This window comes from Cylas formicarius, unplaced genomic scaffold (assembly GCF_029955315.1).
Source record: "Cylas formicarius isolate icCylForm1 unplaced genomic scaffold, icCylForm1.1 PGA_scaffold_8__14_contigs__length_24414737, whole genome shotgun sequence".
NCBI lineage: Eukaryota > Metazoa > Arthropoda > Insecta > Coleoptera > Brentidae > Cylas > Cylas formicarius.
Window position 1 is genome coordinate 4,766,968 of NW_026844361.1, and position 142,614 is coordinate 4,909,581.

General features: G+C 35.8%; 15 protein-coding genes across 22 annotated transcripts in view; 9 read left to right on the forward strand and 6 right to left on the reverse strand.

The window, feature by feature from the left end:
* Window positions 1-28,764: 28,764 nt before the first annotated feature.
* Window positions 28,765-30,394, reverse strand: LOC132706300 (S-adenosylmethionine sensor upstream of mTORC1). Its single transcript, XM_060677562.1, has one exon. The coding sequence runs from the start codon at window positions 30,226-30,228 to the stop codon at window positions 29,275-29,277; it is 954 nt and encodes a 317-aa protein (XP_060533545.1). The 5' UTR covers window positions 30,229-30,394; the 3' UTR covers window positions 28,765-29,274.
* A 319-nt stretch (window positions 30,395-30,713) lies between these two features.
* On the forward strand, window positions 30,714-31,679 carry LOC132706552 (vacuolar protein sorting-associated protein 37B). The gene is made up of 3 exons (XM_060677934.1): window positions 30,714-30,917; window positions 30,969-31,146; window positions 31,201-31,679. Exons 1-3 carry the CDS (start codon window positions 30,786-30,788, stop codon window positions 31,584-31,586), a joined length of 696 nt encoding a protein of 231 aa, XP_060533917.1. The 5' UTR covers window positions 30,714-30,785; the 3' UTR covers window positions 31,587-31,679.
* Window positions 31,680-31,820: 141 nt separating this feature from the next.
* Window positions 31,821-32,871, reverse strand: LOC132706553 (dnaJ homolog subfamily C member 30, mitochondrial-like). The gene has a single exon (XM_060677935.1). It carries the CDS (start codon window positions 32,728-32,730, stop codon window positions 32,092-32,094), a length of 639 nt encoding a protein of 212 aa, XP_060533918.1. The 5' UTR covers window positions 32,731-32,871; the 3' UTR covers window positions 31,821-32,091.
* A 135-nt stretch (window positions 32,872-33,006) lies between these two features.
* Window positions 33,007-34,502, forward strand: LOC132706551 (serine/threonine-protein phosphatase Pgam5, mitochondrial-like). Of its 2 annotated transcripts, none has more exons than XM_060677932.1 (6): window positions 33,007-33,316; window positions 33,367-33,545; window positions 33,597-33,724; window positions 33,774-33,860; window positions 33,918-34,051; window positions 34,111-34,502. In XM_060677932.1, exons 1-6 carry the CDS (start codon window positions 33,153-33,155, stop codon window positions 34,259-34,261), a joined length of 843 nt encoding a protein of 280 aa, XP_060533915.1. In that variant the 5' UTR covers window positions 33,007-33,152; the 3' UTR covers window positions 34,262-34,502. The 2 variants fall into 2 exon arrangements, with proteins under 2 accessions (XP_060533915.1, XP_060533916.1); XM_060677933.1 differs by having other exon boundaries at window positions 33,921-34,051.
* A 519-nt stretch (window positions 34,503-35,021) lies between these two features.
* On the forward strand, window positions 35,022-37,204 carry LOC132706360 (dolichyl pyrophosphate Man9GlcNAc2 alpha-1,3-glucosyltransferase). Its single transcript, XM_060677644.1, has one exon. The coding sequence runs from the start codon at window positions 35,339-35,341 to the stop codon at window positions 37,019-37,021; it is 1,683 nt and encodes a 560-aa protein (XP_060533627.1). The 5' UTR covers window positions 35,022-35,338; the 3' UTR covers window positions 37,022-37,204.
* A 195-nt stretch (window positions 37,205-37,399) lies between these two features.
* On the forward strand, window positions 37,400-41,271 carry LOC132706362 (uncharacterized). Its single transcript, XM_060677645.1, has 6 exons — window positions 37,400-37,547; window positions 38,658-38,848; window positions 38,912-39,203; window positions 39,254-39,442; window positions 40,527-40,862; window positions 40,958-41,271. Exons 1-6 carry the CDS (start codon window positions 37,526-37,528, stop codon window positions 41,167-41,169), a joined length of 1,242 nt encoding a protein of 413 aa, XP_060533628.1. The 5' UTR covers window positions 37,400-37,525; the 3' UTR covers window positions 41,170-41,271.
* Window positions 41,272-41,457: 186 nt separating this feature from the next.
* LOC132706827 (DEAD-box helicase Dbp80) lies at window positions 41,458-43,303 on the forward strand. Its single transcript, XM_060678400.1, has 3 exons — window positions 41,458-42,429; window positions 42,618-42,812; window positions 42,864-43,303. Exons 1-3 carry the CDS (start codon window positions 41,531-41,533, stop codon window positions 43,168-43,170), a joined length of 1,401 nt encoding a protein of 466 aa, XP_060534383.1. The 5' UTR covers window positions 41,458-41,530; the 3' UTR covers window positions 43,171-43,303.
* A 209-nt stretch (window positions 43,304-43,512) lies between these two features.
* LOC132706826 (centromere protein J) lies at window positions 43,513-71,335 on the reverse strand. Of its 2 annotated transcripts, XM_060678398.1 has the most exons (9): window positions 70,857-71,335; window positions 57,918-58,293; window positions 52,804-53,388; window positions 51,457-51,651; window positions 50,275-50,496; window positions 50,032-50,203; window positions 46,049-46,404; window positions 44,523-44,718; window positions 43,513-44,463 (listed from the first exon to the last, which is right to left on the reverse strand). In XM_060678398.1, the coding sequence occupies exons 1-9, from the start codon at window positions 71,218-71,220 to the stop codon at window positions 44,323-44,325; spliced, it is 2,607 nt and encodes an 868-aa protein (XP_060534381.1). In that variant the 5' UTR covers window positions 71,221-71,335; the 3' UTR covers window positions 43,513-44,322. The 2 variants fall into 2 exon arrangements, with proteins under 2 accessions (XP_060534381.1, XP_060534382.1); XM_060678399.1 differs by lacking the exon at window positions 43,513-44,463 and having other exon boundaries at window positions 44,651-44,783.
* LOC132706828 (aspartate aminotransferase, mitochondrial-like) lies at window positions 58,822-70,848 on the forward strand. Of its 2 annotated transcripts, none has more exons than XM_060678402.1 (3): window positions 58,822-59,098; window positions 59,156-59,683; window positions 61,180-64,699. In XM_060678402.1, exons 1-3 carry the CDS (start codon window positions 58,915-58,917, stop codon window positions 61,728-61,730), a joined length of 1,263 nt encoding a protein of 420 aa, XP_060534385.1. In that variant the 5' UTR covers window positions 58,822-58,914; the 3' UTR covers window positions 61,731-64,699. The 2 variants fall into 2 exon arrangements, with proteins under 2 accessions (XP_060534385.1, XP_060534384.1); XM_060678401.1 differs by lacking the exons at window positions 58,822-59,098; window positions 59,156-59,683 and adding exons at window positions 64,967-65,494; window positions 70,291-70,848 and having other exon boundaries at window positions 61,745-64,912.
* A 768-nt stretch (window positions 71,336-72,103) lies between the features above and the next one.
* On the reverse strand, window positions 72,104-74,588 carry LOC132706426 (alpha-ketoglutarate-dependent dioxygenase alkB homolog 7, mitochondrial). The gene is made up of 4 exons (XM_060677769.1): window positions 74,361-74,588; window positions 74,118-74,308; window positions 73,889-74,062; window positions 72,104-72,367 (listed from the first exon to the last, which is right to left on the reverse strand). The coding sequence occupies exons 1-4, from the start codon at window positions 74,446-74,448 to the stop codon at window positions 72,104-72,106; spliced, it is 717 nt and encodes a 238-aa protein (XP_060533752.1). The 5' UTR covers window positions 74,449-74,588.
* Window positions 72,418-73,870, forward strand: LOC132706424 (ribosome biogenesis protein NOP53). Its single transcript, XM_060677767.1, has one exon. The coding sequence runs from the start codon at window positions 72,500-72,502 to the stop codon at window positions 73,841-73,843; it is 1,344 nt and encodes a 447-aa protein (XP_060533750.1). The 5' UTR covers window positions 72,418-72,499; the 3' UTR covers window positions 73,844-73,870.
* Window positions 74,589-74,625: 37 nt separating the features above from the next.
* Window positions 74,626-75,547, forward strand: LOC132706428 (ATP synthase subunit C lysine N-methyltransferase). Of its 2 annotated transcripts, none has more exons than XM_060677770.1 (4): window positions 74,626-74,867; window positions 74,915-75,094; window positions 75,151-75,329; window positions 75,383-75,547. In XM_060677770.1, exons 1-4 carry the CDS (start codon window positions 74,777-74,779, stop codon window positions 75,530-75,532), a joined length of 600 nt encoding a protein of 199 aa, XP_060533753.1. In that variant the 5' UTR covers window positions 74,626-74,776; the 3' UTR covers window positions 75,533-75,547. The 2 variants fall into 2 exon arrangements, with proteins under 2 accessions (XP_060533753.1, XP_060533754.1); XM_060677771.1 differs by having other exon boundaries at window positions 74,927-75,094; window positions 75,383-75,546.
* Window positions 75,548-75,837: 290 nt separating this feature from the next.
* On the reverse strand, window positions 75,838-77,687 carry LOC132706425 (zinc finger matrin-type protein 3-like). The gene is made up of 7 exons (XM_060677768.1): window positions 77,553-77,687; window positions 77,182-77,478; window positions 76,885-77,120; window positions 76,731-76,834; window positions 76,600-76,671; window positions 76,297-76,541; window positions 75,838-76,043 (listed from the first exon to the last, which is right to left on the reverse strand). Exons 1-7 carry the CDS (start codon window positions 77,584-77,586, stop codon window positions 75,838-75,840), a joined length of 1,194 nt encoding a protein of 397 aa, XP_060533751.1. The 5' UTR covers window positions 77,587-77,687.
* A 208-nt stretch (window positions 77,688-77,895) lies between these two features.
* On the reverse strand, window positions 77,896-78,960 carry LOC132706430 (tetratricopeptide repeat protein 12-like). Its single transcript, XM_060677774.1, has 4 exons — window positions 78,705-78,960; window positions 78,502-78,650; window positions 78,053-78,299; window positions 77,896-77,998 (listed from the first exon to the last, which is right to left on the reverse strand). The coding sequence occupies exons 1-4, from the start codon at window positions 78,958-78,960 to the stop codon at window positions 77,973-77,975; spliced, it is 678 nt and encodes a 225-aa protein (XP_060533757.1). The 3' UTR covers window positions 77,896-77,972.
* A 38,422-nt stretch (window positions 78,961-117,382) lies between these two features.
* LOC132706044 (uncharacterized) overlaps window positions 117,383-142,614 on the forward strand; it is a 118,085-nt gene continuing 92,853 nt past the window's right edge. For 3 of the 4 annotated variants that reach the window (XM_060677110.1, XM_060677111.1, XM_060677114.1), the window contains exons 1-3: window positions 117,383-117,536; window positions 123,059-123,473; window positions 125,797-125,814. In XM_060677110.1, the coding sequence (XP_060533093.1) occupies window positions 123,127-123,473; window positions 125,797-125,814 (365 nt within the window). In that variant the 5' untranslated portion in view covers window positions 117,383-117,536; window positions 123,059-123,126. The remainder of the gene's footprint in view (window positions 117,537-123,058; window positions 123,474-125,796; window positions 125,815-142,614) is intronic. The other variant, XM_060677113.1, reaches the window with a different exon arrangement.

Below are 142,614 nucleotides of genomic sequence, written 5' to 3' on the forward strand. Positions count from 1 at the left end.
GTGATTTTTTATTTATCTCCTCGATTGTTCCAACAGGAAAAAGTCGCAGGGGACCATATCCCGTGAATATGGTGACTGAGGCATAATTGTGGTTTTGTTTTTGACGAAAAGGCCATTTGATGGAACTTGGCGTGCTTTTTTCGGTCTTGGCGAATCTGGATTCTTCCATTGGGACAACTGGACTTTGGTTTCGACGTCATAATCATATACCCATGATTCGCCACCAGTTATGACCTTTTTGTACATATCAGAATACCAGGATCAGCATGCCACGAGGCAATAGGGATGCCGACATCTTCAGTCACTGCTTTAATAGTAATTCGACGATTTTTCAACACCATTTGTTTCAGTTCTTCAACGCTTTCATCAGTTATTGACGTGTTGGGGCGTCCAGGACCATTTTGGAACAGCTTATACGAACTATAAACATTTTTTTGCTTAAAGTAAAATAACCATATACTGTTGACAATATTTCAAATGTTTTATTTGTTACCAGGGTTATCAACTTGTTGCATGTATGCCATAGATCAACATTTGTCTATTTCTATAAAGGTATTTCGTTTATTTTAAATAAAGCAGTAAAATTAGAGCCTGGCCAGTCGCTCGACTTTTGTAGATATTCTTTTATGTCTACTAGACGGCGCCTTTTGTGCCTACATTTTTTGGAATTCTCAATTAATTCGTCTCATCTAGCTGCACTTATCTTTTCAAGATATTTATATGAAATATCAAATTTAAAAATTCATGTTTTCCGACAAATCGCATATCCGAGGCGTGTTCAAAAAGTAAGGTGACTTGTTACCAAAAACAATTTATTTATTTGTCAAAATTAATGTTGTGGTTTATGAAAAAATATTGGAAATGGTCGTCCAAGAGAAACTGCTTGCATTCTGCGATAACAATAATATTTTAGTATCCAATCAGTCTGGTTTCCGTCATTAACATTCCTGTGAGTCTGTGATAGTTAATACAATTTCCTCAAAGCTATTGATAGTAATAATTTTAATTTGGCTGTGCCCTTGGATTTTAAGAGAGCTTTCGAAGCTATTGATAGGTTTACATTGTTACGAAAAATGGAAAAGCTAGGCATAAGAGGTTCAGTTTTAAGTTGGTTCAGATCTTATTTGTATAATAGAACCCAAAAAGTTAGATTTAAAAATAGTATGTCTGATACTGTCGATACAATGTATGGAATGCCGCAATGAACTGTACTGGGGCCTCTATTATTCATATTGTATGTTAATAACATACTTAAGGTAATCAACGATAGCAAAATCGAATTATTCGCAGATGATACAATGTTATATATAGTTGGTAGTGACATAGATCAGACGAAACGTAGTATTAACAGTGAATTGAACAAACTTAATTTTAACACGTCAAAGTCTAAATTTTGTATTTTTGGGAAAAAAACAAAAATTAAATACTGTTAATACAGAAAACATAAAAATTGAAATAAATAATGACGTGCTAGTACACGAAAATAAAATTAAGTATCTTAGAGTCATATTAGACTCAGAACTAATGCTACGACCACATGCTTATTACGTCATGAGAAATTTTTCACAAAAAGTAGGATTTATACAAATACCTTTTGCTCCAAACTCTTGTATAACTTACCGAGCTATAAGATGAATTTCAAGTAATTCAAAATATTAATAAAGATCGATCTTAAAGTGTAACAGATACACTCCTGTAAACCTAATGTCAAATGTTGTTAACGACATGACGGTTGAACAAGGAATTATTTATGATGCAAATATTTTTATGTATAAGTTAAGAAATAAACTAAAACCTGATTACATCTGTGATAAGGTAAAATATTTATAGTTACTTTACGAGAAAACGCAATGATTTTATTTTAGTAGATTTTTAGTAGATAACAAATTCTATTCTGTATAAGGGTCAATAACTTTAAAACTATGTTGAGGGAATATGTGAGGTCTAGATTTTGAGTATAAATCGCTGTTTCTCTTAATTTTGCCTATATGCTGATTTCTGGTTATAATTATGTTGTTTCTTTGTAAACTTTGTAATCAATTGTGTTTGTATGTAGCAACCCAGGCGAATAAAGAAATATTATTCTTATTGTCCCCTTCAGAATACACTTGTGCCAATGTTTTTTCCAATCCTCCACTTCTGGTAAGCCCTTTCTGGAATAACCGTGAGTTCTTCCAGTGATTTTTTATTTATCTCCTCAATCGGTCCAAACCTCTTTCATTTCATGGGTTTCTTGAGTTTCCGGAACAGGAAAAAGTCGCAGGTGACCATATCCCGTGAATATGGTGACTGAGGCGTAATTGTGTATCTACGATTTTGGTATATGCAGAACCTTTTATGAAGAATAAGTTTTTTTCCTAAAATTAATAATAAACAAATTTTCCCTATGGTTAGTTTCACTCGATGATCCGGTGATGAACCCGGGGTTCAAGCACGGACCACAAAAAAATGCCGATTGTGTTCGGCCGCGGTTGCCGTCCTGACGAGGGACCGCGAGCGAGAGATAAACAAAAGGAAGTCCTCCAGGTCCTCGGGCGAGGTCTTCCGAACGCCGGTCTCTCCTCTCTCGTAGTAATAATTACGAAGTGGGCGTGCAAAAACACGAAGCAATTACGGGGCCCCGACTAAGGTTGTCATTATGCGGTGGCAGGGCTGCGAGCGCTTTCGCAGTGAATGCCGCTCGGTCCTGCTACCGTTGGTACGGCACGTCGAAGATTAGATTTCCACGAGGAGTCGTCCCACGGACATCAAAAAATATAATACGCGAAAACGGTTCATTTGCCAAAGGCATCGACTCAAAGATGGTTAAAGAAAGTCAATTCGAAGGGTATGGTAATTTTGAGGATCTAGAATATCACCTGCTACTGTTCTTAAATGAGTGACCTGGAGGACAACGAAAATAAAGAAGCAGGAAGAGGAGGGTACAGATTAGGACTCACTTATTGTTGGAGTCACCGTCGATGAGGAACATCCAAAGACGGTGATAAGGATCGAACATGGTATGAGGGGTACAAATAAACCTAATTTTTACTAACCTAGTTAAATTTGAACTACACGTTAAGTTCTTAAGGTTAAATACTAATCAAAAATGGTATGGTCTGTTCATAGATATAAGAAAGTGACCAATTGCTTTTGAATGGGATTATCCAAGGGTGGTCATTATTAACATACAATGCAACAAGATTATCACTTAAAGTTTCGGAATTTAAATTCAGGTAAAATTGTGTTCCGTAATAGAAAATAATTTTGCAATTTGAATTAGGCAAAATATATGCGAATCTAGCGTATCTCAGGAGACGCTCCCGCCCAAATGTAGAAAACACTATTCTATTGAGACTAAGGAAGTTATAAACAATGTTTATTTGACTCTCATTGAACGTAGTGCCAGCAAGCAAGCATCTTTTGAAGAAACGGCCACATTGACGAAAATTCCAACGTCAACTGTATGGGAAATTGTGAATAATCCCATTTCAGCGAGGAAAAAAAGAAGCGGCGCTGACATTTTCTCGAGTGTAGATGAAAGTGATAAAGATATCATACACCGTAAAATTTACCAGTTATACGAGGAACAAAGCGTGCCTACCCTATCTTAATTAGGAGTCTTCAAAAAGAGGAAACCGGTGTTAAATATGGCAGAACTACCTTATGGAAATGTATTCAACACATGGGTTTTAAATTTAAAAAATTGACAAAAGCAAGTTTTAATGGAATCATTTAGAATTCGGAAATGGCGACTGGAATGTTTAGAAAAAAATATAATTTGCAGAGAACAACAAAGGTTCGACACTTATAATATCCTGGAAAAGGGTTGGGTTGACTCAACTGATAAGTGTAAAACAAACTATTTTGCATGCTAGCTCTAAAGAGGGTTGGATTCCAAATGGACTTTCTCTGTCAGCGAAAAATATTAAAGATTCTTCTCTGGATTACCATCAAGACACCACCTCTGATTTATTTGAAAGTCGGTTTAAGAACAAACTAGTTCCAAACATTCCTCCTAATAACGTCATTGTAATGGACAATGCAAGTTATCACAGTAAAGAGTTGACTAAAACCGCTTCCTCATGTGACACAAAAGCAACAATCCAAAACTACATGTATAATAACGACATTTATTTTCACCAAGATTATACCAAAAAGCAATTAATTGAGGTTCTGCAAAGCATGAACCTACAAAAGAAATACGTCTGTGATAATTATGCAAAATATCTAGGGTATACAGTTTTAAGGCTTCCACCTTACCACTGAAATCTGCCATTCGTCGTAACAATGTTTTTCCCCGTGTTAACTCCAATATCCTCAAACTTATAGAAACCGAAGTTTTTAACATCCCTCCACAAAGTTGGGCAAATTCTGTTAAACATATAGAAAAAGCAGAACAAACGTATATCCATATTGCAAATAATACAGAACAAATAATAATTAGAACAGGCGATGATAGCGATATTGATACTGATATATTATGTGAATAATTTTAAGTAATTTAAGTAGGTAATAAAAATAATTTGTAATTTTATTTTAGATTTAAACATAAATAAATAAATATTATTTAGTATATTTCCTAATACAACTCCAAATAATTAAATTCTAAGCAAAGTACGGACCTGTTCGGCCATATTTCATTCTTACAGCTTGCCCGGGTCTTTCCTTAATTCGTATCAGTTAGTCACTTTCTTATATCTCTGAACAGACTTTACAAGTTTTTATCTCTAACCTTACCTCAGTTCTTAACTAGCTGAAGAAAGTTTTTTGAATTCAACCAAATACTCCTCTTCTCACTACATCTGGTACTTCAGCTAATGGTCAAACGTCGATATAGCAAATATTTGCACAATAAAAACTTAGGGACAATGGATGAAAATTAACAAATCTGTATCAGAGTGTTTTGCAATCATCGGGATGCACTGAGAAACCACATTCTAGCTTTCGGCATGGTTTAATTATGTACACCTTATTATTTACCTGGATTCCAACCGCTATAGTTTACCGAACTACTCGGACTAAAATTTACAAATGGAGTTGTATTGTAGAGAGTAGATAGATATTTTCCGTCTCTATGCATAGTTTCATTAATTTTGATTGTTGTAAGTAAAATTATATTTGAGATTAAAATTGAGTACTTCCTCTTCTTCTGAAATTGGCATTAAACTTATTTGATGGTGTGTCTTGATTGTAAATGGTCTTACTTAACCGTTCGTATGTAGTCACTCCTAGTTTAAAACTATACACTCTATATAGGACAACAAAGGTTTCAAAGTGAAATACAAATATTGAACTGGAAACATTTAGTCGTCTGTAGTGGCACTTGATTTCTTTCATCGTCCAAATGGTTTTAGCACGTTCGATGGCTGTTCTCAATAAACCTAAAAAACAAATACATAAAGTTGTTTGTAAATTTACATTTTGATGACCCTCTCACATTGAGAAACAGACCAAAGGTACATTAACAATGCAAATATATATAGTTACGTGTTTTCTAAAATGCACGGACAAACTTATGAATGTAAGACTCCCGACAGTTCCAAAACCAATAAAGGTGTTGGAGTCAGCGTCTATGAGGACCATCCCGTATATTCCAAGCCGAAGTGGACGCCATCGAATTCTTACTTAGGGTAAGCGGGTCGAACAAATTGTTGCAATAGAAGAAAAAATGTAATTAGAAAATACTGTAGAGCCCCTTATTATTTCTCTGGACTCCAACCACTATAGTTCATCTGACTACTAGGAACATAATCACTAAAATTTACAAATGAATTTACATTGTTGTAGTAAGTAGATATTCTCAGTCTCTATGGCTTAAGTTTCATTAATTTTGGTAAGATTGTTGTAAAATCAAATTATATGTGAGATTTAAACTGAGTAATTCCTCTTGTTTTGAAATTGGCGTCAAAATTATTTGATGGTGCGTCTTGTAATGACTCCTGGTCTAAAACTATAAGCTCTACAAAAGATAACAAAGATGTCAATGTCAAATATAAATATTTTAACAAGGAACTGAAAACATTTAGTCGTCTGTAATGGCACTTGATTTCTTCCATCATCCAAATAATTTTAGCAAGTTCGAGAGCTGTTCTCCATGAAGTTTTTTGAAATATGCATGTCAAATTGACGAATTTCGGAGTTTGATGCAGTTTGATGTTTGATACGTATTTGATCCAATCAACAGTCCACCGCGTTTTCTTACGCACTGATCTTTTTACTGGAAGTGAGGGTTATTGCAGAAGGTCCATTATGGCTTTTTTGGATGAAGACATCCTTTCTTCCAACTTAATTTTTGAAATATCAAGAACTTAAATTACTGGTACATCCGTATATAAGGTTTCCGCATCAAAGCTCACAAACTGGTCATGAGATTATTTGAGATAATGCAGAAAACCAGGCCAAGTCGTGGACGACGGGAACTTGCTATGGGTCTAGCGGCATACTTTATGGACTTTTGGTACTCCAAAGATAGTATACAGCATGTCCAAGATAAGGAGGTCTATCATCGAGATATAAGAAATGCGATGATAAATTAGAAAAAAGTTGCAAAAGTTAAACCTACTAACCTGCTATTGAAAATTTTTTTAAAAAATCCATCACATCCGGAGATACGCCAAAATAAACGAAATTTGTCTATTTCGTTTTCATTTTTTTCTAGTGTTATTTAATAAAATATAAAAAAAAAACAAGTCAATTTCTCGTTGAAACTTTTTGAGCTCTACTAGATAGCTTTAAGAAATTTTAAGTACGACGTTTCGTTTCGGCGAATTCATCATAAAATTTGCCTTTTTTATCACGAATACAACATATGTAGGGCACAATATGATTCTGCATTGTTCACAATCACAAAAAAGGATTTGTATTAAATTTTCAATGTTTTGATACAGTCACACGTTAATTCATTAAACAAATTACTTAAAAATAACTTATTACAAAAAAAATCAATTTATATAGAATGATCAACCGAATTATTATAAAAATTATTTTTCAAACACAGATAACAAAATTTTTTTACCATATCAGTTGTAATGTTTCGAAAGGCTTAAAACTTGTCTTCTCAGTTGACCCCCACTCTCAAAAAAGTTTTGCGAAAATTTCTTCTCAAAAATGTTTACACGAACGTGAAAATTGGAGACTTTATCAGAATAAGTAAGTACCGAGGTATTTTTGATAAAGGCTATACCCAGACTGGTCGAATGAAATTTTTACTATCACAAAAGTCAAGTTTACAAATCCAACAACATATTTATTACATGATGACAAAGGTCAAGATATTTCAGGTGGTTTTTACATACAGAAAGTAAAACCTCCTAGGGTATATTTAGTTACAACGGTCTTGAGAAAAAAAGGTAACAAACTTTACGTTAAGTTGTTATGTTTCAGTTATGCTTACAACAGTTGGATAGATAAGCTACATGTGATAAGTATATGAGCATGGAATTATTTAGTGTAGTTGTGTTGTGTAGATTTGCAAGGTTATAATATCCCAGAGTTTATTGTCAAAGAATTAACAATAGTGCATGGTGATGGAAAAATTGAACAAGAAGATTGTCCAGCATAGACTACAGAACTGATTGCCCTAGAATTCTATATATTTTAAACAACGTAGGAGAAGTTGAGCGTTCCTCAAAAAGTCTTTTTGTTGTGTGGAATTTCGAAAGGAAGTTTTTCTCGTTTTTTTAAACACTCGCTCCGCTCTTGTCAAGTAAACTCATGAGTCAAATGCCGTTTACGGAACGTGTTGCATCTTGAACGGAATCTCTGCTGCTACCTCTATTTTTAATGGTTAATAAAAGTTTATCAGAAAAGCACATCCCGACTAGTTGGCAATGTGCCAAAGTAGTATCTGTTCATAAGAGTTGCAGTAAGATTGATATCATAAACTACCGAACCATATCAATTCTTTCTAATCCAAGCAAAAAGTTTGAGAGAAGTTATTCTTTAAACTTAGGTACGTTCTTAGTGAAACGCAACATGGTTTTTGTAGAAATAGGTCCGTCGTCACAAATCTCTCACTGTATTTTCAGAATGTGTCCGAGGCGTTGGATAATAGAATGCAAATGGATGCTGTGTACACCGATTTCTCGAAGGCGTTCGTTAAAGTACATTATTCTACAACTTAAAAACTTCGGTGTGCACGGTTCTCTTTAAAATACTCTTCAATCAAACATGAGTTCTAGGACTCAGTTTGTTGAGTTTAATGGAACCAAATCTAAATCTATTGATATCGCGTCTGGCATACCTCAGGGATCGCAGTTGGGATCTATGCCATTTGCTTTGTTCATAGCGGATGCGAGTAAATGATTTCGTTTTGCAAAATTTATTTCGTCTACTGATGACCGAAAGGTGTATGCGATTATCAGGAGCGTCGGTGACTGTCGCAAAGTTCAGAAGGACCTTTTTATGACTACTGCTTAGGAAATCGACTGTTTTTAAATATTGACAAATGTTAGTAACTTAAATTCAGTAAATCAAAAAATGATATAATTTCTGATTATAAATTCAATGGAGTAAGTATTAAAGAAGTAAAACATATCAGGAATCTAGGAGTAACCATAGACACAGAACTGAGTCTTGAAATTCATATTGAAAAAATAGTGAAAAAGGCATACAGAAATTTGGGATTTATTGCGGTCCCATCTTGAATTTGCCAGTGCGATATGGAGTTTCCAATATCACAAGCATATAAACAGAATTGAAAGCATTCAAAAAAGTTTTTTTTCATATAACCACAATTTAATAGGTGTATCGTATGAAGCGAGCCTTGACTTCTGTCATACGTTGAAATTATCTGTTAAGCGAATAATATGCAGCGGCATTTTTTTGCACAATTTTCATAATAACAGAGTAGACTGTCAAAAACTGTTGGAAAAATTATCCTTTAATGCTATACTGGTAATGACTAGAACGCCTGCTTTATTCTATGCGCTTAAATATAGTACAAATTTAGGAAGCAACTAACAAATATCTCTTTTGCAAAGAAATTATAACAGTTACATTTTGCACATAGATATTGTTGCTTTGTCACTCAATTCATTTAAGGATCAAGCAATAAATTAAATTTATTTCTGCATTCTTTATTGTTTTTCTTTTTTTTGGGTTTACAAATAGTTCTGTTTTCTCTTTTGAATTAAGATAAATGTACTTATTTTTAGTGTACCGTTGTAAATTGTGACGTTAGTTCGTCATGTTAGGATACCTTTTTATACTAAAAAAATACAGAAACTATGCGAATCGCGGCCAAAAGAAAAGGCGCAGCAAAAGCACATAGGATTCGCCCTAGCCCAGACCCATCTGTAGCTATGCGTTTCATAACTGAACGTTTCATCCCTATTCGAGTCCCTGGGGACCGATCGAGAACAAGTCCGGGCGCAGCGATCCACACACAACACTATCGCTCAATGTCGGCGAGCGAAGTCGAACATTCGGTCAACTATGCCTCTGGGACCGCGGCGGAACATACCCGATGATGTACAAGCGCAGAATAAACACCACACACTGGCGACGTACATTTTCAACCATTGTGTTGTGTCAGTTTAAAGGTGCAAATCCACGATGAAAGTTTTTCATGAAATTTTTGTGTCATGAGTCAAAACTTTCATGTTTCACAGTAGAGTTGAGTGAAATATTGTAAAAAAGTTCATGACACAATATTTCACGAGACCTTTGTTCATGGGGAAGTTTCAACGTGTATACACAATATAAGTATTGTTTCATGTGAGTTTTGGTCAGTTTTGGTTTGTGAAACAAAATCGTCAAAATGTCATATATATATATATATATATATATATATATATATATATATATATATATATATATATATATATATATATATATATATATATATATATATCCTCACGTATTGATCCACGGATGGAAAAATGTGATAATACTATATTCCGGGATATTTTAGATATGAATGACAAGTATGAGTCCAGACTGACACAGAATGGTCAGTATTAACACTCTCAATCGCAAATGTCCGTTAATAAAAATTCAAATAACTAGCGTGATAATAAGCCTTTGAAGTCACAGCTGTCTACTAATTCAACAAAGCTTCGAACTAGTTGCGAAAATGGTCCTCCATTGCCAGCATTATTGACACGATCACCGGTAAATGACATCATAATCGAAGACATCACTGGCGATAGTGAGAATGACGACCAGGGTACTACAAAGTATTACTACTTCAATAAATCTATGATTTAAATAACTTACGTGTGAATATTATAAATTGCACAGCACACTTCTGGTATTATTCTCGAAATAGTACATACCGGTATTCGAAACAAATACATAAGCGAGTGGTAGCTGTCTCCTACAAAAAAATTTAAAAAAATAAAATGGAGTCAAGTCCTCAATATTTAGAACTATTTGGCTGTTACAAAATCGAAGAGTTAGTGTTAGTCGCTCAGCTGCTGGAATTAAATTCCGCATGAGTGTATTCTGTTTTTCTATTGTAGCCTTTACCCAAATTTTGTGAGATCTCTTTTTTTGTGAAGTTACTAAGTAACAACGAGCTTTTCTTCTATCTTTTTTGTAGCCATCACAATGCACAAATAACTAGTCACCAGTGAATACAGCAGAATACTGTATTCCGCGTTTCATAAATCAAAAACTGCAAAACAATCGCGAGTGAAGAAATTTTTATCTCCTTGTGAACACGCACCACATTGCTTCATGAAACAAAATTTTCATGACATTTTCATTTCATTGTGGACACCTACCTTAAAGGTCGCTTTATTTATTTTATAACTTTGTTGGACAAAAAATATTACAAATCCACAAAAGTATAAAATCCACCTCCGTTCTGATAACATCATAACGGAAACACTACAACCGACTGCGCACGAAATTAGTAAACCAACGTCTTACTTAATAAACAAAATTTTTTAAACAGGAAACTGTCCTGAAGAATTTAAAATCTCTATTGTAAAACCACCGTTTAAAAAAAGGCATCAAAAACCTCCCACAAAAGGACAAAATGACTGTTTGCTAATTTGTTTATTTTTGGTGGGCCCCTTTTTCCAAAAATGCCATATTTTTGCTCTATCACGTTATTTTTTTATAGCGCTCTATATCTTAAAAATGTTATTTTATGAATGTTAGACATGATTTTTGAATGAATTGATTTTTATGAAATTGAATGTGATTTTGAAAATTGGTTAATATTATATTTCTCGGCAAAGCAACAGAGTTGGCGCAGAAGCGTCAATACAGCGTTGTAACCTGCTTATGCGCAATTTGGTTTTATTGGTCGTCCTGCTACTGTGCGCGCGGCTGTTGTCTTCATTGTTGCGTATTTCTGGTATTCTAGAACGTGTAAATATGGAAACAAGACAGTATGTGAACAATCCAAATAACTTGTGTTATATCTGTGATAATTATGTCGTAGTGAAGAAAAGGCAAACTATAACTTATTTATATCTAAGCTTTGGTGTTCCTATGGTATGGCGAGAGCCTAGAAATCACAGTGACAATTGTTATTTTTGCTCGTGTAATGTTCAAGAATTCCACAGAAAAACAAGAAACAAATTGTGTACCCCAATATTGACCCGGCTATTCGACCAGTTCCTTATGGACCAGATCAGAGGAATCGAATTCCGACCCAGACGCCTCAGGTTTCACACCAGAGCACCAACTGTATAACTGTATAACCCCTTCCAAAGGATGCATCCGAATTGTTAGCGTCCAAACTTCGTGACAAACATTTACTGGCATCTGACGTCACATCAAGCGAAAAAGAGTCATATCAATATTTTACTCATGAAGGACCGCTAGTGTATTGCAACAATATTGTTGACTTAGTTTCAAAATTAGTTGGCATGATGAAGCAGTTTGTTAAAGCCCTAGACAAAAATGGACAGTGTTTCAAATATCTGTTCGAGAACTTTCCAGCCATATTTGATGCCAAGATAAAAGAAGGTATTTTTGTTGGACCCCAGATAAGAACATTATGCCAAGACAAGGATTTTCAAACACAATGACCAGTGTCGAGAAAAACGCCTGGGTTTGTATTGTTCAAAATATGTTACATTTTCATCGTATTTTCCTCATTCCTCATTTCCTGCTTTCACAGTCGAACTATTTTCCTGAGAATCTTGGAGCGATTGGCTAAAAACAGGGAGAGAGTTCACCAGGACATTAAGGAAATGGAATAGCGATACCGACTACTGCTAGATGTTAAAACTTCAATATATTAATTAATATTGTATACTACCTTTAAGTTGCTTGTAACGTACTCTCTAAATTTTAGCCCAGAATGTAAAGTAACTCCTAAACTTTTGCAACTGCAACAAATAGTCAAAACAGTCATTTATAGAGAATTTTACGTTATTAGGGCATATTAGGTACGAGCATACGTTAGCCAGAATTGTAAAATCTATTCAAATCAGAATTAATACTGTTCCTTGCTTCGTTAGAGCATTTCTCTGAGAAGTTAAGGTACAGTTGAATGTCATCGCAATAAAGATGATAATTATAAAACTGTAATGATGTTATAAAACTGGATATTAAGATCGCGACCAGAAGTATATTTAAAATTTCTGCCCTCCGTTATTCTCGTATTAACAACCTAAGACCTAGAGGTGGATTCGTTACGTATTGCTTTTTGTCTTCTGCCATTTAAAAAGGATGGTACGAACTTTCAAGACACTTCACTGAATCCTATGTGATGAAGTATTGAGGATTTCATAATTTATCATGTGAATGATTTTGCTAAACCAAGAGAGCAATTTCGTGATCAACATAAACCTTCTAAATATCATCTGTTATATCTGCATGAGCAGATTCACATCTATAACCAGATCTAAAACCAGATTACTTGAGGCTCAATTCTGCAAATATTAAGAAATGGCCAGTCTATTATTTTCTTCAGACTTTTTGAGAGTACTAATACAATTTTAATAGGACACAGTTACACCAGCCCAGCGAGATTCAACAAGATTCTATGTTCAAAGTACGAATACGTAGCAGGATCGTTGAACTAAACAAGAACTTTCTTTAAATTTTTTTCTTTCTTTTTCTTTATTAAAATGATCTTAATTCCACCGAGTACTTCATCTAATGCCTCACCAAACCTCCAAATATTGGTTAAAAAGCAGTGGAGATAACACACAACCTTGTCGCACTCCTTTTTTGATCAATATATCTTCTGGTGTTGTTTGTTTTATAATGATGACTGCTGTTTGACGCCAGTGATGAGCAAATTTTTCTCTTAAATTATTTATTATCTTTTGAGTGATCATCAACATAATATAATTCTTTCTTGTAATCTATATAACAAAGAACATATGAGCATGATACTGGCGTCGGCTGGAACAGTGACATCAACAAGGGAAGTACTCGTATGTTTCTCATTTTGACCATCTTGATTGGGCATTCTTCTCTCTATCTTCGTATGGGATAGTCGAACATAATCGTAACTTTTCTTTCATCATGATGCTCATGGTACTATCATCTTCAGTTCACAATAACCATGTTTGCATAGCTCACAGTGTACTAAAGAGGATACTTTGTTATGCCTATCCACATATTTTTCTAAACTGAGTATTCTGCAGGCGGCCATAATGTGGACTAGAGTTTCACCCTTTTCTTTGCAGACTCTGCACTTGTCATCCCCTCTGGTTTTTATTATTCTCTGCTCAACAAATCTTGTCCTTAGGGCTTGCTTTTGAAGGTTAGTAGTGCTTCTGAGTCAGTTTTCATAGTACCTACACTTGCCAAGAATTAGATATGATTATTATTATCAAAAGTAGGAGATATTATTATTATTGTTGTTGTTGTCTATTTTTGAAAGTTGAAAATTTGAAATGAGTATAAGAACAGTAAATAGGAATAACTAAATTAGGTTTTTATCGCTTATTTAATTTTTTTAATGATTTATAATTTTATATTTATCCCGTTTTGTCCGTAAGTCTGTTTGTGGTCTTTTTTATTTGGGGAAGGAAACGGAAAAGGAAAGTATGGAAGAGGTGAGAACGGAGCTTGTTATTATTGTTTAATATATTTATTATTTATTTTTACTCTTTTTTTTATAATTTAATTGTGATTTAATTCAATGATTTAAATCATTTATATTTTTATTATTAATTAAATACTAACTTAAGTCTATCAGTCCAGCATTCTAAAAGGGTAGATAATTAAAGTTACATTTGTTCGTATTGCACCTTAGGTCATCACGGTTACTGAATGAATTGCTGCAAATGTTGAATTCCCTACCGAACTTCTTTTAATTAATTAATGGAGCTTAAGGATATAGTTTCCTCCCTCAGAGGATTCCAGTTTTCAGCCAGTCTCTACGAAGACAGTTTCTTATTAATAGAAAGCTTTTTGTTATGGCCCCCAAGGCAAATATTCGGAAAACTGATGTATTTGAAGATCGCATTTGAAATAGCCACTACCGATTTTAAGAGCCTCAGGGATTCGTAGAACCAGTCCCTCAAAGGTGATTGTAGTTTGGAGACTCTTCTTTACACACATATTATGAACTCCATATACTCCGGGCATACTCCACCTTACAATAGATATAGGTTTTTTTCGGGGTTATTTCCTTCTAGATGAAGGATAATGCATTTGACATTATTGAGAGGCATTCTTATGGTATCAATATGATACTGGACGTCTTTAAAATGACGTTGTGGGAACTGGATTCCAAGCTTTCCCGCTAGTTCCTAATTTGAAAATAGGACTATTGTTGCTTTTTGTGATTCCAGTACAATATGTCTGAGTCTAAGATTTGTGGTTGTGTGTGTTATAGTAGCAATCTGAGCGACAGAGGTAAATTTACCAGATAATGAAGAGGAGTTGATCAAGTACTGATCCCTGAGACATCCCACTAGCATTTTACAGTTTCGACTTTGAAGATCGTATATACAAAACGGGACTGACAAATTAACGAAAAACCAAACGTCATTCCTGAAAATAATCGAAGGGATTAAAATCGACTTTCAGTAAGATCAAAGTCCACCCTTTGCGCCCTACGCGACGCCAGGCGGCTTACACATGTGTGCCCTTTTGCATGGCGGACGCGTGGCCCGTCCCGGACAGATACGTCGCGACGTCAGCAACACGACGCTCACGCGTCACGGCGTCGACGCCGCCGCCATGTGTGAATCACCGCCAGAAGCCGGATCGAATTTGCGACGCGAAAAGGAAAGGACATTTTTTAAATAACCGCAACCGTTGGAAAGAGAAACAACATAACCTCAAAAAAGTTTAATAATTAAGTCTTTAGTGGCAACCCTGTTTAACTTACGCTCATTGTTACAGGCTATATTTACGACGAATCGGAAATCGCTTTTAATTAAATACCTAAATTTAATCCACAATATTAATTAACATAATTTTCACAGGTAGTAAGTAGTAGGATAATAATTAGTTTCAGCTCCTCTTTATTCCAGCTCTCTCGTTCTTACCTCAGATTTAGGAATATCTATCGATTACTAAACTATTTTGCAATTTCACTCTCAACATCGAGTTTTCCAATCCAAATTGCTAAAATATAAAAATAAAAACATTAATTGCGCTTGTCCCGGAATCACTAGTCGTACTTTGAAAATAGAGTAACGATCGCAATCCCAATTTAATTCTAACTAACAACAAACATAATTAGGATTAGAATTTTCAAAATGCAAAGCACTCTCGAGTAAAGTAAAGTAAAGCAACTATGTTGTCATGCTGAGTTGAATTGATCCACTTGCCACAACATTTTGCCCCAATAAAATTCATCTTTCATACACGAAAAATCAAATAAACTCGTGAGTCAAAAAGTTTACCGAACGTATTGCATACTATACTTTTTCTACGACTGTTAGTTTTTGGGTACATTTTCGCAAAACAACACACAACTGTCAGAATTGACAAACGTCAAAATTCAAAGAGTGGGAAATATCTCCGAAAACATCCGATTGCTTCCAAACTCGTGCGGTAAAATCTCGGAAATGTCCGAAGTGACTCGGCTTCATGGGAAACGAAACTGACGTGGAAAAGTGACGCTTCCCGCACGCTAGATCGGTGGGTAGTTAGGTATTTTACAGACGGGAGTAGAAAATAGTATATTATGCAACTAGTGCGGTAAACGGTATTTGACTCACGAGTTTTTAATAAACGAGTGAGTTAAAAAGTTTACCGAACGTGTTGCATATTATACTTTTTCTACGACTGTTAGTTTTTGGATACATTTTCGCAAAACACGAATACATTCACTGACATGACAGATCGGTGGGTAATTAGGTATTTTACAGACCCGAGTAGAAAAATATTTTGATCGATAGCAAGTCAAATGTCATTCAATAACGTTCAATTCGTCCGGAACTGAAAACAGTCAAAATCGTCTGCCAACGCCAGGGAATATCAAATCGGTTAGATGCTTTTCCTCGACTAAAGAAATCTTCTTGTGTTTTTTTCATATTTTCAAAATCAAAAGAACAAGCGCGATATATCCCATCCGAGTTTCACACATATTTTAATGTTGATTCAGTGATTTAAATATATTTGGTAAAGCGAATTTAAACAACAAGCGAGCCACTAATCTGATAAGCTTGTTTTACCAATTATTACCTTCATTTTTTTGTTCACTATCACGTGACCTGTTCTGGCCCGGTATGATGTAATAGGGTACTTAGGGTGGTTCTGCTTCCTTTTAGGCGTTTTATTTCCGCGCATCATATATGGCCCTATCAAATTACCAAGCACTACTCTATTCGGACAAGCAGCGATACGCATTTTCTTTTGTCAATACTTCCAAGCAGGTCGTCCAAGGTGAAAAGTGACGAGCGTCAACGACCCTCGAAACTCAGGACCGTCCATTCTAGAACATTCTAGACGGTCATGATGATTAACATCCACCAGAGAAACACGGAGCAATAGCACTAAAATTTGCTATTTGTGAGTAATTTATAGTTTTCTGAAGCTGATTGTTTTGATTTTGGGCTTTTGTGTATTACATGCCTGTTATGTGGCCGGCTTATGTAAGAATTCAGTGCTCCAGACCGTATAGCTGAAAGGATTACAACATCAAACTCGTACGTTTGGTTTTTCCCTTTTTTTTTGGGATTTTTTTTTAATAACTATAGACCCGTGCTGTTAACTTCAGGCCTAGGCTTTTTCTTGCAACTAATACTCCTCCTCTCCCGTTTTGTAATAATCAGTTTTTCACTATTCGGGGAGCTACGTCCGGTGAAAAACGGGTGATGCCAAAATCCCTATAACCGTGCTAATTACGCTAATTAACGCTTCAGTAAGAGTCCACTTCCTCGTTATCATTTAGCTCTTTTTTAAATTTGTTTTTATTAGCCCATTCAAGTACTAACATCATACTCCTTACTCTTCACTCATAGTCTGCTTTTGTTATTCGTTTTGCACGCTACTTCTGTTGTTTTATCAAATTTGTTTCTTTTCTATCTACTATTATAGGTATTTTCGGTGCAGCACGTTGATGAAATTTAATTTGCCTTTGGCCACTGTTGTGCGAATTTGATTTGAACTGCAGTTGATGTTATTGCCATTAGATATAGATCAATGCTTATCCAAATGTGTCGTTGAAGTTAGATATTTATTTACTGATTTATGACGTCACGCATGGAGGCAAATGACCAAAATTTTTGGCGTACTTTAAGGGGACAGTAATCGTACTTTAATGTCTGAAAACTATTTAGGCCACCCAATAGCTTTAATGCTACTTTTACTTCTCTTGGAGCTATTAACCCTGGGTTGGTGTCTGCAAATTATATTCATGAGACATTTGGTCCCAATTCATTCCGTTTTGCTAAAGTCTTCCGGGAAAAAACTATAAAAGGTCAGGGCTCAGACGATAATGATATCAAATTGGTTCTTTTGATTACTCCATATTTACTTGTTGACATGTGCCTTATATCTGGGGTTCTTCCTGAGTCTTGGAACCAAGCTGAAATTATACCCGTTCCAAAGAAAAATTTCCATTTGCCATTAATGATTTTCTTCAAAATCTCTGAGAGTGCTAGTACAATACAAATAATACACGATTAGTCAATCTCTGTAGTTTTTTTTTATTTTAGTCAGTTATATAGTTAAGTGTGCACGATCGCCAAGTGTCCTATACAGACCAGCGGACTCAACCAGATTCTAGGTTCGAAATAGGAAGGGTCGTTGAACTAAAAAAGAACTTTCCTTAAGGTATGAGCAGTTCGTTTGCTTGAAGGGGGTAGACACTGATTCAGTAGAAATACTAAAAGGATGTTGCCAAATTGTTGGTATATCCACGCTTGGATTGCTGAAGATGTTTTCATTGTTTCTAATTGAAAGAAGCAGTTTTGCTGAACAACACGCGCTCTGGACCATTGGATGTTGTGTTGTTTGGTCCACACATGTTCTGCGATACCTGGATTTTTGCGTTTCACCCTTCATTGTACGTTTCTTATATTCTTCATTAGAAACAATGAAAACATCTTCCGCAATCCAAGCGTGGATATACCAACAATTTGGCAACCTCTAATAAGGCGCACCAATGCTGGCGTTCTAGTTGAACAACTTCATGCTTGACTACACTCGACTCCGTCATGGATGAGCGCCGTCGCCTAGTATATGAACCTTGTAGCCTATAATTAAGTTTAGTTTTCACTTGATAACGTGTAGTGATACAACTGTCCGAAACGTATTGGTATTGGTATTGGTATTAAAGGGGGGCGCCCTCGCGGGCGTCCAAGCACTTAGGCCACCAGATGGGCCCGTTGTGCCCCCAGGCCGCTCTAGAGGGCGTCCAGAATGCCGCCCCTCCTGGAGAAGGTCAGCAACTCCTTTAGCCCAATACCGTGCACTGAGTCCGGATCGATCAGGGCCGTTCCGAAGACTCCCAATCTTGCCCATGTCAAGGCAGGGCACTCGGTGAGCAGATGATACGGGGTCTCCTCCCCTTCCATGCACCACCTACACTCCGGGTCGTCTCCAATGCCTAGCAAGCAAAGATGCCTCCTAAGCCTGCAATGTCCTGTGTAGGCCCCTGTTAGTGCTCTACACTCCCTTCTGGTCAGTCTAAGCAGCTCCCTGGTCCAAGGAAGGGCGGGCCCATCCATCATAAGCCTCCCCTGCCTCATTCCCGGAGCAACTCTCCAGCCCCCCGCGGCCCGGTCTCTCGCCCAGGCTTCGAGAGCTCCCCGCCTCACACACGGGGCGATCCCCAAGCGGGGCTCTGGCCCTATATGCCTATGCGAGGAGCCCTCCCTGGCTAAGGCGTCCGCTGCCTCATTGCCCCGGACATCGGTGTGACCCGGGACCCAGACCAACGTGACCTTTCTCTCCTCAGTACCCCTTTGCACTCCTTTATCAACAAGGAGCGCGTACGCACTGACTTCAGCGCCATGAGTGCAGCCCTACTATCCGAGCAGAAGACGACTCTCCTGCTTCCGTAGTTGAGCCGAAGCACCTCTCTGGCCGCCATCAATAAAGCGAAAATTTCCGCCTGAAACACAGTGCAGTACTGACCCAGAGGGACCGACAAGCTTGATTCCGTTGTCTCGCAGTACGCTCCAGCTCCGGCCAGATCTCCCATTCTGGACCCGTCCGTGTACCAGACAAGTCCATCCCAGGAGCCGACTCTGCCCTCTCTCCAATCTTCCCTTGATGGGAAGAGAAAGGTCAATTTATCAAAGAAGGTCATCTCGGGGATCATGACGTCACTCGGCATGCCCATGACCCCACGATCCCCGCGACAGCCCTCTAAAATGTCGTACGGACTCCGATTGAAGGTGCCCTCCCTCCAGAGCCCGCAGCTCGCCAGCCTCACAGCTGTCCTGGCCGCCTCCATCTGAACCCGATCCGCCAGAGAGGGCAGCCCCACCAGAGCCTCCAGGGCCCTCGTGGGCGCCGTTCTCATGGCGCCCGTTATGCAGAGGCAAGCCAATCTCTGCAGTCTGTCAAGAACTAGCCTTGCTCCCGCTCTTCTGGTCCCCGGCCACCATGCCACTGCCCCATGCGTGAGCATAGGCACCACCATGGTACCGTAGATCCACTGCATGATCTTCGGCCCCAGGCCCCAAGTGCCCCCTACCGCTCTCCGGCACGCCCACAGAGCTCCAAAGGCTGACCTGGTCCTTGATCTTATATGTTCCTGGAAGGTCAACTTAGAGTCCAACCATACACCCAAGTACTTGACACTTCCGCTTGCAGAAAGAGGCACCCCATCCATCGAAATGTTGAGGTTGCACTCCATCTTCCTTTTCCTAGTGAAGATGACCATCTCCACCTTGCCAGGATTGACAGCCAACTTGCTGTCCAGGCACCATTGTGAGAATCTTGCCAATGCCCCGCTCAGGAGCCCCTGCATCCTCCTCACGTCCGTCCTCTGCGTCATTATCACAAGGTCGTCTGCATATGCCTGAGCATAGACCCCGTGTTCTTCCCTCAGAATATGCAATATCTCGTTTACCACTAGGCAGCACAGGAACGGGGACAAGACCCCGCCCTGTGGACAACCCCGTGATAAACCGATGGAGACCTGCTCCCCACCCAGTCTTGCCTCGACCCTCCTGTCGGTTAGCATGGAGCGGATCCACCTTACAATGGCCGTCCCCACTCCAGTACTCTCCACCGCCCTGCAGATCGAGTACAGGGCGGTGTTATTGAAAGCCCCTTCGATGTCAGCGAGCACGCACACCGACAGCCGTCCCGAGCCCATACCCTCCTCCAACCTGGAAGTCAGATGGTGAAGAGCTGAGCCCACAGACCCGCCACTTCGGTACGCATGCTGAGCTGGCTCTAAAGGGGCCTCCAGCTCCACCCAGTCCCTCAGATACCGGTCCACCAGTCTCTCCAGAGTCTTCATAATGAAGCTGGTGAGGCAAACAGGCCGGTACGACTTCGGGTCGGTGTAGTCACTCTTCCCTACCTTGGGAATGAACACTACCCTGCTGTGTCTCCACAGCTCGGGCACGTACCCCCTCGCAATGGAGGCCCTGAACAGGTCCATCAGCGGGCTGGTCAGCAGACCTCCGTCCCTTTGCAGCAGAGCCGGAAATATTCCATCCCCGCCCGCCGACTTGAAGGGGCCAAAGCTGTCAATAGCCCACCTCAGCCTACTATGGGTAACCACCCTCCTTGCCGTGGCGTAGTCGCCTCCAAGACGACCCCCGGCTTCAATATTCCCCCCTGTGTCCGGATCAGCGGACCCTGGGAAGTGCGTGTTCAGCAACTGTTGTAGTGTGTCCGCTGGTCCCGCTGTGTAGCCACCGCCGGTCCTGCGGACCACCCCCACTCTTCCCACAGGGTCACTTCTGAGTACCCTAAGGAGCCTAGCCGCGTCCGGGGTATTCATTAGTCCGTCGCAGTAGCCCCTCCAGGCTCTCCTCTGTGATGCCCGTAGTTCTTTTTTGTACTGTCTGCGGACCTCCCTATAGAGATCCCAGTCCGCACCTTGGCTGCTGCTCCTCGCTGTATTGAACAGCCTCCGCACTTTCCTCCTGAGACGCTCCAGGGAAGAGCTCCACCAAGGAGTCCTTCCCGCCCTATGCTCCTCTGTCTCAGGGCAACTATTCTCGAACGCCCGCACCATAGCGGAGCTGACTCGGTCGGCGGCCTCGTCAATCTCCTCCATTGTGCGGTGTTTCCTTTGGTAAGCCCCCTAGGCGCCAAGCGAGTTCCTCTCTATAGAGTTCCCAGTTTGTTGCCCGGGGGTTCCTAAATCTAACGGGTTCCCGAACACCCATCTCCAACCCAAAGGTGATGTATCTATGGTCCGACATAGAGTCTTCCCCACAGACACACCACCCAGTTATTTCCGGGAGCAGAGCCCTGGTACAAAGTGTCAAATCTATGACCGAGCTCCGACCCGTCGTGAAAAATGTGGGTTCTACCCCTCTGTTGGCCACCTGCAGCCCTGCAGAGGCCATGAACTCCACGAGGTCTCCCCCCCTTCTATTCGTTGCCGCGCTGCCCCACAAAACGTGGTGAGCATTGCTGTCACAGCCAATCAAAAGAGGAAGATTCGCCTCCTCGCAGTAGGAGACCAAGTCACTGATCTCCTGCGGAGGACAGCTGCGGTCGCCCGGAAAGGTCCGAAACGTTGTGTAAGTTAAAAATAAAGACAATGGAAGTTCGACATCCTTTTAGTATTTCTGTATGAGCAGTTCCTCACAGGCATATTTTCTGTATTTCAAATTCTAAATTTTCACAGGACAGTTTGTCCAGGTTTTTAGATCATTTCTTGGAGACTAAGTCTATACAGTGACTTCACATCCTCTGGGTTTCAATGGCGAGCGATCTATATTTCAACTTCTCAGTTTCTTTCTTCTTCTATTCAAGCCCTCTCCTCAGGAAGGTTGGCGGTCCAATTGGCAATTGGCTATAAAACTGTAACAAGAGGGATTTCTCCACAAAATTTCTTTTTTTGAGTCGCACAAACCATTGACCATTCGACCAACCTTAGTTGCCCATCATCATAAAAGTGAAGAAGTTCTTCTTCTTCGTGGTAAAAATTTGAGATTTATTAGGCTTGACGGCCACTACTGCCGGTTTTCTAAGCGCCTTGGATCGGTTTTGCAAAAATCACTCTATTCTTTTCAGTAAAGAGGTCGAACTTAAATAATATAAATTAAATAAATATATTTTTTAAAGACATGTAGTCTATATTATTAATTTTAAGTTTTTAAATTATGAATGTAAAACAATTTATGTATTATTGGAAAATAACTGTCAATTAAGCCAAAACGATAAGTCAGAGACCCGTGCTATATTATACCGTTGAAATTGCTATTAAAGTGGCTATTCGAAAATCGATTAATATACAGGGAATCACGTTTAATAAAATCGAGAAAAGTATTATTTTGAGAAATGTGGCAACACCGCGTATGTTAAGAAAATATTTTCAATTTGATCATTGTCTAAAGAAAAGCATTATTTTCGTAAAAATTATGGATGGAAAAAAGTTTAAAAAGTTAATAAGCAACCCAACAATGATGGTATAAACATTACCCGAGTTCTGAAGATGATCGCTAATAAATTCGAAACGGTGGATCATATATATCGTTGAATTTGTCTTTGAAAGGACTATCCAAAAATGCAACAAAATGTAGTGTGTTCCAATTGAAAAATGTAATTTTGTTTTACCACCACCACCATATAAAAAAATGACGATTAGGAAAATAAAAAATGGAATAGAAACGACTTTTTATTGTAACCCCCGTAGGTGTCGAGGTAAGGTATAGGCTCCTCCTAAACGAGCACTTATCGCCTACTTCTACTACATCATAAATGAAACGCAAAAACGATTTTAGGACCTTTTGAATTCAGTTGATGTCAAGCAAGTTCGAACATTAAAGTGACTTAAAACCAACGAACCAGTCAACCTTGTTTTTAATGGGTTTAACAACAGATATCTGTTTGGATATAATACTTTTAGATTGGCATATGCAGTGCATATCATCGTGCAGACGAAGATTAGTTTTGAAATCTAGTTCCAAATTTCTGCCGGTGTTGGATCATTTTAATTAATAGTGTCGAGCGGTTTACCAAATATCATTATTGAAGGCATTTTTGCATGAATTGTAACTTGACGGAAATAATGAAAGACGGAAACAAGATGTAATGTCGAAAATATAGATAGTAAATAGAAGCGGCCCAAGGATCGAACCTATGGAACACACAGTAGATATATAGCTCCCTCTGAAAACCCAATAAAATGTAAAATTGCAAGTAGCAACTCGTAGTTTAATCTATAGAAGAGTAATCAAAGACCATTAGAGCCGTCGCTTGATGTTTATAAGTGGCTCTCATTATCTGTAACCTGTCATCTATGCCACTGGTAGTGTACTAATCGGTCTCAGGTCACTAAAATCTGAGATGTCGGATTTTTAGGGAATGGAATTACTTCCGACATCTTCCACTTCTGCGGAAACATTTTATCTAATGGACAGGAATTGACAATATTAGTCAGAAAGGGGACAATTGTACGACAGCTGAAAAGGACTATATTAATATTAAATTCGTGGAAGAATTTCGAATTGACGAAAGCAAGAAACTCTTGTTACTTTCGAAAAATCGATAAAATCGATTTTTTTCGAAAGTTTTTATTGTCGATCCCCGTTTCTCGTCTTTTGGTTTTTATGAAATAACTTGGGGACCGTTTGACCTACGAGATTTGTTTCCTTTTTAACCCTCCACGAGGCACATAGGCCCATTAAAAATAGGTTCACATCCACATTTAAACCATTAAAGTCGAGGGCAATTAAGTACCGCAAAGTATTCTTTTGAATTTTTGATTCTTTTTTTTGGTAATTTTGGTTTCTCGAAAAATATGTTTTTCTCCATAACCTTTCACCCGATTGGCAAAATTTTAACTGGCAGACGCGGAGAATCCAGTGCTATAACATTTATTTCAAGCATTTTTTCGAATATATACAGGGTTGTTAAATTATAGGCAAAAATCTAAAAGACTTCCAAATTGTTCTTTTCCACAGCAAATCAAAAATCGTAAGAAATATAGCTAACGGATTGAAACAGTGTCATAAGCCGCATCAAGAGCTTCAATTTTTGTATTTGCGGTTTTCGTCTATCACACACACTGCTCGAGAAATTTGAAAAAATCCATATGAAAATCACTATTCCGAGGGCAGTCAGGCGCGATGACGTCATAGATTATTACGGCACACTGCATGGTTTCAGAAAATTCTTATTTTTATGAAAAATTATTGTACTAGGAAATGTGGAAGATCCAAAGAGGTTCATTTCCGGACTTTTTTCAAATATGTACAGGATGTGTCGATTATGGTCGAGACACTTGGAATAATATAATTGTAAATCGTTATTACTTGGACAATTTTTTATATTTATCAAAATTTGTCGCTACTTTGAAATTCGGCTATAAGTAAAAGACGCGTTATACAGGGTATGTACACATTATAATTACATCGATTTTGTGAAAGTTCCGCAGGAGCACGATAGAAAAACAATGCGTTCCTCTAAGAAGCGCGAAGCGACTTCGTTTTGAAGTACAAAGCTGCTTCGCGTTACGCGCTTCGAACTTGCCCCGTCCACCTACAGTTTTTCGAAAGCAATCTTGTTTATTTTGTTAGGATCGCTCAAAAATTCGAGTATTTCTTTTTTGGTGTAGATAATTAGATCATTAAGTGTTTTCCAAAGTGCCTTGAAATTATTTAAATGACTAATCGCGCAGTGTTCGAAATATTTATTTGTTTGAAATTTGATGTACCAATCTGTGTCGCTCTTAGTTTTGTTAAAGTTACTAAAAGCCTTATTTTTTATCAAAATTATTTTTTCTATAGAAAAAGTTAACCAAGCAGGTTCGTTAATTTTGAATTTTGCTGCTATACATTACAGATATTTACCAAGTTGTCATTTGGGATCCTAACTTTTTAGGTGACATCCCTAACGGAAATTATATCTTCCAAAGGTGATATCGATAAGAAATTATGCAATAAGTCCCAGTCAAAACTCTGTTTTAGTTACATCACTGTGCATTACGCAATAAGTGATCAGATGTAGGTCTAACTATTATGAAAACTCGTGCCTATTTCCCCTGAATTTTTTTTTATTTATTTTATTCCGTTTTCTAGGGTCTTGTGGTTGCGTGATAGAGCACCTCCTCTTACATCAAATTTTATAATTTGAAATAAATCCATTGATCCTTTCGCCAGATGCAATAGTTGACGTAGCTGTCATCGCGTAAAAAATCACATCGACATCGACGAAAATTCTCGACCCTACCCAAGTCTAACTTAATCCCGTGCAGTTTTAGTCCCCGAGGCGGAACATCGGGGGCACCACGGTCGCCCTCCCCCGGTACATTTCGGCCACGATCGGCCCCGCGCCATGCATTTAAATTACCTCATTATCGGTTGCACCGCCACCTGTGATCTCCGCGCGTTAAAGCGCGATCTGGGACCGCCCGAGGGCTCTTTGCCGAGGGTTTTCGCAAATCGCGGCCCGCGCCGTTTTTTTCCCGTCTCTAATCGTCCACGATCGCGCTCCAAATGAAAATACGTTAACCATAGTTAAGTTTAAAGCTGAGACAAATTCAGATATTTTTCGTTTAACACTGTTTGCTCCAAAACTGCACGGAAAGTGGTGGGAGGCTGAATATTTTAATAATAATAAAAAAAGTTGAGACAGGCACAACTTAACCTACATACTGCCTAACCAAAAACAGCCACTACGGTAATCATACAATCTTTATTATTTAATTAAATTCAACTCCGCCGGTTGAGAAAGAACGAGGGTGAAATGGCTGACTTCAGATCTTGGAATACTCATTGATGCCGATAAATACCAAGAAACGTCCCAAACCAAAGCAGACCTAACTCATATTCATCAAATCCAATCTCAGAATGAGATGGGTGAGGGCAAGTCTTCAGCGCCTTAAATCTGGAGCCACCCGGCTAAGGGTAGAAGACCCCTACAGACATCTTCCCGGTCCACCAGGACTGGAGGTTGTGACGATGCCCCCATCACACGGAAAGAAATACATTGTAAGAAGTTCTAGAAAGAAACCACCGGACAGATTTTTTTGACATAATCGCAAAAATAATAATTTTCTGAAAAAAGAATAAATGCAGCGATATGAGTTTTTGATAGTCCAATTAGGGCCCAACAACACGTGTGAAAATCGCATATCCATATCTTTATTCTCACCTAAAATATGAATAAAATAATTTAACGCTCAAAAAACAATCATGTTTTAGGAGAAACATACACTTTACACATTTATTTTTTATGTATAAGGGGCCTAAGTGAGATCGCTGGGGTATTCCGGACATAGTCTGAAAGACTAAATATTTATGATTATTCATTAAAATAAACTGAGACCTGTTATCCATGTACGATCCGATAAAATTCTAATTTATTATTTATGATGCCCAAAATGTTATTATTTACGTTTGTTATTTTCCTTCCAAGGGCACCAAATGGTCCGTAGCTGACATTTGTGCATTTCAATATGCTTAGCTGTTTTCAAATATTTATTATTATGACCAATGGAAAAATTGGTTTTTCATATCGTTATTTGATTGAATTTATTAATTATTTAGTGTATTCATTCATGACTTATTTTATTATAAAAATATTAGTCCCCAATGGCTTGTTTCTTGCAATACAAGGCCACCAAAAAAACTATTTTATTTGATTTTTATTTATTGTATTCTTGTTTAGTATTATGACGATTATAAAATTTGAGATATTTCGTATATTGATGACGAGAAACCGAAAATAACTTATTTGTTTGTTTAATATGGTGTTCTTGAATTTAATTGTCTCCTATTGTCCGTTCAATTTTCCATACAAAAGATGCTCTTAGTAGTTGTCGCTAAAGGCATCCGTTTTGAATAAAAACGAGTAGTTGGAGTTTTTGAGAGAAATAAGTGAAAGAATGAATTTCTTATTGATTGTATTATCAATTAACAAACTTAGACTAAAACTTAATAACATTTACAACAATTGTTGAAAAGGGCCACCGCCTAACATTGACTAGACGAATTCTTTCTGACATAGGTATAGTCTGTTCATAGATTTAAGAAAGTGACAAACTGAAGAACGAATTAAGGAAAGACCCGGCGAAGCTGTAAGAATGAAATATGGCTGCACAGGTCCGTACTTTGCTTATAATTTAATTATTTGGGGTTTTGTTATCAAAGATACAAAACAATATTTATTTATTTATGTATATATTTATGTTTAAATCTAAAATAAAATTACAAAATTATTTTTATTACCTACTTAAATTACTTAAAATCAGTATCAGTATCACTATCGCTATCAATGCCTGTTCTAATTATTATTTGTTGTATATTATTTGCAATATGGATATACGATTGTTCTGCTCTTTCTATAGGTTTAACAGAATTTGCCCAACTTTGTGCAGGGATGTTACAAACTTCGGTTTCTACAAGTTTGAGGACATTGGAGTTAACACGGGGAAAACATTGTTACGACGAATGGCAGATTTCAGTTGGTGCCAAACATGTTCAGTGGGATTAAACATACAGTGGTAAGATGGAAGCCTTAACACTGTATGCCCTAGATTTTTTGCATAATTATCACAGACGTATTCCTTTTGTAGGTTCAAGCTTTGTAGAACTTCAATTAATTCGCGTTCGCGTTCAATGAGAGTCAAAAAAACATTGTTTATAACTTCCTTAGTCTCAACAGAATAGTGCTTTCTACATTTGGGCGGGAGCATCTCCTGAAATACACTAGAGTCGCACACATTTTGCATAATTCTCACACGATTTAACAGACGCTGTATTACACACGAAATAAGAATAATTACTAATAAACTTAAACGAAACCAAAGAATATTAAACACAAGTAGGTATAAAATTATTTTCTATTACGGACCACAATTTAACCTGAATTTAAATTACGAAACTTTAGGTAATAATCTTGTTGCATTGTATGTTAATGACCACCCTTGGATAATCACATCCAAGAGCAATTGGTCACTTTCTTATATCTATGAACAGACCATACCTAGAGTCTGCACCTGTCATGACTGATGATTCTCTGCGGCTGCCAGCTGGTAGGAATATTTCTTCATTTCTTCCCGTTTTTTTTTTGTGGCGAAACTTACTTCGAATACAAATCATCGTTAGAAATTTCTAGATTAACAATACGATTACACATGTTTATGCAAATATTGCAAATGCAGTGGGTAGAAAGTAGTGTTTCGTACGCATTGTGATCATATAAAGCACCCTCCGGTGCGCTACATTTATCACGAAGTCGGGTCCTAAATGAAATACTTGTTTAATGTCGTAGAAAAGAATTTATTAGTAGGATAAGGTCTCTGTCCCGACGAGATTTCCGTTTAAATTATCTAAGAAGCCCAATATATCAATTAATGGAGCCAACTCGTCCATAATACAAATGACGTCACAGTATTGATCCGATTTTCCATCGCAATTAATAGATTCAAATTTTAAACTGGTACAACTTTATTCAAGAGCAATCGAATTAAAAAAATCCTTGATTCTGAGATTCTGACTAGGTGTGCGAATCGTGTGTTAGTTAAGGGCTTTTATAAAAGCTCCACTTGTAAAACCTCATTTGCTTACAGTACACCCATTAAAGTCACTCCAAAAGCTAATCTAAAAGCTGTAACTACAAAAACTCATTTAAAATCACAACTAATAAAAATTGTTTTATGGTGTCATTTTTACTCGTAATACAATAAATTTCCTCAGGCAAATTTTTCGGGCTCGTGGCGCCATCTGTGTTTGAATAGCCACACAACCTCCGACAACCGAAAAATCCCAATTGTAGGGAACTAGACCAAAAGCAAATGACATTATGTAGCTACCTATATTTGACATTTTAATTTAATACATCTGGATCTAATGATTGCAAAAAAGTGTCTGTACACCAAATATCACCGTATTGGACCACCCTATTGCTTATTTTTTGCAAAAAATCCTGAGGAATAAAAATTTGATCCCAAAGCTCCCCATCTGCATGCACGTCAGCCCATCTTTGTGCCACATTCTGAGCCGCAGCCTTTCGGAATATCATACAATGTAAGAATGTCAATTTTTCATATTTCACTCTCATAAAGCCCATTTTTGCTAGCACTAGTCTCCAGGATTTCATTAATTTTGCATTAGCTCCTACATGTTTTGAATCTGGAGTAATAATCACCAAAATTCCTTCAGGTTTGAGCAATTGATAAGCTTTTTGGCAGCACTCAAACCTTTGATTGGAACTTGGTAGATACTCTAATAGCAAACAAAAAACCACAATATCGAAAGAGCTTTCTCGCAGGCTAATAACTTTATCTTCAATGATCAACTCTCTATCAACATTTATTGTCAAGAAATCACACTTAAAAACTTCGCTAGAAGCTGGAGCTATGTCTATTGCAGTAACTTCAAATTCCAGAAATTGCTTGAACGGATTGTAACAGCTGCCAACATCTAAGAGTTTTAATTTATTACCAAAACTGGAGAAAACAATATCGCGTTTCTCAATGTTATGTTTTCTTGATACACTCACTTCCTTGTCTCGATATTTATGAATATAAAGAAAATACTCTTTGCAAGACTGAAAAACCCAATCGATCCTGGAATAAGCGGACCGTCGCTCCATACATCTCGTTTCCCAATACTCCGTGGCCAAAGACTTCATAGCATTCGAATACTGTTTTAACGTTTCACTATCATTGCAATGGCTTTGCCAAGCTTCCTCTACTCCCAAAATGACTGCTTCTTCTCTAAGTTTCTTGTGCACAGACTTTATAAAATTTGCCAATGAAATATGTTCCAATGAGGCCATAATAAGAGTTTATTTTTGTAAAAAAATATATCAATTATTATTCTATGAACTCTATACCGTGGAAATAGGTCATATCCTATTTCTTTGCCAAAATTCAATTTTTTTGTCACGACGGAACTGCCTATGTGTTTTTAAGGGATAATAATTTGTGAATTTAGTAAATCATTGGTCGTTCTGTATTTTTATTAATAAGATTCAGACCGTCCTTTGAAAAAAGCATTACACTCCTAAACTAACCAGATTTTGTTTTTCATTAATTTGACATATGATTTTAACATCCAAATATCAATTATTTAGACGCCTTCGCTGATTTCGCTTATACATCTTCGATAACTTTATTATTCTTTTATTTATAATATGTGATAGGATGATGACACTAAACACCTTTGACAAATTTTGTAAAGGACATAGGATTATTGTGGTTGGAATTAGGTTGTTATAGTTGTATCTTGACAATCTCAAAAGAAGAAGTGTCTGATATTTCATCTATGATTTTGACGTTTGGTTATTGAGTCGTCAAAGAATTATAAGATTTAAAAATAGAGTTAAAGTAAATAATGGCTTTTTCGATTTTAAATTCAGATGCCCAGCGAGTGTCTGAAAGTATAAAGTATAAAAGTAATGACGAGCTCAATGAGATTATGAATAATGAAGCTAAATTGGAAGAAATTATAGGGGAATTAGACCAGGTTAGACAAAATAGTTTTAAGATAGTATTTCTGAAAGCATTGTAATTGCAGTCGTATTTAAAGAAATTAGAAAACGAAAAAGATAATTTAATCGCGGAAAACAATTCTATGGCCGAGTTCAATTTATCTAGAGAACCACAATTAGTTGAGGGCCGAGAAAAATTGAGGTCCTTATACGATGAAATCGAAAGGTTAAACAAAGTAATTGAGGAGAAGCTTAAGGAACTAAGTAAACGGGATCGCTGACTTGTAAAAGTAGTGTCTTTAAGTTTTTAATTTTCAGGAAGCAAGGGAGGTGATATCTCTATAGAAACCGCACTAGCCCTGCTCCAAACGGCTGCTAGCGAAATGGAAGAAGAGTCGGAACAGAGCGCTAAAAAATTTCTAGCCAATGAACTGGACTTGGATCCGTTTTTGGACGAGTTTATAACTAAACGAAAACTGATGCACTTGCGTCTCGTAAAGGCCGATAAGCTTTCGAAGATTTTGCAAAGGGGTGATCCATCTTTAAACAATGTTTCCAATTACATAAACGCGCCGCCTGTCAGTATAAATTCCGGATATTTCCCGGGTGTTCCTACCTCGCCACCTGCTGCAGTTCCTTATCCTACTGGTCCCCTTAATATGCCTATGCCACCGGGAATGAACTATTTTCAAAATCATTTTTAACTCCTTATTTTTCTTTACGATTCGTTATATTGTTATTAAGAATTTATATCATTGAACTTTATATTTATATACAAATATAATGTGTGAAAATCATGTTTGAATGTGAATCATTTTTATATTGCATTGACAATATGATTTTTCTTTGTGCACAGTTCATATTAAATATTGCACAACTGGTTGCCAGATTTCCCCAGAATATAGGTGGTACTGTATATATCGATTGTTAACTGTAATTATTTAGAGCAAAAAATTGTAATTTAAGTTGCTAGCCCTGAATTGAATGAAAATTTTAAAAAAAACTTGATACCTTGTTTATCCCAACATCCCAACAATATTGCCATTCTAAATTGTTGCAATATAGAATTTGAAACATTTTTATTAAATTATTTACATATACACATAATTTATGAGCTGTTTTCTTAGCAATTGCCTACACAAATAAAGCTCGAAAAATCGAAACTTGTTAATTTTGATCTAAATACAATCAAACTAGCCAAACTGGTCATCAATCTAGGTGGCTTGAATTATTTGTCCTCTGCGGCGTTTTAACATTGTCATAGCCAGAATGATCAATGTAAATTACTCCCGATACAATCACTGTTATGATGAATATGCATAACAACTTTGTTTCCAACTCTTCTTTCTGTTCTCTTCTATATGAATCTACAGTCTGGGCATGTTGCTTGAAATCTCGAGATCTCTTAAACGTCGTTTCGTAATGCGCTTTGGACCACTCGTCAAAATCGTAGATAGGCGTCCGACCAGACCAAGGCGGAACTTGAGACCGTCTTTCCCTTGACTTATAAAACTTGTGCAACGGATCCTCGGCCGATGTAACATCTTGCTCTGAAGGCACGTAAAACCCTTTGTCATACATTTTTCTAGTTTTTACGTTCCCAAGCACTTCGTATGCTTCTGAAATGTCCCTAAATTTCTGAAGATGCTCCTGATTGCCTTTGCTCTTGTCAGGATGGTAAACCTTTGATAGATTATAATAAGCGCTCTTTACGTCACCCTGTGTAGCCTTCTGCGTTATGCCCAGCGAGTCGTAGTGATTTTTCGGGTTTTTGCTAGATGTTAGACTCCTCGACGTGTGTAGTTTTCGAATTTGATTTGTTGCACTGACGGCCTTTTTAATACTCATTACTAAAAAGGTTAAAAAGTGACAACAAAATATTTACGAGTAACATCTGACATGTCACTAGAGATAGTGTAGTAACTGCAATTTTACAAGAAAGTAATTATATCACCACAAAAATTTGGGTTAGTTTAACTCTGTTTTTCAGTTTTCTTTTACTTTTCGTGGCCAAGGTTGCTAGGATCATTCACAAAAAAACAGCAAAGCGAAATTCCTTACAAAGAAATGCAAAAAAAACTTATTACATGACCGATTAATTATTATCACTTTGGCTCATAAAAGTTGCGTAAGGAAGAATTTTGTTTGTCGGAAAGTTAGGTTAAGGGCAATACTAGGTTTTACAAAGTTCCAAATAGATTCTTAAATTTATGGGCGTCTTATTTAAAAGAATATATTCGTTTTAGTCGCTACAGAACTTTTTTGATTAGATGACTCACTTTAGCAAAACCAAAAAGCTTCTGCTCGGTTTGGGCGCCGTATCTGGTGTTGCCGTTCTATACTACTGCAACGGTCAAAATAGACGAGTCCACGCCTCGTGGACGTCGAATTATGTGCCTTCTCCCCACGCGAAATGGGACGAAAATTGGGATCAGTAAGTACTACTGAACGCGAATTAGGAGACGTTTATAGCTGTTGTTACAGCCGATCACCAAAATATATCAGGAGCAGTCGATCTAGATCGTCTGAGAAAGACGAAAATGAACTCAACGAAGATAGAGAGAAACTCACACCAAAAGTGTGCAGGCATCTGTTGTTGATACGTCACGGGCAGTATAACCTGGATGGAAAGACAGATGCGGAAAGGGTCTTAACTAAATTAGGTAGAATTGTAATTTTTAGATTGTAAATTTGTAATATTCCGTATCTCTTAGGGAGAATCCAAGCCGATTACACTGGCAAACGGCTCCAAGAACTTAGTTTACCTTACACAAAGATGATTAGATCGACCATGGCTCGAGCTGACGAGACGGGTGCGATCATATCACAGTACCTCCCATCAGTAGGTATGTGCCGGTATCATTTTCTGCAATTTCAAATTTTGATTGCAGATTCCTATAACCCATTGCGACCTCTTGCGTGAAGGCGCACCCGTGCCTCCCGAGCCTCCGCTGGGAAGTTACAAACCTGAAGCTTATGTAAGTTGTTTCATTGCTTTTTGTGTTTGTTCTCATTTTTGATTTGCCTTTTTCAAGAAGTTCTTTACTGATGGTGCCAGAATAGAAGCCGCTTTCCGAAAATACTTTCACCGCGCGGACCCTGATGAAACCAAAGACTCCTACATCGTTATAGTGTGTCACGCCAATGTCATAAGATATTTGGTGTGCAGGTAAATGTTTTAAAGTTCTTTTTTTAATTCAGGTTTTTTCAAACTTCTTTTTTATACAGGGCGTTACAGTTTCCTGCGGAAGCCTGGCTTCGTATGTCACTGAACCATGCGAGTATAACATGGATTTCTATTACTCCCAGCGGACGGTGCGTGTTGCGCACTTTCGGTGATACTGGACACATGCCTCCCGATGTTATAACTTCTACATAGCGCTTAGCTGAGGGAAAAAATAAAATTTACATACTTTATACAAACTTTTGTACGTCAGGATGAACAGTATTACTGTACGTTTTGCCTTCGTAAAAGAATAGGAACAAATTTTTGAGGAATTTTTCCTGATGCTGGTTTAATTGTATTATTTTGATCATTGGAATTATGTCTTATGCAGATCAGAACTTGTAATTATTTATAAGAATATCTCTGCTATGTTTTGGAAATCGAATATACTTTTCGAAATAATTAAGCTAAATTCATTTCTTTTATACGTTTCACAATAAACTTTGGGCAACTGCCCATAAGTCGATCCAGAATTTTTGACATTTCGGTCCTAGATCGACAACAATTCAGTTTTCTTGTTGGTCACAGACCGACAAATCTTTTTGACAGCCTCTTGATTCGGATGTTTTGTTATGGTAAGGTTACGAGCATAACCGAACTTGGAGCAAATTTCATGCGTTATTTGTATAATTCAACCATTTGATGTTATTTTGGATTTTAATGCCACAAATTTCGCTTCAAAACTAAAATTATGTTCATTATAAAAGAGAGGATTATCGGTGATCTTATTACTGGCAGCAGGATTTTTATATTTGGCCAAGAACTAAAAAGAAGCGGAAGTTGGACAGAAATCACTTTTATTTGAATTTTAAGCAGGAAAAAACGATAGAACTTGCTACCTCCTACCTAGCTACCCTACCCAAAGGCAAAGAAATACATTCAAAATTCAAGTCCTTCCCATTGAGAAATACATATTTTTCATCCTCTTCTTCAACAATGGCCTTACTTTCAGTGGTCTGTCAAAACAAGAAATATTTTCATTTTTCCGGTTTACTGGCAGCAGTGGGTCGCCGTCTTAATTTTAAGAGTCAAGTTATGACTGTAACAGAACAACAACTAAAAAACAAGCTTACTCAAGAGTTGCCCGCTTCCTATGTGGTAAGTCTTGTGTAATTGCTGTCAAAAGTCTGAACTTTCCCGAATCGATAATAAATATGTACGTTTCCACTTAAGCATTGATAAAAAACCATCGAATAAACAGTCTCATCATTATTTTTGCTAAAATGAATCATGTACTGTAAAATAAGCAGCGAGAGTTGGCTAGTGTTATTCGGAACGCTAGTAGCTGTATTGTTAAGATGTTGTACCACTCTGCACCCTTATTCGGGTCAGGGCACGCCTCCGATGTACGGAGATTACGAGGCACAACGGCATTGGATGGAAATTACCACAAACTTGCCTGTAAAGGATTGGTATCGCAATACCACGGACAATAACTTGATGGTATGGGGCTTGGACTATCCACCTTTGACAGCTTATCACATGTATTTGTGCGGAAGATTTGCACGTGTGTTGAATGAAAATTTCACCAAGTTGCATGAATCAAGAGGACACGAAAGTGAAGCCCACAAATTGTTTATGAGATATACGGTTTTGATGGGTGACATGTTGATATTCATTCCTGGAATCATTTTGTATTACTACACGTGTGTTAACCTGCGTAGAAGTGATGAAAAGAAAAACAAGAAGAAGCCCAAAGCTCTGTTAGGGTTAAAAATAATGGATTATTCATTATCTATAGTGTTGGGGTTGTTATATCCAGGCATAATACTGATTGATCACGGTCATTTCCAGTACAATTCGATCTCACTTGGGTTATTTGTGTTCGCCACAATTTTTTTACTGCATCGCAAGAACATTTTGGCATCCATTGCGTTTTGCCTTGCTTTGAACTACAAGCAAATGGAATTGTACCATTCTTTACCTTTCTTTCTTTACTTGCTGAGCACTTGCGTTCCGAAGCCGGGCCAGAGCAGCCTCTCGGGCGTTTTGCAGCTCATCAAACTGGGAGTGAGTGTCACGGCAACATTCACACTCATTTGGCTGCCTTTTCTATTTAATTCGGCAGACCTGTTACAGGTTCTACACAGGTTGTTCCCTATTGCACGCGGAGTATTTGAGGATAAAGTGTCCAATATTTGGTGCACCCTCAATATCTTCTTTAAATTTAAATCTCAATTTGACACCTACCAAATGATGAGATTATGCATGTTTACCACCCTCTCTGCAATACTTCCATCTTGCGCCGATTTATTTCTGAGACCCAACCTCAGAAAGTTCGTTTTATCCTTGATCAACTGTTCCCTTGGGTTTTTTCTATTTAGTTTTCAGGTTCACGAGAAAAGTATCTTGCTGGTGGCGATCCCTGTTCTGTTGTACTTTCCGTACGCGCCATTTGTATGTTTTTGGTTTCTGTGCATTTCCATCTTCAGCATGATACCGTTACTTATTAAAGACAATTTAACGGTCGCTTTAATAGCCTTAACGGTGTTCTATGCAGTGTCTTTTAGGGTGTCGGTAGAGCACGCCTTTAAAAACATGTTTGCGACCAATGAAGGCCTTTTTGAATACTATAGAAGAATCCTAGATCTCCTTTTCAACGTAGAATCGAACGATGCCGATTTGGAGACTCTCATAAAACTGACCTCGCAGAAAATGATTAAAAACAGACACGCCTTGTTTGCGTTAATATTCCATCTAACCATATTTACATCATTGTGCGGTTGCGTGGCTCTTTTCGTCGCCATCTTGGTCATGGAACCGCCCCAAAAGTATCCCGATCTATTCCCCTTGCTAATATCGGTTTATTCTTGCGTCCATTTTTTCGGATTTTTTCTTTATTTTAACGTCAAACAGTTCGGCATCCCGCAAGAGTTTGAGGACATCAAAAATGTTAAAGTTAAGAGCTCTTAATGATAGCTTGATTTGTAAGACACAAATGTACAGACTTGTTAATAAAATTAAATTTTATTAATACCGCCTCTTTCAATTCAATCTCTCTCGGTTGTTTTTAAACATGTCTTTGAAAAAAATATCTCTGTAAATGTATTCTTCAACAGAGAATGGAATTTTCTGTTCTCTTGTTACTATTTATAAATCATGTAAATTGGTGTGCGTCAAATTTCTGCTTTACGTTTAGGAAGTGGTAGACGAATCGGACGGTTGCGGCGCCAAATTTTCTTGCCTAATAGTGTCGGATCGTTTCACAGGAAAGCCCTTGTTGCAGAGACACAGGTGAATATCCTACACCCCCGGATAAGTCTACATGCAAGCGTGTTTTTTTTTAGGCTAGTAAATTCAATTTTAAAGGAGGAATTGAAGTCGATACACGCGTTTACGCAAAAAACCCTCACGCCTGAGCAGTGGAATAACGAGCGAAAATCTGAGCAGTAGTTTTACTTAAATATTAATAGTAACATGTTAGATAAATTAGAAGGGGGTAAGTTTCAACCGCATAGCTATTAGGGATTTCATTGCAACAATTTCAAATCTCGCTTTCAACCAATAAGATCTTGCGCCGTTCAAGGGGCAACATGGCCGCCTGACATTCCGTCAATTCGATCGTTATCATATAATACTCGCTAGAAGGCTACGAGTACAGCATTTTAAAAGATGGTGTTCCATTTAAAAAAAGGACCTTGGTACTTTTTGACCCACCGTGTATATTTTGTGTTTACTGCAAAAATGCGCAAGGAAAAAATTGTGCGAGCATTTCTCTTGAAATCCGATAATAGCTAAATGAATAATTTTTAAATTAATTTGTTCGATATTTTACACATTTAATAGATAAAAACTGCTGTTAATAATTTATGTATTTTCAACTGGGTATTTTTTTTTATGGTACATGGTCAAAAATCATCGGTTATCAACTCTCTTGTTTACAGAGCCGTAAAACTATCTCAACCCGAGTCACTAAACCCAGAATTAGCTTCTCTCCAACAATTTCCACACAGACCGATACCTTAATGCAATGCCACATTACCATCCGGCCCAAAATTCATCAGAATTATAAATTATAATTTCCACATTTCCATATTAGACATATTAAGCGTTCCAACAAAAAATACACTTCACCACCACCTCCCAAAGAAAACGAATCCGAAAACAACCTACAAAATTTTTGAACATGCGAACTATCAAACAAATTCAATTATGTGTGGATTTTTTTTACAAATATCGCATGTGTAAACTATAGAATACAGAACAGCGGTGTTGCCAATAGTCGGGAAGGAAATAAATTTCAAAAGTTCTACGTGAGAATTGCCAACTAAAAAATAAAACAATTGAAAATTTTTATGCGTAGAAAATTAATACGTATTAAAAATTTTCATAAAACGGAACTTTTCCTTTATCTGGTAAAAGTACCAGTACATAATTATATAATTACATTCCTGAAATATTCCTTCTTATTCTTTCTCAGTTTCTCCGTAAGGGGCTCCTCTCTCTACCAGTCTTCTAGGAGTATTAATCCTAGTTTTCAGTTCGTTTTTCGGATATTTAGAAAAGGAAATCAAATTGTCGTAAAGATGGATTTTAATCGTGTTTTTAGGGGTCGAAGTCAACGTTTCCGCTCCAGGGAAGGTAATACTGCACGGGGAGCATTCTGTAGTCTACGGCAAGCTGGCCATCGCCGGCAGTTTGGGACTTCGCACAAAATTAAAACTAGTGGAAATAAAAGAACTGAACACTTTCGCAGCTGTCGTTAAACCCTTAAGTTTCCGGCATTCGTTTCAATTGGCTGTGAGTTGTTGGCTTCCTGAAATATTTTTCTTCGAATCTTTATTTAGCGAGAGTTGGTTTCAGGACGTCCAAAACTTAGTAGACAAAGTGCATGTTCAAGGCAGCCCTTTGAATTTTAATTTAGCCGAGCCAAATCTAATAAATTTCGACAAACAGCTCGCGGCGGTTCGTAAGTTATTAATTGGTGTTGCGGAAGAGAATAGGTCCGTCTCGAACTCGCTCGAGTGCGTTCTGTTTTTAATTTCGGCAATCTTGAGCAGTGTCAACGTCAACGTTTATTCTTTCGCCATAATAGTCGATACGGAATTGGAAATTGGCGCAGGCACAGGCAGCTCTGCGTCATTTTGCGTTGCCCGTGCGTAGTAAACGGAAAACCTATATTCGAGTCAAACGTTATAATTTTAGTTACCGCTGGTCTCTTGCAGTACTTGAAACGTAAAACTACCCAATTGCAAAACATTTCCAAGCAGGGTTTCAAACGGTTTTCATTTGATCTGGATAGTGCTGGAAATGACCATTTTAACGATGAAGAGTTGAGGTTGATTTGCGAGTGGGCTTTCCTAGGTGAACGCATTTTCCACGGCACTCCGTCCGGTATAACACTTTGACTCAGTTTTAGGCCTTAATAATAATTTGTGAGCACAGTGACAAGTTTTTTAACAATGTTTTCAAACTAAGCAACAAGTTTCATCTATATATACACTAAACTATAATTATTAAGTCAAATATATTACAACGTTAGGTAACTAATAATAGGCAAAACAATAAATTTAAAAGGAAATTTTTTAAACCTTCTTGTGAGCTATTGTACTGGAGCAAAACTATATTGAATTCAATAATAACATTTACCTTTGAACAACAATTTTCAGACGTTCTCCATTTGTCATAAGTCTTTTGCATACTGATACTACTATTTCCAATTCGTTTTTCGCAATATGGTTCATATCATACCATTAAATTCTGCGAATTTTACATCTGAATTAAATAGCTTTTAATAACGGTTATTTGCCGAATATTTAAAACTATTTAAAAATTATTTCTGCAAGTCCTAAATATAATATTTTAAAATATTTCAGATAATCGAGCGAAAAACGTCTAACTACCTAAGTAAACATAATCTAAAAATAGGTTTTGAAACTGCCAATTATTTAGGAAAATTAATTAAAAATAATAAAAGTGCAACAAATGAAATCAAAAAGATCAGGGTTATATAAACTTTTGTGAAATGTTTGTACCAAAACCTATATAGGCCAAACAGGAAGATGCAGTAAATAAATAAAAACATTATAATATATTCATCAACAAAAGGCTTGATTCCAAATACTCTTCAATATCTTTTCGAATTTTACGTTTTGATAGGACACAAATTGAATTTACTTGAAGCTTTGAAAATTAACAAGTAAAGTGGTGCTTAATATTAGTTTTTAATTATTATACCAGTTTGGCTCGAATTTACCCTCCTGAAATAAATTATCTAGACCTAGATTTTGTGTATATATAGATTAATTTTGTTGATTAGTTGGTTAGTTTAAAAAAGTTAGTATTAAAGACGCATGTCACTTTGCCTACAAAAGATATATGTGAAAGTCCTAGTAAGCATTTTGTTTTATAACTAAGCAAAACTATGGGCTGAAAACATTAGAGTTTTAAGTCTTCCATGTAGAAGATTTTCTTGCAGGTATTGATAATGCAGTGTGTACCTATGGTAACTTGGTGAAGTTTCACAAAGGTTCGGCGCCTAAACCAATTAAACTTCAACGATCTTTGAATATCTTACTGATCAATACACAAGTGTCGAGGGTAACGGCTAACTTGGTCGCTTCAGTTAGGTTGCTATACGAAAAATTTCCTGACGTGGTTGGTAAAATTCTTGATTCCATGGATAATTTAACATGCGAAGCAGCCGAAATTATTCTCAACATTGATAATAGCTTGTGTGCCAAAGACACAGAAGAGTATTATGAAAACTTAGGACAGTTGGTAAAGATTAACCACGGCTTACTCAACACGCTAGGCAAGTGAAAAAAATCGATCGAGGTTAACTTCATAACGTAACAATAATCTTCTTCGACGTTAATACGACCTCCAGGTTCGTTTTTCCGTTTCTAGGTGTGTCCCATCCTAGATTGGAAGAAATTATTAGGATTTTACTCAAACATAAGCTTATTGGAAAATTAACCGGAGCCGGCGGAGGGGGGTTCGCCTTGGCCGTACTGCCGCCCTCATTTGAAATAACAGACGTCGCCAAAGAATTAATGAATGCTGGTTTTAAAGTTATCCAGACGAAATTGGGAGGAGTCGGCGTCCGAATTGACATTTGATTAGGCTTTTGGACTTTTCATATGTACCACGGATGGGTTAAGAAAAGATTGTCTCTTTTTGCGTAATATTTTTGAATGCTTATGTTCTTAATAAATGTTTGTAGTGGTTAGTTTTTTTAATTGCGTTTAAACTCCCTGGTCCAATTCAGCCAGCCTACTTTGGAAACGGGCTAAGGTTAAACAACATTTAGTAGTTCACAAAACTGATTTGGCCGAATGACCCTGGCACATTGCCCAAAGTAGTAAATATTCTGTGGACCTTACCAATTTGAGCGATCTGTTCCACGATTACTTAGGAGGTTATAATTCTGTATATTCAAATTGTGTTGTATGTTTTGAACCTTAGTTTGTGGCAACTATAATGGCACAAAAAACAGACTGGGCGAAGTATGTGGCCCAAACAGAGAATAAATTATCGCAAATTAAAGTTGGCGACAATAAAAACGACGTAAATGGTTCGGAGGAGGAAGCACCGGAACAATTTAGTCTCGCTGAAGCCAGCCTCCTGGCAAAAATTATTCGGAAGGGTTTGATTGAAAGTAAAAACGACATAGAGGTGCAGCGAAGGGATCCCAACTCGCCCTTATATTCAGTGAAAACATTTGAAGCCTTAAATTTAAAGCCGAACCTACTGAAGGGGGTGTATGAGATGGGTTTTAATGCACCTTCAAAAATACAAGAGACCGCGTTGCCTACTTTATTAGCGGAACCGCCTCAGAATCTCATTGCCCAATCCCAATCTGGTACTGGCAAAACTGCTGCATTTGTGCTTGCCATGCTTAGCAGAGTGGACCCTACTAAAAAATATCCGCAGGTGTTGTGTTTGTCGCCCACTTATGAACTTGCGATTCAAACTGGCGAAGTTGCCGCTCATATGGCGAAATTTTGCCCGGAAATCGAAATGAGGTTTGCTGTTAGAGGAGAGGAGCTACCCAGAGGGACCAAATTGAGTGAACACATTGTGATTGGCACACCAGGGAAAGTGCTGGACTGGGGTACAAAGTTTAAGGTGTTTGATTTAAAAAAGCTTACCGTCTTTGTGCTTGATGAAGCTGATGTGATGATAGCCACCCAAGGACATCAGGATCAGTGCATTAGAATACATAAAAATTTGAGCCCAAATTGCCAGATGATGTTCTTTTCAGCAACATACGATCAGGAAGTGATGGATTTTGCAGAGCATATTGTAAAAAATCCAGTTATTATAAGACTGAAGCGGGAAGAAGAGAGTTTAGATAATATTGCACAATATTATGTTAGGTTGGTGTGTTTCATACCTTTTCATACCTTTTTAGAAGTAATGTCTTCTGGAATAGTTGTAAATATAAACAGCCTGAATTATTTTGACAATAAATTAATTCAAATTTTTTACATAACGTTTAATTGCTAGGGACATTCATTTTTTTCCCTTCAGTTGGTAAAAGTTTGAAATTCATAACAATTTCCAGATGTGCCACACCTGAAGAAAAATATGCCGCGCTTACAAACATTTATGGAACCGTAGGTGTAGGTCAAGCCATAATTTTCTGTCATACTCGAAAAACAGCGGCGTGGTTGTCAGAAAAAATGACCCAAGATGGACATGCCGTGGCAGTTTTAACTGGCGATTTAACTGTAGAGCAAAGAATAAATGTCTTGGACAGGTAAAAAAAAAAAGATTATTATTATTATTATACATCCATTTTTTTTTCTAGATTCAGGCAAGGCAGTGAAAAAGTTCTGATCACTACAAACGTGTTATCGCGGGGCATAGACGTAGAACAGGTTACCATCGTCGTCAACTTTGATTTACCAGTCGATTTAAATCATCAAGCTGATTGTGAAACTTACCTTCATCGAATCGGGCGCACCGGAAGGTTTGGCAAGAAAGGCGTTGCTATCAATCTAATCGATTCTGATCAAGCAATGAAAGTATGCAAAGATATTGAGGAACATTTTGGAAAGAAAATCAGCTACTTAAATGCGGAAGACTGTGACGAAATCGAGAAAATCGGGGCTTAGATGATTCCGAAAACTCCTTTCTATTTATTTATCTTTTAAAGAAATGCTTTTGTTTTATTATCATCAGAAAAAGTTTTGTATTAGCATTAATCGACTTTGTTTTATTTATGCACTTTTGCAAAAATTGGTGTATCACATTGATTTAGTTTTCGACTTGAAACTAATTCCGTCAATTTTTATAATTTCCGTGAATATGTTACGCTAATCATCGGTAGGTTTAATTAAGGAGCATCTTGGTTTTTTTGCAATGTTGAATATCGTTGCTAAGAACACTCGCCCATTGGAAGACATCGACCAGAACTTCCCACAGAATATAAACTGAACAGAACAGGTTCGTTTGTGTTCGCTGTTGTTCAACGTGGTATCTGCCTCTACTCAACAGATGGCGCTCCTAGCACGTCTTGGAGGGATATCACGTGTTTACGTTTTAAGGGGTTGTGGAACTGGTGTTTAACTCCCACTTATCACACCGCGAATTCAGTCTTGCACCATTTAAAATGCTATAAAAGTGGTGTAAAACTTGGAAGATCGGTAAGTCATTAAAGTGTTATACAGGTTGTCCAGAAAAATAGAGGTAAAGATATTTTATAAACCAGATTCTGTTACATTTGGCAAAGTTAGTAATAATTGATTAGAATTATTAAGTCCAGTGAAGTATACTACAACAAATGTTGAAAATGTCCGCCATCAATTTCTGTACACCTTTTTGCTTCACGTATTATTCTGGAATATTATATTATTACCATTTTTTTCAATGTAATACTGACGTGGGGTTATTGGTTGCCAGCAAATCAAATTGCAGTGCCCTCCGTGTTGGATAACTTTGCTGCTACTATTATTACGTAAAACTTAAAAGAAAACACTACTAAAACAATGCAGTATTGCGTGCTCACGCTGTCTAAAGCTTCGTTTAATAGTCTTTCACTAAGTGTAACGGCACAAGTTTCTGCGATCATGCGTCGCGTCACTACAACAGTGTGTATCTTGATAACTCCAAATTTCTCCGTTGTCTAAAATATCTCTTTTGTCGAACGCTTCCTTACCAAAACTGGGTTGCATGAGATTTGAAAGGGACAATGCACACATAACTTTCCGACCAATTATTTTATTGTATAAACTCTCATAAAAATAAATTACAACACTTAATCCAAATTAGTTCATAACAGGTTCGTGAGTGTCTTTTAGTAGAAGACCATTTGCATCTTTAAGCCTGACCCGACCGTTGGGATAAACCGTTTCGACGGTACCGTCGGGATAAAGGGTTCTCGTAGTTCCGTCGGGATATTCCCGCCTCTTAAAAAACAACAAAAGTTTAAACGTTAAAAGCAAAACACATATCACCTCATATTCACCTTATATTCGTTAGTGTGTATTTCTTTTTGTCCATTGGTCAATAAAAGTATCTGCTCTCCGGCCCTATTCTTTATAGTTTTTGACCCGTCAGGGTATCGTTCCTCCTCCGTCCCGTCTGTGTTGACCACGCGAACCGAACCGTCCGGATAAGAGATTTCTATTTTGCCATCTGCGTACCTTTTACTCTTTTGCCCGCTGCGAAAGATATGATTTCGAATTTGCTTCTTTTCATGGCAATAATTTAATAGGTCCGATTCGGACTGTAAATGAATTCAAAAATTTTAAAAAACATTTATTTGATTTTATTAGAGTGAATGAACGAAGTCATATCATACGGTGGATTAGAGCGTGTGAATTATGCAGAGAAAAACTATACGTTGATCGCAGACGGAATTCAATAAGTAAATCTCATTATACTAAGTCGCCTTAGGGTCATCTGTCAAACAGAGATTGGTGGGTTCGGTGTAACACTAACGTCATAGAGGCAGGACATCATTGGCGCATGAAGGAGTTAGGTTTGGCATTTTCGCATTTATCTGTCTTGAGGCAAGGATGTAAGAAAGGAAGCAACTTGTGCAGAAAAGAATTAACATATTTTCGGACAAACAGCACATCATTAGTATACTGGCGCACGAAGGAGTTGGGTTTGACATTTTCGAATTTATCTGTCTTGGGGCAAGGATGTTGGAAAGGAAGCAACTTGTGCAGAAAAGAATTAACATATTTTCGGACAGCCAAACAGCACTGAAGGCGCGCTCGTGTGTGTGTGTCAACACCTCAGTGCGTTTCTGAGACTGTAAGAACTGCCAAGGTAACACTGGCACTGAAGGTAAGCAGAAAGTGAAATTTCTATAGAGCAAAGACCAATGTTTTCAAGGTTGCTTAACAGTGATACAATACAATAGAAATCTCTTAGGAATGTATGACGATGTATGATGATGACGAGTGCCAACTCTGCTTGCAAGGTGATGAAACGACAGAGCACGTACCGGCAAGGATCAGGTACACAAAATTGGGGTGGGTCAAACCCTCAGACTTGACTTTAAAGAGACCTAAGTCTAATGGGAGTGAATACTAATCAAGTTTGGTAAAAAAATTGAGGTTCGAATTTTAATTAATCGTGGATCATTAGGCTGCTTTGTCGACTTTATAGTAAGGCTTAGACCTAATACTGTGAGATAGTGCATTGGCATTATACTTTTATGATATTAAGGGTATAATTAATCGCATTTTTATAATGTTTCTTTAAGTAATAGTGTAGTTTCTTTGAATGGCAAACGTGTTGGACAAACACTGGTTATTATTATGTTAGAGACCGTCAAGCCAAAACTAATAACAGATCCAACCAAACCAACTAAAACTATCTGATAAGTCCTCAAAATATTTCTGAGTTCACAGAACTGGTAAATATAGTCACATATTCATCTAAACACACACTCAGATATAGTTGGACCTATGATGAGTTACTGTACTGTTCAAAAACCGTGAATTTTATCAAGTGAAACCGCATTATATTATTACTCACTCTTTATATTCGATCATCTCGCTACCGTCGGCGTACTGGACCTGCCAGGAATCGCTTTCCGCGTAGTGATAGCGGACAGTGTTGGTCTCCACGTTGGTCTCTTTCACGTCACCGTTGAAATATTTAACGGTGATGAGGTTACCGTCCGGCGAGATCGTCTTCGTATTGCCGTTGCCGTAGTGAATCTCGATCGCGCCATTTTCAAGCCTCCGCTCCGTTTTTTCGGAACCGGAAGTGGTGGTAGTCCCGTTCAACCTCGGGCTGTCAAACTTACCAAACACGTGCTCGTATCGCTGCTCGATATCAGATTCCGTATTACCGACACCTTCGTCTTTGCTTTTACGATTTTTGGGAGGCTGTAAAGGTTCGGTTTTGAAAAGCGCAGAATTGATTATTGTGTAAAATGGGATATTTTCCCTTATTTAAGATGGTCTTTATGTTAATTCGAAAAAATATACCAATGGCTGCTATATGCCATGTTCACCAGGTACGGTTTTTTTAAAACGTATAGTTTTATATAGGGTTCCAACTTTGGAAACTTTTATAACCTTCATTTATGTGTGTCATTGCAATATTACTCTTGCGATATAACCCGAAAGTGATTTTCGAATAGTTATAGTTATATAAGTTACCAAAAGGATATTTATAAAAATTTTCATAACCGGTAAAAACTAATAATTAACTAAAAACTTTGATTTAATTGTGGCTAGATGTTGGGAAAACAGCACCGCAACGAGGTACTGTTTTGGCCTCCTAAAAGAGTTAAAAGAGGAAACAAGATTGCTTTCGAAAAATCGTCACTGGGCGGGGCAAGTTCGTAGCGCGTAGCGCGAAGCAACTTTTTATTATAAAAGGAAACAACTTCGCGGTTTTGTGTGGTAAAGGGACGCACTGTTTGTCTATCGTGCTCCTGCGGACCACTTTCGCAAAATCGATGTAATTTAATTGTGCATGCACCCTGTGTTAAGTGTCCCTCACATCTCGTCGAACTTCAAAGTTACAGCAAACATCGGTAAATATTAAAATTTGCATAAATAATAGCGTTGTCGAATGATATTTTTTCAAATATCTCGCGCCCTGTATAATTGACGAAACCTTATCGCTATTAATTTAGCCACAAAAACGGAAATTTTTAGGATATTTTAGAATTTTTGCCCATAAACAACACACCCTGTATATGATACAATCATTGTTTGAAGTAGAGGTTATAGCCCTGAGTTTTCCACGCGTCCTGGTTCAAACAATTTTTGAAAATAGTAAATGGTTTGCGAGAAAATAAGTCTTTTCTGAAACCATGCAGTGTGCCGTAATAATCAATGACGGCATGGCGTCTTGACAGCCCCCGAAATAGCGATTTTAATATGGATTTCTTCAAATATCCCGAGTAGCGTATGTGATAGACGAAAACCGCAAATACAAAAATTGTAGCTCTTGATGCGGCCTATGACACCGTTTAAACCAATTAAGCATAGTTTTTACGATATTTGATTTGGGGCTAATAATTTACTCCGTAAAAAAACAATTTTCTAGGTCATTTAGATTTTTGCATATAATTTGAAAACTCTGTATATAATCGAAAAAATGCCTGAAATAAATGTTATTGCACTGGATTTTCTGCGTCTGCCGGTTAAAGAATTTCGCCAATCGTATGAACGATTATGGAGGAAAACATATTTTTGTGGAAGCTAAAATTACCAAAAAAAAATTGAAATATATTTAAAAAATACATGTAATATTTGATTACGCCCAATTTCTACAGATTAAATGTGGCCACGGACTTTTACTCCTCTGTTAAATTTAAAGTTGATATCTGCAAATTTAGGACGGTTAACACATTCCTCAATCAGCACGGAATATCGGGAACACCCTGTACAATAGGTGAAAACCTTAAATACCATAGTTTTTGCTGCCTATGCGGGCTATATCGCAATATAAAAAGAAAGTGAGATCTGAATCATAGTCTTTCAGTTATAACCAATTTTCAATAATTTTTCATTTTTTTTGAATTTGCAGCTCACCCTGTATATTTTTAAAAAATTGTCAAGAATAAAAGTTTTTGAAAAATGGTGTTTTTTGTAGACCCTTGCACGCAAGATTTTTTATTTTTTTAGAATACTTCCTGACCCCCCGAGCGCCCCCATTTTCAATAGGTTCCGTCACGAGGCAAAGCTGCATATATGTGCCAAATATGAAGTCGAAAATCGCGAAAAAAAGATGGATACCGGCGTCGGATCAGGGCCATTTCTTATAAGTTTCTGTGCCTCGTGGAGGGTTAAAAATGAGACAAATTTCAATTTTGTAGCTCCAACGGTTCAAAAGTTATTCAGGAAAAACCAAAAGACTAGAACGGAGAACGGACAGACAAAAAAAAAAAATTTCCGACGGTGATCATTTATGTACCAATGGCGATCCTGTAAGATTTCATCGATTTTCGAAAGTAAGAAGTTGATCGGACCCAAATTCCGAACGCACCATCAGTCAGTAAGACCCGGAAACTTTACCCAGAGTTAAATAATCCATGTATCATCTAGTATCTATTTTCAACCTAGCGGGGCAGTGCTACAGTTGGGTAATTGCCCATATAATATTACCTTAATATAAATCTCGATTCTGGCCTACTGGCCACTAGTTACTAAAAGCTAATGATCGTAGTTATGAACCTCTTGATAGTTACTTCCGTCTAGTTAAGTACGTTAAGTAAGTTAAGTACGTCTAGGCGAATTAAAGTTGAGTTGTACTCTCTGTATAGCGACTCTACACCTACCATTTACCACAGTGAAATTTAGGGCAGCTGAATTTAAACCTAACCGTTCCAAAACGGTAACTACAGACGATCATATTGCTAAAGTTCATCAAATGGTGTTAAACGACCGTGGAATTAAAGTGAAAGAGATAGCAGAGGTTATGAGAATATCCGAAGAACGTGCTGTTTTCTCATGCTAGACCAAAAACGTGTTCGAATGACCGTTTCCAACGCTCTGTTGGCGATGTTTAGGTGCAATAAATCCAAGTTTTAGCGCCTATTAATTTCTCTAGATGAAACTTGGATACACCGTTATATTCCCGAATCAAAAAAACAGTCAAAAGAGTGGATTGCGAAGAGGGAACCGACCCAGAAAAAAGCAAAAATTGTTTTTTTGGCTAGAAAAGTGATGGCAACGGTTTTTTGGCATAGCCATGGAGTCATCTTAATCGATTACATTTGTAAAAAAATCTATTTAACCAAGACAACGTCTCATACCTTAGCGATGGCGAAAATCGACGAATTACTGCTTGACTATCCGAGTGACTTATTTTTGTACCCTCATCTGAAAACTACGCTCCGAGGACAAAGACTTTCGTCAAATGAGGAGGCAATCACCTTCGTGAACAATTAATTATTCTGCGGAGAAAAACGCTGAGTACTATTTTGACGGGTTATACACATGGGAACATCACTGGGAGAAGTGTATATAGTTACAAGGAGACTATGTAGGAAAATAAAAAAAATAGAAAAAATGCCTTGTATTATTGTTAGGTTAGGAAACTTTCCAAGTGACCCTCGCATTTCTGTTTTTATTTCTGGTCTATCGTCTGATGAACTTCGCACGGTCTTTAGCACACCTATTATAAATAAATATACACTTCCAAATATAATACAAATATAAATCAATAATAAATGTTGTGAATTGTAGCTATAATACGGCAAGGTTAAAAATTTTATAATAAGGTCTTTATGGATACTAAAAACCTTTTGTAAAACCTTGAAGTAATCAACACCACAGTTTTCATAAAGTAACGAAAATGTTTTGGCTGCACTTATTAGATGTGTTACAAAACTTGTACCACGAATGATTTACTTACAAAACGATAAAACCTTGAGTTTCTTATAAACCTCCTATAAATGCGTACCGCGTATCGCAAAACCCGATGGTTTTCGGGACCCATAGGTAAAAAAATCTGCCCTTAAATTTTCTCCCCAACGCTACGACCGCCCTCCGTACCTTATCACGATCGATGTCGCCTTCTTTATTCTCCTTCCCCTCTTTAAAATCGCCGCTGCCGGACTTATCGAGTTGCTTTTTCAACGCGCCCTCCGTCAGCCTGCTGAGGTTCTTATTGATCTCGTGAAGCATCTTCACTTCGGCCGGTCGCCTCGCCAGTCTCTGGTTGGCACTAGGACGACACGGCATCGAATTATCCATCCCTTACCGACCTCCACAACCCTATTACGTCGCGAATCTCACCTCAGTTTCGCGTTCTCCTTTTGCAGCTTCTCAACGGTAACCTTCAGTTCGCCGGTCTCCTTCTCCAGCTGTCTGAGCTGCGTCCTGAGCCTCGCCTGCGTCGCGCCGCTTTTCGAGTCTTTCAATTTCATCAGTTCCTTCGTGTCCGCGAGCTCCTGCTTGAGCCGGGTGATTTCCGCGCGTTCCTGCTTCGTCGGCCGGTTCTGTGCCTCTTTTACGTACCTTTAAACGGAATAACATTATCGCGATGGTTTAACAACACAGGATATTTAAGGTCACTCTGCGTTAGTTCTGATTCTGGAATTTCGTTCTGTTGAGATTTCCCACGGGGGGCGGCTATGGTGCAGTTACGTATTCTCACTACTTATTGCGATTGTTATGGATATTGCTTTCACAGATATACAATAAAAATTGGTGTCTGCATTATAAAATTTATTTGAAAAAATAATGACTGGTAAAAATGTGTCCTTATATTTGTTCTTTTTTTTAAATTAAGTCCCCATTTCTTACAGAAAGTGAACGGTATTATTGCGTTCTTGTTTCTCATATATTGATTTTAGGAATTTCATTATGTTTCCTCCTTCCTAATGGAGAAAAACTGAAGAAAAAGATGAATGTCAAACTCCAATAAACCAAGAAGATTTAGGTTTCAGTAAATGTATAGATGAAGGTGACAGGGACTCAGGCGGAAAATTTACTTGTACCAAGAGTTAGTGGTGCCCTACCCTATGAAGTCTGACGGAGCGGCTTCGAATGTCGCAAAATAGAGAAGAGGCAGTTACTTATTGAAGTCCCAGCGATTACAAAAATGTCTGGCACTCCATCGGAATGATGGTCCGATTTTTTCGAATGGTGTAGAACAATCACCCCGTCTAATAATAATAAGTTTGATAAGATAACCACCAACCAACCAAGATACAATGACAGAACTTTTGGGACAAGGGTTCAAGAATTGTCGTCTATCTAACATGGGAGCTAGCACAGTTGTCAACGACGGTTCCAGGGGCAAATAATAATGGCCGCAACCGATTTTTTAAAAAGAAATGATAAAAAAGTGAGTTTTTGTAAGCATTTAGCATAAAAGAAGTATTTATCATCAATTTAATAGTGCACTACCAGCGACGAAACCAACGAAGAGTGGCCTCCTTGATTCTGATTACATTCGTTGTTACAAGCACTCACGTTTCGAAGATCGTTTTCTCGCGCGCAAATTTTTTCCTCTCCGCTTCGAGCTCTTCTTTCAGCCGGCCCACGGCCTCCAGGTGGTTCTGGTTCGTTTTTTTGGCCTCACGTTCCAAACGCTGGTTTTTTGTCTCCAAATCGCCGGCTTTCGCTTTCAATTTCTTGTTGTCCGTCTGCAGCTGTCGAATTTCTAATCTACAAGCAACTGAAAGCTGTAAGCGGAGTCCGGAAGTGCGAGAGCTCGACGTTGCCATATCGCCTCTCGCAAACTTTTACGTCAAAATTTAGTACGCAGTGTCACGATTGGTCCACCTACAATTCCCCCAGGTGGCGCCAAAAGCAATTGCATTTCGGAAAGGGTAATAAAAACGGATATTACCAAAAAGAAAACAAGTAAATCGCCTAAGGGCAAATGCTGGAAATTATTTCTGAGGTTCTAAAATAACCATCAGATGGCGCTATTGTCATATCGAATTTGAAAACCCGTTTTCTGCAAATTAAAGCTATTTTGAGTGAGACAAATTCAAATCTTTTCAAACATTTCAAAAAGGGCTTAGTGGATTTTAATAAACTTGCAGTCCTTTGAAATGCTCTTACTAGACTATCAAACGTGCTGTGGGTGGCGATTGACAAATGGCAAAAAAAACCGGAAGAAAATTAAATGCATCTATCCATCATTTTTTCGCGATTTTCGACTGTTTTTTGGACCTTGCTATGAAACATGATAAGTATCACAAATTTGAAGCAATCGACTTCATATTTGGCACATATATGCAGCTTTGCCTCGTGACGGAACCTATTGAAAATGAAGTATTCTAAAAAAATAAAAAATATCGCGTGCAAGGGTCTACAAAAAACATCATTTTTCAAAAACTTTTATTCTTGACAATTTTTCAAAAATATACAGGGTGCGCTGCAAATTAAAAAAAAATGAAAATGGGTCCCCCTATTATTGAAGATTGGTTATAACGGAAATACTATGATTCAGATCTCACTTTGTTTTATATTGCGATATAGCGTTGCATATTGTCGTTGCATTACGACACGTTATTCGATAGTTTTGGCTGCATGGCAATTTCAATACCCTGTTTCCTGTGTGAAAGAAAACACTGAACACTTATATTATGTCACTACGAAGGCCTATCGACTTAACCAAACCAGAGGCAATGAGCTACAGGAAGGAGCCACTATCGAGAGACGAACCTGGATCACAGATAATAGATCATCTACGTCGCAGTGACGGACAGACAGATTGCTGGCTCTCATGATCTGGCATCAGGACCAACAAAGGAGGAACAGGAAGAATGCGTCTGACAAAACGCGAAACTGCCCAGCAGAATCACCAACCTGAATTGTTCACATTGACTGCACTCTTCTCTGATCGTTTCGTCCGAGGTGCAGTTGAAGCTCGTATTGACGGCAACGTCAATTCTCCTGGACGCGTCATCGCTCTGACACTCACTGTCGCACTCGGTATGGCCGGCAGTTATGGGCGACGGAGACCTACTCGACCACCTTTCGTCGTCGGAAAAACTCCTGACGCTCGTTTTAGCCGAAGACTCTACAAGATCGACGTGTTCCCTCGCGTTCGGAGAACAAAAAGAATCACCTGAATCGGAACCGGGCAACTTTTCACACCCGAGCCTTTTCAAATTGAGCAGGAAATTTTGAAGCACGTCCGTGTTTTTGGTGACTTCCCGTAGCTTTTGGTGCAACCCGAAGAAATGCGGCTCGTTCGGTTCCGTCGACGCGGTTTCTTGTTTAACGCTCCTATGGGGGGTGCTAGACAGTAAGTTTAAGATGCTCGTATTCGTCGAACTGAAGCTCGCGTGGTCCGCCCTTTTTTCTAACACCTCGAACAATCTCAGCTCCCGTTCGGATATTTCGGCGCTCTGATTGAAGCGGTGAGACGACACTTTAGATATGCGGTCCCTAAAAAGCACAACCCTTTCTTTCTCCCTCGTTAGCGTTAGCTTATAATAAAACATTAAACTGTAAAAATTACTAGCTGAGAGAAAAGCTCGATTCGATTCTCAAAAATAGAAAGTTACTGGATCAATAGTTGCTGTTAAAATACTTTTCAGTAAATACGTCTTAGAATGTCGTTGGTTCTTATAATATACGAGAAAAACATTATCTTAAGTATGTGCCATGAATCTCTTTTTGAGAACACCCACAAAACGTATATAATTAGTATGTTTTACCCATTTATGTACTGGAATACTCCTGAAAGTTCTACTTGCAATATTGTATTGAGTAAATTTTTAACTCTTTTAATATTAGGAATAAAGTGAGGAAAAAACATCCTTAGAGCCATATATGTATTATAGAGAATTATATCCTTTGGGGAATTCCTGGAATAATTTTTCAAAATCTAATCATAGGCGAAAAAAATTCTTCAGATTTTTTGTCCAATCAGATTTGACCTGCTGTTGAAGTAACAATATAAGCAAGACTCACTGAAACTAGTACTGGTATTTTTGAATATTAGTTTTCTATGATTTAAATTATTTTCCTATGTTCTTAACATAATATCAATTCTTTAACACATGTATCGAGACTACGCTCACAACCCACGTTAACTAGCTAACTAGTGGCTTCCGGTCTCCTATAAGTATTATTATATGTTCTCGGTATTTATTGTTTTTTTTGCTTAAAGTGTAAAGTCTGTTCATAGATATAAGAAAGTGACTAACTGTTTTTGTTAGGAAAAATACTAAACAATATTTATTTATTTATGTATGCATTTATGTTTAAATCTAAAATAAAATTACAAATTATTTTTATTACCTATTTAAATTACTTAAAATTATTCACATAATATATCAGTATTATATCATATATTATTTGCAATATGGATATACGATTGTTCTGCTTTTTCTATATGTTTAACAGATTTTGCCCAACTTTGTGGAGGGATGTTAAAAACTTCGGTTTCTATAAGTTTGAGGACATTGGAGTTCAATGGGATTAAATATACAGTGGTAAGGTGGAAGGAAGCCTTAAAACTATATGCCCTAGATTTTTTTGCATAATTAGTCGAATTATTATTATTGTAGGTTCAAGCTTTGTAAAACCTCAATTAATTGCTTTTTGGTATAATCTTCGTGAAAATAAATGTCGTTATTATACATGTAATTTTGGATTGTTGCCTTTGTGTCACATGAGGAAGGGGGTTTAGTCAACTGTCTACTGTGATAACTTGCATTGTCCATTACAATAACGCTATTAGGAGGAATGTTTGGAACTAGTTTGTTTTTAAACCAACTTTCAAATAAATCAACGGTGGTGTCTCCATGGTAATCTAGAGAAGAATCTTTAATATCTTTCGCAGATAGAGAGAGTCCATTTGGAATCCAACCATCTTTAGAGGCAGCATACAAAATAGGCATTCTTTTACCTCTTTTTGATGGCGCGTTTGTTTTACACTTATCAGTTGAGTCAATGCAATCTTTTTCCGGGGCATCATATGTGTCGAACCAGGTTTCATCCAAGTAAATAATTGGCCTTTGTTGTTCTCTGTAAATCCTTTTTTTTTCTAGATATTCCAGTCGCCATTTCCGAATTCTAAAAGATTCCATTCAAACTTGCCTTTTATCAATTTTTTTAAATCGAAAACCCATGTGTACACTTCCACAAAGTCGTTCTGCCACATTTAACACCTGTTTCATCTTTTCAAATTTCCTAATTAAGGTATCTAATGTAAGTACGCTTTGTTCCTCGTACATTTGGTAAATTTTTTGAGCCGTATTTTATCTTGATCACTTCCATCTACACTCGAGAAACTGTGAGCATCGCATCTTTTTTTCCTCGCTGAAATGGAATTATTCACGACTTATTCCCAAATAAACATTGTTTCTAACTTCCTTAGTCTCAATAGAATAGTGTTTTCTACATTTGGGCGGGAGCATCTCCTGAGATTCACTAGACTCGTACATATTTTGCATAATTCGCACACGATTCAACACACGCTATATTACACACGAAATAAGAATGATTACTAATAAACTTAAACTAAGTAGTATACCAAACCAAAGGATATTAAACAAAGGTAGGTATAAAATTATTTTCTATGACGGACCACAATTTTCCCTGAATTTAAATTACGAAACTTTAGGTAATAATCTTGTTGCATTATATGTTAAAGCAATTGGTCACTTTCTTATATCTATGAACAGACCATACCATACTAGTAGGTACGCAGTGGTAATTTTTCAAGTAAGTAAAGCCAATGTAAGTCCTTCTAATAATCAAATTTAAAGCTGACATAAAATCATTTTTTCAAAATTTCCATTAAATGAGATAATGAGATATGAATAAGCAAGTTAAAGTTTAATAGACAATATTTTCCAAAGAAAGAATAGCAAGAAATACATAAAATCAGTGCTTGGAGCTAATGTGTTTTAAACTTATTTTCATCATGCAAGTATCGTTCACAACTTATGTAAAAAAAACACTGTCTAGTCAAATTTTATCTGAAACCTTTTGGATTTCTTAAAACATGTAACCAAAATTGCCTTTTTTTTTCTGCCATTATGTCCTTGAGAAATTATAAATACTTTTAAGATTCACTTTGCAGTAAATAAATAATAATTTTATGGACATTGTAAAATTTGCATTATTTTTATGAAACACGAAGTTGTTGGCTACAGAACAGTTTTACATGCATACCGAAGATTTTCTTTAGAAAAGTGATAACTTTCAATTTGATTTTTTTCAAAATATCTTAAAATTTGAAGTGCATGAAAATCTCGAGTTTCTATGATCCTAATGTTGAATGTTGTGTGTTTGTTAAAAAATCTGAATAAACTTTTGCTTTGTGAAGCTTTTCAATTTTGTTACTGCATTTACTGCAAATATACCTTTATGCTTATAAGATGTGTTCAAAAAGTAAGGTGACTTTTGTAATTGGACGGGTTAAGTACATATCTTCGATATATTTTTTGTTATATCGGTAAACATGTCCCTAACTATGTTCACAGTTTCAGCCATTTTATTTTTTTTGTGAGACAGAATCCTTGACGTGTTTTGCGTGTTCGGCGATTTTCTGCTGTAAAAAAAATGGATCACAAACACTTGAAATGTTGACAAGGGTATATAGTGAATCTACTTCCAGCAAAAAAATATTTATAAGTGGTACAAGCTGTTCCAAGATGGCCGAGGAGATGCAAATCTCGCTTTGGAAGCCCCAGCACGTCAATAACTGATGTATGCGTTGAAGAAGTGAAACACATGGTGTTGAAAAATCGTTTCTGAAGTTTTAGGCACGAAACCTGTCGCAGCAAAATTTGTTCCGAAACTGCTAAATTTTGAACAAACGTAGACGGAGCATCGCTCAAGAGCAGTTAACAAAATTATTAAGTTAATTATGATTCTGATATGTTCAAAAAAGTCATAACTGGTGTCGAATTATGGTTATGACGTCGAAAGCAAAGCCCAGTCGTCCCAATGGAAGAACCCGGAATCGCCAAGACCGAAAAAAGCACATTAAGTTCTATTAATTTTTCTTTGATTATTGTGGCGTTGTACATCAAGAGATCTAACCACAAGGTCGTACGGTCAATAACGAGTATTATTACCTTGAAGTTACGCGTCGTTCGCGAGAAGCAATACGAAGAAAACGGCCGGAATTGTGGGGAAACAATTCATGGATTTTGCATCACGATAATGCACCTGCTGACTCATCGTACTCATCGTTTTTGGCCAAAAACAAAACCACAATCATGCCTTAGCCACCATATTCACCGGATAAGAGCCTCTGCGACTTTTTCCTGCTTCCAAAACTCAAAAAAACCATGAAAGGAAGGAGGTTTGAAACGATGAAGGAGTGCTTACCAGAAGTGCTTCGAGGATTGGAAAAAACGTTGGCATATCTGGGGGGTTGCTTACATTAATTTTGATGAATAAATAAATACGTTTTGATAGAACTTAAAAATCACCTTACTTTTTGAACACATCTCGTGTACTACATATACTTGAAAAATGGTTAGTAGTTGTAAATTCATGCTAAGAATGTACTACATACATTCTGCAGTAGTATATCAATAGAATATGAAGTTGGGGACTCCCAATTTCATATCAACATATATTTAGCATATTATAGAGCTGCGCAATGCAAAAAACACGCGGATTCCAAAGATATTCTTCTTCTAAGTCAGGATATTCTTGTTACATACTAAAAGCGTTAGGTTGATAGCTACCATTACTGTTAAAGCGGATTATCAAGGAGTTAGTAACCTCTTCCTGAGCTTCTGTTAAGAGCAAATATTCCCTACTAGAGCTTTGAAAAGAGAGCAAGAGGGACGTCTTACAAAACTTGAAACTCCAATGAAATTGCTGGAAGAAATGTTAATTGCGAGAAAGACTCTCTCATACACTCAGCTCACCCTGAACTCCTGTTAGATCGGGTTAAAGGGGTTATCAATGTTATCAGACAGAAACGCACTAGGTCTATTACTTACGGGATGTCATTGGATGTGGCCAAGTTGAGACTTTGCTTCGCTACCAATTGACTCAACGTATATTCGTCGACGTTTTTATCCACGGCGTCGTTGCTAATAGCGTTTAACTCAACACCCTTGATTATTTGATGCGAGTCAGTGCCCTCGGCCGGTTGATCGTCACGGTTGAACACCGTGTGCCAAGTACCTCTGGGTTTTATAAAGTCGGGAATTTCGAGGGGGGTGAAATCGATCTCGCCACGAGATGGTAAAGAAGGGCTACCAGACTTTAGATTCGGTTTGTCACGAACCTCCTCACTAAGGTCATATTGTATGCGTTTCGGGACACTTTCGGGCTTTTTCGATTTTGAGGATGTAAACTTAGATCGCACCCCATCTGCAATGGTAATAAATACGAATATAATGAGCTAAATCAGTTAAGGAGCTACAACTTCTTTACATTTAAATATAAACCCTAGGAGCTAAATTATCTAAAAGGTAGCTCATCTAACATTGTTCTTGTAAGGTTCGGTACAGCCTTGTTATAAAGCAAAAATTTATAAAACAATTTTAAACATTTTAATATCTGCTTCTTAAGCGTTTCTTCAAATTATTACACATCTTCCTTAGTGCGCCATAGAGTATAGTCTGTGGTGCACCGTTGAAGCTCACACACAGTTTTTTCTACAAAAGACTGTTATAGTATAGCTAGTCATAACATGTTATGAATTATCATCAACCTACATGATATCCTATGACTGAGAAATTCCAAAAACCGTTAGATAAAAAGTGTTGTAGTTTTCTCTCAAGAGAGGGAAACTAACAAAAAAAAAATCTTCCTATTTTTATTTTTTCTCCATTAGATATTTCCTTTAGAGTTAGTCATTTTTGTTGGAAACTGAAATGTCTCTTATCTGAATATTAACAATTAAAATTTTGACAGAAATTTCAAATATATATCTAGTGCCAAGTTTACGAAACGCCACATCAAAATTTTCTTGCCCGTTAAAATACGATCATGCAGCGCAACAAATTTTTAAAAGTGTTTGGGACAGTGAGGCGAGTGCGAAACAGCAGCACCTGGTGGCAGAATGTGGAACAAGGTCCCCCGGACCCGATTATGGGAGTGGTGGAGGCGTTTAAAAAAGACAAAAACCCGAAGAAAGTGAATCTCAGTGTCGGCGCGTACAGGACCGACGAAGGTAATGAACACAATAACAAATTGCGAGTCTATTAAAATAAAAAAAAACGCGAAATAGGTAAGCCCTACGTGCTGCCGTGCGTCCGAAAGGCCGAAGCGTTGGTTATCGACAAAAAGTTGGACAAGGAATACGCGCCGATCCAAGGTATAGCGGAGTTCAACGAGCAAAGTGCGAAGTTGGCTTTTGGATCGGAAAGCTATATAATTCAACACGGCTTCAACGCCACGGTTCAAGGACTCTCCGGCACCGGATCCCTTCGTATGGGAGCCGCGTTCTTAGCGAGCTTCTTTCCCGGTCCGAAAGTTGTATATCTGCCGAATCCGACGTGGGCCAACCATACCCCTATATTTAAACATTCAGGACTGGACCTTAAGACTTATAAATATTACGATCCGAACTCGTGTTCGCTAGATTTTTGCGGCATGATGGAAGATATAAGTAATATTCCGCAGAAATCCATCATTCTACTCCACGCCATCGCCCACAATCCCACCGGCGTGGATCCTAGTCAGGAGCAATGGATGGAGATCTCCGAAGCCATAAAGAAGAAAAATTTATTGGTGTTCTTCGATATGGCTTATCAAGGTATGAAGAACCGTTAATTATGTTCTCTATTCATGAAATTCATCGTTGATATGACCAAGCGCCAAGCTAAAGTTCTAATTTGCACATCCTGGAGTTAGCACCACTACCATAGCTACATGGGGGAATGCATTATCATACATCTTCCCTAATAAATGGGCCCAATGGTATTACCAAGTGAGTGCGAGTTCCAAACTCATGCCACCCCCTACCATAAGAGAGCAACTTCCGTAGCTGACAGCTCCGACAATGTTGCATTGAGCGTATCGCTCTCCAGGGCAGTTATATACTCATCTGGTTGCCAAACAATGCATTGCTCCATTCGCGGTTTGGGGTGCCTGGGCAAACTGAAGACTACCTTCGATAGTCTATGATTAGTAGGGAGTAGTATAGTTTTCTGCTATACTTCTGCGTATTGTCGGTTGACTAATACGGTAGACCAACCAAAAAATGCATCTATTGTCATCATGTCTCAAATTTCGTCTTCTTTGGTTTCTGGTAGTCTCACGATACCGTGTCAGTTCTCTGGATATCTCAGATGGTGTCGCATTAAACAGGAAAGTCATTTGACCTTGTGGCACGCACGCTTCGAAATATTTTTCCTTTTTTTCCTTTCAAACAATCTGGTTAAGAATCACTTTAGTTGTTATGGTTCAAACTCAACAATAGAAGTATACAACACGAACTGATAGGGATAATAAAGAATTCAACTTTTTAGCCTTCTTCGCCTATTTCACGAGAAATTGCGTCATCATTTTAATTAAATTTTCTTAAAATATGCGCTAATTTTGCTGTGCTGTGCAGAAACAAGCAAAATGAAAAATAAACGGGAAACAACATTTTTGCAATGGCTTCGATTACAAAACACTTATTTTTAAGTTAATGAACGTAATGTAATTTAGTGTATATATTATATTATTCATTCTTCTACTTTAACTACCTATCCATATTATTGAACGCTGGCGCCCTCACCTCCAAATTTATACCTCCGGCAGTTGGTATGAGTTCTCCAATTGCTTTTCCCCTAAATTTTGGTCTCCATAATTAAGCGTACTCATGTGTTTTCAAAGGTCTTTTTGACTTTATTGGTCTCAAAAATCTTAAGCAAATCTGTATACCCACATTTCGATTGCTAGTTCAGAATCAAAGCCTCTACATGTAACAGTTTTTCATATTTTATGACTGCAGCCAATATTTCAAATATCTGTATTGCATTATTTTTTCAAGTTGTTGATTTTGGATTGCTATTAATTGTTAATCTCTGGATATATTGTCACCAAAACCGAAAAAGTAAACACCAGTAAATAAAAGCTCAAATTGCCGGTAAATGCAAAGTTTGGTCACTATTAATTTGCATTGGTCAAGACAATGTTGCATGCAAATGCATTCACGATAAAGTCACTGATTGAAATTCACCAGTAATAAGAACACAACTATGCAAATGAGAATATATAACTAGGGGCGTGCTGATCAGGCTCACCGTTTCACATCGATTGCAGGTTTTGTTAGCGGAGATCTGGACGCGGACGCGGCGTCCGTCCGACTCTTCATAGACGAGTGCCACCCGATCCTTTTGGCTCAGAGCTTCGCCAAGAATATGGGTTTGTACGGGGAACGAGCCGGCGCGTTTACAGTCATCACAGATTCAAAGGAGGAAACTGCACGCGTCTTATCGCAGTTAAAAATCCTCATCCGAGCCATGTATTCGAATCCGCCAGTTCACGGTGCCCGAATCGTGGCAGAAATTTTGAAGAGCCCAGAGCTGACTTGCCAGTGGAAGGACGAGCTCAAAGGGATGGCGGATCGGATAATGGCGATGAGAAAAAAACTGAAGCAGGGTTTGGAAAAGGAAGGCTCGACGAGGAACTGGGACCACATCACGAACCAAAGGGGTATGTTTTGCTTCACGGGCCTCAAGCCCGAGCAAGTCAAGAAGCTCACCGCCGAGTTTAGTATTTACCTGACTATGAACGGGCGGATTTCGATCGCCGGTGTAGGCAGCAAAAACGTCGATTATTTAGCGCACGCCATTCACCAGGTGTCGAAATGAACACTGGAGGGGAACCACGCTAGCTCTTGGAGTCGGCCACTCGAAACATACTGTAATGTCCATCAAAATTAAAACATTTTTCTAAATGGAAGTTTTCTTTACTCTTGCATTGACCGAAACTTCTTTGGTCTTACATTTTTTGGCGCCACACAAGCCTTGACATGTTTATGCAACTCTAGTGCTGCATTATTCAGTGTGATCCAGGCGCTGCAAGACGCAACAGATAATTTTCTTCACGTGGAAAGAAGGCGTGATAGCATCAGAACTTATTCAGCGTTTGCAAGTAGCATTTGGTGCACTTTTCAAGAAGACAGGCGCTAGGAGTCAAGGCTGTTGATACCAGAACAGAAACTCAATACTGATAATGCATCAATTTCAAGTGATGTCAGCCCGTTGTGGTGATGAATTTTGGCAACGCATAATAACTATTGACTGAACGTGGATCAATTATTTTAATCCTGAGACTAACCGAAAGTAAATGCAAGAAATGAAGGCGCATATAGTTCTGTCTATTGGAAAGGTAATGCTTACTGTTTTCCGGGTTATTCGAATTTATTAAATTAAAAAAAAAATAATTTATCAAATGGACTCTGACGATTTACGATGGGAATATCTTTCACCCCCCCCCTTACACTCCGGATCTTGCACCCAGTGATTATCATTTGTTTCCATTTATCATTTGTTCGATGTAAAAGTTTAAATGACGCAAAACGTGCTATAAATAGGTAGATTCAGGAGACATGGAAAAAGTTGTTTCATTGTGATAAATATAATCAGTTGACAAAATAATCAAAAATTATAGCTAAATTCACAACATTTCAGAAATGTCCCTCATAAGAGGTGTTTTTTTTTTCGATGTATAGAACTTTAAGTTGCAATAAAACAACGATGGATTGACATGAATTTTATTTATCCGAAAGATAATCTTGTGGCATTACATTTTAAATATGGTTTCTGGCATATGACCGCCACGGCTGGCGCCGATGTAGTCCAATCTGGACGTTCAATTTTCGATGACTTTTTCCAATATTTGTGGCCGTATATCGGCAATAACACGGCGAATGTTGTCAAACGTTTGTGGCTTATCCGCATGGACCAATGACTTTACATAGCCCCACAGAAAGTAGTCTAGCGGTATTAAATCACAAGATCTTGGAGGCCAATTCACATTTCCAAAACGTGAAATTAGGCGGTCACCAAACGTGTCTTTCAATAAATCGATTGTGGCACGAGCTGTGTGACATGTTGTGCCGTATTGTTGAAACCACATCTCCTGGACATCATGGTTATTCAATTCCGGAATGAAAGAGTTAATAATCATAGCTCTATACCGATCACCATTGACTGTAACGTTCTGGCCATCATCGTTTTTGAAGAAGTACGGACCAATGATTCCACCAGCCCATAAAGCACACCAAACAGTCAGTTTTTTTGGATGTAACGGTGTTTCGACATACACTTGAGGATTAGCTTCACTCCAAATGCGGCAGTTTTGTTTGTTGACGTAGCCATTCAACCAGAAGTGCGCTTCATCGCTAAACAAAATTCGCTTATGAAAATCGGGAACAACGGCAATCTCGTTTTGGGCCCATTCGACGAATCTACGCCTTACTTGATGATCGTTTGGCTTCAATTCTTGTTGAATTTTGTAAGCACGTAAACCAAGATCCTTCCGCAAAATCTTCCATAAAGTGGATGGACACAGATCCAATTCCTGTGCTCGACAACGGATGGACTCATTCGGGTCTTCCTCAATGCTACGCTCTACAGCAGCAATAGCTTCTTCTGTACGCACCGTACAGCGTCTCTGGGGATGCGGGTTATCAATAAGAGTAAACGTGGTGCGAAAACGTTCCATGGTTAATCGAATTAACTGCTCTGATGGACAATTTTGTCGACGATAAGATGGACGTAGTGCGCGATGAGTATTCCGCATAGAAGAATTATTTTCGAAATAAAATTGCACTATTTGCAAGCGTTGTTCAGGCGTGAGTCTATTCATTATGAATTGCCAAACCAAACTTGAGAATAAATCACTTGACAGCGGTTAAATCGGTCGCCATCTTGAATGCCACCTTAAAGTTCTATACATCGAAAAAAAACACCCATTATTTAACACTAGTCAGATTAAAGTTGACGTGCACGGTATACACAAACACACAACAGATAATATTTTACTCATTTACAGGGTCAATTAAATATTAGCATGCGTGACGCATAATGTGAGATATCTACACGGAATTTAAACCACTATTTGTATAGGAGGTACCGGAACGTGACGGTGACGGTTCATTTATTTTAACCCAAAACATTCTCTTATTGAAAATTTTTAATTTTTTGCCCAAAAATGATATTTGTAAATCAATTTGCTATTAAAATGGACAAAAAATACTGGGTTTGAATTTATTTGAAGTTTTGGGCACGCGCATTCCAGAGGAAATCATGCCGCCAACTCTCTGTCATTAAAGAGCTGATAAAACAGAAAACTGTTAACTAACTAGAAAGATATTAAGCTATCCACACCAAACAATGCCTACGTCCAGAAAAAACTACGCACGGAGACATGTACTTTTACGGATCATTCCTTACTTACAAACTCCAATTCCGATTGGTTTTGAGTAGCACCCCGATGTGCAGGGTGTGGGAATAGGAAGACGAGACAGTAGAACACATTCTGTGCCTTAACCTCTCCTTTAGGCGTGAAGCCATGCTTGGCGAATCATATCCATCCAATACGGTAATAAGGGAGACGATTTTGGGAGCTGTCATCGCCGACGTTTATACACTAGGCTTAATGTAAAGTAGAGGCATGAGGAAGCACTGCTGAGGCCTAAGTGCTATAGTGTAGGCGACTTGCACTGACTTACATTGACTATAATTACAAGTGCAGACAAGCAACAAATAAACCTAACCGAGTGTCATTCTGACGGTTTTTTTTTCTTCGAAATATCATTGAAATTTTCATTGGAATTTTTACCCAGAAATGTACATAAAAAAAATTACCCAAATTTTGAGAAAATTAGAAATCATAACGTACGCGTCGGTGAGACGCACATCAGATTGGTGGCAGAACGTAAGCCTTGGCCCGCCGGACCCGATTCTAGGACTAACCGAAGCCTACAATCTAAACAAGCACCCCAAAAAAATGAACATCGGCGTGGGTGGTTACAAGGACGACGAAGGTAAAGGATAACCAATTTGGTTCGCGATTGCAAGGCGCCATCGCTTCGCCACAGGTAAGCCCTACGTGTTGCCGTGCGTCAGGGAAGCGGAAGCCATAATCGCGGGGAAAAAAATGGACAAGGATTACGCTCCGATTCAAGGTATAGCGGAGTTCAACGAGCAAAGTGCGAAATTGGCTTTCGGCGGAGAAAGTTACGTCATTCGGAACAGCTTGAACGTAACCGTTCAAGCGGTGTCCGGTACCGGAGCCCTCAGATTGGGCGGGGCGTTTTTGAAAAACTTCTTTCCCGGCTCGAAAATCATTTATCTCCCGAGCCTGACCTGGCTCAATCACGTTCCCGTTTTTAAACATTCGGGATTGGACATTAAGACCTATAAGTATTACGATCCTGAAACGCGCACCCTAGACTTTTGCGGCTTGATGGAAGACATAGGCAACATGCCGGAGAATTCGGTCATTTTATTTCACCCGATCGCTCACAATCCCACCGGCGTGGACCCAACCCGAGAGCAATGGGTGGAGATATCCCACGCGGTCAAGAGGAAACGTTTACTAGTATTTTTCGATATGGCATATCAAGGTAATACCACCAAAAATATAGTGCATTTATTGCTTTGACGTTTTAAGTATTTTACAGTGCCTTAACAGGACCATGGTAAAACCTATCTCAACAGATGTTCATCCTGCATTAACTAGGAAATTTTTATTTGAAACGTAAATGGACCGTTTCAAATTTGATTAAGCATTGATGCGGGGTATTTTCGAATAAGTAGAAGCGTTTATTTTAACATCACGTGATACGTATCGTTCTTAAGAGTTTAATCTAAATTGCAATATGTTCGTATATGTTACGGAGGTATTTGACCCTTCCAGTAAGTACGTATTTATGTACCTGATCACGAGCTTTGACCCTGTGAGGCTGTTTTCTGGATAGTTCAAAGGGTAAGTATAAAGTACCTCTACTCTATTTATCTTATAGATAAGTTTGAAAATATTCATTTTTGTCTTGGGTGCCTGTCAATTAACAACATTCTTCTTCTTGTATTTTTGTGTCTTCTACATAGTTCTTCGATTCTTTTTTAAGACTACAGATTATATTCGCAGTAGATAAAGGTACATCATAAGAATACAGACAAATATTCATTAGAATCTTATGATTAAACATTTTTTGAAGGTTCCTGTATCTTAACACTTTAAAATATGGAGACCTGTTAGAAGAAGACACGGAAAACAATGCAGAATTTGAAGACGAAGTGGAGTCGAACCTAATGACAATTTAGAAGACGAACTACCTCAGCAAATAAAAAACTCACCCCTTTCTCTTCAGATGGCAAACAAATTGTTTTGAATGTTTACAATTTTATGAGAAATTCAGAAGGGGAAGTAGGAGCTGCAATACAAACAAGTGACGTGACCAAAGTTCCGAAGTCAACTATAAGAAAAATTGTTGCAAATGGGATAGTCAAGAGGGAAGTGCGAGAAGATGCTGGTACATCGCGAGTTTTTAAAGAGCAACTACGACGTTTATAAAGTTAACATTGTTTCAACCCTAGAAGAACTGCATAAAAAAGTACTGACAGACTTAAACATTAGTTGTGCCAAAAAGTCGTTGCGTAGTTTTTTGAAGAAAATGGATTTTCAGTTCCAAAAAATTAATAAACGTCAAGTCAAGCTAATGGAATCTCAAAGAATTTCGCAATGAAGGCCAATAGTGTATTTAGACGACACGTGGTTCAATACTCACGATACAGTAAAACAAGGATGGTGTGATAACAGTAACAAGTACGAGGTTAGCACCAAAATTTCCCGGCCTGACATAGATGCAGCTCCAGTATCACGACAAAACTTTGTCTTCTTTTAAATATATACCTTAGTAGGCGTAACAGCATTTTAAACAAGACGCGTCCGAAAAAATGTTGCAAATAACGCAAATTGAGTATAGAGCAATCATAAACTTTTTGACAAAAGAAGGGTTAACACCTAAAATTATTAAAGACAGGCTAGATGGTGTGTACGGCCAAAGTTCTCCTTCGGATTCTGTAGTAAAAGAATGGGCAAAACGTTTTCGAATGGGGCAGGAGTCCCTGGAATATGATTCAAGAACTAGTCGAGCAGTGGTGGTCATAACGGAAAATATTGTTGCGATTGTGGTATTGAATGATCGACGTTGAAAGGTCATGGAAATCTCAGAAATTACTAAGCCTTTTGATACAAGTGTTCGTCGAATCCTGCATGATCATTTAGGTATGCATAAGGTTAGCGCAAGATGGGTTCCTAAAAACCTATTCAAAAACAACGCCGGGTCGAGTGTGCGCGGTCTTTTTTGGAACTCTGTGGGTCGGAACCGAAGCCTGTGATAGAAACCATTGTGACGGGAGATAAAACTGTGGTTCTCTATTATGACCCTCTATCGAAAAATCAATGGAGTGGCGTCGTAAGGGTGAAGCACCTCCAAGAAAATTCAGAGTCTGTCAGTCAACAAAAAAGGTGATGGCCACGATCTTTTGGGATTGTGAAAGAATTCTTTTGATAGATTCTAAAGGAACTAATACCACTGTCAATGGTAAGTATTACGCAACATTATTACATAAATTGCGAGACTGCATACGTGTAAAACGTCGAGGAAAACTGAGCAGAGGCGTGCGTCTTTTGAGTTAAAAGAGGCTGTTTTAGCTCATTTTGCAGACAAACCAAAAGGATATTTTTTAAAGGGATTGAGTTGTTAATAAGTAATAAGTGTATTGAAGTTAAGGGGGATTATTTAGAAAAATAATAAAAAATTGTTACTCTACTTTGTTTCTTTCATATTCAGGCCGCGAAATTTTGGCGCTGCCCTCGTATGTATTAGACACATAGAAAATGCGTAACAATTCTTCATGCTTCAAATGGTTGAGTGAAAGATGCCTTATTTTTGTCTGCCAAAAACGTCAAAGATTCAAGTGTGTGGATTACCATGAAAACATTTGAGGACTGGTTTGAAAATAAACTGTTGCCAAAACTATCGCCAAATACTAATGTGTTGGATATGATATCATATGATCGTCATTCAGCCCAAATATGCTTCTTCAAATAAAGAAGAAACTAAAGAATTTCTTTACGATAATGATTTATATTTTGAGGAGAGCTACATGAAAAAAGAACTTCTGGAATTATTAAAAACATTTTAATAAAGACTACAAAATCGATTGAAGTGACTGATACTTCATTATTATTATATTTAATATTTAATAAAATATAACGTAATAAATTATTACTTTGGACTATTTTTTTTCATATACCTGTTTCAAGAATTGCTCGGCGACAAAGATTGAAAACATACTTATATCCCGCTTGTTAGGGTAGATAGATAAATTCCTAGGACGGTCCTGGAATGGTTACGGGTAAGCGTCTGCTCGGGACGGCTGAGGCTGCGGTTTTGGAGTAACAAACAGTAGGATCGGTGGTAAAAGCACTATATTTCTGGTCCAAGTATAAATCTCGACTGTTTGTTTTTTCCAAAATTCCAAAATTTTGTTCCGCTCAGTCCAATTTCGTTTCAAACTTATGACATTATCGTTTATGTGCTGGTATATATAAAACATTAATAGACGTGAGGCACGAATTCATCTAGGTGTACTTTTAACTTTTAAACCATTTTAATTAAAAATTGGTATTTTGTATTTGTATTAGTAGAACCACCAACGTGAGTAGGTATGGAGAGTGACAGTTTAAGTTCTGACAGATGGGAAGATATATTAGAGGAATATTGTCTTGGAGTCATGTTGACAACGAAGCCCAAAAGACGATACTGGGTGCATAAAAATAAATAAAAACCGTTTTAAATACGTGCCTTTTATACCTTAGAGAAAGAACTTGAAACTGAAAAAAAATTGCGAATAAACGTTAGAACCCCTTGTGATGCCAAAACACACAGATCAATTGTGGAAAGATGTTTCTACAGGATTGAGAAACTTATGGAATTTCCCTAACTGCATTGGGGCAGCTTATTACAAATATAAAGGAACTCAATCTGTTGTTTTAGCACTTGCAAATGCCAATTACGAATTTATTTCTGTTAATGTGGGCTCATACGGCAAAAACAGTGACGGAAATATTTTTACCAAATCTAAACTCACTCGTTGACTGGGACAGAGAAGATCGAACATACCTATGAGAGTCTATTCCATATGTTACAGTTGGAGATGAAGTATTTCCTCTAAAACCTGTGGCCGCAACAAAATCCAGCCATTTTCTATTAAAAAAATATATTTTTAATAATGTTTTTTCTTATTACTTCGTTTTGTATCGGTTGCACCATCTAGGGGGATTTCAATGGTTGTATAGCCGATAAAGAAGTTCAACACCAATAAGCATTTTCGATGCCAGACCTATGAAGTAGAGAATTTTTTCAAAAATATATTTTATTAGCGTGCATCTTCTGAAGTAGAATTAGATGCGAAATATAGCAAATTAATGAATCATGTGTGAAACTTGTGACAGAATTCAAAAATGAATTAAAAGTTAAATGCGCAAGAAAAAATTATTATGAACGTGTGCGCATTTTGCTTGAAATCCAATACCTGATTTTTAAAAGAATTTGTTCCATATTTTCAAAGTCAAAATCAAATAATTTTTTAACCAAAAAATTGCAAACAAACAAAGCATTGTCACAATTGACTAAACTAAGATTCACAAAAAAAAAGCAATTTTAGTATTTTATATTTTAGTATTAGAACTACATATTTTATTATCAACAGAATATAAAGAAAACTATCACCTACATACTTGTTTTAGTTATTATTAGTTACCTATTTAAAGAAGAAGGTGCCCAGTCAAAGGATAATTGTTAAAAATCAGAAAAAACAAAAAATGACATAAAATAACAAAGATAAGAACGAAAAAGTGAACTACAAACACCATATTAATTTAAAATCTGCAAATTTAGGAACTCTACAACTGAATAAGATCCTAGAACTGTTAAAATTGATTTTATTTTGTTTTTTTAAGCATTAAAGCTTTTTTTCTATCTTTATTTCAACTGGTAACTAAGAACAAATTTTATGCACGACTAAGTGGGGCCTCAGTCCAATGGCGAAGCGGAAGCTTCTGTTAAGGTAGCCAAAATTAAGAAAATATATTTAGTTTTGAATATGCAACATTCTGTTGAGGCCAAAGAAAATTAAAACTAAAAGGAAAAGTTAAATTGCCACAAAAGGCACAATGGTACAGATTTCTGAGTGGGAGATGGGGTTTGAGTGACAGATTTACCTTGCTAGTTGTCGTTTTGCATTCCTGCACCATATATGCAAGTCAATATATATACTGAAACTCGCATTGTCCTTAAATAGTGAAACTATTCGACTATTCACCTAAAAACTGTGTATATATTGATTGCAGGTTTTGTCACTGGAGATTTGGACGCCGACGCCGCGTCAGTACGATTGTTCATCGATGAATGCCATCATATTCTTCTAGCTCAGACTTACTCAAAGGTCATGGGTTTGTACGGCGAACGAATCGGCGCGTTTACGGTCATCACAGGTTCAGAAGAAGAAGCCGGTCGGGTTTTGTCACAATTAAAAATCCTTATTCGAGCGATGTACGCGAATCCCCCACTCCACGGCGCGAGAATCGCCACCGAAATCTTAAAGAGTGAAAAATTGACTAAGCAATGGACGGACGAGTTGAAAGGCATGGCACAAAGAATAATCTCGATACGTCAAAAACTGAAACAGGGCCTGGAAAGGGAAGGGTCGACTAGAAATTGGGACCATGTAATAAGCCAAAGGGGTATGTTTTGTTTCACAGGCCTTAACCCTGAACAAGTGAAGAAGCTAACCGAAGACTTTCACATTTACTTGAACACGAACGGAAGAATTTCAATTGCGGCCGTGGGAAGTAACAATGTCGATTATTTGGCCCATGCCATACACCAGGTTACAAAATAAACTTTTAAAACTCACTCGTTGCGTACTGTTTGCTTGAAAATGACCTTCTCGACGCGGAGGACATCCTAAATCTGGCGAGACCGTCGCCCTTTCTCAGGAACGGTCGTTTGGGCTTGTTGACAATTTGAACAGGCGTTTCTTCGGCCAGTCGTTCTTCCAAAAGTTGATTAAATGGTTTGCTTGGGGAAATCGCTTTCTGATCCCAATTGTCTGGTACATTTTGTAGTTCATTGGGCGAAAACGCTTTGGGAATCGTAGGTTCACGAGAGGATCGCTCTTTCGTTGCGTCCGAATATTTTTTGAATAAATTGTCGTAATCATCTTGCCAGACTTTAAGATCTTGTAAAAGTATTGGGGACGGTGACGAGTCTAAAGGCATTTTACGCCGGTTACTTTTATTGTGACATTATTATTGACTGGTAATTTAAAAAAAATTTTTGGTTATGTAAACAGATCAAACAATGAAAACTCTACCGAATACAAAATAAAAGGAGTATAGCGCTCAGATAGGCAAAAATACCAAGATCATTCTCCCAAATCCACAGAATTTTTTCGAAACTCACTAAACAAATAAATACCAATTGTTTTTCTGTAAGTAGATAAACTAGTGTTGTGTAATCGTTCATTTTACGAGCACCGAATCAATCAGTGACCGATTTCAAAAAGGACCGAATCATTGCAATCAATCTTTCATTTGAATACTATTTGATGCCAACATAAGCGGCAATAGTCACTGAATCCGAACAGTCCGAACGACCGATTCAGATTCATTTGAATTATTGTTGTGTCTATATGTTATGTTTTCTGTTCTAGTGCTAGTGCTAGGTGCTACGTATTGGGTTGTATCAGTAATACATTAATTTGTTTACATTAAATACCTGTGTGGAAATAGATATTTCATTCAATATTCAGTTCAACGCATCAGCAAATCTACAGATCGATGTGGCAACTCAATACTATAGAATAATTATAACAATACTCCCATTCCTTTTCCGTGACCTGTCTCAGTCATGCATTTAAATGTTAAACCATTCAAATTTCAAATGAATTAAGGCGAATTCGGTCGGTCGATCGGTAGTCCTGTATTCGGTCACTTCAGACCGGTCAGAGCAGCAGCGGTGATCAAATCGTTAGGAGCAAGAGGGATTCGGTCGTTCGATCCTATGAAGTGATTGAATCAAAGAATCATTCGCGATTGACACAACTCTAAATAAACTACTATGTAAGTAACAAAAATAGGTTTGGAAATTAACAACAATTGTTTAAATACCCATATATTTAGGATCAGGTTCGTTTCTACAGATTATACTAATGCGTCTATTTTTAACGATCGTCTCCCCTTTAAATATACTTTTTTCGTTGGCTAAAATTTCGTGAGTGTAATCAAACCTTGCCGTACCTTTCATCACGTAGAGAGATCTTCGTTTTAAAAGAATGTCGCCGTAAAGCGACTTATTTTGTTCATTTACCAGTCTCATAATACTGTCGGAGAGTAGGCTCAAACCTGCTATTGTGTCACCGCAAAACTGAAAACGAAATCACTATTACACTTTTGGGCAAACGGCCCGATGAAAGAAATTTCTTTTTTATCTACTTTGAGTTGTACAGTAGGGTTATGTTTTGGTAGATATCGTGTGGCATGTTCGCTTTATTAAAATATGATTAAAATGACAGCAATCAATTTAAAAAAGCGACGCGTGTCGAAAAAATCCAAACTCTCCTGGCGTAAGCACGCCAAAGTTCAAGATGTTGAAGAATTCCTCGAACAGAGGGTCGAAGAAGACGTGGGCCCAAATTTATCAACAGTTTTAAATAACCAATATTTTGTGGTAGACACAGGGGGGGATATTTCCAGCAAAGAGCGGCGCAAGCAAAGGGCTGCGAGACCGTTAAGATGTTTTTCCGCTTTAGTGCCACACACCAGTGTGCCAGATCCAATAGTAAAAAGAAACAGAGTCAAAACTCCTGAAGAACGTAAAAGTATATTCGTAAAGCAAAAAGAGGAGAGAAGACGAAAATATGGCGTTCTCACGTCCAAGGAAATGACTTCGATTGCCGAACGAAGATTGTATGAAATAAAGAAAGAAAAAAAGGAAAAGCGGGGAGAATTCACTAAGGATATCTGGTCAGTTGAGCAAATATCTCCATTTGTGAATGATGAGTGGGCCGATACAATTACAAAAAAACACAATCTGAGAGGTACTGGGGTTCCAGTTAAAACCACTGCAAAGAGTGTCTTAAGCAAGAGCAGTATTTTACCACCAATTGAACCCCCACATCCAGGAATGTCATATAACCCTTCTTATAAGGACCACCAGGACTTGTTGAAACAAATAGCACAAAAGGAATTGAGTTTAATTAAAGAAGAGGAACATTTAAACAGAGTTACAAAGGACATGTTCAAAAAAGTTACTGAAGAAAAGAGAGACACCAGTTGGATTGTAGAAATGTCTGAGGGATTGCCAAGTGCGGAAGGCACCAATATTGAGGAAAATTTGGACAATGATGACAACAAATTCAACATAAATCCACCAGTAAAGAACAAAAAAAAGACACTAAAACAGAGGCGTAAACAAAAGGAACAATTCATGTTGGAGAAAGCCAAAAGAGCTCTCAAATTGGAAAAGCGAAAGGCTGGGGATGTTAATAGGATCAGAGTGTTTCAAAAGCAAATTGAAACACTTGAGAAGAAACACGTGCTGGCTCAAAAAAAACGTAAGCTGAAAGCTGAAAAGAAAAAACTTGAGCCAAAAGTATTGAGTTCGACAAAATATGAAAGCCCAGATTTGGAATTTAATATGGGGGAAGATATTTCAGGGACTCTGAGGAATTTAAAAAGAGAGGGTAATTTATTAACTGACAGATTCAAGAATATGCAAAAACGTAACATTCTTGAACCTTCTAAAAGACAACATCACAAGAAGGCTAAAATTAAGACATATGTGAAACCGGGGCATAGGGAAGATTGGAAAGAAACTGTTGCTAGAACTTTTCAGCAATAAATATTTAAATAAGTTGACATATTCCAATTGTTTCATTCCACTTACCCTTACAGCATCAATGTGAGGTTTAATATAACCATCCTTATCTAAATCTAAAATATGTACATATTTTATCTGCCCTACGTGGCGTGGGAATGCCAGTTCCCTGACTTTGTTTATAATTTTTGTGTTTTCTGGATTCCATTTTAACTTCTCAGTTTCCCGATATTGATGAATAGCCTACAACTTTAGAAATAGAACTCCCTAGATTGTTGTAATACCGACAAATGTCTACATCATCCCAATGATCAACTTGGTAACGTAGTCTCTTTATAAATGGATCTGCTTCATCAAATAAACTCTTTTCCTGATCTTCATCTATAAAATCATATTGGATGTGCATACAGTCAATTAAATGTTTTGCTTCATTGGGGAAATCTATGAAACTGTTGCTTAAATGAAAATACGAGGGACATTCAACTACATCTAAAATTTACCAGACCGAATATTAACGTAATCAAATAATATTCTATCTCACTGTTGAATTCAGCTTTAGAGGACAGACGTCTTGGCTTTATTATATTAAAAGTTGGAAGTAATCTTTTGGTTATAAGAATACAAATCATATTGCAGCTTGCAGACGGTCGTAATAATTATTGTCATAACCATAGACAAAATATAGTCTTAACAAATTTGAGAGTAATATATCTACAATATATATACAAAAACCAAAACTTTGGTTATCCACCAACTTTGAAAGCGGTCTCCATCTATGGTCTACACAGAATACTAAGGTTGGCAATTTTTGTTCTGAGTGGGTGATAAAAAAGATTACTGTGGAGGTTGCGCTGGCATCTCTTGAGCAATGACTAAAAAAAAATAGATTTGGGGTTATATCACTCAATAAAAGTTTGAAATTGAAAATTGTTTTTTAACGTTGAACCAAAAGTTACTATGGCGGCTTTAGATACGTTATTGTCGGAAACTACAAGCGCAAAGCCTGTGAAGATATCACCTGCGGGAAAAATTTTAGTTGGAATTACAGGTAGGGTGTTTTACTCCATTAAGTAAAATGTAAAACATATATTGAAGGTGGTCTAGCAGTCGGCCTTACGGTTATATGTGCCCCTTTTATCAGTCCAGCATTCAGAAAAATATGTTTGCCTTACATACCAGCTACCAGCGAACAGCTCAAAAACATTGTGGTAGCTTTGCGAGGCAAAAAAGGCACTTTGTTGGACTTGGGATCAGGTGATGGAAGGATTGTCTTGGGTATGCCTCCATAGTCATGTTGACCAGGCGTGCGTTATACCTATTTTGGATTTTAGAGGCGGCAAAACATAATTTTGTTTCCCACGGGATTGAATTGAACCCATGGCTAGTCCTTTATTCCAAATTCAGCGCATTCAAAACTGGTCATCACCAAGCAAAGTTTTACCGAAACGATTTGTGGAAATTTGATTTATCAAATTATGATAATATAGTTGTATTTGGAGTGGAACAAATGGTTGGTTTCTATATTAAATAAAATGGCGGTGGTGGTCTCATATATAATTTCAGATGCATAAACTGGAAAAGAAATTTATCAAGGAATGTAAAACCAATTGTAATGTACTAGCATGCCGTTTCCCGTTACCGAATTTGGTCCCCATCGAGACTATTGGTCACGGTATTGATAGGGTTTGGGTTTACAATATAAAACCATCTTGACAGTTAACGATGGTGTCTCCGATGAAGTGGTTCACTTTTTACAGCCCTGTACTATACTGTTTGATGTTGATATCTATGCTACAGTAAATAAAGGTAGACAGCAATAGAAGTATGGACTTTTTTCACTATTCTTTTGTTTGATATCAATCCTAATAAGATATACACCGTTTTTAATTAAATTAAATTAAATTATTCTCTAAACTTAATTATTATATGTATCTTGTAGTACATAGAATTTAAAGCAGGTAAACTGTTACGTTGAGAACTTTGACCTCAAAATTGTACTCAAAGAAGAAGCATAACCTCTAAATCGTCTTCTGCTGTGACTTCTTCCAATGGTTTTTGCTCTTGACGTGCTGCAAAAATTGCGCTTCTGAGTTGGTGGTATTATTGCAGGTGGGGCAATAGTAGTCGCCAGAAGGCAGGCGATATATGGCAAGATCAATTTGCCCTACAGCTTCGGGACAGACCACTTGTTCCGGCGCCACTAGCGGTAATACTGGCGGCGAACCTAAACATTCGCACTTTAAATAGACAAACAAGGGTTTTTAACTTGCAAAATGTTTAACTTGGCGGCACCAAATTACCAAGAAATTTTTAATGGTCGCCAACATTACAAAAATAACACTCAAGCTAACTCGATATTATGTCTACATGTTATGTTGTTGATCAGAATGCTTTTGGCTCCAAATTCCTAAGAAGGAAATCATATTCCTCCCAAAAGTACACACACATTTTCTAGATTATGAATCTTTCACACTTACCAATACGTTCAGCACTCTCTTTCTGAGCAGGGTGACTCAAACACATCTGCTTGAGTTTTTTCTGGTGTTTTTGGCCGCGGTAGTGATTTTCCAATTGTTCGGCACAAGTAGTGTTGATGTCACACACTTCACAGTGAAATTTTACCAACGGCGCTGCCGGTTTTTTCTGCTCCTGTTCCTTTTTAAAGGAAATGCCAAAGTTGTCTTCGCCATTTGCAAAATTGTATGGCTTTGATTTTACTGTTCTGAATGCAAAAAAATGTTTATTATTTTGTAATTTTTTTCTAAGCCCCTTTGACATACTTTAACCTTATCCACTTTCCCTCCTCATCGTAATACCCCTGCCCGGCAGGTTTTTTGTGTCCCATTAGTACACTGAAGAACAAAAATGAATTAGAATCTGTCAGATGACTAATCACTCATTCATTATTCACCTTTGATGGGGTTTACCCATGTAATGGGACTCTGCATGCAACCGACCAGTCAAAGGTAAATCACACACATCGCAATGAAACCAAGAAGGATTTTTCTGAGCTTCCTGCAAAGCCAGCCCCTTTAAAGAAGATCATAGCCCTTAAAAAGAGTTACCTCTTCATTTTTGTCACTAGTTCTAGCCCTTTTATGTAATGGTTCCCCACTTTTCTCTGAATAGTCAATCAGCCACTTTTTAATTTTTTTCTCGTGATTTTTCGACTGGTAATGCATCTTTGCATTGTTATTGCTACTGAATTGAGTTGAACAAAGTTTACAGAAGAGTGGTTGAAAGAGAAGCTTCAAATCTTTGGGCAACGTGTTGTCAACTAAATCTGGCACTGTTGATTGAACTAAGGATAAGCAAAGCAAAATTTTTTTTCTTAAAGTTATCTATCAGTGTTTTATACTCACAGATATTCTTAGTGTTTTGATTTTTGGGTTTTTCCTTTAAATCGTCCAGAGCTTTATAAATATTGTGCTTGATTGGATCGGGGTTGCTTTGATTTCCGCTCGAATTATTATACTGGGAGTAATACTGCGCATAGTTTCCATAATAGGCAGACGCAGCTTTTGGGTCGTACGGGTAATTGTAGTAGGAATTGGCAAGCGGGGTATTTTGCTGATTATATCGCGCATTAAGTTGATACGAGGTATGACGCGGTTCAATTTCATCAGTTTTTCGTTTAGGTATTCGAAAATTCAATTTATCTAAAACAGAAGCCTCTATGCCAGTTATTCACATAAATGGATTAAAAACAGCGCGACATCGGATTGATGCTCACCCGAGAAATATTCGCCGTCCTCATTAAGCTGCATTGCTGTTTGAATACTTTAAATCCCGATAACCAATATTTGTATTAGAATTCTCAATATACAAATGCAAAAGCCAACACAACCTCCAAATATCAATAACAAAAACTGTCAGTGTCAAATAAATAAACCCATTACCAAAAAGGATAGTTCCATCGGCCATACCTGACGTCATTTATCCCAAGCAAAACAATTTTTTGGATTTGTCTTGGGTCAGAAACTGGAAAATCGTTGCATTAGTGAGAAATAACTCTCCTGTATAACAATGTTTTGTTATTAGTTACATCTTTAATACTAATAAAAATAACTGGTTAGGTCCAATAAATTTATTATTATTTAATAACAATTACATCTATTAAAGCCGATATATGTTTTTTCTTTTAATTTTTAGTTTAATTTTCAAATTGGTTGATGTATTCTGAAAATAGAAAAATTACGAATGAAATAGCCAAAGAAATTTTAGCCTAAATACCTGTAATAAAAGATTCCTTCTCGGGATTTCTGGCAATCGCTTCTCTGACGGCATCTTGTAATTCTTGAGGCTTTTCCGTTAGGTGATAAATCTTCGCCAACAGAAGCCAAGATTTCAAACAATCCTCATTGGTTTTTAGGGCCCAATTGATCAAATCGTCTCTAGCCTTCTCATAGCATCCCAGTTTTATGTAGGTCAGCGCTCTATTGTTATACAGTAGGGTGCTGTCTTTAATTTTCCCGATAGCCTACGGCACAGCAAATAGAATTTGGTAAGTTTGGTGGGAAACGTTTTAGGTCGTCGTTCAAAAGGTGGCGCCACGCGGCAGAAACATCTATCTTCAAGTACAAGCTAGGATATTTTAAATGGGTTATTTATTAGCTTTGTTATTTCTCATTATGTTTCGGGCTTTTGAGATTGGCCTGTTATTTTTCGAATTTTATTCCAACCTTGGTAAAGAGTGTTAGCGCTTTTTCGTAGTTTCCTCTGCGAAACGCTAAATTTCCCTGCTTCTTAAACGTTTCCATTCTTTCGGTTCTTGTTATTCGGTCTTGATGCCTTCTATCCGCGTCCTTGGCAATTGCTTCCATGAAAGCCTCTAAAATAATAATCATTAGTGACAAGTGCACGAGGTCTAGAGTATATTTACTACCTTTAGATATTTGATTTGGGTCGGAACATTCGTCGTTTCTTTTATTAATAACAGTTTTATCGGAACGTATTTTTAACACCACATCGCGTTCATCGATGGTCTCACTGCTTTCGCCCAAAAAATTTCGTGCCTCCAAATCGCCGATCTCTTGCAGATTTTTATCGGACGACGACAACTTTGACACTATGTTCGACACATCGTTCACCCTGTGCATGAAATTGGTGAATTCTTCTTCATGCTGTCCGAGCCGTTCCATTTTGGTTTGTGACCACGACGGGCGGGGTTATTGACAAAACTGAGTTTCCACAGGAACGTCACCAACGCAACGCCTTCTTAGTAGATATCAATGATAAAATTTATTCTTAACTGAGTTGTGTATATTATTAACAATATTATTACTTGTTAGATAATAAACTGACAACTTTTTATTTGTTATGACACATCACATTGCCAATCACGGCTTACTGTTAAAAAAATATATTTTCCCAAAAATACAAATTATTTTTCGAAATATTTATGCACAACTATGTATTTTCGAGAAGCTGAAAACGAACTAAATAAGAATGAGTAAAATCATACTGGACGTCTCATTAAAAAAAAAGATATAATTTTCTGACTTGACCCCGTACGGTTATTTCGAACTGTATATTGGTTTATTAAGAATGTACGATTAGGCTTAATTCGACAAAATACGACCAGGAGTGTGACACAGTCTCGGATTTTTTATTTTTTATGTTTTCTTCTGTATTTTTTTGTTTTTTTAATACGTTCCACTATATTTTTTACTTTTTATATGTTCCTCTCTGTATTTTATATATTCATACAGGTGTCTCAGGGTGGTTTTGCGAAAACGGGTGATAGCGATTTGCTCAAAATTTGGTCAATCAATCTTTTTTGCCGACAAAACTAAATAAGACATCCTGTATATTGTTTCATTTTTTATTTAAATGTTTGTTGCTATCTTGACATTGTTATAGTGCATTCGGTGGCCAATTAAAAGGAACACTCGGCACTGTCTGTCTGTTTAGAATGGGCGCCAGGGCGAATTCTTGAAGACTAAATCCCGTTTATTTGAGAAATAATCTTATATTACAGATAACTAAAATTCACATCCTTTTAAAGCTGGGATAAATTCGATTCTTTTCGGTAGAATAATTTCTTTCTACTCCCTGCTGTAGAAGACCTAATTGTACACCGATCTAGCGTGCGGAAAGCGTCACTTTACTACGTGAGTTTCTTGTTCCACGGATCCGAGCCCCTTCAGGCATTTCCGGGATATTACCGTATGGGTTGGGAGCAATCGGATCTTTTCCAGTACTTTACCGTTTATTAAACACTCGCTCCGCGCGTGTCAAATAAACTCGTGAGTCAAATGTCGTTACCGCATTTGTTGCAAAATATACTATTACTTCACTTCTTAAGGAACAGTGGGGGATGTGAAAACATTTTGCTAAATTAAATGTCAATCACTTCAGAATGGCTGAGCGCATTTGGTCAAACTTGGAGTCGTTGAAAAAGGCTCTTCTTAGGCCACAAGGCTATCTTGATTGATTTCGATTGCTTGAATAGCCGCTAGAAGGCGGATTGCGACAACCCTAAAAATAAATTTTTCTCAAAAAAAGTTAAACGCAATGCAAGAAAAGTTAGTCAAATGAGGATAGTGAAAATGGTATTTCGATATCTTTTTTCTAATCTATATTATCGGTAAAAGAAATAAAAGCTTGAAAAAATGCCGCATTCTTGGGAATATTTTCCTAAATCCTATTTTTAGTTTTTTTAGTAAAATATATCTAAACTAACTGTTAAAATACAAAAATTATAAATGAAATTACAATAAAAATTAATATTTATTTTATTAAAAATATAACTTATAGCACTATTATTGTATCACAAGATTGGCAAATAAGGGTCCAATACGCATTCTGATATCTCTTTCCTAATCTATAACATCAGTAAAAGATGTAAAAACAAAATAAAGTAGTCATTTTTTGGAAGTATTTTCAGCATTCTTTCTTCTAGCAAAATAAATATACAGAAATTTAGTGCTAAGGCGACGGCATAATATTTAAAATGACAATAATAATTTATATCGCAATATTACAATAATCAAAAATAATTACACTAACATACAGATTCTAACCGAAAAAGTTGCGTTTTCGATGTTTTTAAAATAAATACCAAACATATACAAGCACTGGAATACGATTGACATTTAAACACCAGTTGCTATTTTGTTTGCCAAAGCACACTTATTTTTTCAAATCTGGAATTTCGCATGGACCTATGGGCAATATTCAAAACCTGGAATATATGACGTTTCTTCCCGAAAATGTTCGAACGCCCTCACTCCTGTTCCTTAAGAAAGAGAACCAAATAGTACACACATTGATGCTCGGGATGCAAATGTCATATTTTTCGGTAACATTTTGGAAATCAGGCGTGTACAACTTTTATAATCCAAGTATGGATTTGTCTTGGAACAAACAAACAAACCCGTAATAATTTATGTGTACTTACTACAAATCGTTAATAACTGGTGCGAATAAAATGGCATAAACGTGAATGTAATATGAAATGTTGTTTTTGGTTAGTAACAATCAATAATTCTAGGCGGTAGGATCACATTATCTCTGTATTCCAAAATAGTTATAAATAAAATATAGGGCAATCAATTCAAATCCACTATTTATTTATATGATAGTAATGATAATAATAAAATTCTGTTGACTGTTGACCAACAGTTGAAGAAGCAACATGATGATTGCCGAAACGTCAGCAAGTTGGATTTATAAGCAACCGACGCAAGAGAATCCAGAAGCTTGTATATTGTGTATTATTGTGAGGCAAGCAGTAGCCTGTGGAATTTTCTTTGAGAAATTGAAAAAAAAAGATGCTTCAATTAAGCTTTTGGTATGGTTTGCTTGATTATTATCATTGCAACATCCAACAGTAAATATTAAAAGGATATCCCAAAGATATCAGCTACTGGATGTCTAGAAGCTGTACAAAAATGATAGTTCATTGAACGCCCAGAGAGTTTCTTGGGTTGTATAGATAATGTATGAACAAATTTGTCATTTCCAATGGATATCGTATGTTATTTGGGTACAGCGGTGTCCAACATAACATCATTTCTCAAAAAACGGGATTTAACACTCAAGAATGCGATTACGATTCTGGAAATTTGAAAATAATGTATATAATAGGGTGTCCCCTAATTAAAAGTTCAAGGAGTTGTCTATTTTTTATAAAAATTGTGGAAGACTGAGAACTAAACTTTCAACTTTAAGGACCAGGGTCTCAGTGTCTTCATATAAGATTATTAACTTGACAGAGACGTGGTTGACGGGAGATAGCTCATAATTCTTGGAACCATGCGTCAGGCCTGGCTTTCGAATAACACTTTAACGGTTTTAAGAATGAAGGGTTACTTGGAGATTGATCTCTTCATGAAACGCTTACACAAATTTGAGCAAACACTTTGATAGGGTGGATCATGCAATGCTGCTTGGTAATCTGTGTGGGCAAAGTTTAGCAGGTAGACTTCTCTAATGGATCGAGCGGTATCTGGGTGACGCAGTCGGGTTGTTAGACTTGGAAATTACTTGTTACTTTGAGGGTGCCTCGGGGCTCTCATTTAGGGTCGCTATTTATTCTAATATTTAGTAATAACATAGCTGCCCGTATCCATAATGCTAATTATCTTCTTGTTGCTTTAGCTTTACCTTTAACAATCATATGTAAGGCATAATTTCAAACGTGAATTCTATAAAACTGTAATATTGTGCTCTGGTTCTACCTCACTTGGAGTACGCTTCAGCTTTATAGAATACTAATTATCACTCAATCAAGTAGCTCTATATAGCTTTTAAGTTGAGTGTCGCCTTCGTTAACATCGTTTATCTGGCACTTGAGAACTATTAGGTTTGAAAACGCTAATGCTGCTGTACAGACTTAATAACTCCAGTTGTTCTTGTCCCTCCATTCTGTCGCAAGATGGGTTTTTGACACTAATATGAATAACTCGTCTAAATAGCACATTTTGTACCGTACCGTAAGACCAACTACAGGGCGGACCGCCTGGTCAACGAGAACAAGCATTTCGACTTTTTCACTACCGTAGATTTAGGAATCATTTAGGTATTCACAAATTCTCGATCTTATTTGAAGACCGACAAAAATTTTCCACATAGGTATTTAAAATATGCTCCCTAATTTAATATGCAACGATCGTAGACATTTTTTCTTTAACCAGTAAGAACGGGTGTTAAATTAACTCTTTTTGACCAGTTTTTTTTTACCCAATATTGCTGTCTGTTTCTACTGTCCCACTCACACAAAAAACAAGGGTACTTCGTATGTCCTGACTACTGACGTAATCATTGTATTTGATTTTCTCAAGCAGTAGCTGAAGGTTTTCGTAGCATTCTTTCATTTGTAGAGAATGAGCAACAGGTAAAAAAGCAAAAACATCTTTAAAGCCTCTCTTGGATGAGTCAATAAAAAACCTCCAGTCCTCAGAATTGTAATGTGTACCAAGTTTCTTTATTAGATTAGGAATATAGGTGCAATAGACAAGTGAACCACTTTGTTCAAAATTTATTTTAATTTCGAAGTCTAGATGCTAAAATGGTGGTTGCTGAGAACTCCTCGATATATCACCAAGATCACTAAGGGTATCTTCATTTATTTCAGGTTCAGAAAACCTGATGATATCTTCTACTATATTAGGTGGATTCCCAGGTATTGGGACATCTGGGCCACGTAGCACTGGCCTAATTGCAAACTTGAGGTTCGGATCAACAATGTTTTTCAATTTTTTAGTATTATATCCATGAAGATTGCAAGTGCAGAAATAGCAGTCATTATGGTGATTCGCTGGGTTTCTCCATATCATAGGTTTTCCAAAATGTCGAGATCGCTTGGTTCCGTTATTCCAATGTTCCAAAAGTAGACCAGTATTTTATAATATGGCAACATCGCAAAAGCAACAACTTTACTCCAGGCACACTTTGGATAGGAAAGCAATGAGAAATGCTATTCTTGCCGTTATCGAGAATAGGATATACTCCATTCTAAAAGCTGCCAGATCCATTAACGTTCCAAAAACGATACTCATTCGTTTATCCAAAAACAGGGTTTGGTTTGAGCAGACGCGACATTAATTTAATTCCTTATCAAGTGGAACAGGAACACGAAACTCGATTGCACGATTAAAAGGTTTTAACAAGGAAAGCGTGGCGATTTTATTTAATTTATTAGAGCAAGAAATGGACGACTTTCAAAATCCTGCCTCGAATACTTTGAAGAACGTTGATGAATCCGGGATAAGGGGAAAAAGCACTGTAGTCGCTTCAGCGGAACGAGGTTCAACAATAAGGTGCATACTTCGTATGCATGCAGCTGGGTCGTTTGCTCCCCCAATAATGCAATTTCCTTGAAAGCGAGATCATCCACTGCTAATGAATGGTGTTCCAGCTGGATCAATACATAGTCGTGATCCGTCAGGCTGGATGAGATTTTCACATATTATAAATAATGTTACATCCGCATCCGGTTTGAAACAGGGATTATAGTTGAATAAATTCTTGGGGATATTAGCGAATTGCAATGTTACAAATGATGGTAGAGTTGTGATTTTTGGAATAGCGCTTCCGAAAGTTTTGGTCGAGGCGATTCAAGATTGCTTCGACGGAATTGAAAATAGCGGCTGACAACATTTTAACTTTTAATAAGTTTTTCGTTTTTCACGATACAAAAAAATTCAAAATGGGTTATTGTTAGCGTGCACATCCTTAACTGGAAAAAAGTTTAAACATTTTCATCTGTCAAGAAAGGAACAAACGGCGGAATGTTGAAAAAAAACAGTTATTTACCCATAACAGCTTTATTTTTTCAAAAGCGGTTGGCTTTATATGACTCAAATTAAAGGAAACTGGCGGCTTTTTCATTATGTGGTAAGGAATTCGTACTTCGCTCAAAGTTTGCTCGCGGGTTAAAAAAGTTGCAAGTATGTCGCAAAAAAAAATGGTTTAGTTTTTTCAACTGTTATACAATGTGTAATAGTTGAATTATCAATACACAAATGGCAGAGCATTGGAAAAAAACAGTTTTTACTGATTTATTTGACAAATTTATTCTCACCGACTCCAATATTTTTAATTACACAAGTATCAAGAGAATGAGAAGCTTTAGCCTTTTTTACTCTAAAGCTTCCGACTTTTCTTTCTGCCTGCGTTGATCTTCTACCTGTAATTTTTAGAGACAGATGTCAGCTGAACTCCATTTTTTCCCACTCTTGTAATTTTAACTTTAACTTTAGTTAAGAGGGATTCTACGTTGTGTATCTAATGTAATGCTTTTTATTTGTTCAATGAAGCGAAAGGAATTAAGTACAAAACTGTCAGTTTTCCCTGTAAAGGGTTTTAATAAGAATGCTAGATATTTTAGAACTGACAATAGATAGAAGGTGTAATCCTAGTTTGTGAATTTTTGGGAGTCCGGAGAGAAGAGGAATTTTGAGTCATGAGGGGTGACAGATCTTTTCACGGAGTCTGAGAGAGAAGAAGCCTTAATGATAGATTTATCATTATTGTTGTTTCCAGAAAATTCCATACAATTTTCGCCATTTGTAGACACAATACTTTTACAGTCGTCATTACTTGATAGATTCTACAGTGGGCCTGGCTAAATAATTTGTAGCGATTTCAGGACAGTCGATTAGTTTGAGAGGTAACAATACAGGTTCTTTTCCAGTAGCGATAAAGTACAATATTTTCCTACTTTCGAATGACAAGGTATTGCAGTAGTATCGAAGTGATTGATTTGGCACGAATAAAGAATGTGCGCTTACTGTCAATTCCGCCGCGCTCTAGCCATAAAATCCAGCCTTAAAAAATATATGGCTGCAAGAAATATGTGTATGGATGCGAGTTATGATATAGCAGGTATTTTTGGTCGTGGATAGGTTAGAAGTTAGTTTGCAGAACTGGCTATTGAAGCTTTCGATCAATAGGGACTATTTATGTTTTTAATGGTCATGATTTTATTGAAACAACTAACCAAAATTAAGTAAACGAATAGCCACGTAACGATCATCCCGCACAAGATAACGGAATTGCAACAATAGTACCAATTGAAAATCAGATAAATCAGGAAGCTCAATCGTTCATTCCAAATCTACTTCCAAGTCCTTCAACTGCTCCCGTTTTTACACACACCAGAAAATATTGGTGCAATACCGCGTTTAAATAGAATAAAAAGTAACAGCTGTTATGGAATTTGGGTGGAAATGAAAATTGCATCGTCCATGTCTATCTTGATGTGTTGCATTTACGCACGTTTTGAAGCAAGTGTTGAAAATATCACTGTGCATCTAAATAAAGTGTCTAGTATTATGCAGGTGTGTCCTACAAAAAAGTGTGTTATTGTGGGGATTATAATGCATCAAAAGTAAAGTGGGTATTTGACTGTAGTGAGAGCTGTTATGTACTCTCAGATATATCTGGTTTATACGGTGAGTTACTGATACATTCTTTTAATTCGATGGCGTATCCAAGGACAATGCAGGTTTCTTGACTTAGTGGACTTCGTGATTAGTAACTTTCAAAATGTTATTGTGAAAAGGTCTCCGGATTCTTTCGTGAAAGATTCACTTAACACAAATGTATATTTCAATTGAAATAAACACACTAGAATTCTTTAAGACAAAATCGAATTTGGAAAAATTTAAATCTAGATATTCCAATTATGATTTAATAAATAGTGCGTTGTCACGAGTGTCGTGGGTAAATCTTTTCAACAACCTAAAAGTGATGTGTCCAAAATTGTCACAAATAATATTCCCAAGAAAAACCTAACAACAATTATCCCATTTGTTATGTCTCAAGCACTAAGGACAACAATCCTCACTTTTTCTGAACTACGGAAGAGAGTTAGGGCAGCGATAAGTGTGGACTATAAAAGTTACGTCAAAAATACCGAAAATAATCTATAAAAACCGTAAAATATTTTTGGAGTTTTGTAAGCAATAGAAGGAAAGTAGTGAAGGTGTGTAACGTAGGCGTTTGCTGCTTTTTTTTTCTAGTTTTATATAATTATTTATATAATATTCCGTTGTTGGATCCGCCATGTGACACAGTTACTTTAAACTCCATTTCTGAAGAGCAGATTAGAATTAAGTTAAACAAACTAGATGTAAATAAAGGCCCTGGGCCAGACGAATTTCCCCCGATCTTTTTTAAATCTTGTACGAAACTTCTGCTGATACCGCTATTTTTAGCCTTTAATAAAAGTTTAAATAAAAATAAATAAATAATAATAAAAGTTTATCAGAAGAGTACTTCGAGTCGACTCTTTGGAAATGTACCAAAGTAGTACCTGTTCATAAGAGTGGTAGTAAGATTGATATCATAAACTACCGACCCATATCAATTCTTTCTATTCCAGGCAAAATGTTTGAGACAATTATAAGAGAGGCGTTATTTTTTAAACTTAGGGACCTCCTTGGTGAAATGCAAATTGGCTTTTTTAGGGGTAGGTCCGTCGTCACCAATCTCTCACTGCATTTTCAGAATGTGTCTGAGGCGTTGGATAATAGAATGCAAATGGATGCGGTGTACACCGATTTCTCGAAAGCTTTCAACCTAAAAACTTCGGTGTGCATGGTTCTCTTTAAATCATACATTAGTTCTAGGACTCAATTTGTTGAGTTAAATGGAACTAAATGTAAATCTATTTATATCACGTCTAGCATACCTCAGAGATCGCGGTTGGGATCTATGCTGTTTTGTTTGTTCATAGCGCATGAGGGTAAATGATTTCGTTTTGCAAAATTTATTTTATGTGCTGTGCTTAGGAAATTGACTGTTGTTAAATATTGACAAATGTTACCATCTTAAGTAAATTAAAAAATGATATAATTTTTGATTATGGAGTAATTATTAAAGAAGTAAAACATATCAGGAATCTCGGAGTAACTATAGACACAGAACTGAGTTTTGATATTCATCTTGAAAAAATAGCCAAGGGTCAGCCAAGAATTTAAAGATCCCAAGTCGTTGGTCGTACTTTACAACGCTTATGTGCGGTTCCATCTTGAGTTTGCCAGTGCCATATGGAGTCTCCAATATCATAAGCATGTAAACAGGATTGAAAGCATTCAAAAAAGTTTTTTTTTCATATAACCACAATTTAATAGGTGTATCGTATGCAGCAAGCCTTGACTTCTATAATATATATGGAAATTATCTGTACAATGTATAATACATATGGCAATTTTTGCACAATATTGTTAATAACAGAGTGGACTGTCCAATACTTTTGGAAAAATTTTCCTTTAATGCTAGGATGGCAATGACTAGAACGCCTGCTTTTTTCTATGCGCCTAAATATAATACAAATTTAGGTAGCAATTAACCGATATCTCTATTGCAAAGAATTTATAACAGTTACTTTTTGCACATAAATATTTTTGCTTTTTCACTCAATTCATTTAGAAATCAACTAATAGGAGTGTTTCGCTACGACTAAATTAAATTTCTACATTCTAGTTTTCCTTTTTTTTTTGGTTTAGAAATAGTTTTGCTTACTATTTTGAATTAAGATAAATGTACTTAATTTTAGTGTACCTATGTAAATTGTAACGTTAGTTCGTCATGTTTAAGTACCATAATAAATAAATATAAATTAAAATAAATAAATAAATAAATCATTTAAGGGGAAAAAGGAAATAAATCCCAAAAAAATAAAAGAGTAAAAGAAATTAAAGAGAGAAAACAACTATCTGGCTGAAAAAATGTAAAGAAAAGATGAACTTGTAAATCAGGAGTGTGGTCAAATTCTGAGGATTCTAGTGATTTTTCAGTGAAAGATAGCTCAGATGAAGATTATGGGTTCATTGCGTTTCTTGCTGTCAATGGGCAAATAAAAATTGCGCCAGGGTAAAAAAAGACGCATATTTTTGCAGTACCCTTTAATGTTATAGGGCAAAATTAAGTTTTGATTTATTTTATTATTGTTATTACACTAGTTTTTACAGAGGCGGAATGTTGTATCATGCAAGACTCATTTTAGTCCATACTAAATGCGGAATTGTGATACCTTTTTTAGATTTTTAAATGTTTTAATATTTTTCAGAAAATTAGTTTTTTTTTGATTTCGTTAAGTTTTTTAAAAGAAAAACCTAGGACACTTTTTCTTTACTTTTATTTAAAAAAATTCTTACAGTAATCCACATTTAGAGAACCTAATCTATTTATTAATTTTTTCCTCCTAAAGTTGTAATGTTAGTTTGTAACATAAGCTTTTACCCTTGTAATAGCCAAACCTGTAATTCAATTGTGCTTTTTCCCAAGTTTTTATGTAATAATGGCCTCCGTAAAATTCAAAATAAATTCTCCTTTGGCCGCTTTACAAATATTTTTTTCATTACGACAATTAGCGTGCGGGAAACGTCACTTTATCAAGTCAATTTCGTTTCCCACGGATCCGAGCCACTTCGGACATTTCCGGGATTTTACCGCACGGGTTTGGCAGCAATCGGATGTTTTCGGAGGTATTTCCCACGCCTTGAATTTTGACGTTTGTCAATTCTGACGGTCATGTCAGTGAATGAATTCGTGTTGTTTTGCGAAAATGTACCCAAAAACTAACGGTCGTAGAAAAATTATAGTATGCAACACGTTCGGTAAACTTTTGAAGTCACTGGTTTATTAAACACTCGCTCCGGTAGTGTCACATAAACTAGTAATATGCTATTACTGGGTGCAATCTCATTTAGTGTAAAGTAAACGCTTCTAACATTTTCGCTTAAAATGAATATTTTTGATAATTTTTTCAGCGAAAAGGTGGGCGATTATGCCGAACGACCATAGAGGCACGTGTCCGTCCGCGTTTTCCACGTGTTATTTTCTGGCACCTATTGGCACAAGTTTAAAAAATGGTCTCGGGACGGCGGCGGCGGCAGCCGCGTTCGCGGTCAACAGACACGCAAAATCGAATTGATTTAAATTATGTAAGGTGTCTAGACAAATTTATAAATATGTAACGATTTTCACTGGACCAACACACACAATTATGATAACGCGCCAGGGCTTATGTTCTCTCTCCTTTTTTTTTTCTCTTCTCATTTCGTTTTTATTTTTTAATCCGCGGGACTCGTTTTCGGAATAATTTCGTTACCCGCGAACGAACGAACGGATAAATATACGAAATATTTAAATCGCGGGCAATTATGTCGTTCGACGTTTTTTGTCGCGTTTGATTTTGCGTCACGCGTCGAAAACTGGCACGCTTTGATCGAACGCGATTAAAAGTTGCCTTCCGTGACGTCAGCAGTGCGTAGACCTGGCCGACCTATTTTTTTCTAATTCCGCTGGTAGACGGGCTTTCTTAAATTGCTTTTGGGACGTTGTTTAAATCGTTTTTCTCATTCATAATTCATAATCAAAGGAGATAGCTATCGAAGCTTTCCAAGTGTCACTAAAAGACACCTCCTATTGTGATTCCAATGTATTCCTATTATTGCTATATATTATTCCTATCTATATATATCTAGAGCAGTTGTGCAGTTACGTCATATATAGTGACGTAATAAACAATGATCCATATGTCTTAACTGTACCATAACCATAAAAAACGATTTCAAAACTGACAAAAAAACTCTACATCTAGTAATGAACTAGAGAAAGATGTCGTGCTATGACGTAACCGTACAATTGGACTTTATCAGACTATATTTTCATAGAGAAGAGAACTAACCTAACGCCAGCGTACACTTTGTCCCGTATTCTCTCTAAACATCGATATCAACACACTTAACTTGTTTTCAGCGAACATTTATAGTAGCACTTTATTTACAACAGGATATATTGAATATAACTCATATGATATATTCACAGTGGACGTTAAAAACTAAACTTAAATATAAAATTTTTCAAAGAAACTACAGGCCAACAGTAGCCTGTAATACTATTTATAAATCTTCTGGATTCCTCCTGCATCGGTTGTCGATGAACTGAACTTGCTGACGTTTCGCCAATCATCCTGTTTTCTTCTTCAGAGCTTCACTGAAACTGGATTGCCATCTACTCTGTGCCTGCTTTAATACTGTTTGAAGGAGGCGGAGCTAAAGGGTGGACAGGGATTCTTGTCCTTGAAGGCAAGTAACACACCTATCATGAACGCAGTGTTTCCATAACTTTGGCTTTAGATGGAAGGTGTCCAGTGCTTTCTTCTTATTATCACCACGCTACGTTGATGATACTTTTGTTATTTGGCTTCTCAGTCAAGAATTCGTAGGATATTTTCTTAGCCATTTAAATTCTTGTGGTAGATGTGTTTCTACCGAAGCACTCCGGGTTCAGAAGCGTCGAAAACAATACACACACTTTACTATACTAACGGAGTGTATTACTATACGTGAAAAATAGAAAAGTACAAATTGCATGAACCGGTCCTACCGCCTCTGGTCCAGCCAATCGAAACCGAAGAAAACAATCAAAAAGAACGTCAACACCGTTCGTCCCCCAAATAGGAAATGACCACTACGCGCTCCATCGCGGACAATAGAGACCGGCAATAGAAGGCGCTCCGCACATCATCACCACACAGTATACTTCGACCAATTTTTAAACCATCATACTCTATACACAATAACATGCGTTTTACCATTTAATTGGAAACCAATAATAATCTCCTATTCTTAGATATTCACATCAATAGAAAATCGCACCTAACACTGGGTCATTCCGTTTACAGAAAACCTACGCATACAGACCGATCCCTTAATGAATTGGCACATCACCATCTAGTGCAAAAATCATCGGTTATTAAATCTGGTTTTTACAGAGCGTGAAACTATTTTAGTCAGAGTCACTGAACTCAGAATTAAAGCACCTTACATCTGCTCTTCTCTCTAATATTTTGCACATTAGAGAAATTAAGCATTCCATCACAAAATACACTTCACCACAACCTTCCAAAAGTAACCCCACACTTGCCACCGTCCATACTACCTTCATCTATCCATACATTCATCCATATGGCTACTAATAACTATATGCAGTCATCACATTACTGACCGCATATCAAAAGTAAAAGTTCTAAAAAAATATAATGTCAAGACCAGATTTACCGCTTGTCCTTCAAAGACAAAAATTCGTTTGAGATACCAAAAGTTTACAGCATTCCATACATATGGACCCCACGGAAAATATCAACTAAGCTGAAAGAACATGAAAGCGCCTTAAGACTACGACAAATGGACCTCATCAGCAGTTACCTATAAAACTGAAATTCTTCCGAGACAATGTTCATGACCCTCCTTTAGCCTAGCCCCCTTCAAACAATATAGGAGGATTAGCGAAAGGTCATCAAGTTCAGTTCATTAACAACCGAAGCAGCAGGAATACAGAAGATTTGTAAATAGTAATTTTAAATTTACTCTGGGTGACTGCGAAAAGAAAGTTGATTGACATCTTTTACTTCTAGCCGCGGCACATGAAAACGTAATTGCTCCAGAAGAAGCGGACAATGGACTATGTAGAGAATTGATACAGATTGGAAGCTCAGAGGCAGTACAGCAAATCATCTTAGCAGAAGATCGTGATCAACTTCCCTCTCAGGATAGGAACCTTCGTCCCTGAACATTAATAAATACTTCAATACGTTGTCAGTGGACTGAGCGTGACAGTTATACCACCGTGACCATACTACCGAGCAATAGTCAAACTTGGACCTAAGGTAACAGTAAAATAATAGTTTAATGGTAGCTGAGCTACAAAAATGCCTGCAATTTCTTATTACGAATTCCAAAATTTGCATTGAACTGAAACCATCTAAGTTTATATGAGATATGAGATCATTTATGGGTATATTAAACAGAAGTGATCGAAGGTTAGAACCCTGAGGCATAGCTGAAATTGGAACAAGCCATCAGACAATCAATCAATGCACCAGATAGAACCTCTTCACTTTGAAATTAGCATATAGGAGAAACCAAATTTTTGAGACGCTTTTTCGGTCAGTAAGTTTCAGTGAAAAGCTTTGTCGAAGTCAGTGTATATAACGTGAACTTGACCTTGCTTGTACAGGGGTCACAGACATAAGAAGACAGCAAACATAAATTGCATAAGATTGAAATAGGTTGGTAATTTTCAAATGTGGAAATAATTTGTGGTGCTTTAAATATATTTACAATCATTTCCTTGGCAAAAATATTGTTCAGAATGTCCTATAAAGGTGTTAGAGCCCTGCCAATATCCGAGCACTCCGTAATACTATTCCAGTCTGCATTCTGCATCAGCTCGTACATATCACGATAGTTAGCCTTCCTAGAGTTAAGTTGGGTTTGATCGTTCCTATTGATTGGAAACTTAAAGACGTGTGAAAGAGCGGCTCGGAAGGAAACTATTCACGAGAGTGGGATGGGATTCTCGTCGATGAGTGGGGCAGCATTTTTCTTTATTTCAGCATAGAAGTTGGCAAAAACGAGGTCTAAGCAACGGTTATTTAGGTTAGTTGCAGAGTTAAGCTGGTTAAAATCCAATATGGCGCTGAGGTTTAGTAGGGATCTATGTCTGGCATTAACAGGTCCTGGGAGGGTGAGAGGAATATTGAAATCACTTAACAATTAGACAGATCCGCCAAACATTAAAACATACAAGGATTCAACAAAGTTTTCAACTTCGAAGCTGGCGAACATGCACCATTTAACGAGGTCTAGGCTAATTTTGAGAACATACTGATTAAAAATGTTGATTGTTCAATGCCGCCACATTATTGGTTAAAGAAATAAAAGAACGGATATTAAATCTCGCGCGTCCGTGTACTGAATGGACTTTCCCATTTTTTTTTAGTAGTGGCTTCATAAATTAATGTATTATCACCATAGGAAGAGCCCTATCTCCCTTACTACCAACCGCCCTATATCTCTAATACCTACATCTCCCTTACTACCAACCGATTTAGCACTTTTATTTCAACCCGGTTATTTCCTGAAATTGTGTGCAGCGCTAGGTTTCTAAATATGTACAGGGTGGCCCGTCTAACACGGACCTATACCTTATCTCCAAACCTACGGGGGTTACAAAAAATAAATAAATACAAAAGTTGTTTCTATTAAAATGACGTTTATTTTTTCCTGATCTTCACTTTTATATGTACAGGTCGGTAAAACAAATCTACAATGATCCAATTTAAAATATTTTCTTAAAACTTCGCAAAATAATACTTTTCTCAATTTTCTTAAATGAGCCACCCTATATATTATTGGATTTATATTTTTATAACGTAGTACGGGTCTCTAACTTACTGTTTTGGCTTAATTGACAATTATTTTCCAATAATACATAAATTCTTTTACATTCACAATTTAAAAATCTTGTGAATAAGGTCCTTAAATGAAGAAAAAAACTTGTAAAAAATATTCATATTCTTAATAATATAGGCACATGGCTTTAATAAATATATATAGCAATCTGCCTGTTGAAGGACACAAACACGAAATTGTTCATATTACTAATTTTGACCTTCTTGATATAATCATTGCAGTAGCTTTGAAAACAATAGTAGTTCTCTGGTGTAATTTGTGTAATGTATACGAAGGAGGAAAAAGTTGACCAATTAGAATGTTACATCGCCAAAACGCTCCTGCTCTCAGACACCATATAGCCAAATTTCCTCATGGGCGATTGCCAGGAAAAAAAATATTTGCCAAAATATACCAGCAGATTCGAACAAATGGCATTGTTTTAGTGAAAAAAAGTAGGAGCCAAACGGTTTTGGGTGAAAATATGCAGCTAGATATTCTTCTGCATTTTGAAAATACTCCAGAGACGTCCACCCGCTTTGCCGCTTCAGATGTAGATGTAAGACGAACCACACTTCACATATTTAAAAATTAACAGTAATAAGCTATTTAAATTCACACCAGTACAAAAACTACAAGAAGCAGATTTTAACTTAAGATTCGCAATATAATGATCGGTAGGCATTTTTTAGATAAAACATTTCAAAATATAATTTGGACCGATGAATCAATATTTACAACGTCTGCGGTGTTATTCAATAAAAAAAATCGAGTTCAGAAAATAAAAGAATGTGTTTTTGAAAGTAAACAGCCAGTGGCCAAGATCCGTGAAAGTATGGTGCGCAATCTGGAGATCTAGGATTTTAGGATCCATGTAACAAAATTTAACATCCATACTATATTTAAACCTATTAAGGAACGAAGTTCGGATACTCTTGCAAAATATATAATTCCCCAAAGAGCAAAAAGCAAGATGGCGCTTCTTAAACGAAAATTTCAGGGAGTGAATTGGACAACACGGAACCATCTCCTGGCCAGCGAGGAGTTCAGATTCGTGATTGATTTGTGGAGCGCATTGAAAGATACGGTTTACAAAGATAAACCGTCAACAGTTTTGAAAGTACAAACAATAATCGGAATGAAACGAATTACGTCTCAAATGTCATATACCATTTAGAACGGCGGACATATTGAAAAACTAATTTAATTAATTTTACTTATAAGTAATATGCATTGGTAGTTAGCGTTAATTTTTTGTTATCATTTCACATTGTGCAAAGCTTAACATTCTGTTTTTAATATTTAATATGACTTCTTAACAATGCTCCAAAACGGTTGTAAACAAGTTGATAAAGAGCAAATTCCCAGTTTCAATATCTTAATAAATTAAATATTATACCCAGTTTTTAATTTTATCCGCCAATTAATCCAAAATGGTAAGTCACAGACCCGTTATATAATTGAAATTGCTATTAAAGTGGCTGGAAAAGTATCATTTTGCGAAACGCGGCAAGAAAATGTTTTAAATTTGATCATTGTAACTTTGTTTTACTGCCCTGTATATAAAAAAGTGACGATTATGAAAAAAGAACCGTCATTTTAATAGAAACAAGAAAATTTTATGGTTGAAATTGTATTTGAAAGGACTATCCAAAAATGCGATAAAATGTAGGGTGCTCTATTTAGAAAAATGTAACTTTGTTTTACCTGTAAAGGTAATTTTAATATAAACAACTTTTGTATTTAATTTTTTTTGTAACCCCTGTATGTTTCGAGATAAGGTATAGGCCCGTCTTAAACGGGCCACCCTGTACATAACATATCCGAAATAGGTTTGATATAAACCAGTAGTTTTAAGACCAGGTATCTTACGTAATAGGTTCAATAAAGTACCTGTTCCAAACAACTGTTACTTTATTACTTAGAACCTATTTTAGTGACCAGGAGCCGCGTCAGGGTAAATTTGGTATCGAAACAATTTTTATTTAAATTATGATCCATAATTTCGATAGATGAAAATTACTTTAGATAAAGTAAAAGCAATAGTAAGCCACTTTAAACGTAGCACAAAAGCTTACAACAAACTTATAGAAACTCAAACCACGTAGGAATTAATAACCCAAATATCCAGGATATCATTACTAGATGGAACTCAACTTATTATGTGCTGAAACGATTTGTCGTGCTTGAATCTTCGATTCGTTCAACAATAGCTTTAGTAGATGTGGACCTGTCACTTTTAAGAGGCCAAGCATGCCAGGGTCTCAAAGATTTATGCAAAATTTTAAAACCATTTGAAAATGGTATATGTGTTATAAGTGGCGAACATTTCACATCGATCCTTATGGTAATGTTTTAACTAAGAGCTTGCTTGAAATTTGTTTCAAATTAGTGAGAAGCCATAAAATTTTCCAAATTTTTCAAAAATTTAGTTACAACTTTTAATAGTGGTGGGCATCAACGCCTCTCAAATGTGAAATATATCAACGCGCCATCTGTATTTACATTTCTAGATCCAATTTAAATACTCGGATACCAAAAACAAAAACAGGACTTTCAATATAACCTTCTCTGGACAGCATAACTATTATATTATTTTTGTTAAAAATAAATTTATCGGTTGTTTTTTTTTTGTTAAATTGTTTTACGTTTTTCTTATTACTGTATATTTTATTTTCTTTCAATACAAATAAAAAGAGATAGTTCGTTATTAAATTCTTTGTTTTTTTAATATTGATGTAACATATCTGTTTTCGAACATTTCTATCTCGTGAAGAGAATCAAGCTCCAGGCTGCAAAATATCACTTAATACTTTTTCTTCAAGCAATACTCCTAGAAAGCTATATCTAAATTAACTTTGCCTGTAATTAGAGGATCCAAGTCTTGAACAACTATGAAATTTTTTTTGGATTAGTTCACTGAATAATTTTCCCTGTCTGCTAAACGTTATTGTGAAATTAAAACTTGAACATACAGCACTAATATTAATTGATAATGCTCCAAGCCACCCAACAAACAGAACTGCTTTAATCCAACCAATGGACCAAGGCGTTATATCCAATTTTTAGGTTTAGTATTTGTGGCGAGCAGATCTTTGAAAAGAGGAGAGGAGAGAAGCATTCAGTAAGAGAATTTTGGAAAAACTACAATATAGATATAGAGATAATAGAAATTTTTTGAAAATGGCATAGAAGAACATTTTTAGTAAGAGCAAGGATATTGGAAACTCTGGTGATATGGATGAAACAAACCTGTTTAGAAATAGTTTAAGAAACAGCACCTAGTCTATCTAATGATGAGCAAGAAGAAAACAAAAGTATTCTTTCGATGGCCTTTGTAAAAACTAGTTTGACAACTATAACTGAAATTGTGGACCAATTTGTTGAAAATCATCCAAATTTTATCAACAACTTTTAACAGAAGGTAAAAACAAAACGCAAACTACATTAGACGCTCTTCTAAAACGTTTTTAAATCCAAGATAAAAACTCTCTCGTAAGAAACATCCCGAAAAGTTTGTGAAAAAAAAAGTATGGGTGTCAGTAAACTGTCTCAAGATGAGTGTTTCTGTTGAGAGCGCAAAAGATGCTCTAGAAAATAAACGAACGAACGAAAATGGAAGATCTAAGTAAAAGTTTTGCTAATAGCGACTAGATGCATCAGGACTGGTCATTTTAATTTCACGTGTTTCAAAGAACTATATGGACTAAGGATTCAGTAGGTTTATGTAAAAGTTTGGTTTCAGAATCAAATAATTACACCAAATTTCTTGCTTGTAAAACCAAAACAAAACATGCACTGTACTTCTTCCCATAAGAATTGAATTCTTTATGAATTTAAAGAAAATAAAATAAAATATTTTGGAAAGTACACTTACACGTTTTTTGGTTTGTTTTTTTTTTAATCTTTTGTGCACGTGTAAAACATCAATGAACTGGAAAGTTTACGCTCTTTCCAAAAATCGAAAAATTCTATATGGTGATCATAAGGAAAATGAAATTGAAGGCGGGTTACGAGAAAACAAAAGACGATTGACACATGTTATACACGTTATTTAACTCGTCTTAAAAAGTGTCTGAACAATATCACATTTTGACAGTTATCAACTTAATCGCTTTGGATTTGCTGGTGAGAAACGAACTCCGCCATTTTTGGGGTTTCGCCGATATTACCCAAATCAATTGAGCGATGATAAATCTGAAGCCGATTTCCACTACAACTTTTCCCATTTAACCTTTGCTGCAGGTATAATAGGACGGGATATTCCTGTGTAGAGAAGCTAATCTAGGACACATTTTATGTGAATAAAAACTTTAAATAAGTAAAAATAAATAAAAAATCCGCAACACTATCATTGCAATTTAACTGAACTTTACAATAAAATCTTTAAGTTGTCCAACCTGTCAGTGAAAATTTACATTTTATTACTCTCTCGCATTAAGAAACTAGATATAGGAATTTACAAGATTTAATATAATTATTTCCAATTCAAGGGGAAATGCTTTTGGCGCTTCGAATTTTTCTGGCGGTGTGAATGCACTTCTGGTATCGAATTCCGTTCGGAATTTAACGCTGATCCCGCGATCGCAGTGTCCCATGTTATTCTACGCATCGAAAACCGCTTAGTTATGCGTTCGAAAGACCCAGACGGATATTATTTGTCAAATTTGTTGAAAATCTATACCGTAATTTAATCGGTCGTCTAATATTTCGGACATTTCACGTACGGAATTTGGAATGCGGCAGAGAATTCGTCGAAAATCCGCAGGGAAAAACATTACATTAAACGGGGTGGCCCGTTTTTCCCCCATCTTCAAGATGGCGGTACAAGTGAGTTTCAACTTTCTTATTTTAAATATTTCTCAGAAATGTTTTTGGCCATACTTCATGTATAATATCCTATACCTAAATTTCACCGTCTCACCAAATAAAGTTGATATTTGAAAGATAACAAATTGCTTGTTGTTTGTTTTAATTGTTTAATTTTAACATTGTCTTATATTTTGGTAGAAAGGATGATTGTGTTGCCATGTTTCTCCATAAGGATGTGTTTGATCGGTTTGGGACTGCTGTTTTGGGGGCCTGCAGCTCTGAGTTCCCCGCTGAGTTCTGCGCAGCTGAAAGGAAAACAGTAATAATTACCACCTATGGGTCTTGCAGCGCTGATTTTGATATATTTTCGGGTGTTTGAGTAGTTTTTACCTGTATTATTTTTTGCTTCCTAACTCCTGTGTTTTAAATGCAGACGATACTACTTTAACTAATATTCCTAACCACACAATCATAATTTCATGCAACCCCAAATGGCAAAAATTCAAATCAGTTAGGCTGTTGGGCATTCAAATACATGAAGCACAGTTCACATAGACATATTATGTAACAAACTCTCTACGATCTACATACGATCTGGTAGGCCAGTCAGTTCGAATTGAATTGTCCGCCTTAAGACCAATCGCCTGAATGTTCCGGTCGAACTGTCAGTTAAGACAGAGAAAAATGCTCATTTTTTTCAACCAAACTTTACACCATGAAATAAACTTTCTTGTAACTCAAGAGGTTCATAACTATTCAACTAGAAGATCGCAACTTTTGCGAGCAGGTCGCTTAAGACTTTGTGTCGGCAAGGAAATCTTTGGATGTAAGCCGCTACAAGAGGATGGATGTCTCTACTAGATCCCTAACACCACAGTCATTCAAAAGAAAGTAAGGGAATAAGTGGGTCGGAATGGCTTTTTACTCCTTGGAGGAATACATAGTGGCACCTCCAATCTAAAATTGTTTAAAATGTTTGGCAGTATTTACTGTTTGCAATTATTAATGTTATTCTGTATAGGACCTATTTAAAACAATTGCCTTGTTGATGACGTGAAATAAAATCTAGTCTAATCCCATTTTATGTCAAAAATGTGGAAAGAAATATCAAAAAAAAAATTTTCAAATGGAAACCACCAATTTTATAATTTTGTAATCTAATTTAGAACTACAAATTAGGACAACTTATTGCCGTTTTTTTTTTACTTGATCTGCTCTTAAGACTTAATTAATCTAAGTTAACCAAGTTTTTGTTACTTGTAGTTCTCATCCGATATTTTACGATGGCCTAGCACGGCTCTATAGGGGCTAAATAACGTTTTATCACTTAATTGGAGATACTATTAGACTGTTGGACCCCAAAATAAAAAAAAATTGAAATAAGTCAAAAATGTTGGATTTGTCGACCATCTACCTCAATATATTTTTTCTACTCCCGTCTGTAAAATACCTAATTACCCACCGATCTAGCGTGCGGGAATCGGCACTTTACCACGTCAGTTTCGTTTCCCATGAATCCGAGCCACTTCGGACATTTCCGGAATTTTACTGCACGGATTTGAGAGCAATCGGATGTTTTCGGAGATATTTCCCACGCTTTGAATTTTGACGTTTGTCAATTCTGATGGTCATGTCAGTGAATGTATTCGTATTGTTTTGCGAAAATGTACTCAAAAACTAACGGTCGTAGAAAAATTATAGTATGCAACACGTTTGGTAAGCTTTCTAACTCACTCGTTTATTAAAAACTAGCTCGGCTGCTCTCCGGTAGTGTCAAATAAACTCGTGAGTCAAATGCCGTTTATCGCACTTGTTGCATAATATATTATTAAAATACACTATCTCAAATATCATCATAGAAGAATGTTTCGGCTATAATTCAGTTACTATTTACAACAATATGAATTATGATTTGAAAAAAACCCTCTGTTGACAGTTTCCGGCAAAAACTAAAGTCATTCTACGTTCGTCTCAAATTTAAAAAAACACTTTGGAATTTGATTCTTGTTTTTGGACGCGACTGTGTGCAGTTTCTGGTAAATACAAATCACAAATATTTTTATATTATTTTTTGAGTTGTAATAATTATTGTTTATTGTTATGATATAAATAACTCACATGTCAAATACGAATAGTCACTGACTATACTTCACATCTATTATTATTATTATTATTATTAGGTAGATGGTGGAAAATTCCATAATTTGATTTGAGGTTGTTGTTATCGCTATTAGCGAACTTGTTAATGTCAAATATCGGTTTTTTATTGCAGTAAAAATTTCTGGAGTTTTATATGCAAATAAGTGTTTGACGGTCATCTATGAAAAATAGAACATTCTTCCAGATTTACATCATGTTTAAAGCATCACTGGACACAAAAAAATATTTCGATTTATTCATACATTCAAATAAGTTTCAGATTTGTAATTGTCATTGTCAAAAACCTATTCATAACTTATTCATATTAATGAAAAATTCGGAATATATCAAACCAAGCGAGATTTCAAAGTTTTTGGGTTTTTGCAATATTTAATAAGACCTATTGGTAATTATGTCAAAATGAAAAATCCTTGCCGTCAACGTTAAGGTTGTAAGTTAGATTAAAAATTAATTTGCCTCATTTTAAATGTTATTTAAAAAGCAATGAGGTAAACAGTCCCACGACGGACAAAGACTATATCACAAGTACACGAAATAAAATTATCATGAACAAATGATACAGAAAAAGATGAAGAGCAAAGCGAAAAAATTTTCCCACAAAATGGACATGCACCACTAGATCGTTTTGAAACGTTTTAAAATTTGCAGCACGTAACGCACATTTCGCTTTATTTACCTAAAGCTTAAGGCGCAAGTAAACAATATTTTTACCGACCCGCGTTTGTGTATATCGAAAACACTTTTTAAATTCCTTCCCGTCTGCTGTCATTGGAATTAAAACAATCGATTTATCAGCGTGGCTGCGATTACATAATGCCGAAAGTATGTGACGAGCGTACCGCGTTTTTTTTTTCCCGCGCGATTTGCATTGAAAGAATGAATTAAAAATAACGACCTTTTCATTCATCGATAACTTCATTCATGTTGTTGTTAAGCCGGGACTCCGTTAATCTTGCTAGAAAATAAAACGCGAACGATAAGGGTTTTGATTTACATTCTCGGACCATAAATAAGCCGAGTTCGTCGGAATTTCCACCTATAAGACGATTACCAAAAAATCGTAGGACGCGGTAGACTGTGTGTCCCAATCGCGACCCAATCGAAATTCGGAATTTCAAATTGTCTTTATTATTTCTGCCGGGCCATCTTAACAATGCGTAAGTGGGCGAGTTTACGTTGTTTTATTAACGCGATCTGCCCAGTGGCGGAGGGGTCCGATATTTCAAAAATCAGGCCCGAAGAAGTAGAATCCCGAAACATTTCAAAATGTTTGCAAAAAAACTTCCACTGTCTACTGTAATATTATTTACAAATATCCAAAATATTTGTCCTAATGCGTCGGTTGCTGACATTTTGCCAATCATCCTATTTTGAGGGGAGAGGAGCTAAAGGAGGAGCATGGACTTTGTCTCGGATGATGATCACTTGGGTGCAGTGACTGAGTTTTTGTCACAGTTCGACAAGTTGTATGTATGAAGTGTCTTTCACGTCTCGCCGAACTTCAAAGCTACGGCAAAGTTTGGTAAATATTAAAATTTTTACAAATAGTAGCGATTTCCAATTATATTTTTTCAAATAGTTTTCATACAGTTTACGATACTGTTCAAATAAAATTATCGCATCTTTAACGGTTTTTCATTTATCGCCAATAATTTACCCACAAAAACCGTTTTTTTATGATATTTTTGATTTTTTGCCCATAAACGACACACCCTGCAAACAATGTTCGAAATATAAGTAATAGCCCTGGATCTCCCATTTCTCTTGGTACATGAATTTCTCCAATAGAGCAAATGGTTTTGGAAAAAATACTTGTTTTCTGAAAACATGCAGTACGTAATAGTAGTTTAGATTGAGGACGTGAAATGGTAATTTTCATTTGGATTTTTTGAAATATCTCGAACAGTGTATGTGATGGAAGAAAAGCGTAAATACAAAAATTGTCATCAATTGATGCATTGTACAATACCATTTAAACCAATTGGTCATATTTTTTAAGAATTTTGATTTACGGCACTCCGCGTCTCCTGGTAAAATCATTTTGGCGATCAAGTTAATAGTTTTCCAGAAATTTTGTTGTTTTCTGGATGAAACATTAACAAAAATAAAAATTTCAAAAATTAAAAAAAAATACTAGGCAAGTCTTGATTGCTCCCAATTTCTCCGGTTTAGATGTGGGTGTGGACTTTCACTTCTCTGCTAAATTTGAAATCGATAGTTACAAATTTGAAATATCTATTACATTTTTGAATATGGTACAGACTATCCCGAACATCCTCTACAATATGTTAAATCCTAAAATACAAACGTTTTAGTAGTCCATACCTGAAACACAGCATTCAGTTATCCTTATAAAGGGAACCCAATTTTCAGTTCTCGTTCGTCTTCTGGTTCAAGAATTTTTTCGATCGCGTATACCGTTTTCGAGAAATGATTTTTTTCTCGATACCCTGCAAATGCGGTTTTTAAATTTTGCCCAATACTTCCCGACCGCCAGCCCCCGCCCCCCAATTTCAATATATGCCGTTAGGGAACTAAACTCTATATTCCAGATTCCATTTTCAAATCGCAGCCAGTTCCTATGGGCTTATGTGTCTCGTGGCCAGTTTAACAGGAGCAAAACTTCAGCTCCCTCACTCAAACCGTTCGGAAGTTATTCGCGAGCGTCGACAGAGAACTGGGAACAGAAAACAGAGAACGGAGAACAGACAAAAAATTAAAACGTTTATTTTTATGTTTCGATGCCTGGCGCGTATACTTTCAAAAACTTCGATTTCGTCGATTTTTCGAAAATAACAAGCCTTTATGGAAAGGACACCAAGCGCAGAAGGTTAGAAGATCACCGAACGAAACTGGTATGGTCACTAGACTTTTTTGTTATGTTGTACATACCACAACGTTATCACTAATTTTGCTATACTATCCCATCAGATCAAAACCTCATCTGCTTATAAAATCCTTCGTAAATCTAGTTTTGCTTTACTTTGATAAAGAATTCATCATACCCGTAGAAAACGAGAACAAATCAATAAGATTCTTCTATCTCTATATTATGAAATTGCTTTCCTCTTTTGCTCATCCTAGTTTGATATCCGTCTCAATATAATTCATGACAAATCTGAAAATCTACCCAGATTCATATAGAAAAATTGAAAAATAAACCTTAACACGACCATCAAACCCTTCTCAACTACCAAACACTATGGAAAATATATCATCGCATCAACTTTCTGAGATTGAAAAATCAATTATCGTGAAACCGGACATTAAATGTTATTAGAAATTGAAATTCTTGCTTGTAATTGTTTAACAGAAGAATCCGTAGAAATCTCTAAACAACTTAACAAACTTAACTGCGTTAAACGTTCATGTCGCTCGTTAGCTCCACTCCCTCAAACAGGACATAGAACATAATAGAATAGAAACGACTTTATTTTTAACTCGGTGAAGGGCAGCTGTTTGCTTAACCAACCATTCATAAGTCACAAAACAAAACTCGCAAATATTGAATTAATAACAACATCACGCCGTAAGAGTCAACAATTTACAATAATATTTAGTTACAAAAATACAAAATATACCCAACCTGCATAAGCCAAGGCTAAAAGCGTGGAACATAATAAGTGTAATTAACCAACTAATTATCAAGAAATGCCAAAACTCAGCTCTTATGGACCAGATCATCTTTAAATCTCTTTTTGAGTTACATTATTCAAAGTTATACAGTATGTATGCTGTTCGGTGTCGCGTTATGTTGAGTTGGCTATTATGGCGAGTTTCGTGCTTATAAGTAGCAGATTTAAAAGTAAGCTTTTCACATAAATATATTGGAGTTCCGTTTGTAAGAATTTTATGCAGGTGGTAGACCAAATTGAGCTTTAATCTATCTTACGACTCGCCCTCCCCGTTGTCCTCGCCTTGCCGTCCCTTTGTTTAAAGTTGAAAATAAAGTTAATGCACGAATTATGAATTCTCTGCAATCTTTTTGTAGGCTAAAAATCAAGACATGGACCACGAACAAGGGAGAGAACTAGAGACTTACTCATTTGTCTTTTTTTAAAGATATACTCAAAATATTTTCACTCATATGCAGCTTGTTAAAGAAATTGCTCTTTTGAATCACTTCACACAATCTTGGTTTTTAAATCTAAGATCTGTGTCAAATAGCATACTTACATCTAGAATTGCTACATTTGCCGTATTATGCTTAACATATCCGCTTGCCCAGTCTTTATTGGGCCCAAAAACATAGCTAAAATACACAATAACGCGTTTTACCACAAACCGAAACTCAATTTTGCGTACTCGACGCACGTTTCGCCGACCAAGTTGGCATCTTCAGGAGAAGATTAAAACTGGTCTGAACTGAGTTATTGTGTGTTAGTACAGTGCCGAAGGTTCCAGTTAAGAGTTTGATAACTAACATAAATTTCATTTAAGGATAACTTCATTCTTTCAGCAGCCACGGCCGTTTCTTTAGGGGCAAATGCGTAACTGCGAGTCATCTGCGTACCGCTGCAAATTAAGTGCGTGACACTCTTGTCCATATCAAATTTATGTATTATCAAGAATAATAATGTTCCCAAAATTGAGCCTTGAGTCACTCCTCTACTAATGATTCTGGAGCCGGACACTTCATCCACAACGTTTACGCACATAGGGGTCGATGGGTTAAAGTGTCAAAAACAGTCAAAAACCTCTAGTGGGACGGAGGTTGTAAAGTCTGTTCATTGATATAAGAAAGTGACTAACTGATACGAATTAAGGAAAGACCTGGGCAAACTGTAAGAATGAAATATGGCCGAACAGGTCCGTACTTTGCTTAGAATTTAATTATTTGGGGTTTTGTTAGGAAAGATAGTAAACAATATTTATTTATTTATGTATGTATTTATTTTTGAATCTAAAATAAAATTACAAATTATTTTTATTACCTACTTAAATCACTTAAAATTATTCACATAATATAACAGTATCACTATCGCTATCATCGCCTGTTCTAATTATTATTTGTTCTATAGTATGTTTAACAGAATTTGCCCAACTTTGTGGAGGGATGTTAAAAACTTCGGTTTCTATAAGTTTGAGGACATTGGAGTGAACACGGACAAAAATATTGTTACGACGAATGGCAGATTTCAGTTGGTGCCAAATATGTTCCATGGGATTAAATATACAGTGGCAAGGTAAAACTGTATGCCCTAGATTTTTTGCATAATTATCACAGACGTATTCCTTTTGTAGGTTCAAGCTTTGTAGAACCTCAATTAATTGCTTTTTGGTATAATCTTCGTGGAAATAAATGTCGTTATTATACATGTAGTTTTAGATTGTTGGGATTGTTGATGGGATTATTCACAATTTATTCACAAATAAACATTGTTTATAACTTCCTTAGTCTCAATAGAATAGTGTTTTCTACATTTGGGCGGCAGCATCTCCTGAGATACACTAGACTCGTACATATTTTGCATAATTCGCACACGATTCAACACACGCTGTATTACACACGAAATAAGAATGATTACTAATAAACTTAAACTAAGTAGTATACCAAACCAAAGGATATTAAACAAAGGTAGGTATAAAATTATTTTCTATTACGGACCACAATTTTACCTGAATTTAAATTCCGAAACTTTAGGTAATAATCTTGTTGCATTGTATGTTAATGACCACCTTTGGATAATCCCATTGAAAAGAAATTGGTCACTTTCTTATATCTATGAACAGACCATAGATTTGCGAAACCCTGATTGGAAGTCGGTAAACATATCATTAGACTTAAGTATTTATAATATGCTCAAACAAGTTATAGACTACTGACAGTATGCTGATGGGTCTCAACTCACTTATGTTAGCTATTTTTAGAAGGGGCAAAATTAAAGCAGTCTTGCAGGGTTGGAGAAAAAAAACAATACAATATACAATAATTAAAAATGTGCGTTATAAATGAGACAAGAACAGGACGTCATAGTTTAATCATTTCTAGTGACAGCCCATCAAATCAATGGGGAGCGATACTTTCGACCAATTGTTTATGCCATGTAGGTTACTTAATGAGTTTGGTATTTTGTAAATATTTTTTGATTTGATAAGTTTTCCCAACGCATTTTGGTTGCTCAGTTTGACGCACACTTTCAATATAACCCTATTTATCATTCCGAACTGTCTGAGTAAATAAATTTCTTACCTTACCTTCTTATGCTATCCAGTCAGCACCAGAACCAGATTTTCTATATTTGATTAACAGTTTACTACGATATTTTTTCATGATTTTTAAAGTCTCAGTTACCCAAGGTGAGTCAGTTCAGTTAAACTCTTAAGAGGCTAACACGACAATTGGCAAAAAGTTGGACTTATCAACAACTCTTGCTTTGGTCAAGCACTATTCACGACTTATCCATTACTTTTGAATTGTAATTGGTTACCTTTCCCAACGCGGTTTTTTTTGCAGTGGGTAGAATGTTTTTGGTTTCTATTAAAGATTTAATTTTCGGGATAACTCCATACGTCACATAAATTTGAAACAGAGTCTGGAGAAGTAGGAAGAAGTACATCATCATCCGTAACTTCGTTCATATTTGTATTTTTGTCTTTTCCTTCAATGTTTGAACGAACCCCCTATTTTTTTTAAAGCTGGTAAGAAAATCATGAAATTAAAATACCAGGCACAAGTATGGTTATGGTTGGTCTTCGTTTAAGTTTAAAACAAATATGTTTATTAAACCTAGAGGGTAGAATAATTAGTCATTTGCAGTCAAAAATTGGTTTGTACACGACGTCAGTCTAATGTTGTCGCAAAACACTTCTATCAGGTATCACTTACGCATAAATCCACGTTAACACTTACGTCACATAAAAGAAAATCATAAGGTAATGTAACAACAAACAAAGGAATGTAATAACGAAATAGATAAAGATGAGGGTGTAAGTAATAAAACTGTTGCTTGGGTTAGTTTTACCTCATTAGTAGACAACGTTTCGGAAATGAGCAAAAAATTCGGTTTTACTATCAATCAACAATCAGTTAAAGTTGGATGAATATCCATGTAACAAATAAACCAAGGGGACTCGTCTCACAATTGATGTATGTGAAAGATTCAAGGCAAAAAACAAATATATTTTTTTTACTTTTCTATAGTACCATAATCACTTTAAATTTATCAAAACTCTCCAAAAGTGGTTCATTAAAATTAGTTATACTAGAAACAACATTTAATTTAACATATACTCCTTATCAAAAAATCTAACGATATATATAGTTCAAATATAGTTCAAATACTGAAATTAGAAACAAAGGAAACAAATACCGTTCTCCTAGATTTTTTCAATCTAATTGGTTTGAAATATATAAAATAAGATTTAAAAAATTGTTACTTTAGGAACATATATACATAATTTTTTTGCGATTTTGAACTGTGCCGATATTTTTTAAACTCGGTGTATGACTTTTGTTCTTTCTTCGACTTGTATCTTATGCTTTTTGGTATGAAAAACGGCGATCTTCATTCGATTCATTTTATTGAGGCGGTGCTTTTAAAAACTTTTATAATGGTATTTAATTGCCAACTTTAAAACTGTGTAAAAAAACTTTAGAGTAGGGTTTCATGTGCCCCAAATTTTGTTTAAAAATTCAAATTATTTACGAAAATTCGTTTGAGTTGGGTGCGACAACCATGGAGTTGAGGTTGCCCTTTTTCTAGTGAGGTTACCTGCCATTACAATAATAAGTGAATTCTGGAATATGGCTATAATCACAAATCTTTCAATCGAAGTAAAACTAGTTTTGGTTAGTTTAACATAACTCGTTTTAAATCAGAATGGATAGTACGCCTACTTGACGAAGACTCTCACTTTAATTAATTTGTTGGTGCTACCATTTTGAAGTGTACGTCATCTTGTATTGTTAAGTTAAAATAATAAGGTCAATATTAAAAAAAAAACAGCAACAGGTTTATGTTGGCAATTTTGTACAATCATTTAATTTTAATAATGTATATTAATAATAATTAAAGTCGGAATGAAATTTTAACAATAAAATTTGTACCTTCGACTATATATCAAAGAAGAATCATTAATTTACACTTATTGTCGGTAATACGAGAACTTTCAATGAATTTAAAAGAAAAATTAGTTATACTACTGACTTCCTTAGAATTAAAAATTAATGGTTGATGCACATTTGTTATCACTGTTGTCAAACAAAGAGATAAAATAACGATTAAGTTCTTCTGGATTATCTAAATTTGGTGGCATCTCTATAGTTACCCTAATGTTTTGGATGTTTAAGTCTTTTAGAACTTTGTAAAATAATAAAAGTTTTGCTGTCGCAAAAAGTCTAGCTTTCTAGTGTTTTTATTATTTGATTTGATTTTATGCCTCTGTTTCATAATCATTTTGCTTTACAAAGAATGTTGTGCCGCGGAAGAATTTATTTATATTTTTTTAGATTTAGTAGATTGGGAAAATATTTTACCAAATACAAGATGATGATATATTCAATGTTCCAACTTTATTACATTTTTCAAGATGATTTACGAAGAATGGGTCAATTAAAGTTTCAAAGTACTCAGTAATTCGAGTAGATTCATTGAATATTTGCTATAAACCATAAACACTCATGCACCGACTGATTTTCTTATTTAAGCTTAAAAAAATTCGCTCATATGTCCAAGAATGAGTATATCATCGAACGAAGGGGTAAAAAAAATTCAAAATAAAAAAAAACGGAGGCCATTGCATGCCATTGAATATCGGAACAGCATCGCGTTGATGGCTCATTTGAAGCGTGCGGATTCTGACCTTTTTCGTCAATGTTATGAAAATTAATTCGTCTAGTTCAATGAATGACGTTAGCCTCTCGGACGGGATCTTTTTTTTGTTTTTCGAAACGACAACCACCATTTCACGGGCGATATATAGCAGCACAGTGTGCACGAGTATGAAGGTTTTTGGGCTTTCTGGAAAGCTTCAAAGTTTTAGGAATTAAATTTCACATTTATCGAATAATCCAAGATGGCGGACATCATAAGTTAATTTTATTCATTCCGATTGGGCTGTTGTTATTTATTTTCTAGTTCAACTTACAGGTTGAGCACCCAATAACAAGTTACAATTAACGAACTTAACTTAAAAACTTAAAAACCAGCATAAAACCACTACTTATCATATGCCAAAAGAGTTGCTTACTCCGAAAGACACACAGGAGGTTCGTTTGTTAAATTAAATTTATAACATTAGTATCCTTCTGGACTAAATTTTTAAATAATTGTACAAACAATGCTTTTGACCTACTAAATATATCTATTTTATTTGGGTATTGATTGCAAGATGTAACCATGATCGTAACTGGCAATTTCAACTGGTAATTCGTTTTAGGTGTAGGGTAAAAGAAGCGTGATTATGCTTCGACTATACTAGAATTTTACTATTTTTAAAATATGTCCATTCAACCTTAATTTTCTATCAAATGTAACGTTAAGGTGATCTTTTATTTATTTATTCAATTCATATTTAAAGAAAAGTGGCTTTTTTTCCTAAGTAATATCTAATTAAAATCTAGTAGTTTCTTTTGACCAATTTGGTATGTTATATCTGTATATTTTCATGTCATCAGCATGCAGGTTAATACTTTGCTCTATGTCACTTAGGAATAATAAAAATATTAGGGAGCCTAGTGTTGAATGGACTACGTGGCACCCCACAATTCTATTTAAAACATAAGACTGCAATAAAGAGCACCAGTCCTTAGATAAGAAAAATTCACTTAGTTTTAATATTATAGTCATATGATGAATCCTGACAATATCTATAAAGATAGTATCCACCTGTATAGTATAAGTCCCAAGAAATGGAAACCAATAAGACTAATATCGTCTTCCGACGAATCAGTTCATACTTTGAAAGTGAAATCGGAAGCCTTACAAATGAAAGGAAGCAACTTGAAATCAAGAAAGAGGACAATAAATCAACGGAATTATAATGGAGAAGAATAAGAAACAAAAATTGCTCATAAACTTATGGTATTTACGGTATTTATCCCATTTTTGCCAAATGAGCGCGATTTTGGGTTGAAAATTGAAAAATCGAAGTATCCCAGCATATAATTTAATAGAATTATGTAAAAAGAGAGACCAATTTTTGATAGATTTGATAGGAAGAGTTCATTTCGACGGGAAAATCTGCATCTAATAGAAAGACACCGATATAGAAGCTGTGTCTTGGCTAAATATACAATGAGATGTTTTATAAAACTTCAATGGATGACGATTCCGAGCTTTCACATCAAAGAGGAAGGTCAAGAATATACGAATTTATTGATTTGCTTCCATTATACACACAACAATTAGACCATTAACTGAAGAAAAAGGTAAAGATATGATGATTTATTATCCTATATCCAACCAATTTTCCACAAACACCTTATTTCCCTAAATACGAAAAAAAAAATTACTTAGTTAACATGTAATGGGTTTGAATTTAATAAAAGATAATCCTTGATGGTTTAAGTTATTAAAAAGTCACGTCGTTCATTTTGAAAATGGTAGAAGTCATTTCAACCACATTTCCTTTTAAAAATGGTAATAAATTTCACACTTTTATTTGCTGGCACTACTTAATTGTCAAGATATTTTATTCCATATTGAAAAAATATTTTTTATACTTTAAAATGCAAACGTATCTAGAAACAAGAAACAGGAAATATGTAATAAAGAGATTAAAAATTAAGGTAAGTGGTTTTGAAAAATAGCATTTACAACCCTTTAAAATATAACGGGGAAAGTAATGGTGGCCTAAAATTTTATTTTTTAGCTTTGATTTTGCAGTAATGACATCGTTTTTTGGGACAGGTAGGAGCTCTAGGAATTTTCAGGGAAACCAACTGGACAATTATAGTTACGGGCCTGTAAATAAATACATTGAAATTGAGCTATGTTTCCCTCACCACAAATTACTATATGGACAATTATTTCTGCTGATTATCATACATTTTGTTAATATTAATATTAATTATAGACATTGAAATCTCACAAACAGGCAAACACAAGTGAATAAAAAAATTGCGTTCGATTAAAAAAATCTAATTCGTATCGATAGGTATATTTTCCACTTATTGTAAAAAATAGGCAAGAAAAAATTACAAGTTACCAAATACAACACCCGATTTTTAAATGAATTTGTTCCATATTTTAGAAATTTACTTTATATACATTCGTTAAGTAAATATAATTGATGGGCTACAAAATTCTGACAAATATTCATTCACAAAGAACGAGTTGGATAAAATAAATGGTAACTTTTATACAAACCTACTGCTTCTTGGGCAATAGAAAAAGCTTAAATTTTGTTAGTAAGTTAATTTTAAACCCATCAAACCTTTTCCGAAAATAATATGTATCCCCATGCGCAATATTTTACGCGCCGCCTAATCGTTTCGTAATTTTGCAATTTTGAGCGGATAACCCAGTTTTTGAGAGCAGCCGACCAAAGCTATTTTTAATACGCCGAAAGGCAATTACCGGCGAACTTGTACGCGTTCGTTTTGTTTTTTTAATTTCTACTAATCCGGCTGCCGTCTGGGCCGGAAATAACGCGATTTGGGCAACAATGTAACTGTCCCGAAGGCGATCGTCGGGACAATTTGGCAGGACGATCGCACCAGACGCAGGTGTTTCGCCTTTGGCACCGCGACAGAAACGTTCTCGACGCTCCTATAACCGTTCGGGCCCGATTTTCATTAAAATTTATTGTTTATCTGAAAATTTCCAATGCGGTTGAAGGACTGTCTAAGAGTTTCACCTTGGGCGTACAAACAAAACAAAAATTAGAAATTTAAAGCGGAATCGGATTGTTCCAAATTTCAGGAGATGATTTTTTTCGGAGACGCTCGTACAGGGACGGACTGCTAACAAAAACGCAAGACGGAGGAGGATAATAAAGATAAAAATCATTCGTAATAAACAAAGTTAGTTTTTCCGAGCTTTTTGAATTTATTTATACATCTATTCGGTTATCAACCCACTTGTTTGCAGAGCCTTAAATCCATCTAACCCGAATCGCTGGACCCAGAATTAAAACCCTAACTTCTGCTCTTCCATCTGCATTCCATCACAAAATACGCTTCGCCACAACCTTCCAAATGAAATGAGTCGGAAAACAAACCCGCACTTGCCACTGTGGTACTTCCTTACATTCAAATATAATGTCCACTTGTCCAAAATTCACTCAACATCTTCTATAAATCCGAGAATTCATATAAATCTTTAAACTGCCAAACAATCTTCACCGCGACTCACGTCTTTACCTTTATACCCTCGTTTAGCCTCGCCCCCTCGAACAGTACATAAGTAGAGTAAATTGTAAACCGGTTTCACTTAAACCCTGATTTCGACGAGACATTATTGAAAATTGACATATTCGAAAGAAGCTTTTCTGAAACGTAAGATGTTTTTCTCAACGTTCTCACTGCTATCAGCCGATACGTGGTCGACATCTATCTCTCTTGTCCTTTACCTACGAACAAACTATTGGTTGTTGGATTTACCCACTAACGAAGATGATCAGAACCTTTTTGCGAGGTGGAAATGGATGAAAAGAAAATAAAATAAATAAATAAGCTTAGTTGAATGCATAGAGGACAACACAGTCACACATGTGCTATGCCCCTGTGTAGCTACACTAGGAACCACTATCGAAGCTGAAAGACGAAGTTACATAAAACTCTGGGGTTACAAGAGGTTATTTGGGTTGCCTAGACTGACAGTGACTCTGCCAATTTGAATCTTGAATATCGTGGGTATAAAATATAGCTCTCCAAGAAGTGGTATGCGGATTGAATAAAGAGCGCGATAAATAAAAAATGGAATTTTGCATATTGTATTTATTTTCCGTATTTTCCACTTTTCCTTGCTAGTTCCAGCAACGTGGAGGCAAAAATAACCGACTTTTTGATGAGGCTCCAGCATAAAATGGCAGGTTAAACCAGCCTTAACGAAAAAAAGGCTCATTATGCTTATTATCGTCTAATAAACGGACTATTGGAATAACCGATCTTTGCAAAATGTATGAATAAATAATCAGCAAAACCTAAAACCCCAGGTATGAAGAGTGGAAAATTATTCATCTTGTCAACAGTCTCCAACATTATCTGTAACTGTTTTGCCATATGTTTTTGACAGAAGTTCGAGGTTGCAGTAGATTAGGTGTCTCTTAACCTAAATTTAGCTTAAATAGTTCTTAGCGTCCTTTAGCGTCCAGAAGATTCGTAAATAGTAAAAGTCAGTTTCGGGTTCAGTGATTAGAAAGCGAGTTATCATTATAATTATTATATAATTAATACAATTATTATGAATATATGAACAACGTGATTATTCCAAAACTCTGCAATTTACGCAAGCACCATACAACAAAATCTTGAACAAATACTAATATCCGTATATGTATTTAACTACATGTGAGTTTCTCAGATCCTACTGTACTTGTCGAATAAAAGATCAATGGGGAAAAAGTGTTGTCTTTACCGAAATTTGTTGTTATGGTAGCGTAAATGATGATTTAAAAGTGAACAACAATCAACAGTAGTAAGAGTAACAGTAAATAAACTTTTAAATAATAAGTGAATTTCTTTAAATACTATTTAGCACATTTTATGTCACAAGATGACACGTCTGCTTAAAATTCAGTCAAGGATTAATCGGAATAATAACCTCTTTATTAGAAAAACATCCAACTTGATCTTTAAACATATTTAAATTACTACTCGATGTGTTTTTTTTTTGCTATATGTGACCCTGCGATACAGACAACTTATTGGGTCATTAAAAGATGCCTCCGGGAAAAGAGTCTGAGACATCATTGTTAAATACTACTTACTAACTAATTTTAAACCACGTGTTTCGAGAAGAGGAAAAGATTTTAGAGCAAGATATTGTTAAGAAGTTAAGGCATGTCAAAGCGTGAACTATAAGTTGGCCCATGACCTTAAAAGCCTTAAAATTAACACTTTTTGACTCTAAAGCAAAATTTTAAATTTTCCATACCAAATGATCTGCAATAACATTTGTTTTTATTCCTATGGAGTTACGGCTCTAACGGCGGTGCAGGTCCTTATTTTGACATCTCGTTAACATTATAATCTTGCTTTTGACATCCAGAGAGAGATTAGGCTTCAATTCCAGTTTTGCTTCAAGTCTTGAAGTGCACCTTGCAAGTCCGAAAAAATAATGTCGTAGTTGATCTTCATGAAATCAATCCAATTTAAGGTTAAACGAATACCAAAGATCTTTGTCGAAGAAAGATACATTTATACGATACGTCCTTTCTAGGGCTCAGCCTTTGAGGCGTTCGTAAAAAACAGAAAAAGTCTTCTGAACATTTTCATGAAAAATTCCATTGAATTGTCATGATTTTGATGAAGAACATGATTCTTCCAAAATTCAGACAACCTAAGTAAGTAACATTCAAAATCTTCTAATATCGGTATATGTATTTAATGCATGTGAGTTTCTGCAGATCCTGTAATATCCTCTATGGACATTGGTGTACTCTGTACTCTATTGTATATTAAACTGTACCTCTGCTTTGTAAACTATCAAAAAGCGTTTGATAAAGTGAACTAAAGCTACCGGTGGAGCATAATGGAGGAAATGGCAACACCCAAACACCTGGTTCACTTAGGCAGCAACCTCGCAATCGACTGGATTTTGCAGGCTACGAAATTTTTACTATCTTGGTTAGTTTTGGTTAGACCATGTCATGATCAGCGACTACCAAGCTAAGAAAAAAATACCGAAAGAATCTATCACCAAAACAAAGTTGATACTCTCATCTTCCGTATTGCAACTTTAAACAAAATAGATAAACACCGAATAGAGGCTTTCGTGGACCGATCATCGAACCATCCTATCCGCGTTACAAGAAATTGGTCCACGTACAAGGCTCCTAACTAGAATAAACCACATGTATCTGAAGTACCTGGGGCATATAGCTAGAAGATCAGAAACAATGGAACGACTAATCATAGAAGGGAGAGTTGAAGGCAAACGCCAAAGAGGCAAGTCTCCAATTAGCTAAGTAGACCAAACAAATCCCTTAATAATAATGATGCCGAACGGATTGCACAAAATAAGCACTTTTTTGAAAGGTTAATGGAAAGAGGAGGAATTCATGATTTTTACTCAACTGAAGATCCTATAGAGAAACTAAGGAGGCTAGGGAACAAATATGGATTGACAGGTTCGCTAATTTCGAAGGCTTTTACTACGGCATAAATACTTTTGTTCATAATAACACATCAACTTCCGACAGAAATTAAAACCTGGTTGCTCTCGATGCTAACCGCTTACAATAGAAGTTTTTACGCCAGTAGGATTCTGCTGCTTTTTTCTTCATTTAAAGCATTAGTCGGGAACCCCGTAACTAGTGTCTGGAAGTGAATGTTAGATAGTTGAGGGATCATTCTTTTTTCTACTCCCGTCTGTAAAATATCTAATTACACACCAATCTAGCATGCGGGAAGCGTCACTTTACCACGGGTTTGGGAACAATCGAATGTTTTCGGCGATATTTCCCACGTCCTGAATTTTGAACTTTGTCAATTCAGCCATATCAGTGAATGTATTCGTGTTGTTTTGCGAAAATGTACGCAAAAACTAACGGTGGTAGAAAAAGTATAGTATGCAACAGGTTCGGTAAACTTTTTATTACATTTACAGAAATATGGATCTGTAACTTCAATGGAACCTAGAATATGGCTTGTAGAATATCAGAAGTACTGTTAATAAAACGTCCTAAAACACGTTAATTTTTCATTCCTCCATATAATATATACTGATCATTTAAGTAGAGAGCGGAGACGTCATCCAAATTCCTCCTTGAAAATAAAATACCAGATTTTTTGTGTTAATCTGTAAGTCCACCCTGATTGTCTACGTAAGGCTCTATGTCAATGACGTCCGCAATAGAGTCCATAAATATATTAAATAATGGCGGAGAAAAGAAACTCTGGCAGATCTACTAAATTCAGAATGTTCCTCGATTTTGAATAGTCCAGTCAAAATTGGCTTTTCCGAGACTAAAACGGCATCAAACCTGCAGCAACAGCGTTTGATGTTCACATTAATTCTGGACAACTGGGTAATTGCGCATTGGCGCATTTTAAAAACGCTTTTAATAACATCAAAACATTAAATTCTGTGTACCAGAAAAGCGAAACGGCATCGCGCGCTAATGGACGTTGGAACTTCAACTTTTTATCGCTCCTCTAGCAGAAAGCGGGGCCGGAGACCCGGCAAAAGAAAACCGAAAAAAAAACCTCGCCGAATTTCGCGGCAAAAACAGTCTGGTACGGTTCTGCGCGCGGGTAACGCTATAAAGATTCATCCCATTACAATAAAACTGTCATTTGTCTCAAACGGTGGTCCACGCAGTCAATTTTTTTATACTCGGACCCTTTCGAATCCGCGCGAATCAGGGTTCTGCGAAGTTTGATGACTTAATTTTTCTGTGCGAGAAGAGTGCGGACTTCCGGGAATTTTCGAAAATCGCAGGTAAACGATGATTGTTTTTCGGGTCTCAGATTTTCCGGGAAAAAGGCCCCCGTTTGGCGGCCCCTAAAGCGACGCGCTCAGTGGAACGAAACAGACATTCTTGTGGTTGCCTGTTGCCGGGTCATTTGTTCCAAAGCATTCGTGATTTTCGGGCCTTTCATAGATTATTAAAGTTGGCCGCGGAAACTCCTGGCGTACGACTATTAAATTGCATAATTGATGTAATAAACGCGGCTTACGCAATCACACGGTAGACGGGTTTCTTAGACACTTTTTTGTCCCTGCATTTTTTTCACAGTTTCCAAATAAAAAAAAGACAGCGTAAAACATTGCATGTCAAAAAAGAATCTTTATTCGTTACATAAATTTTTCCTTAAATTTAGTTAAGAAGAATCCCCCAATCTAGTTTTAGAAAATAGAAATCTGCGCAATAATAATACTTCCAAAATATTTCATTTCGCATTTATTTTGAAACACCCTACATATAAATATTCAAAACTATTTATTTGATTTTGGCCAAAAATAAATAAAATAAGAACTTTTAAAAAGCCTACCCCAGTGGGACAATAAAAAAACTCAAATTTTGGTAATATGTTTACCTTTTTGCAAACGGTTAATTTAAACGACTGCAAAAACCACAAAGTATTGTTTTCTAAAAATCAGTGGTTAACGGATGCCCGATTGCAACATATTTAGTTTTCCACTCGTTTTAACGTACTTGCCACATCTGTCTTCAAAAATTAACAGAGCAAATAGAGAGCACACATTTTGAACGGCGATTCCATGCCTAACCGCAGTTTTTTTTTACACAGTTTTCAATGTTTTCGAACAGTTTTATTTCGAGTGAGAGTCTATTGCGGTTACTTTTTAATGCCCAAAAGTGTAATTTGTATTGATTGTATTTTTGAATTTTGTGTGAGTTTCAACAATGTTTACTATGCCTAAAGCTTTTGAAATAACAATAACGTCAAAAAATAACCTATGACCTGCTTGATCAGACTGATTGAAATGGTTTGCCTTTTTGCGTTAAATTACGGCAAAGATTTTGATATTATTGATACCAAATTTCTTGTGGGAAGTACTTTGTCAAGTTTTCTAAATAGGTCTACTTTATTAATCACATTGGCACAGCAGCAACAATACATTGAGCAATCTTTCTAGGAGACAAGTACCCCAAAGCTATAGAGATGTAAAGAGAGTTAACTGAAGCACAAAATCTATAGCTATGGAGGAATACTAACCAATGATTCATAAAACACTCCTATGGATTGATTAAATAACATTAATCCAAATCGTGAATTAGCAGTTTCCAACCTTTTTCTTATTGATGTGTGGCTGTGTGAGTTATTAATTATCTCCAAACTATCATAACAAGACATTATTTCAAAGATTTTATTATATAAAGCTCCTAAATTGATTAACAATTACGGGTGGAGTTTTTATACTACTGAATGTCAGAAAAGGTAAAAAAAATATTTGTAAAGTTTTATTGCATCTATATTTGGCGATGATAATTATAAATGTCGCAGAATTGGAGCTGGTTTGGTTTTATTTCTGATTGCTTTGGTTCTAACTACGGCTACTTTACTATAATACTATAATTTTCATACTTTGAGCATTGTTTCAAAATCTGTTGTCAATAGCATGTTTAAAAACCAGTTTATTCATTTACTAAACACTTGGGCAAATATTACTTAATATTTCTATCGTTTACATCATCACAAAGAATTATTCAAGTACGCAAATGAATTGCTTATTTTCAATCATTATTATTTTATCAGGAAGCCGTTATTACTATCGAATCGTCTCCAAGTTTTTCTCTTTAGACAGCTCGGTTTTGCTCTGGTGCATGGTGTACAGTTAGGTGCTGCTCGCTGCATTCTTTGTTAAGATATTCTAGCCCGTTATCTGACTGAAAACACTCGATTTTCTTGCCTGTTTGGTTTTAAATGGGATTTTTGTTCGTTTCGAAGCTTTAAAGTTTTCCTTTTTGGTAGCACAATACCTTATTAACATATATTAATTATCGTAGTCGAGAATATGGGGATAATGTTTGAATGTTAAAATGTAAGGGAAAATTTTATAGGTTAATACCCATTTGGTCCCACTGAACTTTATTGAGCAGCTGCTGGATTCTAAAATTAAAAAAAAACATTCGTATTATTTTAAAATTGGTTTATGCCGCGAATTTGTTTAAAATGCAAAACCTCTAACACTCTGTAAATCGCGCACAAAGAAATTAAATTTTGAAACACCCTATATGTAACAGCTTTTACTAAAATCAAGTTTGCGTTCTCGCCGGCTCAAAATCAATAACAAAAGTTTATTTAAAAACCGAAATGAAAAATTAACGCGATACAGCGGTATACTTATATTTATCTAGAATTCTTTCGGAGATAGTTTCAATCATATCGTGGATATTATTTTTCGATATTTGTTGGGATTTTGTCGAAAATGATGAATTCATTTTCTTGTTTACCGTTGGTTAAGAATCGTGAATGTGTTCGATGGTTCAAACATGTTGGCGTTACTTTTTGCTGTTATCAGCTGCTTGGATTATAATTATATATAGGGTGAGTCGCAAAAGTCGGCCAATGACTGATTATTTGTATGAAAATATCGAGCCCGTTTTATGTCACTACAGTGGTGTAAAAAAAAAACAAGAAAACTTTTAATAATATTTATTACAGTACCAGACTCCACTGATATATCTTTTTATCACATTTAACAAATGTAAAGAAATATTTGTTTGTTGAAATACATGCAAACTTTTTATAATTGCGTCTTATTTAAAAAATGACATTTTTATATACGTTGGTGTTAAAAAGTAAGGAAACTTTTAATAATATTTATTATATTAACAGACTCCACTGATATACCTTTTTATAATATTAAGAAATGTAAAGAAATGTTTGCTTGTTGAATTACATGGAAAAAAGTCTGTAATTGCGTCTTTAATTATTTCTAACAGTGTTCCAATGTTTTAATATCAGAGTGCACGCAAATTTCTGCAGAAAGCTTACAAAAATTGATTGATTTATTCCTAGAAGATATCAGGCAGACAGGAGACTATGCTCTAAAATATTAAAAATAATAAATCATATTTTCGTAAAATGTTTTTCCATAATTATATAAATGGTATGATCTTGTTCCTTTTTGGTGAAAATGTCTAGCAAAATGCAAATACTATTAATGTTGCTTTTTCATGAATGTGTCACATTTTGAAAAAAACTCTGATTTTGATTCAGAAATGATGAACCAGCGATAGCCAGAATTATACCCGCGTTATGCTGGTTGCCATTATTTCCGATTATTGCAAATTACAGGTTGCTAATTGACATTTTCACTATACGGTATCGGACAGAAATATCTTGTTACCGTGAGAATATAATGCGTGAAGTTTTCATTTTTAAATATAGCGATTTATTTAAAAAGTATCGTAATTTGGAACCTACTTTTTGGATATTTTACAAAACCATAATTAAGGTATATAAAAAATAAATAGACATCCTCCATCCATTTTTTAAAAATCTTTGTTGTCGCAGGAGTTTGGAATATATTGAACAAATATGAGCCAAAATAAGGTCACTACAAATGTGTCTTGAAAGAGTTAAGCTTGCGCTAAGCCTTTGCGATGGTTAAAATAAATTTTTAAAAATTTTATCAAATGCAGCAACTGCCACAAAATGACATAAACCCGGGATGGCGAACATTTTTGGATGTCCGTGCCACAAAGTCATAAAAATTCTTTTTCTAATATATAACGTGTCACAATTAAGTTTCATTCGAAATTACCAAAGTATAATGAAATAAACAAAAAAAGAAATACTTCTTTAAGCAATTTTTTATTTATCAATGATTTATCAAAAAGCAATATGCTAGAAACAAAATTCACGTTAAAAACAATTGTTTTTAAGATGATTTTTGTTGCTGTACACAAGATGATAAAGATTAATATTTGTATATTTATATTTGTATTTGTATATGTATATATATATATATATATATATATATATATATATATATATATATATATATATATATATATATATATATATATATATATATATATATATATATTATATATATATATATATATATATATATATGTTCGAAGTGTATTCGGAGCGCGAGCATTGAAGATGCCAAGTGAGATTTTGGCGAAACGTCTGCAGGATTCCAGTCGGATGCAGGATTCCAGTCGGAGTTCAACGAGCCAACGGATGATATCCCGGAGTATAGTGTCATCATATATATATATATATATATATATATATATATATATATATATATATATATATATATATATATATATATATATATATATATATATATATATATATATATATATATATATATATATATATATATATATATATATATATATATATATATATATATATATATATATATATATATATATATATATATATATATATATATATATATATATATATATATATATATATATATATATATATATATATATATATATATATATATATATATATATATATATATATATATATATATATATATATATATATATATATATATATATATATATATTTATTTAATTTTATCCAATAATCTATGACTTTCAATCATTTCTATGTTATTTCCAAAATTTTTGTTTCATACTGTACTTGACTAAAATTCAACTAATTTCCAATAATCTATGACTTTCAATCATTTCTATGTTATTTCCAAAATTTTTGTTTCATACTGTACTTGACTAAAATTCAACTAATTTCATTTCTAATTCAATAACATCTAGGCACTCAAGGACTTTTAGATTTCACTTCGTTCATTTTAGTTTTTTTTTGTGCGTGCCATCAAAATTTTCAAACGTGCCGCTTGTGGCACGCGTGTCCTTAGAATATTAGTTGTATTGTTAATTAACTACAATTAAAGTGACAGATTTGTTAATACTATAAAAAAACGATTGTCTTTTCCGACTCACCCATCTGCTGAATAATAATAGTAATAATTATAATCATAATAATAATCTAAATAAAAAAAATAATAAATAATAAAAATAAAATCTAAAGGAAACCCATTTAATTAATAAAAAAACTTGTTCTTCGATTAGTTTATTGCCGTTGCCAAGGAAACATACTAAAACCAGTGTTTAGGTGGTATTTTTACCGCCATTAAAAATGTTAAAAGCTTCATTAAACAACAACAAAAAATAATGCCGGCCCGCGCTGTTGCGTCACCCTGTACAGTGACGTTGTCGGGAGACGCCACACGTCAGACGCCTAAGTGTCTAGGCAGTCAGTATAAAAATGAGACAAGGCGTACCTATCTCCCTCCCTTTCTTGCACACACTTCTATGATTCTAATAATAAAAGCTTTAGTCCAAAGCAAACCACTGATGTGTTGAGACCCAGAACATACAGAGAGAGAGCAACAGTTCACACTTCTCACACTCCTCCCCACCCCCCCTCACCAATACCCTTCACGCGTTCTCGTTTCGAAATTTTTTTTTCGAAAAATAATTTTCCGTTTCGAATTTTCAGAACGCGAGTGTGTTTGACGTGGGACGATAATAAATTTCGTCGAAACGAAAGAGAAAACGAGGGAAAAAATGTTTTCCGAAATTTTGATGGTGGTTTTCGTGTGTTACGCGTCGTCGGTCGCGACCGCCCCCAGCTCGTCGAGGGCCGCCGCCGTCGACGAAAAAGGGCTCGAGACAACGATAGACAATTTTTTGGACGGCTACTTCGAGGAGCATATCAGACAGCAAGTGCACGACGTCCTGGAGGAGTTTTCTAAAGATCCGGTGCCCGACTTCGACGACGCCGACGCCGACGACGACGAAGGGGACGAAGTTGGTATATATGACAGGATGCAGGGGGATCAGCCAGAGGTAGTACACTATGGAGGCCATAATTTCACTGCCGAACAGGTCGCCGCCATGAAAGAAAGAGATAGGTCAGTTTTTGTTTTTTTTTTTTTTTGTTACGTAGGATTCGACGTCCCCCCCCCCCCCCAGCATTTCATCGCGCCAGACATGTTTTTTGATCACGCGATATTATTTTTATTTTTTGCCTTTTCCAAGAAGTAGATAAACAATCGACTAAACGGTCGACGATTTTTTCGGCAAAATTATTGAAATTTTATTCATATAAAAAAATCACCACAAACGCACGTAAACAACTTAGCATACGAGGCTGCACGAAAAATACACTTCTATCATTGTGGTTATTTTGTGTATTTTTCAAATTTACGAAAAGCGATTCAATTGTACTTTTAAAAAAGTGTTTCATTTAATCTCTTTACATCAGTCATCAGTCGAAACTAATAATATATTTCGATGAAGGGAATTTACGTTCCTTTAATTTCGTGCAGTAGAAAGTTCCTGGAAAAGAGTTGCAACTAATATTGTTTCTAAAACTGAAAAAATAATGCTCAACAACAACGTCATTTCATTATAATTCTCGTTTAAAAAAAATGGTAGTTAAAACGCTTTTCCAGGGAGCCCTTCGATTGTTGTGAGGAAACGCTTTTAATTTTTTATGTGACTTGTAAATAAAAAATATTTAGAAAAAAATTTTGCCAAATGTATATATTAAAAATGTCAATAGAGAAACAAATCATTTTTTTCTTATGACAGCCTTGACATATCCTGTATAAAACTGAAAAAACCTTCGTAATATTAAAAAAAAAGCAAAATAAATTAATATCACTAAATGTATCTAACCAAAACGAACCAACTAAAGTTGGAGATCGATTTTTTCTGTGAGGTGTAACTGTAATATATAAATGTTAATCAACGGAAACGCACGTTAAGTGATTTGAAAGCAATATTGCACCTTTATAGCAGTGTTTTGTCTGTCGAATGTTCTTTACATGAATAGTTTGGCGATGGTTTTTTTTGTAAAAATGCAAGTTTCTCGTTTTTTGTCGTTTCTCTTTGCAAACTTTGCGAGGTTTATTCTTAATATTGCTTTACTGCGATTCGATTTTCGATTTTCTATACTTTTTCTGCACAATTTGCTACATTGTTTAAATATTTAAGAAGAAAGTGCCATCAATCGACACTAAAAATATATTTCGTTGAAGGAAATTTACGCTTGTTTTACTTCATGCAGGGAAAACTTCCTGATAAAGAGTTGCAGCTATTTATTTTTTTTTTCAAACAAGTCTTGTTATCGAAAAAATATTGCTTAACAACAATGTCGTTTAAAAAAATTATTACGATGAAACTCTTTTTTATGCCTTGTCCGTAAAAAAATATTTAGAAAAATGTTGGCAAATTTGTATACTAAATATGTCAATATAGAAAAAAATATATTAATTCTTAGGACAATTGTCATAAAAAGTTTTCATTTTTTAATCTCAACAGTAGTTACCAATTGTATAAAATTGCAAAAAAATTGTAAAAATTAAAGAAGCAAAATAAGTTAATATTATTAAATGTATATTCGTATAAAAAAAGTAAAAATTGTACTTTTTTAACAATTCATTCCATCGTCGTTGCAAATTTTCATTTATTCATTTTTTAAGAGGATTTGTGTTGTAAAAATTAAAGTTTTTTTTGTCGTTTCTCTTTTCAAACTTTGCGTTAGTTATTCCTTATGGTTTTCTACACAAGTATTGCTTTAGTGTCGTTAGAGAAAACAGATTTTACTGTTGAGTTATTTTTATTTTTTACCTAAATGGGCATCTAAAAAATAATCCAGAAATGACGTTTGCAGATTTTTTAATTTGGTAAGAATATTTTTATCATATGATATGTATTTTTATAAATAATATATAAGAAATACATTTCATGAGATCAACAATGTAGCTTGTCTCATTTTTATTAGAGAAGATTCGAAGGAATTGAATCTATTTAGATTAGGGTCTGAAAAAACTTGTACTTTAACCTGTTTACAAAAAAAAAAGAATATTTTGTGGTCAAAAACATATTTTTTAAGTTTAGCCAGACAATAGCCTCCTAAAGTACAAAATTGACAATAACGGAAGTATTTTTTAAAAAAAACCCGATATTCGAACAAGCGAAGGCGTGGGGGGAGGCAAAAGTTTGCATAAATCTAATCGAAAAAATTTACACACACGGCGAAGCGAATAAATAAAACAATAAATTGTTGTGTCAATTAAAAATAGAGTATCTCGAAGGACGCCCACGCGTCAGTTTCAAAATATTTACGCTCGTCATATTTTTCCCCGAAATTCGTCCTGAAAAAATAAAATTTCGGGGCCCCCCATGAAAACGCAATAATAACCGTTGTTTTTTTTTGGAATTTTCTAGAAGGGACGTGGACAAAAGGTATGGAGTTTGTTTTTCGGTTGGCCGTGCTTTGAATTGCATGTTTTCGCGCTGCGTTGTCGTTCTTTATCGATTGGCTTGTGTTTCCTTTTATATATTAATTTTCGTGCGGGATGTTCCCGAAAAAAAATCTAATTGAAATATCGCGATTGTCCCCCCAGCCACCCCGCTTCGCTGCCAGCCGCTTTTCTCGTTTTTTTTTTCGTCGGTAAACAAAAGAACTGCATTCGATTGCATCTGCATGCACAGATTAATTGTGGGCACCTGAAAAGATTTTCAAGGTCGCAGAAAAATGCGCTGCGCGAATATAGGGCACAGCGGCTATCGAAAGCGGTACAGGGTGTCGTAAAAAGCGACCAAATTTTAAGATGAGTTTTAAGCGATTAATTACTTAGAATAACACCCTTTAAAATAGAAACTGGTTAATAAATTAACCGTGCAAACTTATTGACCAAGATTCTTTGATTTCTAAGCGCTCGTTGAGAGTGAAAATGTCAAGAATTTTCTTTCCTCTTAAAGTAGGCAAATCGGAATATTTCTATACAGACAAAAATAAATGATTGCCAAAAATATGGAACAAACTCAATTAAAAAGCAGGCCTTGGATTTCAAGAATCATAATATACAGGGTGGGTCGAAAAGTAGATGTCGAACCAAGTGCCTTACTTTTACTGGAACGCCATTATTTTAAAACTCATTTTCGAAGTGCCACGTCAAATTTTATGAGCAAAATGAACAGGTAAGTAGCTGGGCACTAGTAAAATTCTCGAAGTGTCATAATTACATTTCTGTCAGTAAAAATAAAGTGAGTAAAGTCGAGAGAAAATTTTTCATTTCGGGCGTCCCCCTTAGATGCAATAAAATGTATCGGTACGATTATAGAGAAACAATAATTAATAATCTTACTTATACAGAGGTGTTTTCTAATTAAATATCAATAATAAATAAAATATATTTTTTAATGTCTGTAATACCCCTTTAGATATTTTAATAAAACTTGACACACATGTACTTTGTATCAAGAGGCATTATTTAGTATACATCAATTTTTTAAAAATACTCCAGGCGTTCGGAATTTCACCTGTCTATTTTGGCAGACAAGGTACGCCACTGATTTTTCTTGGAATACAAATTATTTCAAAAGAAATTTAATTTCTTGATTTTTTCAATCCGATGTACGGTTTTTGCTTAAAAAAATAAAAACCTCTTCTCTTCATGGTCATAACAGTATCGTTAATATGAAAACATGCAGAGAAATTAGTTTTAATTTTTAAGTAAGATCCGTTCTACGGACTAACAAAATATTAAGACATGAAATCTGCTCATAAATGAATGCAGATGTCGTTATTTTTTTGAAGGAAGAACTTTTTGTTAATAAATTAATAACAACCTTTTTGAAGTAGAACATAGAGACTCTGTGTCCTCCACATTGCAGGATACACGCTTCAGTTTTTTTCTTCATGTTGCTGAGTACTGTTTGAAGTATATCTGTTTCTTTCTTATTAAATCGCAGGAAGCACATATACGATTCTTCAGCTCTTATACAGTGTTAACTGATATGCGATAAACTAGACCAGCGGTCGCCAAACTCTTCAATGTGTTGAACTACTTTGTTAATTTTGGAATAAACAGTGAGCTACCCACACGGAAGCCACATGACAAAGATTTTTTTGTGGAATTTTGAAGCTTCTCTAATTTTTTGTTTGTATTGCCTCCGCGAGCTACCGTCGCTCGCGATGGGCAGGTTGGCGACCGCTGAACTAGACTTTTAAGATACCCCCATAAGAAAAAGTCCAAACTGTTTAAGTCTGGGGACCTAGGGGGCCATGGTTGAGGTCCGCCGGGACCTACCCATCGTTTATTAAATGCGTGATTTAAATGTTCTCTAAAGTGAGCAGGCGCGCCGTCATGCGCGAACCATATTCTGTTATTAATTAAATATAGTACTCCTTCTAGCAATATTCTTCTAAAAACCGGCGATAATTATGACCATTTAGCATTTCTAGAAGGAGAAACGGTCCAATTAAGTAATTTCCAACAATTTCAGCCCAAACATTTACCGAAAACTGTTCTTAATGTTTAAATTTTACAACTGCATTACCGCAATTTTGTCCAAAAACCATTGAATTAACACGCCCGTACAATAGAAAATCGTGCAAAATTTTCCAAACCACCAAGACATGCGAGATATTGAGATTATTTCCAGTTTTTCTAGTACTGAGTTCAGGAGTTTCATCAATAGAATTTAAAACTGTTTCTTTAATTTCTGAAATTCTTACAGTTCGATGGGTCCCTTTGAAATGATTATTTGCCTTAAAAATTCCTGTTTCAGTCAATCTTCACTGTACGTTTCAAAATGTTGACTTATCTAGTATGACTCTATTAGAAAAGCGCTTTTGATGTAATCGCCTAGCTTGCGGCACAGTGCCATCAGCCAAACTATACATAAAATGCATTTCTGTCAACTCCTCGTTAGTATTTTTTTTAAATTAAAATTTTTGGATATATAAGTCAAACAAACAACTGCCTTGATAATATAGTTTATGATTCTTACAGGCACAGCCCACTACAACGATAAGAAATAATTATAAAGATTTTAAAAATATACCTCAGAGTTTAGGTACTTCGTATTCGTACTTCGATTTTTTGAAGTAAATAAGTAAATAGGAAATATTGTTGGGACCATGCAGAGAAGGGGTTTTTATTTTTTGAAGCGAAAACCGTACATCGGATTGAAGTAAATCAAGAAATTAAGAAATCAAGAGTGTAAAAATGATTTTTACAGTGGCGTACCATCAATGTCTGCCAAAATAAACGTGTGAAATTCCGTACGCCCGTCACTGGTTAATTAAAAAAAAAGTGGTACACTAAATAATGCCCCTTGATACATAGTACATAAAATACATTCATTCATAAAAATATCTAAAGTGGTATGACAAAAAAAATTATATTTGATAATTTCACCACCCTGTATCTCAAAAGTTAATGCGTTTAGGATATATGTTAGGACATGAAGTTTTTTTTAATGGACCCAAAAATCCCCTCCTTAATTATTGACATTCAATTAAAAAACACCCTGTATAAAGCAGATATTTGTTATTTCTTAAACTTTACATTTTTACATTACGTACATCAATTTTTGTTTATCTTAAACTAACTTTATTTTGTGCAAAATCGCCAACACCCTTATTTATACGACAGTCTAAGACACCGCACTTTTTTGGAGCGTTAATATTCAGCTCAGTTTGTTTTGCAATAATATCCAAGTAAAGTATTCTACACGGTTGTTTAATTTGTTGTGCGGTGTCGCTCCTTGTAGCACACAGAAGCCATTGCTCCACAAAATTATCGTTCCAGCTCACGAGGGCATTCTCTTGTGGGAAGCTTTCCAGAAACCATGCTGCACATATACAAACATGTTCCATTTTCTCTGTATTTTGTTTGTAACCCGTATCCAAACTTTTGCGCTTTTGGCCACATGAATGGACTTTTTCTGAATTCAATTTTGTACTTTTACATATTTAATTTCCTACCCTAATCGAATTATTGGCCTACGCACGAAACGGGAGGGGTAATTTCCATAATTTTTAATGCGCGCGAAACGAAAGAGTTCAGGTAGTTTTTGAATTCCGCACGAAGCACGACGCTCTAAACAAGAAAACACGATAAAAGCAGGGCATTTGAAAAAAAATCTTTTATTAATTGCCTTATTTCATATCTAAATTATAAAGTTTAAATCATCTAAATTTTGAAGTTTTTCCTAATAGATTTTCTATTTTAAATATCAACAGAGGAAAAAATCCAGTGGGGTTTTATCCGAAGATCAATTCACTGTCCGGGAAATACCGTATTTAAATATTCACCCAAAATGGGACGGAGCACCATCCTGTTGAAACCAAATCTATCTATCTGGCATATGAGGCCCCAGTAAGATTTTGGTCGATGAAATAACGTCCAATATTTTGTTATTCAAAATCCCTGCCCAAATATTGTGACTGTCCTCCCAACCATCGGGAATTATTTGTACTCCAACATCAGCAATTTTGTTTATTTGCCGTACCGTCCAAACAAAACAGATCACTAAACATTATCTGATGATGAAAAAACGGATTTAAGTTGCACAATTCCATCGTAGTTTCCCAAAACTGTAGTCTATGGTCGCTATCATCTTCGTTTAGCTCCTGTAGTGATGGAATCTTCTACGGATGATATTTTTCTTCTTTTCGTTCTGTTCGTTATTTGAAGCTACTTGATGGGGATTATCTTCTAATCAAATTTTTAATAAAATGTTTCTATAAATTTCTCTCTCTATTTTACTCACTGTAAATTTTGTAATGGGTCTTTCTGGATATTTTGTGTAAAACAAATTTCAAACTTCTTGAGTTCTTGTTGTGTCTAATTATCCAATAAAAATAAAATTTCAATCCTCTGGGTTTCAGTTAGGGACGCCACATCACTTTCTTTACTGTCAGAAATGTAACTGTTTAAGAACTTTAAGAACTTTACCGATGCTATAGTCTTATTTCCTCTTATACTCTAGCCATACCATTTAATAGCATTAAACTGACAATGGTTTGGAGGAAGTCTTGGTATTTTGTGGCCTAAAGGTTTTGCATATTCGTTTTTTTCATTGTTACTCTATGTTTTGTCCTTCGTGAGAAATCAATGTTCTTTTCCTCAGATTTGGTAATAGCTGATGATAATCTCCGCTTTGATCCAGCGTGTACCACAATATATCGATGAACTTGTAAACATAGTGCTATCCTGTCTGCTTTTTCTAAACGAGCCTTTACTAAAAACCCCAGTTTCATCAATAATTACGGTGGGATGAGCATGTTCTGCTAAATTTTTATTTTTGACATATTCCCTCAAAAAAAAATCGCTCAAAAGCAATCCTTTTTACTTATTACCTGTTCATTTCAATTTAAACTTTCTTTCTTTATGTCTTAAAAAAGAGGTAAAAACAAAAATTTCAAATTATTTAAAGAACAAAATTAGAGATGATGATCCACTGCATCTGTATGCATGCAATTCAACACATAATTCGAAAATGGTTTTAAAAAATGGTGTTCCATGGATATTTCCCGTTTACTACAAAAACTGCGCAAAAAAATTATGTATCATTGTATGTTGTAATATGTGTTTTTGACCCAAAGTGAAAATATATTTGGAAAATCCATTATAAATTTAATGACACTGAACATATATTAAATTAAAATAACATTTGTACGAGACATGTTTTGCGATATGTGATAGCTAGAAATTTGTTGGTTTTTGGTAATAACATAAAATTGTGTTTCGTTTGTTGCCTACGAACTAATTAAGTGTAGTGTTATTCCTCTTTTAAACATTATATAATAGGTGCATCGAAAAATTATGAAAAATTAAACTGAAGGATGTTTATTTGATGGGTGATTTGTTATTTTCTGCCTCGCGGACGCAAAAAGTAGATATAAATACTGAACAACAAAATCATATGCAAAAGCGTAATTAAATGATCTGGGCTAAGTGCTTGATTTAATGCAAAAATTATCCAAATAACCGGCGATTCACCATGCAGGTGCATTATTTTTTTTTTGGAAAATGAAAATTTCTATAAATGATGACAGAATACGGAGCGTTCTCTGTTACTTTAAATAGCATATTAAATAAAATTTGATTGTTTTTGAGCTTTTTGAAAAAAAATTGTTAGTCACAAAATGGCATATATATTAATCAACTCAAAGCTGTTGCTTTTTATGTTCTCTTAAATTTTCCAAAATTTCCCAATCGCATACTTTCAAACATGCAAAAATTTTTTTTTAAACGACACCGTGTATATTATTGTACCGTGTGATATACAATCTAATTCTAATGAGGTTAATGCTTATCACCTCCTAATTATCCCGCATTTGTCATACGAATCTAATTAGACAGTAGTATAACTTTAAAAAACCATAAATAAAGATTATTTTGTAGCTGTTTAATAAATCTTGGCCATATACCTGCTGATGGGCGCTGAACGGGACTGCAAGATAATAGTTTCGTGCTTAAATGAAATAGAAAGCCGAACTTTTGCAGACTGAAGGGCTCAAGCTTTCTTTTTTAAAAATAAGATTTTGTACGGGAGTTCTAGTTTTGCTTGAAAGTTTCTTTTCGAATTTTGTTCAAGTTTCCCTATGACTTATCTGTCACCGTCTGTGAAATAATTAATTTTCATTATTTTATCGCTATTTCTAATCGAAATCTAACCTTTTAAATCCTTACCCTGTTCCCCAAAAAGGCTTTGCAGCTTTACAGGAAGGAATCTTCGGTCTTGATTGATTGGTTATTCTTTTGACTTTCGAAAATGGGCAATATAATTGGGCATGCTTAGTTTTTTTACTCAATAAACCTTGTTTTTAGAACTCCCGTCCAAAATCTTATTTTTGAAACACCCTGTATGTTCCATTTCAAATGGAACAGGAACCAGAAATGAATGCCTGCACCCTCTCAAGAACCGAATACAAAAATTCAGATTTTTGTTCAATTAAAGCATGGAACTATTAAGATTATTATTAAGGGTCCAAATTGTTTAAAAATTTAGGAAATTCTTTTTTATTTCAATAATGGTCGGACAGGTATAGGGAAACCTAAAACAAAGGGAACAAAAATTGGGTAGGGTGCCATTTTAAATATTTGAAAATTACCAGTACAATGGAAACTTTATGGTTTCAATACTTCTAAGTAGTTTCTAAAGTATTTGTCACGGAATTATTATTATGAACAATTACGATGAAGTCTCGCTTACTGAAACTCATACAACTTATTTAAATATACTTTTTTCAATTTTATAGTACTTTTAGGGGATTTTAGGGACTTTTTTTCAGTTTTCTCCATAAAAAAATGATAAAACTTAAATTTTTAGACAGCGCATTGTCGTCCTTCAGTCTATCAACAGCATATTCGACAGATATTTTTCAGTTGTTTTAGTTTCTTGAATATTGGGTGGATTATAGATCAGCAAACATGTATCTTGATATATGACGTCCATTGTTGATGGCAAAAACAAAGCGAAGACGCCATGGAAGCGCGTGGTAGCGTTGTAGTTGTTACGCAAACGTCATTTCGTAATTATTACTCCCAAAATGTTCCTCATTTTGGTCAAAAAGTGGTAATAGCAATGTAGTCATTGCATCATCTTATATTTGAAGTAAATTCGTTGTTCCGTTCGGTATTTCCAGGACGCAACGAATAAATATTAAAAAACCAAAAACAAAACAAAATTTCATTCTCGGAACCTTAAATTAAACAAAAAATATGCTGATGGTAAAAAAAATCTACGCAGCTTTGTGTTTAACGCCGCTTTGCAGTTTTTTATCCTAGAGTCTAGAGGGACGCACCGTGTTTTCATTCGTGCTCCTGCCGACCACTACGGAACTATCGCACTATGCTTGCACCTTGTATAAACCGACTTTCACGTCTCGCCGAACTTCAAAGTTAGGGCAAACTTAGGTAAATATTAAAATTAGTGCCAGTACTGGACATTCCCAATAATATTTTTCCAAATATCTCGCGCACCCTGTATGATGAACCAAAACTGTAAATAGAAAATTGTAGCGGAAATTTTCAGGATCTTTTCGATTGTTTGCCCACAAACGACACGCCCTGTATATAAATCAAAAAATATTCGAAGTAGAGGTTATAGCTCTGGACCTCCCCGTTTCGCAAAGAGTAAATGGGCCTCTAGATTTGTTTTTCTGAAACTATGCCAAATACAAAAATTAGTGTAGTTGATGTAATTCTTGATGCGGCCTATAATACCGTTAAATTCAATTAGCCATATTTTTTACGGATTTTGCTTTACGCCTAATAATTTTCTCCGAAAAAGAACAATTTTCAGTGTCTTTCAGGTTTTTGTCCCTAATTGAAAAACTAAAAAAAAATATAATCGAAAAAATGCTTAAAATAAAAATTATAGATCTTTCGCGTCTCTTGGTTAATGACTTTTGCCGATCGGGCTAATAGTTTTCGGGAAAATAATTTTTGTTTGGAAGCCAAAATAAACAAAAAAAAATCTAAAATTGTTGAAAAATACTTGGCGAGACTCGATAGCTCCCAAACAGACGAAAATCGCGAAAAAAAAAAGATGGACGCCAAGGTCCGATCGCCGCCATTTCTTACAGGCTTATGTCTGTCGTGGGCTGTTTAAATGGAGGAAAATTTCAGCATCCTAGCTCCAACGTAGGTGCTACAGTTGCCCACATTTTTTGAAAGAAATAAGTAAAATTTTTTTAAAATTCCTATATAATGTCATTGTATGGTTATTTAATCTAATGAGGAATCATTTTTGAATAGACTTAACCTTTTTTATTTTTTATACACAAACTCGTGACTAAAGATGTTGGCTAATATACTATAGCGAGGCGAACTTAAAAAACGTGGCGTAAGCTGGGTTGCCTTTCCGGGAACGATTTTTTCGCGCTTAACGTGGTGAATTTTGTCTGCGTGACGTCACGTTAAACTTAACCGCAGGTGTTCCGACTTTTGCTTTCCCTAATGCATATTTAAAACGTTCGGTTTCGCACGGCGGCGGCATTTTTGTGCGAGATCGCGCCGCCCGCCGCCACAGGTGTACGTTAGAATTTCCATCGGTCGCATTCCTGAAAATCACCGCTTCGCAAGGCCGCTGAAAAAAAAAGTACGTCGCGCGGACACGCGTGTAATCTTATATTTGTCGGTCCGTGGAGAAAATGGCAGGTGCGGCGCGATTTGCAACCGTTACGTCACTGGTTTTGAACGACTATCCCAGACTTAAAGGCGACCCGCTCCCGTTTTTTTTACTAAACATGTCTGCTATTTCGACCTCAAACAAACCTCCCGTTTTTGGACAAATAAAGAAAACGTCAATTTATTTGTTTATGACTTGGTACTTTATAATCAAGCCGACAACCGTGATGCAAACGCAAAGAGAAAAACCACAGAAGTCAAAACAAAACGCACCGCATAAGTCATTCATAAAATTGCTGTTGTTGTGATACCAATTCAGGCTTGATATGTGGTTGCTATGGTATGGTCTGTTCATAGATATAAGAAAGTGACCATTGCTTTTGAATTAGATTATCCAAGGGTGGTCATTAACATACAATGCAACAAGATTATTACCTAAAGTTTCGGAATAGGTAAAATTGTGGTCCGTAATAGAAAATAATTTTATACCTACCTGTGAAAATTGTGAATAATCCCATTTCAGCGAGGAAAAAAAGAAGCGATGCTGACATTTTCTCAAGTGTAGATGAAAGTGATCAAGATATAATATGGCGTGAAATTTACCAGTTATACGAGGAACAAAGCGTGCCTACATTAGCTATCTTAATTAGGAGGCTTCAAAAGGATGAAACCGGTGTTAAATGTGACAGAACTACCTTATGTAAGTGTACTCAAGACATGGGTTTTAGATTTAAAAAAACTGACAAAAGGCAAGTTTTCATGGAATCGTTTAGAATTCGGAAATGGCGACTGGAATATCTAGAAAAAATTAGGATTTACAGAGAATAAGAAAGGCCAATTATTTACTTGGATAAAACCTGGTTCGACACTTATGATTCCCCGGAAACGGGTTGGGTCGACTCAACTGAGTCTAAAACAAACCATCAAAAAGAGGTAAAAGAATAACTATTTTGCATGCTGGCTCTGTCTGCGAAAAATATTAAAGATTCTCCTCTGGATTACCATGAAGACACCACCGTTGATTTATTTGAAAGTTGGTTTAAAAACAAACTAGTTCCAAACATTCCCCTTAACAGCGTCATTGTAATGGACAATGCAAATTATCAAGTAGACAGTTGACTAAAACCCCTTCCTCATGTGACACAAAAGCAACAATCCAAAACTACATGTATAATAACGACATTTATTTTCACAAAGATTATACCAAAAAGCAATTAATTGAGATTCTACAAAGTTTGAACCTACAAAAGGAATACGTCTGTGATAATTATGCAAAAAATCTAGGGCATACAGTTTTAAGGCTTCCACCTTACCACTGTATATTTAATCCCATTGAACACTAATCCACTGAAATCTGCCATTCGTCGTAATAGAAACCGAAGTTTTTAACATCCCTCCACAAAGTTGGCCAAATTCTGTTAAACATATAGAAAAAGCAGAATAATCGTATATCCATATTGCAAATAATATAGAACAAATAATAATTAGAACAGGCGATGATAGTGATAGTGATACTGATATATTATGTGAATAATTTTAAGTAATTTAGGTAGGTAATAAAAATAATTTGCAAATTCATTTTACATTTAAACATAAATAAATAAATAAATAAATAAATATTGTTTAGTATCTTTCCTAACAAAACCCCAAATAATTAAATTCTAAGCAAAGTACGGACCTGTTCGGCCATATTTCATTCTTACAGCTTGCCCGTGTCTTACCTTAATTCGTATCAGTTAGTCACTTTCTTATACCTATGAACAGACTTTAACCATATGCGATAACTAAGTTGAGTGAAATTTAAATTTTAGAATAAAATTACTCATAGTAACAAAAACTCCTTGGATTTGGGCGTATCCTTAACAAATAGTTGGAGTTAAACATATACGTCCAGCTTATAGTTGTGATGCAAACATATGGATTTGGTCAATGGACGAATTTGGTCAGAAGTGTGTTGCCTATATATGAAAGGTCGCTATGGTCACCACGTAATGTAATCGTGCAAACCATATTCGATAACTTTGAGCGTTCTTTGGAAATCTACAATAGATAATACAAAATTAAGTACAACCACCGCGGATGTCTATCGGTTTTGTTTACATATATACAAACCGAAAAGTTCTTTGCAGACTTAACAGTATTTCTTCACTTTTGATAGCAGTGTTTGTGATGGCAATATCCAAAAGTACATTTTACTTTCAAAAAATCACTTTTTTGACAAAAAAATGTCTTGTTAAATATTCGCACCGATTGGCAACCTCGTGACAGCTTATGAAGATACCGATATGACTTTAAAATGGATTCTCCTTCTCCTTTGATTACATACCTATGGAAAAAAATGAATAGTTTTGTTGTTATGAAATTATGCACAGTGAATCCATAACAAACGTATATTTACAAACAAATAATGGTATTTATCATTCAGCAACGTTATTTCTGATCTTACCTTTTATATATAAAGTACATAGAATAGAATAAAATTACTCATAGTAACAAACACTTCTTCGTCTTAAATTCAAGTAGATTTTAGCGTATACTTAACGACACAACTTAAAGTTGTTGTGATGTCAAGGGGCGAATGAGGTGAGGTAACACCATAATGTAGTTAAATTAAACAATTTTGATCCTCTGTTACGATAAGATTATGCAAACCACATTTAATACTTGGAAATCTATAATAGATAATATCAACCATAAATACACGAAAGAAGAAGACAAATACAACTGCTCATCAAATACCTCTTCTATTTGTTTACATACACATGAAATGATAATTCAGAATTGAGGAAAATTTTTTATTGATTAGATAGCATAAAATGTGAATGTGTGTGGAAATGTGAATAAATAAAAGAAATAATTACATTATTATTTTAAAAAATCATATTCGAAAAATGAGTTTTTTAATACTTCGTGGGAAGCACTTTTTTTTTCAAAAAAACCTTCGTCTCTCATGACCGATTCCCATATTCGAGAAAGGTAAAGACCTCAGTGGATGTTAGGATTCTTTAGTTGCTTAGAGAATTCTATGGGTTTTTTTTTGGTGGAAGAATTTTAGTTTGGTCGAATAAAATTTGATGTCCTCTCTCCAATGTATTCTTTGTCGTATATGAATGGAATGCTTTAAACTCCTGGCATCTCAAACCAAATTTTGTCTTTGACGGATGCTGAAAATTTTTTGGCCAAATGGTAAATTTGGTTTTAACATTATTTCTCTTTCAAACTTTTGATATATGGTCAGAAATGTTTTGAATGTAAGGAAGGATCACAGTGGCAAGTTGCTTTCGAACTCATTTTCTTTGGAAGAGTGTGATGAAGTATATTTTATAATCTCTAATGTGCAAATTATTTGAGAGAAGAGGATATGTTAGGTGTTAATACGTATGTTGGGGCGTATAGAGTTTAAATGATTAGGAAAATATCATAATAACATAAATATAACCACGTAGCATTTCCATAGTTTTGGTTAGTTTTAGATGGATTAGTTACAAATGGAAAGTGTCAAGGCTTTCTTCTGAAATACTTTCATACGGACATTTGCAATAACCGGTGATAATGGAAAACCATACCTGCTATTTGTTTAGAAATCTGACCGTTACAAGTAAAATATGTTCCAGACAAGCATTTTCCAATTAAGATGTGGTGATTTGATGCCAGATTCTTGGGTTTTTAATATATTTATCTTAAAAGTAACCAGAATATCGTTTAGATCTAATATATATAATTATATATTATAAACTTAAAAATACGAATCTATCAGTTTTCATTTAAAAGCTACATATTTTGGTAGATGATAGGTTGGGGACCCTATGGTTCTAATATTAGATAAATGGCTGGTCCTGGTGTGACTGATTTTTTTACCGATTCTAATAACGAAGCAACTGTAATAGCAGATTTAAGTTCCATAGATGACGTAAGATAGTTTGTAGTTGACGACGATAGCATCCGTCGATTACCTTGAATTTTTTTCTGGCTTGCGTGCTGTTAAAATAGCTATTGTTACTACTACTATTAGAGATTTTGTTTATGTTATTACTTCTTCTGGCAAATAAAAATCTGAGAATCCATTGATTTCTCAAGGCAATTAATGATTAATGATGATGAATGAAACCTTTGACCTTTAGCTCTGCCCCCCTTAAATAATTTATAAGCTCTAAGGAAGGCAACAGGAGTAGCCTGTGGAAGTTTCTTTGGAAGATTTTTTTTATTTATGCCTATGTGTATCTTTCTATCTTATGCCAATTAATATATTTTTATTCTACGTACTCACTATAAACCATCAATTATAACGCTATCTGTGGAACAAAACATCAATAGCTCGACTTAAACATGTTTAATCAAGTAAGCCGCGCGTACCCGACCGAATCCGTAAACGGACGAGTCGCGCCGAGACCAAAACGGCGAGAACAACCTTATTTTCGCCCCTGTTCAGGAAAAGACGATCACGCAAACAACGAAATAATTTTGTGAGTCAAATCGGGGTTAACGACATGCGATTGTCCATCGACGAAATCAACGCGGCCGACTGCGTTGTTTTCGATCGGAAGGGACACGCAAAATATGCCGACGATGCGTAGTTGTAAACACTCAACGCGACCGTATTGTGCACGATTTCATTCATAAATTTATATCGACGACGAACAGGACCGTCGTCCGGATATTTCGGTGGCGCGCGTTAAATGACTCAGTTTTCGGGATCCGTTGTGATTTCTGAATTTTTTGTGCGAAATTTAACGTATCGGAATGACGTATGAATGTTTAATATGTATGGGTTTTCCTGTATATTTGAGGACAAAAAAAAACTTTCGACGCTTTATTAACGAATAATTGCATTAATAACATTAAAACAGAAGGAAAAAACAAGATGCTTTGATAGCGTTTTGAAATTAATTACTTATCGAACAGTAAGGTATAATAAATTGTTGAAATATCATTAAAATACCATATACCATTATCTCTAATGCAGAATTGGCGCATGTGGAGTTATATTGTGATATTAGGGATATACAAATACTTAAAAAAATAATTTGATTTATTTCATATGAGGTAGACAACTGTGTAGATGACACACAAGTAACCACGTAAGATGGCGTGTGAGATTATATTGTTACAATAAAACATTACAAAGCGATCTAGATAATAGTAAGCAGAAATACACAGAAAAGAAGTACACCGGCAAAATGACTTCACAGTTTTGCGGCATTTTTGGGATTAGTCTTTTTAAAAACAATATTCAAAAATGACTGGCGTAAAGGTTTATTCGTTATAACTACAGAGCGCATAAGTCAATCATAAAATTGCCAGGAGGAGCAAAGCATCGTTGGCATGCCAGATTAAAATTGTCATAGTGGTATAATAAATATTAAATAAAGAAATTTTTGTGAATTATTGTTAAATATATGTGGTAGGTGGATTCCAAACACAAATGCCAAGTTCATCATTACTTTAATTTCATATGAAATATATTCACAAATAATTCTTATTTCTTACCAAGCTAATTACACAAATATTTTTGGAGAATGCTTGGAAAAATCTCAGCTCAATGAAACCACATTTTTAATATCTATTTAATTTTAATGATATGTTCAAGGGAAATTTTCTAAATTCTGTAAAATGAAATATGTGGTGTTTCTTTCGAGGAGACTGTGATGGAAAACTGACAAAATAAATACTCAATATTCCATAGTCGATTTAAGATCTTCATTTTGGTGGTCTAAAACAATAAAATCGCATTAAGTATTTTTGGAAAGACATCTCGTTTTTTGTTTTTTGTTTTTGGATTTTATTTTCTTTAAATTATAATAACGCGCACCTCACCTGACGTCAGCATTCCAGCGTTTCTTGTAAATCTACAACAATGACATATTAGAATCCAAATCCAAAAATTCTAAGACTTTAAATTGATGAAAATGACGTGATTGTCGTAACGTCTATAGGAACTATAAACTATATATTTTTTTGGGAATCACCAATTACTCGTAAAGTTTTATAATCATGGTATTCATTGTGCTAAATGAAATTTGCGAATTTACTAGTGTTTGAGGGTTAAAATATTATTCGTGTCATATTGTGACCAGCCCGCAGTTATATTTTTTACGCTAGTCAAAGAACTTCAGGTATGTTATTATTAATAACTTTGTGACAAAGAAATTACATAATAAAAATTTTTGTTGCGAACTTGTAAAGCTCCAAAGGCCGGGTGGCCGATATTTTTGATATTGTTTTTACAGCGTAATTTAGAATTAAAATGTATTTTGAGTTCCGACACCAATTTCGAGACTTTCTGGACTAGTACCGGGAACTAGAATTAGGTCCCGAATTCCCGATAACATTATTGGCCTAAGATGGGTTTTAGTTCTCACAAAAACAAAGCAAACTTTATTTATATTTTACGTGATTATGCTAATGAAATAGTGGCATGATATTTTGTGAACCTCCATCGAATGAAAATTCTAATTTATCTATGCTTTTTTATACCCAAAGATCTTATTGTGTTTGTATTTACTCCTTTAAAAACTGCGGCGATGCTCAGCACTGGCAACATGGTCTCATTCCGTCAAGATATTTGTATCATCATTGAAGGTAGTAGGCATCAGTCCTAGTTATTTCTGTTTCTATTATCTAAAAAAAACCGCATTCTTAAAAAACGTAAAATTTTTAGGCTCAATTTGTTGTTTAATCATTTATGTGGTGTTCCGCTTTAAGTCAATCTCTGAAGAAGCCAATCGACTAAATAGTTCTTTTTTAGATTAAGTAATCAAAAATGGAACTTCTTTGTTATCTATGGCTTCGTCTTCAAGTATAAGATCAAAAACCGTTGCCCTGCATGTTAGGAAATCAAACTACGTTTTGGTACGTTTTATCTGTGGCTATAAATAAGTTCCTAAAATTACCCCATATTTGATAAAGACACGGTGTTGTCGAAACAATTGTCATGTGAAAATATATAATTTCGTGAAAATCTGAACTTTTAGTTCTTATTTATTTTTATTCTCATATTTTCTTCTTGTTTCGCACTGGCGTCAGCCTTGGTCCGATTGTTTCAAAATGCTTACCAAATTTAAATTTCGGAGGTGTAAATTATACGGAACCTGATGTACAACGTATAAAAAAATAGCCGAAGCAAAAAATTACAAATACAGTTTACGAAAACAATCGCCCCAAATTCGGCCCTGCCGTGGCATTTTTGACAGTCAAAACAACGACGTAGCGGTGCGTATGCGTACGTAAATGGTTTTATTATCATAATTTGAGGCTAGATTAAAGTGTTTGTGGCGTAGGAAAAAAATAGTGCGTAGCCGGGTTGACGCGGCCAATTCAAAGGGCAATTACCTTCGAAACAAACATCACGCCGCGGAACTGTGCTGCGGATTCGAGAGATCGATATCGTTCAAACGGGGACAAGACGTATAGACGATATGTCAAAGATATTGCCCACGATAGACGAAGAAAAATGTCGACTGAGGAAATCGTCATATTTTGTTTGATCGACGATTAATCCGGTAATAACCGGTGCGAGATTATGGACGTAGCGGATTAAAGCCGTCCCTGTGCTGAAGCGCTTCCAGATCGTTTTGCCTAGATAAAACTTATCGGTGATTGCCAGAGACATCACGATTTAAAAAATATTTTATTTGGGAAGAATATTTCTGTCGTAATTAAGGTCATTACGTTAAATATACATGGTGTCTCACCGAAAACTTCATCGATTTGTGATATTATTTGCTTTGCCTGCAAAAATGGCGTTTGCAGCACGAACAATATCTCTAAATTTTTATCTTAACCCATTTTGTCCCAGTGGTGCGTTAATGTACCTATGATTTTTTTTGTCACATCCAGGAAATATTTTTGCACATCCATTTAGAAATTTTATTATTATCACTACTAAAGGACATAAAACCGTAGAAATCGCTAATTTATGTGTAAAGGAAAGATCTTATATATGACTTCAAAAGTTTTCACATTTTCAAGTAAATCCAAAATAGTAAAAAAAAAATATTTTTGGATGGATTTGCATTGTCATTTTTGTCAAGTCTATAGCATGTAGATTACATCGCAGGAAACATACATTGGGAATACTATATTGTTTATGCTTTATTTTTTGAAAATATTTACT

Bases quoted from the DNA above. Each gene is read 5' to 3' on its own strand.
- LOC132706300 (XM_060677562.1), bottom strand. From the start codon at position 30,228: ATGGCCTCATTGGAACATATTTCATTGGCAAATTTTATAAAGTCTGTG.
- LOC132706552 (XM_060677934.1), top strand. From the start codon at position 30,786: ATGGCTTTTTCGATTTTAAATTCAGATGCCCAGCGAGTGTCTGAAAGT. The intron at 30,918-30,968 runs GTTAGACAAAAT...TTGTAATTGCAG, and splicing joins TTATAGGGGAATTAGACCAG to TCGTATTTAAAGAAATTAGA. The intron at 31,147-31,200 runs GTAAACGGGATC...TTTAATTTTCAG, and splicing joins GGAGAAGCTTAAGGAACTAA to GAAGCAAGGGAGGTGATATC.
- LOC132706553 (XM_060677935.1), bottom strand. From the start codon at position 32,730: ATGAGTATTAAAAAGGCCGTCAGTGCAACAAATCAAATTCGAAAACTA.
- LOC132706551 (XM_060677932.1), top strand. From the start codon at position 33,153: ATGACTCACTTTAGCAAAACCAAAAAGCTTCTGCTCGGTTTGGGCGCC. The intron at 33,546-33,596 runs GTAGAATTGTAA...CGTATCTCTTAG, and splicing joins AAGGGTCTTAACTAAATTAG to GGAGAATCCAAGCCGATTAC. The intron at 33,725-33,773 runs GTAGGTATGTGC...TTTTGATTGCAG, and splicing joins TATCACAGTACCTCCCATCA to ATTCCTATAACCCATTGCGA.
- LOC132706360 (XM_060677644.1), top strand. From the start codon at position 35,339: ATGTACTGTAAAATAAGCAGCGAGAGTTGGCTAGTGTTATTCGGAACG.
- LOC132706362 (XM_060677645.1), top strand. From the start codon at position 37,526: ATGTTAGATAAATTAGAAGGGG. The intron at 39,443-40,526 runs GTATAACACTTT...ATTTTCTTGCAG, and splicing joins TTTCCACGGCACTCCGTCCG to GTATTGATAATGCAGTGTGT. The intron at 40,863-40,957 runs GCAAGTGAAAAA...TTCCGTTTCTAG, and splicing joins CGGCTTACTCAACACGCTAG to GTGTGTCCCATCCTAGATTG.
- LOC132706827 (XM_060678400.1), top strand. From the start codon at position 41,531: ATGGCACAAAAAACAGACTGGGCGAAGTATGTGGCCCAAACAGAGAAT. The intron at 42,430-42,617 runs GTTGGTGTGTTT...AACAATTTCCAG, and splicing joins ATTGCACAATATTATGTTAG to ATGTGCCACACCTGAAGAAA. The intron at 42,813-42,863 runs GTAAAAAAAAAA...TTTTTTTTCTAG, and splicing joins AGAATAAATGTCTTGGACAG to ATTCAGGCAAGGCAGTGAAA.
- LOC132706828 (XM_060678401.1), top strand. From the start codon at position 64,714: ATGTACATAAAAAAAATTACCCAAATTTTGAGAAAATTAGAAATCATA. The intron at 64,913-64,966 runs GTAAAGGATAAC...GCTTCGCCACAG, and splicing joins TGGTTACAAGGACGACGAAG to GTAAGCCCTACGTGTTGCCG. The intron at 65,495-70,290 runs GTAATACCACCA...TATTGATTGCAG, and splicing joins TTTCGATATGGCATATCAAG to GTTTTGTCACTGGAGATTTG.
- LOC132706826 (XM_060678398.1), bottom strand. From the start codon at position 71,220: ATGCCTTTAGACTCGTCACCGTCCCCAATACTTTTACAAGATCTTAAA. The intron at 53,389-57,917 runs GTAAGTAATAGA...TGTGCTTTTTAG, and splicing joins GCCACATCCAATGACATCCC to GGACCGCATATCTAAAGTGT. The intron at 46,405-50,031 runs GTACGGAGGGCG...GAACCTTTACAG, and splicing joins GCGACATCGATCGTGATAAG to CCTCCCAAAAATCGTAAAAG.
- LOC132706424 (XM_060677767.1), top strand. From the start codon at position 72,500: ATGATTAAAATGACAGCAATCAATTTAAAAAAGCGACGCGTGTCGAAA.
- LOC132706426 (XM_060677769.1), bottom strand. From the start codon at position 74,448: ATGATTTGTATTCTTATAACCAAAAGATTACTTCCAACTTTTAATATA. The intron at 74,309-74,360 runs GTGAGATAGAAT...GGTAAATTTTAG, and splicing joins CTCTAAAGCTGAATTCAACA to ATGTAGTTGAATGTCCCTCG. The intron at 72,368-73,888 runs GTAAGTGGAATG...TTTCGTTTTCAG, and splicing joins CTCACATTGATGCTGTAAGG to TTTTGCGGTGACACAATAGC.
- LOC132706428 (XM_060677770.1), top strand. From the start codon at position 74,777: ATGGCGGCTTTAGATACGTTATTGTCGGAAACTACAAGCGCAAAGCCT. The intron at 75,095-75,150 runs GTATGCCTCCAT...TTTGGATTTTAG, and splicing joins TGATGGAAGGATTGTCTTGG to AGGCGGCAAAACATAATTTT. The intron at 75,330-75,382 runs GTTGGTTTCTAT...ATATAATTTCAG, and splicing joins TATTTGGAGTGGAACAAATG to ATGCATAAACTGGAAAAGAA.
- LOC132706425 (XM_060677768.1), bottom strand. From the start codon at position 77,586: ATGCAGCTTAATGAGGACGGCGAATATTTCTCGG. The intron at 77,479-77,552 runs GTGAGCATCAAT...CTTCTGTTTTAG, and splicing joins GGACGGCGAATATTTCTCGG to ATAAATTGAATTTTCGAATA. The intron at 76,044-76,296 runs GTAAGTGTGAAA...GCGAATGTTTAG, and splicing joins AGAGAGTGCTGAACGTATTG to GTTCGCCGCCAGTATTACCG.
- LOC132706430 (XM_060677774.1), bottom strand. From the start codon at position 78,960: ATGGAACGGCTCGGACAGCATGAAGAAGAATTCACCAATTTCATGCAC. The intron at 78,300-78,501 runs GTTGGAATAAAA...GCTGTGCCGTAG, and splicing joins CGCTAACACTCTTTACCAAG to GCTATCGGGAAAATTAAAGA. The intron at 77,999-78,052 runs GTATTTAGGCTA...TTCTATTTTCAG, and splicing joins GAAGGAATCTTTTATTACAG to AATACATCAACCAATTTGAA.